This window comes from Acomys russatus, chromosome 19, assembly GCF_903995435.1.
Source record: "Acomys russatus chromosome 19, mAcoRus1.1, whole genome shotgun sequence".
Taxonomy (NCBI): Eukaryota; Metazoa; Chordata; class Mammalia; order Rodentia; family Muridae; genus Acomys; species Acomys russatus.
The window spans coordinates 25,416,217-25,559,903 of NC_067155.1; the positions used below are offsets into that span (position 1 = coordinate 25,416,217).

At 48.5% G+C, this 143,687-nt stretch overlaps 2 protein-coding genes and 1 pseudogene across 2 annotated transcripts; 1 reads left to right on the forward strand and 2 right to left on the reverse strand.

The window, feature by feature from the left end:
- The first annotated feature begins 57,458 nt into the window (after positions 1–57,458).
- LOC127203296 (CCHC-type zinc finger nucleic acid binding protein-like) lies at positions 57,459–72,455 on the forward strand (annotated as a pseudogene).
- A 1,727-nt stretch (positions 72,456–74,182) lies between these two features.
- Tex26 (testis expressed 26) lies at positions 74,183–106,059 on the reverse strand. The gene is made up of 7 exons (XM_051162084.1): positions 105,998–106,059; positions 100,793–100,877; positions 95,485–95,650; positions 90,150–90,294; positions 85,129–85,305; positions 82,433–82,594; positions 74,183–74,277 (listed from the first exon to the last, which is right to left on the reverse strand). The coding sequence occupies exons 1-7, from the start codon at positions 106,056–106,058 to the stop codon at positions 74,183–74,185; spliced, it is 891 nt and encodes a 296-aa protein (XP_051018041.1). The 5' UTR covers position 106,059.
- A 9,438-nt stretch (positions 106,060–115,497) lies between these two features.
- Positions 115,498–134,974, reverse strand: Medag (mesenteric estrogen dependent adipogenesis). Its single transcript, XM_051162845.1, has 5 exons — positions 134,625–134,974; positions 124,847–124,956; positions 118,588–118,700; positions 117,736–118,021; positions 115,498–115,640 (listed from the first exon to the last, which is right to left on the reverse strand). The coding sequence occupies exons 1-5, from the start codon at positions 134,900–134,902 to the stop codon at positions 115,516–115,518; spliced, it is 912 nt and encodes a 303-aa protein (XP_051018802.1). The 5' UTR covers positions 134,903–134,974; the 3' UTR covers positions 115,498–115,515.
- Between the last annotated feature and the right edge of the window lie 8,713 nt (positions 134,975–143,687).

The window sequence follows — 143,687 nt, forward strand, 5'->3', positions numbered from 1 at the left end:
GGAGTGACTGCATCACAGAGCAGGAACGTCAAGTGGGGACGTGAATCTAGGAAAACTAGAATGGAGAAGAAAAAGGCAAGCCTCTAAGCGCCCGCCCCTGTGTGTGTGTGCACGCCCGCGTGCACATGTGTGTACATGCTTGCACACGTGTGTGTGTGTGTGGATTCAGAGGTTGACATTGGGCATGTTCTTCATTTGCTCCCCACCTTGTTTAGGGACAGGGTTTCTCAGTGAACCTGGAGCTCACCGACGGAGCTAGACTGCTCCAGGGGTCCTCACGTCAACACTCCAACTCCACCAATTGAGGTTACTGGTGTGCTGCACCCAGCTTTTATGTGGGTGCAGGGGATCTGAACTCAAGTCCTCATGTTTGGGTAATAAGCCCTTTACTGAGTGAGCCAGCTCCCCAGTCCCCTCGGCCATCTTGAGAGCATTTAGTTGAGTCTTTTACCCTATGGCAAAATATTATGAAAAATGCTTTAAAAACATATGGCTCCATTTCTTCTGCAATTGCATTTAAACTTCAATATTTACCGTAGTAGTTCACCTACAGACGCCAAAACCAGAATGTTCACACATCCCTGCAATAAATCGAAAGATAAAGATGAACAAAAACTCAGCATGTCCCACGTGTTCCCCGGGTGCTGGAAGTACACATTCCCTCAGCAGGAACAGCAAACAGCGTCTCTCCATGTGGAAGGAGTGGGTGGCTTTTCAGACAGTCCCTCTCCCCATACAGATGGGTGTCACGTGGGATGACACCAGACACGAGCTCAGCCAGACTGCACTTGTCCAAGTGTCAGACCTCAGAGTCACAGGGGACATCCAGTGGCTCAGGGAGGACCTTGATCATGTCAGCACACGTCTCACAGAGAGCTTGGTCTGGGATGGCGTTTGATACGGTGAAAAACCCTGGCCTAATAGCAAGGGATGTAGAATAATGGTGTAACTATATTTTAATTTCAAAAGGAGAACAAGACACCACACACACACACACACACACACACATACACACACACCCCTTCTACCATGGGATGTCTAACAGGCTCTGGGTATTGCTGGTGGGGGCCCTGCTTCCATTTTTTAATATCCATGTCACAGGAAGAAGAAACCAGAGATGGCACTGCATATTTCAGTGCATTAAATTTCCACAGTACTCCTGGAGGATTTATGAACATTGTGGTGCACACGTGTAATGTCAGAACTCAGGAGCCTGAGGCGGATGGGTGATGAGTTCAAGTTGAGACTGGACACCATAATGAGATATTGTTTCAAAGAACTGATGATGATGGTGGTGGTGATATTGATGGTGGTTGTTAGGGGATGGGCTGATGTATTTTGGTGCTAATTACTGCTTGCTGTCTCTGTGACCCACCTTTTGATTAATAAAAAGCCATCCCACCTGGGCAGGGCAGAGGAGATAGGTGTGGCTAAGTGAGAGAGGAATCCTGGGGAGAAGAAAGACCGCCATGAGGAGAAAGGAGAGAGACCCTGAAGGGAAGCGAGGCAGGCCACCATGGATTAGCTGGAGGAGAAGCACATGGCTGGCGTGGATGGAGAATCTGGCCCAGATGAAGAACATGAACAAGTATACGGAATTATAGATGGGAGGCAGCTTGATAGAAAGTATTGGAATCAGATGGCATGGGATTAAGGCAGGGATCACATTGCCTGCCCCACTATGGGAGGTAGTTTAGAGGATTGATATCTGCCCTGCCCCAGGTTAACTAAGGCGATTTTAAAATATAACAAGTGTCCGTGTCTTAATTGATTGCTAGCCGGGCCTACAGATCATACTGGTAATACTGACACTTCTAAAAAACAATAGGTGGTGGTGGTGATGGTGATGGTGATGATGGTGGTGATGGTGATGATGGTGGTGATGGTGATATTGATGGTGGTGGTGGTGATGGTGGTGATGGTGATATTGATGGTGGTGGTGGTGATGGTGATGATGGTGATGATGGTGGTGATGGTGATGATGGTGGTGATGGTGATGATGGTGATGATGGTGGTGTTGATGTAGATGATGGTGGTGGTGGTGATGGTGATGATGGTGGTGATGGTGATGATGGTGGTGATGGTGATATTGATGGTGGTGGTGGTGATGGTGGTGATGGTGATATTGATGGTGGTGATAATGATGTCATATAGCTGCCAAGTTTATGATTTCTGCCCCCCCCCCCCCCCCGCCACGTTGAGGTTGAATGAGGTACATTAGGCAATAGAAGCTGTATTTGCAGCACGGGGCCACTCTTGGGGGGTTCTTGACTTCAGACAGATGAGCCCAGCAAGCCAGAGCCTTGGCTGCAGATCAGAGCATGTTGGCTTCACAGTGCTTTGTGCCATTTTCTTGATAAACCACCTACTCTGGGTGTACGAAATGCTAGTCTGTCTGGCTTTTTAAAACCTTAGTGTGAGGCAGGCCGATCTCTATGAGTTCGAGGCCAGCGCGGTCTCCAAAGTGAGTCCAGGACACCCAGGGCTACATAGAGAAACCTTGTTTAAAAACAAAAACAAAACAACAGCAATAACAAAAAACTTTAGTGTGACATACACTAGAAAGTCCATGTCAAGGGCTTCTTATGTAATTTTCAGCGAGTAAACTGTCAATGGGAATCTCTTCAGTGTCAGAGGGTCTGCCACCTCCTTCACATGCCATCACACTGTCACTGGGGTACTCACTCTGTTTTGAGAAACACCCGCCCCTCTGTCACATCTCCTCCTAATCAACAGTAAGGCATTTCTTCCTGTGCACCCCTCCCTACAGCTCTGCCACCTGGAGAGCTCCACTTCCCATGCATGGCATCTTCTCACTGCTTGTCTCACCTCAGCACCCCTCGGCCCATGGCTTCTGCGGGTGCCTCGTCTCTCTTGGCTCCTTCCCTGTGTTTTAATTGGGGCCACGGAGCTATCTTCCTGAAACCAGTGGTGTTCACATCCGGGCAGCTCCCATGAGCCCCAAGAACTTGCATCTTCCCATTGGTCCCTTACGCTTGCCCATCACATCACGCCGGATGCTTATAAAACTAAACCTCTGACCCCAGTACAGCTAGCCAGAAACTTTCATGGCTTCATCTGCTTCCGAAAGCTTGCCACTCTTTTGGTGTCCTAGGGACCTACGCTTGGAGCAAAGTCAGCTAGAATGGTGGGAGAAGCAACCAGATTGGCTGTCCCAAAAGGCTACCTTGTCCCGCCTCCCTGCTGTGCATGTGGGTGTCAGGGCTGGCTGCCTTGGAAAGGAATCCCAGCTTTGCTCCCTCCCCTCATCCTCTGGCTGCCTCCACTGAACGCCTCATCTGTCTGACTGAGGTGATGACTGGCCTTGGACCCCATCTCCCAGCCTGGATCTTCTCTGGTGACCTACCCTGTCCACCCACACTGACCCACAGCTTCCACTCCGCTGCTCCCCCAGCAAGAAAGCAAGATGGCTGCTGCTACCAGCTAGGTTGAGGCCCTTTAAAGCCTTTGGCCTCAAGGCCTCCATCAGCGGAGTCCCTCCTTTGTTCCTCCTTCCCACACTCTGACTAGCGTGTCCCTCCACGGCTGCCCACCGTCTCTGGGCCTTACTTATAGGGTGCTGTACATTGGCTTTCCTGTCGCTACCTGTGACTTTCTTAAATGTGGCTTTGGTCCACAGAGGTCTCCTGTCTCGCTCCAGTCCACAGACTAACTTCCTTTAATGCCAGTGCTGAAGATCGCTGTCCCGTGCCTGTCCTCAGTAGCATTGCTGAGTTCTTACTGTGTGTAGTCACTGATGTCCATACTTCTAAAAATAACCCAAAGAGGCAAACATCTGTTTCCTTGTGAGAGACAAGGAGGCTAAAGTTCAGACAGCAACCTCCGCCCAAATCGCATTAGCGTTTGACACCAAAGTCCAAGTCACTAAATAAACGTGTGTGTGTGTGTGTGTGTGTGTGTGTGTGTGTGTCCCCGTCCCACAAGGCTTTGGTTGCAAAGCAAATTTACTGCGCCATTTTCCCCTACAATGGGCCTAGTTGGGTACTGAACACATGATACGGTAAGTCTTTGACCTGCTCACTGATCTGCGCTTCTGGCTCCCAGACTTGAAATACCGTGATGCCCAGATGAGCAGTTTACAGAAGCCACAGTCACCAGGATCATTTGCCCTGGTAAATGACGCATGAAAACCCGCATCAGGACCAAGTGACAGGCAACATTCTGCTAGGAAACCCCCTCTCCCTCCACAGGCCCCCTTTTTCTCTTTCCTCTGCTGGAAAAAGAACAGATCAGACTCTTGAGGACTCATCGCTTTTCTGCTGAAGTCAGGTTTCTTTCAACCCTTATTCAAACTACCTCAGGGGCCTAACTCGCCTTTCCAAACAAAGCAGCACCAGCCTATCAGCGCCTGCCTCCCTGCAGAGAGCTGAGGTCCCCTCCAGACAGGCAGGGTAGGAGAGCTCTTACCGCGGGGCCACCCTTCTTCTCCCTCCCAGCCAGGACCCTGGATGCATTTCTATGGGGTAATATTTACAGTGCTGCATGGCTGAGCCCTGCGGAGCTTAATGGGATTTGTAATAAGGCAGGCTTCATCAAGACAGAGAGCGCGGGCGCTGTGCCCTTGCTTTTGGAGGAGAGGACAACCGAGCGCGCAAGACGAATGCTCTCCCTTGGCTTGGAAATCAAGCGGGTCAAGTGCCTTGTCACGCATTAACAGCCTTTTAAGTTGCTAGGCAGATCGAGAAGAGCGGCGCAGACAACCCAAGGCGGAGGAATTATGCGATCCATCCCGGTAGCATAACGCTGCGGCACAGAAGCTGCTTTTAAACAAAGTAATTTGCTAAATGAGAGGCTGGCGGCTTTCCAGGTGGCCAGTGCTACCCGAGCTTGGATGAATCCCTTCTTCAATCATGCGTTTGTCTGGACAGGGACATGAAAGGCCAGGTTACAGCCACTGCGGGGGCTGCAGCAGCTTTGAAGCCCTGGCATAAAACCCTCCCGGTGTGACCAATGAGGCAGCTGGAGCGGTACGCGGGTACCCTGGCATGGAGCTTGCAATGCCGCGGGGGACAGCTGCTTCTCAGCCGGAGGACAGCGGATCAGAACAAGGAGTCTCTGTCTGCCCACCTCATCACGTCACACACCACCAGGCCTCTGGGCTGGTGACCTTAGTACCAGAGTTCAGACAGTAGGCGGAGTCATGGAGAGAGTGGGCAGAGTCCCGGAGGCAGTAGGCGGAGTCCCAGAGACAGTGGATGGAGTCCACTAAAAGGCAGAACTATCAGAGTGTCCGATGCCGTCATTTTAATTACGAACTATTACAAATGGTTTAAAATCATTTACATGAGTTCTGTGTTTTTTTCTCAGTCCTGGGGACTGATCGCAGGACCTTATACTTGTTAAGGACGCATTCTATCATTGAGGTCAGTTTGAAAATGCCCAAGACAGATGAAAAAATCCCACTTAATTTTAGTTTTGATTTAATAGAAGATGTAAAAATATTTAACTTTCAGACGTGGTCTCTGTCTGCTGCGCCTTTTCCCCACTAAATTGTATCTCATCTTGAGGGCTTTGCTGTGACAGTGATGATCTTCAGCCCTGGACCTCAAAGTGTATGGAACACACTGACTGACTGAGACCAGGTCCTGTGGAGCCAAGAATAGCACAATGAACAGCAATGGGAGTGTGTGTGTGTGTGTGTGTGTGTGTGTGTGTGTGTGTGTGTGTGTGTGTGCGTTTTGCTAACTGGCCTCACTTTGGTCCACATCTGAGCAGTCCGGGCCCCACCCCATGAGGGCCCCACTGGACAGATAGCAGCCTCAGCTGTAGTTCACTTCTGACTCAAGAGGAAAACTTTAACACGGTGAGTCACCAGTCGAAGCTTCTGTGGCATGCCGGGGAAAACTACAGTTTGCTGAGGAAGAACCCCGGAGTACCTTGTGTGCTATGGTCTCAGATCTACTCGGGGTGGAAAATTCTGCTGACTGAGTTCTGTTTCCTGTGTATGCACGAACGCCCTCTCACCCATGGTCGCAACTGTCCCCGAAGTTTCCAATTCTGGGCCTCACTGACTCAAATGCACTGACTGAACGAACAGAGCTATGGGGGACAGGGTGGGGGATTGGGGTGAGGGGGTGACTTTGTGGTAAGGCTAGGGATGGGTGGATGGTGGGTAGTTGTGGTGGGGGTGAGGGGTGGGGAGGTTGGGGGCTGGGGTGGGTAGGGATGGGTGTGGGTGAGTGGGTGGGGAATGGGGGTTAGAAATGGGAGGTGGGGGTGGGGAGGTTGGGGTGGGGGTAAGGTAGTGAGGTGGTGACAGTTGGGGAGATTGGGGATGGGTGGATGGTGGGTGGGGGTGAGGTGGTAGGGAATGGGGGCAAGGGGGTCGGGAGGTTACGGTGTGGGTAGATAGGGATGGGGAGGTGGGGTGGGGTGGTGTAGCAGGACCCTCTGACTGTCTCACCTGGATACCACTGTCTGTGGCCATATCACTCCAACTAAGTACAATCTCCTCAGATTCCTCACAGGGTTACACATCCCAGAACATCACCTGAGGGATAATGTGCTCAAAGCTCCTTTCCTTAAGTACAGGGAAAGCTGACCTGCATAGAGCATGGCCTGGGGTGTGGTTGGCTCTGACTTTCTCCTCAGAGGTCGGGAGGGCAACAGTCCTGGAAAGGAGTTGGCAAAGCCCACAGGGTCACAGTGAGGAAGAGCAACAAAGGCATTGGACCTGGATAGACCCACTTTTAAAAATGGGGTAGGAACTGCAAAAGCCATGTCCTGATGGGGCGGAGGGTGGCTCAGTGGTTGGAGCACTGGCTGCTCTTCCAGAGGACCCAGGCTCTGCTCCCAGCACCTACATGACAGTTTTCAACGGTCTGTAACTCCAGTCCCAGGGGATCTGACACACTCTCCTGGCCTCCACGGGCACTGCATGAGTGTGTGCACAGACACACATCAGGGAAAACACCACACAAATAAAATACAAGCTCTTCAAGTTGTATGTTGCTTTAGGGCTAGTGATGTGGCTGGTCCCATAAAGGCACTTGCCGTGGCCTGGCCTCAAGAGAGATGGCTCAGCAGTTATGAGGATTCAGGTTCGGTTCCCAGCACCCACATTGGGCCACCCACAACCACCTATAACTCCAACTCCAGAGGATCCAGTGCCCCTTTCTGGCCCCTGCGGTGACTTGCACCCATGTGCCCACACCCACACAGAGACTTTTTAAAAAATAAGACTTTTTTAAAAGGAGCAAGTCCCTTAATAACCTTAGGGTGGCACAACTGACTGTTGAAAGTTGCCTTTTAATGTGCACTATGAGCCTTAGCTTAGACTGCAGACACTGCAAGGACAGGCACTCACCGGGCAGCCTTCGCAAGTAGAATGATAAACTAGGTCCCTCTGCCACAAATGTGGCTTTCCTGATGCCATGCATAGAGGACTATAAAGAACTATGCAAATTGTCAAGCCAGAGCAGCCTTAGGGGACAGATTCGATGACAAAGCAGGTTTACGGTTACTGCCTGGGTCTTACAAAAGTAATCTTGTTTCTCTTTCACATAACCCTGAAGCTTAGCCAAATGCCAAGCTGGGATATTTAACACTACGCTCATTTTAAAACTTTCTCCAAGACTACGGAAAAGGGAAAAAAAAAAAAAAAAAAAAAAAAATCCGTTCCCCAACCCCCAACCCAGACAGGTTTCTCTGTGTAGCCTTGACTGCCCTGGACTCACTTAGTAAACCACGCTGTCCTCGAACTCAAGCGATCCGCCTGCCTTTGCCTCCCCAGTGAGTGCTGGGATTAAAGGCACCTGCCCGGCTTTTTTTTTTTTAATGATCATCAAATAAAGTCTTAAAAACGGTTTGAAAATGCCACGACTTTTTAACGTTCTAATACAGCTCCACAAAGTCACCCGCGATTGACATTTTATCCCGTCTCAGGGATGTTAATTAAGAAGCAGAGATGAAATCGGCAGAAGCTGCAAGCCATTCTTAAAACCAACCGCAACCCGGATTTGTTGAGATCTTAAACCAGCACACACGGGGTGTCTATCGTGTCGTTCACATGTAATCCACTAGGGGGCAGTGGATGATCGCGTCTCAAACCCAAGGGTGCTCGTGATGGCTGCTGTCTGTGCGCCTAAAGTGTGGCAGGCGCTGCACACAACGATCAGAGCGGCCGCGGTGACAGGTTGGGAGCAAACTGTCGCCGCTCCCCGCGAGTCTGTCAGAAGGATAAGGTGACATGGGTCGTTTGCATTTCCAGCAATGAGCTTGCATCCTAACGAGCGACCTGTTCTGGCCTGTGCGGGAAGGCAGTGAGCAGCCCAGACCGCACCGGGAAAGCATCTGAGGCAGGCAGAGGCAGGGAACTCCGCTCTCAGGGCCTGGCTGCCGCAGGAGCCCCGCGGACACAGAGAGGCTTCCCTCCACCACGCAGTCCTGCCGACTTCCATTTGCAGGATTCCCGCCTGGAGGCTGCGTGGCACAAATCCAAGGCACCATTCCTGGGCTGGTGTTCATGAACGCTGCTCCGCACAGCAGGGCAGCACGTTGTGTGTGTCCCCTCTTCCAACACGTGGGCCTTGGGACAGGTCTCTGTAGGATTAAATATGGCGTGTGTGTGTGTGTGTGTGTGTGTGTGTGTGTGTGTGTGTGTGTGTGTGTTCGGCTCTCTCTTCTTCCCAAGACAAACCTCTGTGTGAAAACATTTCAAGCACCTGTCGTCAGTCCCGGTTTGTGTTTGCAGCACTTTCTCTCTCCTCTGCTGGGGGAATCTGCATTTAAGCCTTATTTCTAATTGTGAATCAAAACGCAGCTGGGTGAAGGCAGCCCTGCTCCCGCCCTCTTCCCCAGCATGACTTGGGGGTGGGGTATGACTTTGGGGGTTCAGATAGGGCCCTCTATTCCTAGCCCTGACCACACACATCAGGCTAATGTGGGCATTTTTGTTTGTTTACTTAGTGGCCATTTCTGCCGAGAGCCAAGGGCACAGACCAGCCACCCCTCCCGGGACCACAGATCCATGCAGAGCTTCACTGCCCCTTAGCCTCACCATTCACCATTCGTGTAAGTAGCCATGGCAATCTCTGCCCTGTGGGCGTAGTGATGTGAGTAGGTAATTCTAAAAGCATCAGGCTTGTTAGTGAGCATGTTAGCGAGTACCACATGCCCTAGAGAGCAACACAGGAATGACAAGGAGCACCATTCACATGTTAGGGAGGATCATGCACATGCCAGTGAGCACCAGGTGCATGTTAGGGAGTCCCACACACATTGAAGAGCATCACTCGCATGTTAGGGAGCACCACACACATTAGGGAGTGCCACTCCATGTTAGGGAGCACCAATCCATGTTGGGGAGCATCACTCCTTGTTGGAGAGCACCACTCCATGTTAGGGAGCACCACTCCATGTTGGGGAGCACCCCTTCATGTTAGGGAGTACCACACAGGTTAGTGAGCGCCACTGGCATAGTCTCTGAATGGTCATGTTCTTATCACCCTATGCTTCCCTTTCTGTCCTCCTTGGTGTGCCTCAGCCTCCAGGCACAGATTTCCCCCACCTCGCCCTGGAAAGCACGGCCGGGTGACACCGTCCTGGTTCTTGACTCAGTAGCCCCACACCTACCTGGTCATCGCCATAAAGGATCAGGCCCTTGTCAGGTTCCGTGGAGCTGAAACAAAGATAAGAGCACAAAACGCCATCGTCAGGCAGGCCCATGGGGAATAGGCCCTGCCTGAGGCCTTCGCACCAAACCCTGCTTGTCAGCCTTGTGAGCACGCTTGCTGCACGAGAGGTATTTTCTACCTCTCTTTAACCACCCTCTTCCTCTGTGTAGATTCATGATTTTAAAAAACAAAAAAACCAAAAAAACCAACAACAACAAAAAATGCAAACCCAGCGCAGGTCGGGAGCGGAGAGACACCTGGGTCGACGAGCTTTCTGAGAGTGGGTTTTGTGCCATCTTAGTGGCCTGGAGGGAAGTAGGCTTGGGGACTCACCTGCCATGGCTGGGTACCCATCTGCCCCATCAGAAGGAGAGTGGGAAAGGAAGGGGCGCACATTTGAGTGACTGCTTAGCTTCAGATGCCATTATGTGTTGGGGCAACTAGAATTTGGGGGAGCAATTCTCCTAATGGAGAAAGACTTGAGTAGGGTGAGGCTGGTGGGGGCAGACTTGACAGGCATACGGGCCAGCAGCTTCCCTGTGGGAAGATCGGGGGTGGGGGGTAGGCGGGGGGGGGGGAAGGGCGAGCCCAGGACTGTGTAGAGAACTTCCTGGATGCGAGAAGAGGCTGGATACAGGAGGTGGGTGCGCCAGCTACATCCAGAAGCCATCCTCACAATCTGAGATGGGCTCGGAGGCCACGGTGCAGCTTACTAAATAGTCACAGATAATGCATCCATGAATATCAGTTTTATTTGGTCTCAGCAGAAGGGAGTGGATGAACTCGTCTCTTTCTTGGGTCAGCATCAGAGAACTGCCTGTCTTTGGACCTCTTTGATCACAACCGTGCTCTAGATAGTGCACAGACCTCACACTGAGTGCTGCTTCTCTGCGTTTCTGGAAATCTGGGCGGCCCAAGGAGAAGGGTGGTGTTTGTGTCTTAAGATCGCCAAGGGTGTTAAGGGCTATACCTCACTTATTGATTTTGTTCTCCATGTGTATATCTCACCTCTTCTCTATTCATGAGTGTGTGCGTTGGAATCCTGTTGTGCACTGTCCTCTATGGTCGTCACTTAAGTGTCTCTCACTCCTCTTTCAGACTGTGGTGTGGTTAATAAACATTGCCACATTTTGCCTATCCTAGACACTCTGGCACTTAAGCCCTTTACTGCATAAAATTAAAAAAAATAATAATAATAACAAAGCGATCCCGAGTTCCCTCATTGTGAACTTTGTTTCTCACATTTGCCTTATGATCCTGCAAACATTTTTCCTCGCCCCACCATCATGAGGAAATTCTCCTGATCCACCATGGAAACATGGACCTTTCGTCCCAGGACTTAGTCGAAGTGGCAGGTGGATCGCTGTGAGTTTGAGTCCAGTCTGGTCTATACAGCGTGTATTAGGCTAGCCAGGGCTATACAGTGAGACCCTATCTCAAAAACAAAACAAAACAAAAGCAAAATAAAAAACAACAAAAAGAAATTCTCTTATTTTTTTCCCCTAGCATACAACTTAAAAACATTTAGATCTTTGCTGAACTTGGAATTTTTATTTGTTTTTATTAGCATGCAAATATTAGGTTTTGTTGTGGGATTTTTTTTCAAAAAAATTTTTTTGTTGTTATTTTTCTTTCTTCTTTCTTCTCCGTCACTCCTTCCCCCCTTTGGCCTTTGAGCGTTAATGTCACTGTGCCTAGACTTTACTTTCATAGATAACACAGACACAGGGGCTTAATTTCATCCCTAGATCATATGTGTTCTTCTTTGCAGTTGTGGTAAAATGCTGACCCCAAACCAATTTGTATTCATTTCTGCATACAGGCCCATGGAGCGTGGAGGCAGGAACAAAGCCAGAGGCCATAGAGCACCAGTTCTCAACCAAGTGGGGGGGGGGTCACATATCAGCTATCCTGCATATTATTACAGCTCATAACAGTAGCAAGATCACATTATGAAGTAGCAACGAAATAATTTTATGCTCGCGGGTCAACACAACGTGAGGCGCTGTATTAAAGGGGCGCAGCATTAGGAAGGTTGAGGCCCACTGCTCTCGAGGAACACTGCCCACTAGTTCGCTGTCTCCATGGCTAACACGGCCTGGACCCGGACCCTGGACATTAGCCGCGACAGCAAACCATCCTTGCTTGCTATACAGCTTTCCTGGTAGTTGGGGATCTGGATTTTAGCACATAGTCTCTCTGGCTTGCAGTCTCCTCTATGCCTGCATCTCCCTGCTCCCGCTGGCTTCCCTGTTGCTCTTTCTCAGCATCTTCTTAGCATCCCCCACACACTCACTCTTCCGAATAAGCTTTAGAACAAGCAGGTTCAGCTCCAAGAGCAAAGCGGGCTCAGAGGCTTGGATTCGGTGTTTGAGCATCTTAACAGTATTGAGTTTTCTGCTGAGGACCATGGATGCTTGCAGTATATACAGTCTTCCTTCTGGTCCTTGGAGAGGTCATTGAAAGGTTATTCCTGGGCACGGGTGATGTGCCAATCCCTGGGCAGAGGAAGTGAGACGCGGCTGAGGTTTTGGTGGGTGAGGCCCATCATGCTCGCCAGCACGGTATCTGGCAAAGGCGTGCTCAGTCACAGAGGACACTGACGACACCAGGTAAGAATGCCGCTTGAGCCAGCGGCAAGGGCAGGATTTCGTTCATATCTCGTTTATTCACTTATTTAATGTCCACGAGAGCTCTATCTCCATGTACACATACAGGCCAGAAGAGGGCACCGGATCTCCTTATAGATGGTTGTGAGGCACCATGTGGTTGTTGGGAATTGAACTCAGGACCTCCGGAAGAGCAGACAGCGCTCTCAATCACTGAGCCATCTCTTCACCCCGTCCCCCTTTCACATCTCTTAAGGAGGTTGCTGTCTGTAAGGGTTGGAAAGAGGGCCCAACAGCTAAGGACCTGGGCTCAGTTCCTGGCACCCACAGGATGCTTCACAGCCATCCAGGACTCCAGTCCCAGGGCATCTGCCATCCTCTTCTGACGTCTGAGGGCAACAGGCGTGCACAAAGTGCACAGATACACACATAGGCAAAACCACTCACATACATAAAACAAAATAAATACATCTGGAAGAAGAGAAACAGCGGCGGCGGAAACGGCAGCGGTGGTGGCGGCGGCAGCACAGCTGGTTTTATGCTACACTGCCCTTTTTGAGCCAGAAAATTGGTTTTCTTTATAGCGCGTATTTCTACCAAAGACCCTAACTGGGGAAGTTAGATCCTTGTTACCCACTGTCCTCTCCAGCCTTTCCTATGTCACACGGCTCCCCTTGACCCTCGGTTTCTCAGAGACTCCGTGTTGATTTAGCACAGTGCTTTCATCTCTTTGCACTCCATCGGGAGCCTCTGTGCCCAGGAGAAAGTGACCTCTGTTTTGGAGTGCAGGTCACTTATAAAGCTCTCCTTGTTTGCTGTGTGTCAAGCAACATGCAGCCTGGACCATCGCCGTACTGACTGGATGGTTCAGCCCAACCCAGGTCTGCCTGCACACAGCACCTAGGTTCCCAGAGGGCTGCCATTCCTGCTTGACTAGAGTCTGTGTTGTGGCTAGCTCTGGTCAGCCTCGGAGGCCACAGGGCTCCCTGTCTCAGCCCTAGCACGACCACCACACTCCTCTCTAGCACTTCCCACTTGTCGCCCTCCTTCCTCCACCTTACAACTCCTGTCCTACCCATTCCTGGTGTGCTAGAACTGTGAACAAAGCTGAGGGAAGGAGCTTATCACATCTCAGGAGTTTTTGGTCCCTTGCACAGATCAAGGGCCGGAACTCAAGGCAGGAATATGGAGGCAGGAACCGAAGCAGACGGACGCGACTGCACTGCCATAAACGAAGTCATGCTTATTCTGCTCACAGCTCCAGAGAATTCAGCCCATTGTGGTGGGGAGACCGGGGCGGGGCGGGGGTTGGGGGAGTATGGGGGGGGTGGGGGGAGTAGTTAGGGTGTGGGGGTTGGGGGTTGGGGGGGTGGGGAGTATGGGGGTGGGGGAGTGGGAGGGCATGGGAGTGGGAGGGTGCAGGGTGGGGGAGTAAGGAGGCTGTGGCGGTGGGAGAGTGGGAAGATGGGCGGTAGGAGAGTGGGAGGGGTGGGGGGAGTAGGGGATATGGGGTGGGGGAGTAGGGAGGTTGTGGGGGTGGGAGAGTGGGAGGGTGGGAGTGGGGGAGTAGGGGGTGCGGGGGTCGTGGTGGGGAGGGAGGGTGGGGGGGTGGATGCTGAGCTATCTGACTGCAGCAGCCAGGGAGAAGCTCCTGTTAAGACAGGCAGGAATTAGGGCAAAATGGGGCCTGGGCAAGATAGAGCCCCAAAGATCCATCTCCAGTTACTTCCTTCTCCCGCGAGGCCCTCTCACCTGCCCTTCACCTCCCCCCACCTATGAATCCGTCCAGAGATCAAATTAACCTTTAAGTGGGAGTCCTTAGGATCTCGTGACCTCTGGAAACTCCCACGGAGACACACGGAGCTTTACTAACTGGCCAAGCACTTATTAATCCAATCAAGCTGCCAATCAAATTAACCATCATGCCTTGCTTCCAGATAAATGAGTGGGGCGTTTAGCACAGGCCCTGGCAGATTCTGGGAATTCTTCCAATCCATCCCCCCTTCATTCTAGACCCTCAGAGAATGACAGATTTGGGCCTTCCTGTCATGACACCGGCACTTTAGTGGCGGGGAGACATATAATAAAAAAGTGGAGCCTAGCGTACATAAGATAAGATAGTCACATGATGCAAAGTGGCGTGGCGGTAAATGACGTGGGTGAGAGTCACAAAGAATTCTGGGGGTGGGAGAAGGCCTCTCGGAGCAGGGTGGGCACGCTGAGTGAGGAGTGCAGAGCGCAGAGGGGAAGGGTCTCCCTAGAGGAGGGGAGGGTCTCCCTAGAGGAGGGGGACAGTGTCTCTAGAGGGGGGGAGGGTATCTCTAGAGGGGGGAGGGTCTCCCTGGAGGAAATAATGATGCACCAGCCCCTGGTGCCAGGAAGCATGGGGTGTTAGAAGAACAGGAGGAGTGGGTGTCCTGCAATAAAATGAGCGAGCAGGGTCGGGAGATCGAGAGCACGGTGACGTGGCAGGAGAGCATAAAGGGAAGATTTTTCCCAGAGTAACTGAGGCCTCCGAGCTGGAGGAAAATAAGGCAGGAAGAGCTACAAGAGACTGTGGGGAGGAAGGCAGTGAGCACCCAAAGAGGAGGAGTGACTGTGGGAGCTCGGGTGTGTTGTTCTGAGTGTGAAATGACCCTCACAGGCTCCCATACTGAGCGCTTGGTCTCCAGCTGCTGGTGCCGACACAGAAGGTAATAAAGACCTATAAGAGGAGGGTCTGGCTTGAGTAAGCCACTGGGGAGTGGGCCTCAGAAGGTCACAGTGGTCGACAGTAGCTTCCTGCCTACCGTGAGCGAGTGAGCATCTTCCTCCTGCACACTTACCTGCTGCCTTGATATTCAGCGTCATTGAAGTAATGTATGGAGCTTGGGGGGGCATACAGGGGGGTTAAGCCTCTGAAACCATGATCGCAGCTGTGACAGAAAGCTAGTATCACACAGAGACAGAGGCCTTGGGTTGGTGAGGGACCTGGAGCCCTTGCACTGAGAGCAGGCCCCCCGCTCAAGGTAGGTGAAGATGCGACCTTCTGAGGTGGGGCTTCTGGGAAATCTTTAGGCCACAGGTTGGGGATGGGGGGTTATGACCCTGAAGGGGTTGAGAGCCCTGTCGTCTCTTCCCTGTTTGGCTTTACTCAACCACACACTACATTGCGCTATGTTGCTATTGGTCCAGAGCCACGGGGCCGATACTAACGTCTCTAAAACTGTGAACCCAAACAACCTTTTGCGTTTTAGAAGCTGATTGTCTCAAGTTTTGTGTTACAGTGAGGGAAAGCTGGCTAGTACACCTTGGGTGGTCAGCTGGTCAAGAGCAGATGCTGCCCTATGGACGGGCTCTAGAAGTCAGACAACATTACGGAGGAAACCTTGAGGTGGCTGATATTGTTGTCAGTGGTAGGAACTCAAAATAGGAATGAAAATAAGTTTTGGGAAATAAGGTATATTCTATGGGCTGAAACCTGTACTTACTCCAATACCCTTGGGACAGGCAAACCAGACATGACATGAAGTGAGGCTTTGCTCCTGGGTGCCGATGTTCCTTTCTCAGGAGATTTTTGGAAAAAACAAAACAAAACAAAAACCCTGAAGTGAAGATTTCTGCTCACACCACAAGAAGTCTCTGATTATACTTCAAAGAATAAAATGACCGAGGAGAGACAGACTCCGAAGATAGTTTTCTCTCGCCCCAGAAATGCATTTATTTATTTATTTATTTTGAATTTTTTGAGACAGGGTTTCTCTGTGTAGCCTTGGCTGTCCTGGACTCCCTTTGTAGACCAGGCTGGCCTTGAATTCACAACGATCCACCTACCTCTGCCTCCCAAGTGCTGAGATTAAAGGCGTGCGCCACCACAACCGGCCCAGAAATGCATTTATTTCGGCAAAGGAGCCCAGCCCTGGCAGGAAGGCACAGCCCAGGAGAACCAGGCAGCCTGCGTAGCATCAGCAACCCGCACAGACAGTAACCATGCTAGAACTTCCTTTTAGGATTGGAGGCGGGCAAATTGAGGCCGGGGAGGTCCTTCTGCTGGGGCCTCTCAGCTGTAGCCACTAGTCTCATCGCTTTACCATCAGTACAGGAAGCAGAGGAAAGCATCTCACTTGGGAGTTCAGAACTACAGAGGTGAGTAACTAGCTTCGAGTGCAGGGACACGCCCTGAGCTCCCATACAGTGTTCAGGACAGGGCAAGCCTGGAGCGAGCCCTCTGGGAAGGACACGAGGCTGGGAAGTTGCAAAGGTCCAGCTGTGTTTGAATCCAGCTTCTGTTTCTTTGTGTTTTTCGGAATCACAGGAATGGCCTAGGGAGGCAATCTCTGACACATCACAGTACTGAAAGTCCCGGTGACCTCGCCCCTCCACACTGGAGCTGCTTTTGATTGCCAAAGAGACCCCTCCCCACCCCCCCCTCCCACCCCCGCCGCCCATGGAATGCAGAAAGATGACCTACAGATCAAATCTTCTGGTTTTCCTCTTCAAGATGGAAAGTGATGGGGAGACTGGGCTGGATTGGAAACTGGCCACAAGGGGGCGTTGTCCCTTCCAGAGCAGAAAAAGGACCATTCTGATTACAACTCACGCTGAAGTGTTGCTAGTTAGTGCTGTTAGGTCTCATCTAGACTCCCAGAAATAACAATCCCACTGGTAACCGACTATGGAAAGACAGGAGGTCATCTTTGCTTCATGCGTGGTCGTTATAAACGAAACTAATGGCGCTGCAGTTTTGAAGGGCAGCCAGGGTTGGGTCAGTCGGTCATGCGCTGTGACTCACTTTGGAGAATCATTGGAGTTGTCCTGTAAGATTCTAGGTGGCCTGAACTCAGTGGTAACATTATTAGCTAAGGAAAGGTAAGAATCCAGGGGCCTTGGGGCTTAGCCATCATAACAATAGCATTGTTAGCTGAGAAATGCAAGTTAAGAATTGCAGGCTGATAAAAAGGGCAAACAAGGCAACAGTGAACGGAGAAGAACAAGTTAAAAATTCTCCACTAGCCTCCATCTCAACCCTGTTGCTGGAATTTACTGCCCCTCTCTCACCCTACTTAGAATTAACTACCTTAGACCTTCTATTGTTAGCCTAGCACTCATTAACTAACAATTGTCACTAAGCTCTGATTCTGTATATGTTATATTAACCCCCAACTCTTGCGGAACAGGGTCTTCCATTTCCTTGGAGTTGGTGGACCCTGGCATGTCGGCTTGATAAAATTCCTTTGCTTTTGCATCGACTCTGGACTCTGACTCTCAATCGGGCTTCTAGGAATAGACTCCGACAATCTGAGCCTAGCAGTCGCATCTTGAGAGGGCCAGCCAATGTCTTAAAGTCCACTTGGAGGGAGACCAGAACCCACTAGGTACACTGACCCTGCGTTTGAATTTCAGAGATGGAGGGAAAGAGTGCAGCTCAGGAGCCAAGCACAAAGGCTCTCTGCGGAGGAGCGCAAGCCCGCTGGCTCTGCAGAAGGCTGTGGAGCAGAGCACTGTCAGACCCAGCCAGAGCCTCGGCTTGGTTAGAAAGAGAGACACCTGAAGTAGGACAAGATGGCGCCTCGGATGGGGACTCACGATGGGACAGGGTTACAGAATTGATGGCACAGACAAGACAGGGCTGAAGGTGAAAAAGAAAAGAGGCAACTCCGGGAAGTTCCAGGTCAAAAAACGAACGGTGAAAAAAGCAGGCAGGGCAGTGGTCGGATGTAACGCGGAGTAAATAAAGAAATAAACTAAAAATAAAATAAATTGGATGATAAAGTGGAGGTAAAACCATCCATCCCACACATGCACAAGAAAGGTGGTGTGTGTGTGTGTGTGTGTGTGTGTGTGTGTACAAGTGGAGAACAGAGGTCAATATGGGGTGTCCTTTTTAGGTCCTCTTAGTTTTCTGAGACTGGGTCTCTTGTTGAACGTGCAGCTCACCGGTCTGTAAAGAGCTGGTTGGCTGTTGAGCTCCACGGATCCTTTTGACTCTGAATTCCTAACTCTGGGATTACAGGCATATAGCCACTAAATGCAACGTGTTTTTTGTTTGTTTGTAGACCTGGGGATATGGACTCAGGTCCTCCTGCCTGCACAGTGAGCACTTTACAGTCTGAGTCATCTCCTAGTCCCTAGTACTCATGCTTGCTTGGAATTCCCTCCCACCTCAGATTATCACACCCTGAAGATGTGAAAATCTCCTGTGCCTTAAAGATGTCCAGCCTGCACAGAAGAACCCTGTCTAAAAAAAAAAAAAAGATGTCCAGCCCATAATAGTCCCACTGTGGTCCTTGTTGAGTGACTGTTTGTCGCTGGGATACAAAAGAGAGAGTGCGATGTTGGCACTAGAGATAAAAATAAAATGCCCTGGGTCTCAGAGGAGGAGAAGACAATAATCCAGTTATGAAGTTGAACAAAGGCTTTAAAAAAAAAAAAAATGGACCTGAGTCGGATTTGGGGGCCAGTAGGATGTTAGTGCTCAGCGGGGGACGGGCAGCACGTGGCGGAGAGAGAGGACACTGAACAGGATGTTGAGGGGACAGCAGATGCTGCTGCTCATGGGTACCTCTGCCAGACTTCAAGGTTGGGGAGGTTGTGGGGTGAGAGGGTACTTGAATATATGAGGCAGAAATTTGGGAGAATGGCTTGTGGCTCACGAGCTTTGTGGTGGTACACTAAGGGGATGAGTGCAAACGGAGGACCAGCAGGGATGTTGGAGGTTGGTCTGATGTATTTTGATGCTAATTACTGCTTGTTGTCTCTGTGCCCCAAATTGTACTTTGCCTAAGAGCCTAAGCTGTTTGACCAATAAAAGGCCACTGCACCTGGGCAGGGCAAATGGGATGGGCGTGGCTAAGGTTCCAGGGCTTGGAGAGACAGAAGGAATCTTGGGAAAGAGGAGGCCAGTGCCGTGGATGAGGTGGAGGTGCACACGGCTGATGTGGATGGAAATTTGGCCAAGATGATGATAATTAACAATGTTTTGGGATTATGGATGGGAGACAGCTTGATAGAAATCATTAGAAGCAGATGGCATGGGATTGGGGCAGGGATCCCATACCTGCCCCACTATGGGAGGTAGTTTAGGGGATTGATATCTGCCCTGCCCCAGGTTAACTACGCTATTAAAAAATATAACAGGTGTCTGTGTCTTGATTGATTGCTAGTGGGTTAGAAAATACCATCGTAATAATAATTATAGGCCTGATAATAAACATTATTAGGTCATACTGATAAATTAACCACAACACCAGGAATAGGAACTGAGCATGCTCCGAGGGTGTGAAGTCTGGGAGAAGAGACAGAGCCTGCAAAGGAGGCCTGGGACAGGATGCCGCGGAGTGGAGTATGTGGAGAGCGACTCGCACAGTGTCTGTCATGGACCAGATTGGCTCTGGGCGTCTTGGTTACATTTCTATTGCTGTGATAAAAATGCCATGACCAAGGTCAGAGAAGGAAGGGTTTGCTCCCCTTACGGTTCCAGGGTTGGAGAGGCCACCACAAGAGGGAAGCAGCCAGCGGCAGACACGGCGGCAGAGAGGCAGCGCTGGAAAAGTGTGTGTGAGCACGGTGTGAGTTTGCAAGTGTGTGTGGCCGCACGTGCGTGCATACGTACATGTGGAGAACAAAAGTCAAACCTCAAACCTTAGCCCCAGTTAGACCCCTCCTCCAACATGGCCACCTCCTAGACCTTCCCAGACAATCCTCTGACAGGCTCCAAATATTCAAACGTATGAGACTACGGGGGGAGGGAGCAGTTTCACTGAAGCCACTCCAGTGACTGATGTGTCGAGTGAGGTGAGGTCAAGAACTGAAGATACTCAGTGTAAGCACCACTGGTGAGAAACTATAAAATTATAAAATATAAGATGCTTGCCCAACTTTGCTTGCCCAGTGGCCTGAGAACCTCTCCCAGTTCTCGGAACTGCTAACCTCAAGAGTTCCACCCTGATTCCCAGAATAGTTACATGCAAGGTTCCAGAATATCAGATGTCCCCATATGGTTTCCAGTAACCGCTCTAAGGACCCACCCCCAAGGCCCCACAAGAGGTTTCCCAATGCCAGATGTCCTAATGTCCATATGGTCTAACTTGATCAGCAACCCCACCTGCTTTGCGGTTTTAGCCTTTAAAAGTAGCCTGTACCAGCTACTCGGGGCCCTTCACCTCCCGAGTGCTGAGGGACCCTGACACATCGACAATTGGGACTTCTGATGTGTCAGTAATAAATTTTACCTATACCTCCAGCCTGTGTGACTTGAGTGGTCTCTCACGGCGACCCCCTTCCCGAATTGGACTCCCAGGGTCCAACAGTGGTACGCTGGGAAGGGCAGCTTGATGCAGGCTGAGCAGGGGCGAGCCTGGCTGCTGTGGGCTGCAGAGGCTAACCTATCATCAGCTCCGCTATCATCTGTCAACCATCCACTTCACGACCAACCATGTCATATCAACATACGTCATCTATCTGTTGTGGTTAAATTAACAGTATGACCTAATAATTGCCTATTAATTGCCCCACGCTGGGTGCCACTTGTTGGGCAGTGGCTCCTTCACAATTAAACTTTATTGTGAATTGATTAAATGAACCCACCTCCCTTACAACTCCGGCTACCCTAAACAGGAGGGAAAGGAGACTAAGAAGAACAAGAATGAATCCTTCTGGGTGTCAGTTCCGCGGGGCGGATCCCTTGGCGTAATTCTCCCCGGGAATCTAGCAGATCTTCTACCCGACAGAAGAAAGTGCACCGTCCATGGAGGGAACCTGGAGCCCTCTCTCTCCCTCCCCCGCCCTCTCTCTCCTGCTTATCACTTGCTACTCAGTCCTCCAACCCGCCCCACCCACCCCCTCACTCCCTGCGCCTTTTCAGCCTATCACAGATGTTTATCTCAGTGGGCTCTCAGTGGGGTCAAGCCACCCAAGATTGTTTTCACCTTGGGCCCAGTCTAAGGCAAGGTCACATTCCTTTCACAATCTATCAATCTGTCTATGTATGTGTGTATGTATGTATGTATATGTATGTATGTATGTATGTGTGTGATCTATCTACCTATCTCTTATCTATCATCTATGTGTCAATGCATCTATGAATCAAACATGTATGTATGTATGTATGTATGTATGTATATGTGTATCTATCTATCTATCTAGTTCATTATCTATTACTTATTACTTATTTGAGACATGGCTTCCTTGTGTAGCCCAGAAAAGCCTCAAAACTTCAATGGCTCAGCCTCTGCTTCCCCGGAGCTCTTATTACCAGCACGCACCACTCTGACAGCTGCTCTGCTGCAGGTTGGATGGCTTGGTTTACCTGTGATTCTCTCTCTCTGGATTCACGGGCTGGAAATTTAACCCCCAAATTGATATGTTAATGGTGTTTTGGAGGTGCAGCCTTCGGCAGCTGATTAGGAGGAGGGAATGAGGGTAGGGGCTGTGGTGGCAGTCCTGGCTTCATAGGAGATGGGAGAGGTTTGAGCCTGTGCTCTGCTGTGTGGTGATGTAGTCCTTCCTGTGTGCTGGGCGAGCCTCGGGTGCTCCGACAATTGCAACCTCGGGTGCTCCAACGATTGCAATTGCACTAGAGAGACGGGGGATTGGGTTTTGTTAGTTTGAGGTTTTTTTGTTTGTTTGTTTTGTTTTCTTGCTTCTTTTTTTCAATATGTGGAACCAGTAGTGCTTTCATTAGCAGGCCAGCTGGATCTGGTGAGGGATGTAAAGTTCATAGACAAGGAAGGGAAGGGAGATGGTTAAGAGGCGTGGCCTCTAGTGATGGAGCCAACCCGGAGTAGCTAGCCCAGGGCTGAGGAAAACGTGTCTGGCAATGGGGAAGGCAGGATGCTGGCAGACAAGACAGAGGGGAGGAAGAGGAGGAGGGGGGAGGAAGATGGGGAGGAGAAGAGGAAGAGGGGGAGGAGGAGGAGACAGTTGGTAGAATTTCTTCCCTGATAAGCCCAAGGGATTCAGTGAGGTTTGGCAGGTCTCTGGCTGGGAAGATGGGGATCCATGTTGGGGACTTCAGGAGAGAGGCAAAAAAAGAAATCACAAATCGCAAACCTGACTGGAGAACAAGTGGGCACCCTGGGGGACTCATAGACTCACTGAATGTAAAGCATACTGCAGGGGTGGGGGAGGGGATGTGGGTGGGGTGCTGTCCCCAGCTGGACACAGCCTTGGACCTTAGCTTTCTTCAGCACAATTCCCTATTTACCTCCTGACCGCTGGGAGAGTTGATGGGTCCAGCGAGCTGGCTACACATTGTCCCAGGCCAGAGGGCCACATCCTAAGGGACATCCCATAGAGCGGAGGGGGATTCCCATGGAGCCTAAGGGGTGCTGGGGAGGGATGAAGGAAGACTGCCAAAGAGAAGGAGCCCTAAGGAGCATCTCGCCTAGAATAAGAGAAACAACAAATGTCCTGGTCCCTCAGCTTCCTCAAGCCCCAGGCTCGTGGCCTCCACAGACCCTTCGGCCTGCTCCTCTGGGTGGGATAAATCCAGTCAGCTGGCCTCTCAGGAAACTCTACCCTCACTTCCTCCTCTCCTACACTCCCGTTGTAACCTTTACTGGCTACTTTCCCACCGCCAGCGTGGTGCACACCTTTAATCCCAGCACTCAGGAGGCAGAGGCAGGTGGATCGCTGTGAGTTCGAGGCCAGCCTGGTCTACAAAGCGAGTCCAGGAAGCCAAGACTACACAGAGAGGATAGCAATGATAAAGGTTACTGGTAATTTTGTATACCCTGCACCTCAGTCAGTAGTTAAAAATCTCTCCTGAGGGCTGGAGAGATGGCTCAGTGGTTAAGAGTGCCGCCTGCTCTTCCAAAGGCCCTGAGTTCAAGTCCCAGAAACCACATGGTGGTTCACAACCATCCGTAATGTGATCTGATGCCCTTTTCTGGCATACAGGTGTATATGCAGGCAGAATGCTGTATACATAATAATAAATAAATAAATCTTTTAAAAATGTTTAAAAAAAAAATCTCTCCTGATGTCCACTCTGCATTTTATAAATGAGGAATCCGAGACAGCTGTGAATACTCTCCTCTTTGATCTCTCTAGCCTCTCACTAACTTGCTCCCCATTTTGTCACCAGTGTGTGTGTTTTTTTTAGCATCTACTTAAAACATACATCCTGGGGCTGGAGAGGTAGCTCAGCAGTGAGAAGCACTGATTGTTCTTCCAGAGGACCTGGGTTCAATTCTCAGAGCCCACATGGTGGCTCTCAAACATCTGTGACTCCAGTTCCAGAGGGTGTGGTACCCTTTTCTGCATGCGCGCGCGTGCACACACACACACACACACACACACACACACACACACACACACACACACACACACAAAATCTATATATGATTATGGTAATAAAGAGCCGTCTCTGTCCCTTCATTACCAGACCTGACTGTGTTGGCTATGTCTTCCCTTCTAACAGGTCCTTCGGACCAAACTACTGTCTTCTCCAAAGAACCAAAGTCCTCCCCGCTCCCCCGCCATTCTTTGTGCCCCATAGACGGCAATAAACACACCCTGTCCCTTCCTGTCCTTGTCCTCCAACACAAAGGTGTTTCTTCAGGAAGGCTTTGGTGAGCACTACCTCTCCAGGGACCTGAAAGGTGAGTATCCTACCCCAAACCCCTGCGCAAGCCCTTGACCCCAGTTGTAAGATGAGGTGGGTATGTGTTTGCCTGAAGGGGTAAGACCCTCTCTAGAGCTTTACTTCCCACTTATAAGGGGTGTGTGTGTGTGTGTGTGTGTGTGTGTGTGTGTGTGTCCCCTTGAGAGTGCAAAGACATGCAAATCTGAATTTGTTAAAAAAAAAAAAGTCCATACTTTTAGAGCCAATTTCTTGGTAAGTAGGGTTCAAGAGTTGAGCACCCCTTTTATGCAGAGCAGCACTGTGAGGCCATTCAGGATAGGTGTGAGGCCAACCTCGGCTCTCTGCAACAAATTGGTATCCCAAGAGGGTCTGAAAACATGTTTTATGTTTTGTTCAAGAAATCCTAGGTACAGGTTGATTTCGTGATGCCCAGTTTAACAGTACGTACGTACGTATGTATGTATGTATGTATGTATGTATCTGTTGCCTCTTGTTTAGCATACAAAGTAATAGGTCAGACTGGAATAATAAAACTTGTTGCTAAATGTATTTATTCATTTTGTCAAAAGTAGCTCTTGAGCAACTTTTGCCGCCTGCAGGCTCATTTGTAGTATTTCTTCAGAGACTCTAGCTCAGGGGCCGAGTACTGGGTCCACAAGCACCCAGGCTCCATCCTAGAGAAGGAAAAAAGGCCTTTGGCTCCTGCTTTGTGTTTATACATAGATGTTCTGGGGCTGAGGTGAACACAACCAAACAGAGGTGGGGCTACATCTGAAATCATGCATTGTAGGTAATGACAGAGTCATTAGCTTACAGTGTGGTCCCATGAAAAATGAAAATACTCAGACACCATGGTTAGTGCGCCCCCCAGCGGTCAGCCCCTGTAAGTAGCTACCATTGTGCCTCCCAGAACTCCGCGCTCCCGGGACATGCTAACTGATTAGGCCGGGGTGTGAGAGGGTAGTGAGATAAAACTGAGATAAAGTCCAAGTGTTCGATTCTCTGCTTTGCTAGAGCCAAATAAAGAATGAGCCGACCAGCTATGGGGGGTGGGGTGGGGGTGGGGTCTAGTGGTCCAAGGATGGAATCCGCAGCCCTCCCTGTGCCTGCTCAGTCTGTGAGATTATAAACTGTTATTCCAAATTGGTTTCTGTTAGATATGCCTGCAAGCTAGAAAACAGAGAGAGAAAAGCGGGGTCCACTTCGGAGTGGCAGGGCAGCACCCTGAGCTTCACTTCGAGATTCCCCTTGCCACAGGGTGTGGGGCCATCAGTTTATGGCTTTTAGGGAATGACGTCATCACCAGACTGTCCCTTAGGTCCCTGGGTCTGACTGCATCCCTGATGAGCTTCTGGGCTATGGCTACTGAAGGGCTCAAGGCAGGAAACACAGCTGCAGGCTGGATGCTCCACCTCAACTCAGTAAGAGAACGGACCGGACTGGAAGAGCCTGGACTGCTCTGAGGGCAAGGATTGTCTGGCCCGGTTTCTGTCCTCAGAGCACACGTGAGCTGGAAGAGAGCAGTGTTCCCCGGGAGAGGGGCGTGCTGCCAAGTGCTGTACGGGGGTTTTGCGTACAGAAGGCCTTGATCTGTGGTTGTGCATAGAGATGTCACCTACCCAGCTCCCCAGAGGTAAAGGGGCTAAGATGTCACCCAGAGCCCTGGAAGGACCTGGAGTAGAAAAGTTACCTAGGGGTGGCCGTCTCAGCCTGTATCGCGGTGAGTGTCCTATACGGCCCTTCCTCAAAGTGATGCTAGCACGCAAAGCCCACATCACCAGTGAGTCACTCAGGACCTGCACACCAGTGGCTGGGGGCAGGATCAGCGCAGCCAAGGGCCAGGGGTGCTTTGGGTCTGAGGGTGCCAGGGGAGTTTTCACAGAGATACCGTGCGAGCTGTGGAGAATGGTTTCAGAATTGGAGGCTGGGGAGTCCGAGAGGGCTGCGATATCATCTGCTGTAGCTTGAATGTTTATTTTCCCCATCAAAACTCAGGCTGGGACTTACTCCCCACTGTTGTAACAGCATTGTGGGGCGGGGACTAGTGGGTCATATGGGCCAAGACTGGCTGAGTCGCTGTGAAAGGCATTTCCCTTGAAGGATGTCCTCTCGGAAGCAGAGCAGACGCTGGCGACACCCTGTACTGCTTCCCAGCCCCCAGAACTTCAAGTCTAAATAAACCTCTTGTCTTTATAAGTTGTCCATTTTCAGGCATTCTATTACAACAACAGGAAACTCACTAAGACACCGTCCAAAAGCTGCGCAGGGAGTCTGTAGGTAGGAAAGCTGAGTTGTTCGATTAGAGTGGAGTTTCAAGAAAATTAATCTAACCACACCTAAAATATTATAGCTACATGACTCAGAAACCAGTTTCGGCTCTTGTTTTGTTTTTGAGACAAGGTGTGTGTGTGTGTGTGTGTGTGTGTGTGTGTGTGTGTGTGTGTAGCCTTGGCTGCCCTGGAACTCGCTCGGTAGACCAGGCTGGCCTTCAACTCACAAAGATCCACCTGCCTCTGCCTCCCGAGTGCTGGAATTAAAGGCGTGCCCACTACTTACTGCCCAACCCATTTTTTTTTTTTTGGTTCTTTGGTGGTCATCTCTTTGCTTGATGAAGAATGGTCCCTTGGCTAAGCATAACTGGGCAACAGGCTAGGTGGAGCCCTAGTGTGTGCTGCCTGAGGAACAGTTCCTGGTGCCCGGTGGTGAGCCACCCACCCGCAGGCATCCTCCCCAGGTGGTGAGCCACCCACAGGCAACCTCCCCCGGGTGGTGAGCCACCCACCCGCAGGCAGCCTCCCCCGGGTGGTGAGCCACCCACAGGCAGCCTCCCATGGTGGCCTTTCTTACCAGTAGTCCAGTTTCAGGGGCACAGCTTCCAGGCCACCAATCCGACAGTAAGGCTCCAAGTTCGAGAGCTCATACAGCCTCAGCTCCCGGCTCCTGTTCAAACCAAGCACGGTTGGAGGCAACTGGAGGCTTCTCACTCCATCTCTACCCAAGTGTTTTAAACCCCAGGATCGTGTAAAGAGGAGGCCCCAGCCAGTGAAACCCCTGCCCTATGGGACCTGAATCCCAGGCTTCTGGAGGTGACATCTCTTCAGCTGATGCTACGCCTGGCCACACAGCTGGCTCTTCTCCATCAGGGGCTGGCATGCTTTTGTGCTGCCCAGGCAGGAGCTCAGCTGTAGGGAAGGCAGACCTCAGCTTTCCACAGAGTTCCCTTCTCAGTACAATGGGATTCTATTTAGTTTATTTATCATTCTATTTATTTATTTATTTATTTATTGGTTTTTCGAAACAGGGTTTCTCTGTGTAGCCTTGGCCATCCTGGACTCACTTTGTAGACCAGGCTGGCCTCGAACTCACAGCGATCCGCCTGCCTCTGCCTCCCAAGTGCTGGGATTAAAGGCGTGCGCCACCACGCCCGGCTTACAATGGGATTCTAACAATCTCTGTGCTAGAGACAAACCACAGGGATGCCACAGGAGGGAACCACGGAGATGCCACTGGAGGCCACGGGAGACCTCAGCTCTCCACAGAGTTCCCTTCTTGGTACAACGGGAGCCTAACAGTCTCTGTGTTAGAGACGGACCATGGAGATACCACAGGACACAGGAGGGAACCACGGAGATGCCACAGGAGGACACGGGAGGGAGTGATTGGTCCAAAGCCTGGGAACAGCTCAGAATGACAGGCTTTGGTATGGGGAACATAAGTACGTCAGACTTGAAGAAGAGGAGTGAAGGCACTTCACAAACTAAACGTTACCTTGGTCTTCCCTCCTTTTCCCTCTTGCCTGGATTACAACTGGTACCTTGACCCAGCCCTCCTGCATCTGGCCTACCCTGGGGCTGCTGAACGGAGAACAACTCTGTGAGCGCGACAGAAACAACCAATAGCTTGCACCACGCTCTGTCCCAGGTCACAGGCCTGGGCCTCCTCCTGATAAATGCCACGCTCTCTCCCTTCTTTTCTAAAAGTCCAAATGTGGTCCCCTGGCTCCTGTGTGGTGTGCCCCTGGCCAGCTCAAAGTATTTAATAAGCTGCCGTATCAGTCACTGAACTGTGGTGACTCCACACACAGCAAGGTCACTGAGCATCCTTTTTCAAAAGCCAGACTCGGGGAGGTCAGCAGGTCAAGTGAAATAAGCCACAGAGAGAAAAGACACACATGGTGTGTTGTCGTCGGTGGAGGTGACACACACGGACCTCTCAGAACTGAGCAGAGTAGAGGCCACTAGACACCAGGGAGGGCAGCTGAGAAGGTGGGGGAGGTGGGAGAAAGAATTTAAATTAGGAATACCAAGACACAAAGAACAATTTTTGTTTTCCATAGCACAGTAGGGTAGCTATTGTTTTAAAGAAACTATAGGGGCTGGAGAGATGGCTCAGTGGTTAAGAGCACTGGCTGCTCTTCCAAAGGTCCTGAGTTCAATTCCCAGCAACCACATGTTGGCTCATAACTATCTATAATGAGATCTGGTGCCCTCTTCTGGTGTGCAGGTGTACATGCAAGCAGAACACTATATATGTAATAAATAAGTCTTTTTTTAAAAAAAAAAACTTTAAAATAAACCATAATACCTTTCATGTTCTCAATGACACACAAAAATAATTAACACTTCGTTGATGATTAATCAAAGTGAAAATTGCCAAAATTTGATCATTAATATTCTGTTGGTATATCACATTAGCAGACTGTATCCAATAGATGTATGCAAATGTTATGGTCTTTTTAAAAAGTAAATAGGCTGGAAAAAAGGCTCAGCTTGACGCTCTTCCACAGGACCAGAACGCCATTAGCACCCACATCAGATGGCTCACAGCCGCCTGTAACTCCAATTCCAGCGGATATAACACCCCCTGCTTGCTTCCCTGGACATTGCACTCACATGGGTATACCCATACATAAACACCAGCACACATAAATAAAAAACAAATCTTTTTTTTTTTAAGTTGATAAAAATAAATATAATTAAAAACAAAATTGAGATGAATTTATAAGCTTAAATTTGTTGCTTAGTAGTAGCGTGTTATTAAATTGATCATATCAATTATATTATTTTTAATAAATATATTTTTGATGATGAATTAACAAATATAGAAAGTATTAGGCATCATGACGATTATATCTAATAAAATAACTGGAATAGGCTGCAATTGGTCATGGCAGTGGTTACAGTAGTTAAGGCCTAGAGCCCCAGAGAGCTGTGGAGAGGGTTTTCCAGCGGTGAGAGGCTTGTATGGTAGGTCCACAGAGTCCTGGGAACCCTTCAACCTGCCCCTAAACTGTTACCACACCCAGCTCCCACCCACGCTCTGCAATTTCAGTTCACACTCCTGTAGGGTGGGAGCCTTCAGGGCCTCAGCAGTGCGTGACGGCAGCAAGCGCACCCACGTTTGCTCTGCATACTGTGCTCTGTGAATTAGTCCAGTGAGGTCAAGACTCAATTTAGATGGGTTAGAAAGGAATGCGCCGTTCAACCCAGAAAAAGCGTGCTTGAAGAGTCCTCAGACTCACTGCCCTCGAGTGGCCTTTTCTTGGTTCCAGACGTGTTTTCTACAGGAGGGCGCCCTCTGAGATAATGGCGTTGCTGCTTGAAACCACACAAAGCGGAGCTCCGTTCAGACGTACGGGCTCTACCTACAGCGTCACACCGCGTGTGTCTGTGTGACCTCAGACATGGGTACACATCTCATCAAACCACGACTGCTCACTTGAGGGTGCAAGTCCTCAGACTTACCCGACGCCGATGATCAGCTTGTTGTGCTGCGGCATGCTGGCAATGTCTGTCACCCATCGGGACTTTCGGCTGCAGGGCTTGCCCTACAGGATGGACAGGTGAAAATAAACGATTGGATATTGTATGCCTTTAGAAGTCTGTACTTATTTAATTCAAATTCCTTTTTTTTTATTAAAAAGATTTTACTTTTACCTTATGTGTGTGAGTGTTTGCCTGCAGGTATGCATGGGCATAGCATGTGTGCCTGGTGCTCTGGGAGGTTCCCTTTAGAAATGGTGTTACAAGGAGTTGTGAGCTGCCAGGTGAGTGCTGGGAATTGAACCCAGGTCCTCTGGAAGAGCTCTTAACCACACAGCCATCACTCCAGCCAGCCCCTTTAATTTTTTTCTTTTTCTTTTCTTTCTTTCTTTCTTTCTTTCTTTCTTTTTTTTTTTTTTTTGAGGCAGGCTTTCTCTGTGTAGCCTTGGCTATCCTGGACTCTCTTTGTAGACCAGGCTGGACACGAATTCACAGAGATGCACCTGCCTCTGCCTCCCAAGTGCTGGGAATTAAAGGCGTGCGCCAACCATGCCTGGTTGCCCCTTTAATTTTTTGAAGATTTTCTTTAATTGATTTTCTCCTTCAATAGGAGGAACTTGTTGCATTTGAAGAGCTAATTCAGTGTTCTCCCCTTCCTGAGGGGTGTTCTGCCCCCAGCATCCAGCACAGAGCCTGTTTTATCACAGGAGCTCAAATATTTATTGAATGAAGCGTGGGGGTGGGGGTGGGGCAGAAACGAGCCAGGCATTCCTTTTTCTAGTTACACTTCCCAAAAGCATGTTGGGAAACCTCAGCAGAGCTGCATCACCACAAAGGGGCGGGGCATCACCACAAAGGGGCGGGGCTTCCATTCCAGTTGTCTTTCAGTAAGACACATGAGAAGTTACATGACAGAAGCGTGTGTAATTCATCATTCCACCCAAATTTAGAAGCAAAGCGAAGCATCATCTTGTACTCCACACAGGGTTCGTGTTTATAGACCACAGGTTCACAAATCTGCCACGAATATATTACATTCAAGGGCACAGTTTTATGTAATCACCCCCGCCGCCACTTAAGGAGCAATTGAAAATAGCAAATAAAATCGAATGGTTGCCCTTGGCATCCTTATCAAAGGAAAAGCACGTACAAAAATTGGCTTTTTTCTTTTCAACTTCAGCTGCAGGGACCAGAAATGAATCGCTCCGTCTTCTCGGGTGGTGATTAAGGTGTTGTCGGGCATAGAGAGGATGCGCAGCACGGGCCTCCCGGATAACGGTAACCTCTGCTTCATGGCAGGCAGCCGGAGAGAGGCCTGAGTCTGGCGAGCCTCGGCCTTCGCTTGCTCCGAGTACTCTAGTTGCAAGTACGTGCAGAAGCTGTCCTGGAGAGCAGAGGACAACTGGTTAAGCCCTCTGTCTGTCTGTCTGTCTGTCTGTCTGTCTGTCTTTCAGAAATTCGCTCTTCCATCCCAGGAATGGATAAAACTCTTTTCTTGAGCGTTGATATAACTGCTAGTACACATTGCCAACTTGGGGAGCAGTAACTGCGGGGTGCCTTCGTCAGGGCCTCGGGGTCTGTTGCTCAGCTATCTGCTTTCCTTTCTTATGGCTTCCCTCTTCCTCTAAGCGTGGGTGTGGGCAAGAGGTGGGCATCTCAGCAACAGTTGGTGGCAGTTGTTTCTAGCCATGTACTATAAAAGTAACTTTTATTCTCCTGGCTCAGTTGATGTCTGGGAGGCTCACTGCCTCCATCTGCTAACCTAGGCTAGTCCTGGAAGTGTCTAGCCTCAGTACAATCTAACCTCGGCCTAGAGTGTTTTCAGCCTCTGAGACTTACTGCTTAATGAGCTCGCCCTTACTTGTTCTTTCTGAGCTCTGGGCTGGCTGGGTCAACTTAGCTGTTCTGGCTCAAACTCTTCTCCCAGCTGACTGATTTAACCTGGCTTCTCTCTTGGCCCGGAATTTCTCTGCTTAGCATCACACTAACTCAGCAATCTGCTCTAAACTTCTGGATTCTTCTCATTTTCTGGCTCGTTCCATCTTCATCTGAGTTATCTCTCTCCAACCCGTCTCTCGATTATTGTCCTGGTAAAACTGCCTCCTCTCGCTGTAAAACTGCCTCTTAAGTAGCTTCCCTTTCCTCTCTCTTTTCGTGAGAGATGGGCATATCCCATTCTGTCAAATCTTCTCTGATTCGTCACCTTTTCTGCCACTCAATTAGACATCACTTTCAAACCTGCGTGCTTCCTTCTACAAATTAACTTTACCTCCATTGTTTGGGATTAAAGGCGTGTACCACCACGCCTGAACCTAAGCCTTTCTTTACCTGACACTTGCTTTGTACCAGGCTGGTCTTGAACTCAGATCTCTTTGTCTCTGTCTCCTGGATTAAAGGCGTTTCTGTATTCCAGCCGCAACACACAGACCTAGAAGGTCTTTGGATGTGATCTCCTGCCAGAGCAGCCGTGTTCTACATTGCATTCCTGTGGAGCACTGGGCATGAGCCCACGCAGCTTAGGCCTTCACTTCAATTCTCAGCGGGAATATAGTTTGTCCCATTTTACAGACTGCAAGGCTCAAGCACAGAAAAGTCTAGTGACTCAGTTAAACACAAACGTCTCCTCTTTCTTTCCTGGTCCCAGGCACTTTGGGAGCCACTGTGCTGAGATGCCTAAGTCTGCACAAGAGCCACGCTGCACACCACCAATCCCGAAAACGGCACAGAAACGACTCAAGAAACCTCAGTCATTGCTGGCTGTGGTGGCGCACGCCTTTAGCCTCGGCACTTGGGAGGCAGAGGCAGGCGGGTCTCTGTGAGTTCAAGGCCAGCCTGGTCTGCAGAGCGAGTAGCCAGGGCTACACAGAGAAACACTGTCTTGAAAAACCAAGAGAAAGCGAGAAGACCTTAGTCTCAAAGATACAAATCTCTTACGGAGTGTCCTGAGGAACATGCGCTTTGCCAAGAAGTACAAGAAGAAAGGCCTGAAGAAGATGCAGGCAAACAAACAAAGGCAGTGAGTGCCGTGCAGAGGCCATTAAGGCCCTGTGAAGCCTAAGGCCTTTAAGCCCAAGATGCCTAAGGGCCCAGGCCAAACTCAGCTGGCTTGCTTCCATGGCTAACGCTAAGCTTGAGAAGTGGGCTCAAAGCTGTATGGCCAACAGTTGTTGGCTCTGCCAAGCAAAGGCCAAAGTTCAAACCAGGGCTGAGGCCACAGCTCCAGCTCAGGCTCCCAAACGTGTCCAGGCCCCCCGAGAAGGCCCCATGGAAAAGGGTTCTGTCCTCCAATATGAAGACAGATGCACTGATGTTACAATACCCACACACTATTGCAGAGGACCAGTGCTCAATGCTTTTTTTTTTTTTTTTTTTACTAATAAATTTGAAGTGAGATCTTTAAAAAAAAAAAAAAAAAAAAAAGGCTAAATACCTAAAAAGTAGTTGACCAGGGCCTTGTGCCTCTGTTTACCCAACTTCGCGTGCCCCACTTTGGATCTTAGCAGGGTGCCCATAGAAAGACACTTTATGGGTTAAGAAAAAGAAGGAGGCACTTGAACCTGAGACATGGGGAGAGCAATTTTGGACTCTTGGGTTTTTTTTTTTTTTTTCCTTCTCCATGTTTCCAGAACCCCCACTTCGCTAGCTCTCTTTTTGTGAAGCAGAGCTTTGAATGCTCCTTTTAAAACCGATGACAATAGAAACGCACTCGCACCTGACTGGGTCGGTGAGTTGGCCAAAGGCCTGAATCGAGATTGCTTACTGCTCAATTTGTCGTGTTTAAACATAATTCATGTCCAGACGATGGAAGGGCGTTGATGGGTACAGTAGCCAAGAAAGCTGAAAGCAGAAGTCTCACCTCTTCATAAACAGACACTGAAAACCGAGCAGGTTCACAGCACCAGCCACCAGTAGCCATTGCACCCAAGGGATTTCTCATTTGATGTTTTCTCTTTGGCAATTAGGTAAAGCGCGGAACGTGACCTCAACTCTTGGTGTTAGGGTACCCTGTGTGGAGCCTGCCTGTGTAGGCTTACTTACAAAATCCATTTTTGTTTTGATTTCCTCGTATCTCTTTCTCTCTTCTCCTCTCCAATCCCTTCCAAAATCCCAACACCAGGAAGGAGAGGAAGGTTGGTGGGGAGAAGGGGTGTCAGTCTCTTTGACTACTTCCTGCTGTTTAGGGGTCGTCATGATGGTCGTCATTCCTTGAGGGCAAGTGTAATGTTCATCCCAGGACATCTCTAACTTCTCGTCACACTGTACCAATGGCAACCAGGAGCAGCGGCATTCTTCTTCCTTCTCCAAGACTCTCTCTCTGGCCTCTGGCATTTATTCCCTCTCCGGGGTCCTTGGAATTAAACTAATTGCATCTGGCAGAGAGCGCCTCTCAGAGCCTGCACGAGGCCAATAGTCTGCTGCTGTGGACGGTCTGAATCAGCCCAACATCCCACACACGTGATTAAAACACAACCATGTTTGCATGACCTGACTGAGTTTTTAAAGAAACCAAAACTTCCACTGCATGCCTGAGCTATTGAGGTTGCTGGCTGAGCTCCTTCGTAGGAGAACTTGAAAGTTGCAACTGATCACTTTGGTTCAGCTTCGAGTTGGCCAAAGAGACTAAACCGGCCTCTGAGTGATGTGTGCTGTGCATTCCTGACCAAGTTTAAATTGGATTTATACAAAAACGTAACTTACCCACTGGATTCTTCCCACTGCCTCATAGTCAATCTTCATGAACAGTTGTTCTATTTGATCAATACTCTGGGGAGAAAAAAAATAATAAAGGTTTATAGATTTTGCTATATAATTGGGGGAAGAGATACATACGGATGTGCCAGACTTCAGACAATACTATGAACGCATGTTCAATGAGGTCTTTGGAACGGCTGTCTGAGTAAACCAAATCACCCCAGGGAATGACCTCATAAAAAGTCTGGGATCAGAGACGGAACAGAAAACAGGAAGCTCAGGGTATGGCACCCACAGCCCAGATTCAGCCTGCCTGTCCAGACCACAGGATGTCTGGGGGAAGGTTGGTGGTTCCTCCAAGGCCTCCGGGTGAGGTGACAGACGCAAGGGCTGCACATGAGGATGTGGGCCACCCCATGGCTGTGGCAGGGGTAACCTTCCTGAGGAAGCTGGACTCAACCCAGAGCTGAGGTGCACAAGTTACTGAATGAGTAGACCTTACCATGCAGGCCACTGAGGGGCACTGAGCTACTCCCTCATGCATCAGTCAACTCGCTGCAAAGCCACACAGTGAGTACCAAGGGTATGCCAATCCCTGGGCTCCAGAGCCGAAAGATACAGGGGCAAAACCCTGTACCTCACATGAACTGCATCTCACTGATTGAGGGACTTCCGCCATGGCAGTTAAACCAACAGACACAATACACACATAAGGTTGCCCTCATGGCATGAATAACATACGATAAAGGACAAATTGCTTGGGCTCTGTCTGTCAAGTTTTCATAATAGTCACTCATTTCAGAATACTCAACTTAAAGCTCTAAGATCCGGGCTAGAGAGCTGGCTTAGTGACTAGGAGTGTTTGCTGAGGGCTGGTAAGATGGCTCAGAGGTTAAGAGCAACTGGCTCTTCTTCCAGAAGTCCTGAGTTCAATTCCCAGCAACCACTCAGTGGCTCAGGACCATCTATAAAAGGGATCTGATGCCCTCTTCTGGTACACAGGTGTTCATGCAGACAGAGAAATCATACATTAAAAAAAAAAAAAAAAAAAAAAAAAAAAAAAAAAGCATTTGGTGCTCTTCCAAAGCACCCAAATTCAGTTCCAAGCACCCACATCAGGTGGCTCACAACCACCTATAACTCCAGGGATCCAACATCGTTTTCTGGCCTCCTTGTTACCGCACACACATAGTACACACACACACACACACACACACACACCCCATATGGGGAGTGGAGGGATATCTATCTCATACCAGGAGAATTCAAGACACACATTGCACTTTCTGGATCTGTTTGTGCTGAGTAAAATTTGGCAGAGGAGCCATGAAGCCCTTTTTCACTTCTCTAAGAGTTACTGACCTGGACTCTCTACTCACACGGCCTGAGGCTCTCTGAGGGTTTTATTCCTCCAGGCCCCAGAGTGGCAGAGCAGCCCTGTTCAATAGGCAGCTCCTCCCCTGTTTCACCACTGAAAAAAGCAGCAATGAAGCTCATCCAGCTAAGAGACAGATGTAGGTGGAACAGCCCTCCGGCCCCAGATCGCAGACCTTCGTGGTGAACCATCTTCTATAACAAGTGAACTCTTTCAGACAGCACCTAAACAGCTTGTCCTTTATCATATATAACTTATGTCATGATTAAAATCTTATGGGCTTGGTGTATGTGTGAGTACACGTGGAGATGTGCAAGCACATGTGTGCACATGCCTACGGGGACCATGAGTTGACCTTGGGCATCTCCCTCTATGGCCCCCACCTTGATTTTCAAGACAGCATCTCCACTGAACCTGGAGCTTACCAGTGTAGTTAGACTGGCTGGCCACTAAATTCCCATAAGTCTCCTGGCTTTGCCCCTGTTTGTGCTGGAGCTACAGATGTGTGCCACTGCTCTTTACATGTGGGAGGCGAACTCACCTCTGTGCCTCTGCAGCAAGCACTTTGCACCTGGGAATCCAGCTCCCCCCCCCCCCCCAGCTCCTAAGGTCTCCAGTAAGTGGTCCTCTATTCAGAAACCAACCCCACCCACGTTCAGGCAAACAATCCTAATTAAGCTCAGCAGGACATCAAAACAACAACAACAAAGCCATGAAAGTAGGAGGGGGAATTCTTAGGAACAGAGAGGGTTTAGTAGGAATGGAGGAGGGGTGAGAGAGAGCAATGGGTAGATGTGAAAAATGACCAAAATACAATGTATGTATTATGTATATGTCTTAGTTAGGGTTTTATTTCTGTGAAGAGACACCAGAACTTTTGTTTGTCTGTTCGTTGTTCGTTGTTTTTGTTTGTTTGTTTGTTTGTTTTTGTTTTTGTTTCGTTTTAGAGACAGGGTTCCTCCGTGTAGCCTTGGCTGTTGTGGACTTGCTTTGTAAACCAGGCTGGTCTTGAACACATAGAGATCTGCCTGCCTCTGCCTCCCTGAGTGCTGGGACGATAGCCGTACTCCTCCAAGCCTGGTGCACAGCAAGTCTTACAAAGGAAAACATTTCATTGAGTCTGGCTGGAAGCACGGCAGCGTGCAGACAGATGTGGTGCTGGAGAGGAGCTGAGAGGTCTACATCTGGATCCACAGGCAGCAGAAGGAGATTGTGTGCCACACCAGGCAAAGCTTGAGCATAGGAGACCTCAAAGCTCACCCCCACAATAGCACCCTTCCTCCAATGAGGCCACACCTCCTAATGGTGCCACTCCCTATGGCCAAGCACTCACACACAGGGGCCCCACCCATTCACACCACCGTGATGTGTATTCAAAATTGTCAAAGAATACAAAAGGAAATTAAGAAGATAAGAGAAAAGCTTGTATTCTGAGCTAAGCAAAATAGCAGAGACCGAGTAAACCATTTGATTCTAGCTGCGAGGGAAATAGAGGAAGATTTAAGAGGAAGTAAGTGGTTATCTTGGGAATAAAACATACATACAAATCAGGAATAACCAGCGAGCCCTGCTTCCTTCCTAAGCAAAGTCTTGAAATGTCTTATTGCTCCAATGCCCTGAGTAATTTAAAACCCTTTCCCAAGCAAGCTGCGCAGTGAACCAGGCGGGTTTTAGCTGGGTGGACAGAGAGCTTACAGAGATGCTCAGCCCTAATTAGCTCATGTGGTCACAGCATTAACTGTGGCCCCCGTGATCTGACACTTACAAAACCCACTTACTTTGCCGGGCGACCTCATGCTCTGCTGCATTATGCGTTTGAACATTTCCATATCCAGCAGGTGACTTCCTCTCTTTTCATGTTCCTACAAGAGAAATAAAGAGAAAGTTAGCAATGAGCTGGGAGCTCACAGACATGTATTCTATAGAGCTAAGGAGCTAAAGCCCAAGGACTTGACTGTCTAACTAGACCCACAGAAACGCTGATGATTTCCCACAGGATCTGTTTTGTGAACTTTTTGAGTTGGCTAAAATAAAAAACAATTTGTTTTTAATTACATTAAGAAGTACCAATCCAAAAATCATCATTCTTAATGGCTATTTTATAGAAATGTGGAGTTTGTACTTCCTACTGAAAAATCCAATGTCTAGTAAAGAGTCAAATTGCCCAGAATAGGTATTTAAAAGTTTACCTGGCCAGTTCCTACCTGAAAGAGGACGCTTAAGTGTTGCAGCTCTTCCAGGGTCAATTGGTATTCAATCTCACCAAAACAAAAGAAAACAAATTACAATCAATAGCATGTTGAACAAAGCCCGCTAAATGGAACTTCCGGTCACCGGTAATTTCTCTTCCCATAAAGCTGATGACAAGGCTGAGCAGCTACGTTATTGCCACTTCACTGTTCAGAGTCTCAAATTCTGAGGGCAGGTTGGGTGGTGTAGGCTGGAAAGAAAAGGCCGAAGAGAAAGGGCATGCAAGGGAGGGTGAGGGTAGGTACTGACGTGGAGAGAGAAAAACAAAACAAAGCATCAGAAGCTGGACTGAAGAAGGGAAAGGCAGAGCGAGGAGACGTTGCCATGGTCCTAAGGACACTGTTTAGTGACCAGACCCTGCCCCAGGGCCCCTGTGCATCCAACTTCCTCTGCCCAAATTCAGGGTTGCCAGGAGGCGTTCTGGGAAGAACAGCTCTTCCTGGTCTGAACATTTTGGTGGAAAAGAGGCAAGTTCTCTCTTAGTCCACATGCCTCAGCTCAGTAAGTAGGTCACCAGGGTATGGCTCTCACCCCAGTCTCTTGATTACCTTATCAAAAATGGCTTTTTTTTTTTTTTTTTACAAGTTCAAATGCCTAAACTTCTGCCTTAGAAGGAAAGGCAGGGGTTAGGACCAAGTTAAGTTGCATCGTTATCCTATGACGGGCAACGACATAGAAACTGGCCTTTCCTCTAATGGAATCATCTGTAATCGATGTCTACCTATCTCCAAAGCAGTGCCCCTCCCTAAAACTCGGGCTGATCCCAAAGCTGTTGGGTGAACCACCATCTTAATAAGACGCAGATATCTTTCAACCTCCATCTGGAACGATCCTTAGATACTTTTGAACTTGTGTCCATGGGGTCTTCCAGCAAAACATGGACCCAGGAACAGTCACAAACCAGTTAAGATGGAAGATCTGGACGGTATTTAAAAACACACAGAAGATGATCCTGTCAATCTGAGGGGCTGTTTCCATGATCAGAGGAAAGACATGACATTAATCAGTGGAGCTCTGTCTTATTAATCTGGCTGTGATCTTTTTAAAAATCCACTCTAGGATCCACTATCATAGGTCCAAGCTTAAGATTTGAAACTCCCTTTGTTTTGTCTTTTAAGCATAGACTTAAACATTTCTCACTCTGCTTGACTTGTATGCGTCCAGCCTTCTGGATAGAGGCAAGATGCCCCTTTTCCATTGTGTGTGCTCATGCTGAAAATCAAGACTTCTACTTCACGGGATGCCTCTGCCTTCCCTGAGCTCACCTCAAAAGAGTGTTTGTGCTGCTAAGCCAAAGATGTGTGCCTGCTGCCATTTTTACCATGTGTACGTCACTGCAGATTGCAAACAACGGCGACGCTGACATGTCTATAGTTTATCTCCTTTGTAAACATCAAAGGGATTCTTGGAAGCTGCAGGAAATCCACCTGAATCCAGCTCTGAGGTCAAATGGACTCCAGATAAGTTGGCCTGAGTTTCCCACCTACTCCCTATTCCAGACGGTGCGATTCCTCCCCCTTTCCCTGGTTTTTGGACTCCCCTTCCTCAACCACCAAAACCATAGGCCTGAAAGTTTCAAATATGCACCTGTTTTTTTCTCCCTAACCTACTGCCCCATTTATATGTTGCAGTCTGCTGTCAGGTCCAGGTGTCTCCTACATCAAGATGGCACTGAAGCAGCCACCCACAGGTGCTCACAGGCTTGCAGTCAGCTGCACCTGCACTTTCCTTCCTAGCGGCAGATGTTGTCACAGATCCTGGACAGTAAGTAGGAAAACAAAACAGCTGCCTCTCCCAGGACTGCACCAGCACATCCCCACCCCCTTTCTCTTAAGGTCCCCAAAGATATCTCTGCCTCCAAGTCAGCAGGAAACAGTCATTTTTGAACACGACACTCCCCTTCCTAGCTTCTCATTTTCCTTAATTATTAGGAAAAGGGAGGACTGTTAGTTCACAAGCCAATCCCAATGGCCTGCTTCTAGGAACTTAGCAAACGGATGTCATCAACTGGGACCGCCATTCAGAAGCCAGATAAAGGCAGCAGTCTGCTACCCCCTCCGTGTGTGTGTGTGTGTGTGTGTGTGTGTGTGTGTGTGTGTGTGTGTGCACGCGTGTGTGCGCATGCGCGACTCTCTCTGTCACCTCCTCAGTTTCTCTCCCTGTCTGTCTCTCTGTCCCTCTGTCTTTCTCCCACCCTCGTGACTCGCTCAGGTCCTAACTCTTCTCCCCTTCCTTCAAATAAATCTCCTTCTGCCATATATGATGCATAGTATTTATCAGTACTACAACGGTGAGCGCCATCAACCAAAGTTTCCCCAACATCCACAGAAGCTGGTGTTCCCCAGGCTCACAGGTCACACAGATGGAAAAATATGTGAGCTGAGCTCTCAGGGGGAAGGCGAAGACTTAGGAGGACACAGACAACTTCTGCGTGTACATTGGGCATACATGGCAAGAGATAGACATACTTTTTAGGATTTGAAAATCAATTTCCTTAAATTTGGAGGCCAAAAAGGAAGACATTGTGCTATTTCAATTTTTCACGTTGGCATCTTCTGAGCGTTTACAGTCCTAAGTATAAAACATAAGTACTTTATTAGTCCATAAGTTACATAACATGTGCTCATTCTTAAACTAACCCGGGCAGCTGCAGGTTTTTACAAAGCAAATGTATTCCTCAAAATGGCTGAGCAGGTTGGTGGATTTTCATGCCTATAACCCCAGCTATTCAGCTGATGGAAACAGAAGGATCATTTGAGCCCAAGAATTCAAAACCAGACTCAACAACACTGCCAGGTTACCTCCACCAAAGAACGAGCCAATTCAAGCCCAATTAAAGTACACAAATGCAGGTTCATTGGGGGCAGCTCTCGGGCAGGGTCAAGAACCTCATAGGAGGGGCTCAAGGACACCGCCTTGTAGACAGGAAGGATGCTGGGAGAACCTGGAGGCCAGGTCTGCTTTGGTTTGCTAAATAGGCACCTCAGCCGCTTGCCCAGGGTCTGAACCCCAATAAACACAAGTAGACCATGCTTCTGAAGGAAAAGCCCTGGGTGCCCACGAACTATTTCCACCACAAGCTTCCATCTTTCTATCACCCAGAGAACCTTTTTCTCTGTCTTAATAGTTCCTGCAGTTTTACATTGTCATAACATAATAGGCAGAGAATTGATCTTTCACCTTCCCTGCATCTCCATTCCAGAATAAAAGAGCAATTAAGAATAGCAACAAAATATTGCCCTGCCTCCCAGTCTGGAAAGACACTGACTTCTGTTTGCCCTAGGAATGTACTAGAAATAGTGCTGAGAGAGTGGAGTAAAAGCCTTCATTAGTATCAGCAACAAAGGGTAGGATACACAATATAATTTATAATTTATAAAGGATCCTACAATGATTTTCATTTATGCATGAAATGTGACCCTTCATGGCTATTCCCCAGAGCCAGCCTCTTGCAAACACACCTACCCCCAGTCATCATCTCCAGTATCCACGCAGGACATACTGACAGCCTTTTGGTGACCAGCCGGGTGTGCACTAAACTGTCCTGGTGTTTCTGTGCCTCTCCACCTCCTGGCTATGTGTGGGACACCAACCTTCCTGCCACCTTCCTTCAAAAGAATAACAGCATAAAAGAACTAGAGGGTTGTCAGGCTCCGAGCCCATGACTGCATTAGCTGAATTCTCACTGCACTGAAGGCAACTGGCTTTAGCTCTCAGAGGCCCCATCAAAATTTGATCATTAGCCAAGTTCTTTTGGAAAAAAAAAGGGGCGGGGGGTAGGCCGCAGCAATAAAGATACGGTTTTGGAAAAACACTGCAACTAAGCAGGGCCATTATTGTGCAGCTCCCCAAAAATATAAATCAGTCTCCGCTGTAATTGCACGTTCTTAAGGCAAATTTGGAACAAGAAGCACAGAAAAGCATATGTCCCTTCTGGGTGCTCTTGTGCTTGGCAGGGCTCGGAACGGCCTAACTGCCATCGCTGGCGAGTCACATTCTCTCAGTAAAATGCTTGAATGACTTGTTTTCCTACAAGTTAAAAAAAAAATAGAGGGAAGTGCCGGACTATTTTATAGCCAAACTATCACATACAGTGAGAATCATAAATAAGTCAGTCTGCAATCGTGGGCAGGACTTTTGAAGGCACCAGCCACTGCCAAGTCTTGCATTTGCTCCATTCAAATGCCATTTCAGGGAAACCTCCCCAGATTGCCCTGGTAGGTTCTATTAGAGTGCATCCTAGGAGTCCTGACTCTGCCTCCCCAAGGCAAGCAGGTTTGTGACCAGAGTGGTTTTCCCAGAAGTGCCCACGTGCTTGCTGGTCTCTCATATACATTGCAAATAAGCTCTGCTATTGTTAACAGGCCAGCTTTGCTTTGCTCCTTGCTGCCAGAGTCTCCTCTGTCGTGGTGGTTTACAGATAATTTCCCTTCTACGAAGGGGGAATTGACTAATTAATGGAATAAAGCATCCCTTTGGAAATCTATTTCTTTCTACTAAGCCCTCCAGATCCATCCCTGCTGCTGTCCCAGGATAACTTCCTTTTGAAAATTAAGTATTCTAGGAAGGGGGGAAGGGAAGGAAGAAAGGAAGGAAGGATAGATGGATGGATTGAGGACGGATGGATGGAGGATAGATGGATGGATGGATGGATGGAGGACAGATGGATGGAAGATGGATGGATGGATCGATGGATGGATGGACGGATGGATGGATGAATGGAGGACGGATGGATGGAGGACAGATGGATGGATGCATGGATGGAGGACAGATGGATGGAAGATGGATGGATGGATAGATCGATGGATGGATGGACAGATGGATGGAGGACAGATGGATGGACAGATGGATGGGTGGAGGATGGAAGACAGGCAGCAGGCAGGTCAGCCTATGTCATGAATGGCTGTCACTATAGTTTCAGAAAAATAGATAAGACCTACTGGAGAGTAAAAGTGACCGCAGAGGATAGGAAAACAGACCCTGAAGGGGACCGCCTTCTTGGGATTATTATCTGTCCTATAAACTGGATTGGAAGTACCTCCCCAATGCCCAGGTGCTAGAGTTTTGGTCCCACTCCTGTGGCACTCTCAGAATGTGGTCGGACATCTAAGGGGTGGGTCTAGTGGGAGGAAGTTCAGACATCTTTAGGAGCGTTGTCATGAAAGAAGCACTGAGAATCTAGCTCCCTCGGTTTCCCTTTGCCATTAGGTGACTGGGATTCCTCTGATACACGCGTGCGCGCGTGCGCGCACACACACACATACACACAGCCTCTACAATGCACTGTGATGCCACAGCCCAGAGCAGCAGGCAGGGCCACTGACATGGACTGAAGCTTCCAACCATGGGAGCCAAAATAAGTGTTTCTTCCTTTTAAGTTGTTTACCTTGGACAGTTTGTAATGGGAATAGAAAGCTAATACAATTGTGAAAACATTTTCTTAAAAAAAAACCAATCATCCTATGAGTGAAGGAAGAAGGCATCATATGGTCTGGGGGATTGTGCTAAGGCCTCTCAAAATCACAAGGATAAAAGGCCTTTAAAAATGACTGTCTTAAAAAAAAAAAATGACTGTTTTGGGCTGGGGAGATGGCTCAGCGGTTAAGAGCACTGGTTGCTCTTCCAAAGGTCCTGAGTTCAATTCCCAGCATCCACATGGTGGCTCACAACCATCTAGAATGAGATCTGGTGCCCTCTTCTGTCATGCAGGTGTACATGCAGACAGAACACTGTATACATAATAAATAAACCTACAAGAAAGATTGTCTTGGGGGCTGGAGAGGTGGCTCGCTGGTTAAGAGCCCTGGCTGCTCTTGTAAAGGACCTGGGTTCGATTCCCAGCACCCACGTGGCAGCAGACAAACATTTGTAACTCCAGTTCTAGGGGCTCCAGCAGGCACATATACACTACACACATATATATGCTTATAAAGCACCCATACACATAAAACAACAAATAAAATAATCTAAAAATTTTTTAAAAGGACTGTCTTGCCTTGGGAAGGCTGAGATTGGAGGGCCAGGGTTTTAAGGCCAGCCTGCACTACAAGAAACAAACAAACAAAAACTCAATATTATTAAGCCAAAACCAAACATCATTTTTTTTTTCTTAGATCTGTTAGATGCCAGAAAACCAGTGGAGCGACTTCAGGTGTTCACGTAGCTCAGGCATCCCTCCCACTGCCTCCAACCATTGCTGAGTTGTCTGTGTGTCCTATGCTAAGTGTCTGACATGATCACGGAGGCAGCTGTTAGCACATCTGTGCTCCAGCTCACACCATCACTGCAAGACACAGCTAAGTTTCCACCAGAAGAAGAGACATGGCAGTCACCCCTGCCACCACATTCATTTTAGACTGGCCAGTAGCTTTGCTGTTCCCCAAATATGTGATTGAGTCAATCAGAGAACAGAGCTCTCTGGTATGACTCAGGTATGTGAGAAACCAGTGCTTCCTGTGCCCTTGAGACGTGGTGGTTGTTACATAGCATTACCTAGGCAATAGGTAGCTGATACACCTCTATTAAAGCATGTCAGTCCTTGAGTCCAGCACAGACCTGGAATGTGATGTGCATTGTATGCGAACAAACACAAACACACACAATGTGTTACACACACGCAACAGTTGCCAAATGCATTTATCTTAAATAGGTGTGAGGCACTGTGAGATCTTCATCCCATTGGATTCTGTTTTGCCTTCTTACCCTGAGTTGGGCTCATTGCCCACTAAACTGATGTCACAATCCAGGACCTGCAGTTTGGAACCCGCAGAACGTTCTGTCATAAGGCTTTGTATCCTGGAGTGCTCAGCTCTAAACAGTAGGTGTAAGTGGGCATTTGACAAACGTTTGAGAGAAGCAGTGACAGGCGTCCGGATTTGGCTACAGGCAGGAGGTAGGGTTGTAGAAGAGGAAGGTCACATCCTCCAGGCAGGAGGGGAGGGACAGGAAGCCAAACCCGGAAGACTGTCCTCTTTTGAGACTTCAGAGATCGTCTCCTTCAGGGAATATTTTATGAGTCACTATGGGGGCTAAGGGATGGATCTTTGGCAGTGTGGCCATGATGCTGGCTGGGTAGCTGCCCATGCCCTGACAGATCTGCTCTTAGAAATAAGAATGTCCAGAGTCTGCACGGCTGCCCAGGCGAGGCTCAGGAGGAGGAGGGTGGGTGTCTCATGTATCAGGGATGGAGTTGGCCACGCATAGGTACCCAGAAACCACCCTCCCCCCGGGGCTTGGTGGTGGGTGCACGCCTGTAATCCCAGCACCCAAGGAGGCAGAGGCAGGCGGATCTCTGTGAGTTCGAGGCCAGCCTGGTCTACAGACCACGACAAGACCTTTAAGAGGTGGGGCATGGTGGACCGGGGTATAATGATGCTCCTGTGATCTGATTGGTTCCAGAGAGAGTGGCTCATCCCTTCCTTGTGCTGCCTGTGGCTGTGGTATAAAGCAACCAGCTTGCTCCTCTCCAGATGCTGGGCTCTGTAGCCTGAGTTTTTCCCGCCACACACATCATGAGGCAAACAAACTCTGTATGTATCACACAGCGCTGGGCAGTTTGTTAGAACACCACAAGCAGATGGGACAGTGGACTGCCATGCGTGCTTCAGGAATGTCCAGAATGGTCCCGGTCCTTATAGCTCTCCACTCTGACCTGGCAGATATTCCAGTTGCCAAGACACTCAGCCTTGCTGAACAATGACAATGTCTTCCTTCAGAGGACTGAGAGTAGACATTCTAGAAATTTCTTAGGAATAAGATATGGGGGAGGTGCTGTATGAAAAAGCTGGCCTACGGTGGTGGGAGCAAATGTAGGCGCCTCAGAGATGAAAGGATCTAGTGTTCCTGATCACAAACCATCACACTTGGGCGGGTCCTAGTCACAAACCTGAGCCAGTTCACACCTGGGCGGGTCCTAGTCACAAACCTGAGCCAGTTCACACCTGGGCGGGTCCTAGTCATAAACCAGTACCAGTTCACACTTGGGCGGGTCCTAGTCACAAACCTGGGCCAGTTCACACTTAGGCGGGTGCTAATCACAAACCAGAGCCAGTTCACACCCGGGAGGGTCCTAGTCACAAACAAGGGCCGGTTCACACCTGAGCAGGTCCTAGTCATTAACCAGGGCCAGTTCACATGTGGGCAGGTCCTGCCTACTTTCTTCCTGGGCTCTCTGCTGCCATCTGTCAGTGAGACGTGAGTGTCTAGTCTGACAACATCTTCATTTTCTACAACCAATGCCAATGTTCTGCCCTATGAGAAACTCTGGCTCCTGCCTGTTCTAACATAAAATTAAAATAGCTCCTGAGTGCTTGCTTTCCCACAGTGAATTTAAAGCCATGCCATTTTTAGGCTGTCTCTCTTCTTTTGCAATGGCATCAACCCACAGTCCCCTGCATCCTCACCTATGTATCCACTCCTCCCCTGCCCTCCTCCCCAGCCCCGCAACACACCCATGGGGAGAACTTAGTTGATAAAACAAAACAAAACCCAGTGTGGTCCTAAGCAACGCGTCACAGGCAAGTACAGTCCCTTGACAAAATCCAGGCTATGCCATGTCTTCGTGGGGAGCCATTTCTCTCTTTAGAACAGTTCTCTAACTCTTTTGGTGTGGACCCAAGGGTGGAGCCATTAGATCTTACGATGTTTCTCATGTTAGCTTCCGAAGCCGCCGTCCTGCATTGGAGTTAGTTCTAGCAGTCTGCTGCATGGCACGGCGCGGTGTCCTAGAGTCACACTGGACTGTGCTTGTAAAAAATTATCAGTTAGGGCAAGTCTCTAGATTGAAAGGACCAGGCATTGCTAAAAGGGCGTGGCTAGAGTCCAGAAGCCTCCACAGGCGCCGGCCAATGCCAGTTGGAGTCACAAGTCACAGCTAAGATTCCCCTAGAAGCCCTTAGAAGAGCCTGCGAGAGCCCTGTGGGGTTGCTGCCATTTTGTTTTGTTTTTTGTTTGTTTGTTTTTGGTTTTTCGAGACAGAGTTTCTCTGTGTAGCCTTGACTGTCCTGGACTAGCTTTGTAGACCAAGCTGGCCTTGAACTCACAGCGATCCACATGCCTCTGCCTCCCGAGTACTGGGATTAAAGGTATCTGCCACCACATCTGGCAGCACCGCCATTTTGTATGGATGGTTGACCCCTGCATGCAGGCTGTTTCTGCAGAATAAAGATTTGTTGTTTTATAAACTATTTGAGTCAGGAAGTCTTCCTCCAGTGACTTTCGGCCCCTTACAGGAGAGCTTAGTTGCTAGAATGCCATCTATCCTGCATGGGGCCCTGGATTTGATTCCCCTGGCATCTCATAAACTGGGTGTGGCAGCATGTGCCTGTAATCTCACCACAAAGACATTCAAGGTCATCCTGGGCTACATGGGGGAGTTTCGGGGACGTCCAGAGCTACATGAGACCTTGTCTCAAAAACAAACAAACAAATGAAGCAGGCCTCTTGGTAAATATCTATTCCTAATCCACACAGAAAAAGGTCATAGGGCACTTTCACGGTCGACGGAGGTCTGCTACCCCAACTGTGGGGACAGTTTCACAGGCATGGGCTTGTGTTCAAACAACACATACGTTTGCTCATCATGTGGAGTTTGTTGCACATAACTCATGCCACGGTAAAGCTGTTTAGAGAGGGGGACCATGCACGAAGTCTGTGAGAGCCAACGGGAGAGGTGACCACAGAGTCCCAGGAGGCCCACCGAGGCTGGGAGTGTCAACATGAGGCAGCAGACCCCAGGGATGTCCATTTCACACCCTGCCTGGGCACTCACGTGAACAGACAAAGTCCCAGCATGCACTGCCTGTGCTTACGCTGGAAGGCACACTCAGCTGTCACCTACCTTATGGCCGTCACACTGCAGTTAATCAACTTCCCAGCCCCCTGATCTTGCCCACAGGTTGATGTATTGCCCATCACGACCTTGGCAGGAGAACTGGCCCCGGTTTCACCTCCTTCCCTTTCCAAGCTTAAGGCAGGCCCCGTTCCTGCTCCTCAGACTCGTTTTATTCTCTCTTTTTCACATAGTCATGGGAGAACTCTTAGACACCCCTCACGACCTGTCTCCAGTGTTACCCTCCCTACGGAGCTTTCACTGGGTCTCTGGTTCATTTCCATGGCTTTTGGGCACATGACTTCCTGCCTCCTAAAAACTGGATGAAGAGCCTGTCACCTGCACAGATTTTGCTATTTCTGAGTTGTTTCCCAGAGCATTTTCTTTAAATAATCTTGAAGAGAGTATATAAGGTACCATCTTCCTTGGGACCATTGGAAACAAGAGAGATCATGGAATCCCGGTGTGATGCGCTTATTATCACCCCAGCGGACAGTCTTGGTTGGCTTTCTGTCGCTGTGATCAGTAGCATCACTATAGGCAACTCAGGAAGGACAGGCTTGACTTGGCTTACACAGTCTTTAAGGGAATGCAGGCAGGAACTCAAGACAGGAACCTAGGGACAGGAACAGCAGCAGCCAAGGAGGAAGGATGTTTACTACTGGCTTGCACTCCATAGCTTACCCAGCCTGCTTTCTTATATAACTCAGGCCCACCTGCCTAAGGGTGGCACCGCCCACAGTGGGCGTGGCCACCCCTATCAATCATAAATCAAGAAAGTGTGCCTCATGCTTACCTACAGGAGCTGCTTTCTCAACTCTTCCCAGATGACTCTTGCTTGGGTCAAGTTAACAAAAAAACCCCCCAAAAAAAACAAAAACAAAAAAACAAAAAAAACAACCAAGGCATGTACCCTAACAAAGACACCCCTACTCTCTTTCTTTCCTTCTTTTTTTACTCACGACCAAACCCCAAGACCTTGTATTTGCTAGGTAAGTGCTACACCATTAAAACTTTGTATTTGTTTATTCAACTTTCACCATGCAGCCACCTAACACCATCTTTGAGGAAACGCTGTGCCAGCCATATCAAGTCCTGGAACAGCATCTGTTATGTGTGGCTTCCTCCTGGGCTAAGCTCACATGTCCTCTCCGTAAATGTTTGGGACTTGGGCCATTGGAATTTATTTAGACCCATACAGTATCAACATGGCTGTAATGTAGCCCCAAAGCTAATTATTACCTTGAAAAACAAAAACAAACAAACAACAACAAAACCGGGGCTGGCCCTTGATTAGTAAGCTCTTGGTGAGGATCTGAAGGAGAGAGGAGAGGTGTAGCGACCAGAGGGACCCTGGGGTATCTGGGGGTGTTCAAACAGCAAAAGGGGCAGGCACCAGAAGATGCGGAGGGGCCCGACTACATCCCCCGATTTTCACTGTGTTGCTGGAGGTAAGTGAACTCCTTGTTGGCCTAGGTGGCCCAGCCCCAGAGCTCTGCTGGTGGGCATGAGGGTGCCGACGACAGCCTGTTTTCTCACCTTTTCAGCCTTTAGGCTCTGGGCCGGGTCTGTGTGGTGCAGAGGCGTCCTCGTGCGCGCGGGCTCCTGGGTGCTGGCCGAGTGGCTGCACATCCTTTCTCGAGTGAGGCAGGCTCTCAGCAGCCAGGTGGGGGGATCCACACTCTGAGGGCCCGGCGCCCCCGAAGACTGAGGCCTTGCTGGGGACGTCTGAGCACGAAGCATTGCAGGCTCCCCCAGGATGGCTGCTGGTTTCAGGATGCTGCGCAGACACCACATAAATATAGTTGCTTTAGGGGGACTCTGAAGGACTCTGGGGTCCACACTGCTTGGTGTGTACAACGATCTGGGTACCCTGGACAGCCATGGACTTGGATAGGACTCTCAAATTCATAAAAGGCTTTTGGGAGGTGTAGAGGAAGGGCCTCTTCCTTACTTGACCAAGACAGGAAGCAAGGTTAAGCCCTTCTTACTGTTGGAAGGGCAGGAGAGAGGGCAAGAAGGAGGGCAGGAGGGAGGGTAGGAGGGAGGGTCAGTCCTAATGCCTAGGTCCTCATAGCTTCCATTCTGAACAGAAAATAACGAGGAAGTGGGGGTGCATCAAGGCAAAATCTGTGTAAGTGAAGGTTTGTAATGAAATACATCAACAGCGAAGTGAATATGGCACATATTTCATTATAATTTTATTGTAATACACGTTAATTAGATATAAGTGACAGCATGTTTAAACAATAATCCTAATTACCATCCATTTTGCCACAGTGTCACGACATCCCCACTAGTGCCTGGGGTGGCTGCTTCTCCCAGAGAGGGTTTGCATCTTAAGGAAACTGAGGCAGAGGTGGTTTGTAGACTTCTCTTCTGAAGCATGGAGCCCGCCCACCCGTTAGGTCTTTGTACATAGTGTGACACATGCTAGTTCCCTGCTTGAACTAAGTGCAGAGAGCTTGCTTCTTTATCTTTTCATAAATATATAGTCGAGAGAAATTTTCTCTTCGGCTGCCCAACAAGGCAAAAGGAGTTTGTAAATCCATTGCTCCTTGTCTTATGATGCAAAAGACGGTCTGGAGAGATGGCTCAGTGGTTAAGAGCACTGTCGGCTCTTCCTAAGGGCCCAGGTTCAATTCCCAGTGCCCCCATGGCAACTCACAACTGTCTGTAACTCCAATCCTAAGGGATCTGACACCTTCACAGTAAAGCGTGTAAAATAATATTAAATAAGTTTTTTAGACGAGTCAAAAGACAGATCAGTTATTCTGTGGAGAGGTTTTGCTGAGGGCTGTCAGCCACACCATGCTCTCTCCACTGGCCCTGCTGTCCAGTTAGCAACAAGCTGAGCTCCATCTCAGGATACACTGCGTGCCTGTGTTCCCCACCCTGTCTGCTGACCTCCCACAGCGCCTCCATCTACCTTTTGCGCATGCCCAGCCCGCAGAGTCGGGGACACAAAAAGTGTATCAAAGAAAGCCGATGCAAGTATCAGCGTAAGAGCGCTAAGCAGTTGAGACAAGAGCTAATCCAAACCATCACAGGGGTGCATTTGTGCTGCGCCCAGATCAGAGCCAACATCAGCGCCCCTGGGCTCCCTAGAATTCTGTCTGCGGAATGAGCTTGCAAGTCTGGGGAGACAGCAGCTTGCTTCAGATCAGGAGCTGGCATGCCCCGGTTGCCTATGGCAACCCAGCTGCACGGGAATTTCTAGCATTTCTAAATGTGTGTGGGCTTAAAATTGTATTATTGATTCTGCCTGAAAGATGATAGCTTGATTTGTAGATAGCTCGGAATAAATTAATCGGTACCCTTTACAGCCAGCAGAGTATACATTTCCTGTTTCTCCGCTTTGCCTTTTTAGTCGGGAGACAGCAAATTGTGTCGGCAGATGTGAAGTGTTCCCCATAACAACCACAGTAGAGGACCCGACATCCAGAGCCCTCCCCGCCCCCCCCCCAAAGCCGGCCTGCGTTACTGAATGAAAACAGGCGGATGGGGGTGGGGTGGGATGGAGCCAGCGTTGGGGCTGCAGGGCGTAGTGTGAACTGCAGTGAGATGGAGCTGTGGACAGAGGAAACCACAGGTTCCCCCCCGCCCCCCCCCCACACACATACTAGCCCTGACTTCACCCTTGCTGGGGTTTCGCTTCTGCTGCCTTTAGCATCTTGTTATATCCTTGGGCAGACTGAAGCATCATTGGTCTGACTCCTCACCTTCCCTCCGTGCATGTCCCGTTGCCAGTAACTCCGTGCACCCTCCCACGAAAGACACCACGTATCGCCCTTGACCACAGTCTTGGCGACTGATTTGACAGAGTGGCAGGCAGAGAGCCAGTTCTGAGAGGAGACTTGAAAAGGCTTTGAGAGTTATCCTGCTGTGCCTCTGTCATCCTTATGAGAAGAGGCTGCCTACGGAGCCTCCGCACCTTCATTGGGAATGCAAATGACCACATGGTAGACGGCCACCATCCCCACCCAATCCAGCCACTGGGCCCAGCCTAGGCCAGTTAGATACTCCCTCCGAGCTGCGGTTACGCGCCCATTACTGAATGCAACCAAGGGTTTGTGGATGCTTGCTGGGAAGCAGTACTGGCTAAAACTGTCTTCCATCTGCCTAAGACTAGGGTCATCAGCAACGTGGTCTGCCCCCAAAGGTCCAACGTGACAGAAGGTCCTGTCAACCGGGGTGGGGGTGGGGTGATGGGAAGGGCTGTGGAACCTTTGGTCGTCAGAGGCATGAGGTAGGTCACAGATGACCTGGTTTGAGGTGTCATGGTTGCCTTGGCCCTGCACATGCTCCTGGCATTATCTTCTAGACCCTGAGGAGATGAGCCCAAGGGGTGATCTTTGTTGAACCTAACAGTGCTATGAGCAGCATGGATGGCTTCACCTGCCTCAGGAAGTACTGAAAACATCATTTTCCATCCATTTTAGAACGAACGTTTCTACAGATGCCAGCACTTTAGCCTTGTGCTTTTTTCCTATCCTCAGCTTTGCACTTCTCAGTCCAAGTGTGGCTGATGAGAGCACATTTTATTGAGTTCTGACATGTGCAATGAAGCATCTGCGGCCCGCAGAATAGTGTATGAAACGTCACGTTGAACAAAAGGAAAGACGTTAGGCTGCACGTATAAGGAAGACCCGGGCCTTAGCACGTAGCAAGCTTATTGTACCTTTCTGATGCTGTGATAAAACACCAAGAGCAAGGCGACTTATGCAGGGAAGTGTCCATCTGGGGTTTGTGATTCTAGAGGAGTAAGACTCTGTCATGGTTGAGAGACGTGACAGCGAGCAACCGATGCGGTGGCTAGAGCAGCCGCTGAAGGCTCACATCTTGAGCCACAGCATGAAGCAGGGAAAGCACCAAACTGGGGGTGTGGTGTGACGTTTTAAAGCCTCAAAGCCTGCCCCCAAGAGTCGTACTTTCTCCGACACAGCCACACTTCTTCCTACGCCTCCCCAAACGGTGACACCCAAGTGTTGGAAAGCCAGAACCTATGCATGCCATTCGCACCCGAGCCAGTACACTTATTATTTATTGAAACACTAAGAGACTGCTGGCTAATAATAAAAAGTGATGCCTACAATGTCTGTAGTAAAAGAGTAGTGTGGACACGAGGTAGAGATGCCAAGTGGGTGATTGGGTGTCCAAATGAGGTCAGAGGTCAGGAGAAGATTAGGCACTGACAGACAGGGGACTCAGAAGTAAACACACCCACAATGGTGTCTAGTACGTTCAGCAAGCAGATCCTGAGGTTACGGCCGTTGCCTCTGTAAGGGTTCGGAACTGCCTTACACATCCCTAAATACTACTCTCTTTATCCAATTAATGCTTCTGAGCAAGCTTTACTTTTGCATTAACCAAAAACTCTTATTTTCAGAATTGACTCGTGTGTGTGTGTGTGTGTGTGTGTGTGTGTGTGTGTGTGTGTTTACAAGCGTGCAATTAAGTTATCAAGGCAGAGAGTCTGAGTACAAGGGAAAATTCCCTAGCAACAGCCATTTAAACCCACAGAGCTGGAAGCATCGCTGTGTTGTTCTGGCGAGGCTGTCACGGTGAACGGGACAAACATCCCTCCATCTTCCTTGACAACATAAACAGTCACCTTACTTACACAGCCTGCTTTGACAGTAAACAGATCCAGGACTATACCCCGAGCTACGAGAATTCTAGACATTTTTATGAGCATTTTCCCCCCAGCAAAAACAAAAGTAACGTTCCTTCACCTGTTGCCATGCAGTGTTTCTAATCTTTCCAAAGCAGAGCGCGATCTTCGTCTCCAGCTCATGGTAGCAGGTGGCAAGAGATTTCAGGGACCCTATAATGATTGGAATCCTGCTCACTCAGCCTTTTTGGAGTTTTAAATGACCAGAAAGTGTTGCATGAAGAAAACTGTGTGTTTTCTTGCTGGGAGCAGCCTGTGTTAGTGAGGTCTATTCAGGATGGAGGCCCTGGTGCCCATTGTCTCTGCCAGGATTTGTAACCTGAGTACCTACGAGCTAAGCCTCCCTGGGTAACCCCTTCACAGGTGTCAGTGATTGGCAGTCATGTGACATTGTGGGGTGGGACAAATGTGAGGGAGCCAGCAGCTCCGATAATAAACACACTTTGCCACCTTATTCAACATATGCTGAGTACGACCATAACACACAAGGTACCGTCTGCCATCCAAGAACGAACCCTGGTTAGCAATCCCAGCCCTCCACAACCTTCCCCATCTCAGAGAGCAAACATCATTCTTGAGGTTGTTTCCTTTGGAAATCCTTTGGGACCATCCAAACCTCTCTTCCTCTCACAAAAATACACCAAGTCCCCCAATGAGTCCTCTTGGCTTTACCTCTACTGCACACCCCCACCCCACCCCAGACCCCACACCCCCCACCCCCCACACCCCCCACACCCCACCCACACACCCCTCACACCCCACAACCCCCACAACCCCCACCCCACACCCCCCACACCCCACCCTACACCCCCACCCCACACCCCACACCCCCCACACTCCACCCACACCCCACACCTCCCACCCCACCCACACACCCCCTACACTCCACCCACACCCCACACCCCCCACTCCACCCCACACCCCACACCCCACCCCGGAGTCCTCTCCTGATTTATCAACACCTCTAGGCTGACAAACCCTTCTCCTCTCCTGTGGACTTGGCACCACCCTGTTGTATGTCCACTTCCCTACCAGCTAGAAAAGACATGATTGAGTCAGATACTGGGTTCTGTCGATACTCTAAAAACTCACCATAATTCTCATCTTATTGGAAGAAAAAAAATCCAAAGATGCTTTAGAGACATCTGCCCCCTGTCTGACCCCTCCCACTGCGCTTCTCTCTTCACTTGCAGTAGGGCACGCCTCCACAGGACTCTGCACCCGTTCCCCCTGACAGGATCCTTTTTCCCGGACAGCAATATGAGCCTCGGTCACACTCACCAGTGACAAGCTCAGTGTCATTTTAGCCCACCCCAACACCCTAAAGGGAAACAGTTATCCTTTTCACCTACTTGATTTTTCTTCCCCGTCCCAGGGTTCCTCACTGATTGTGTAGTTAATGGCGTGTTGTGAATACATCTTAGACAAATGTATGGTTTCCTGTATCTTACTTTGACATACAGTCCTTAGTTAGCCATCAAGTTTCCCCCTTCGTAACAGGGGCTCCATAAACGTGAATTCACCTCTTTGTTTTTGTTTCTTTGTTTTTGTTGTTGTTGTTGTTGTTTTTCGAGACAGGGTTTCTCTGTGTAGCCTTGGCTGTCCTAGACTCACTTTGTAGACCAGGCTGGCCTCGAACTCACAGCAATCCGCCTGCCTCTGCCTCCAGAGTGCTGGGACTAAAGACGTGCGCCACCATGCCTGGCTATATTCACCTCTTTTCATGCTGAAGTACCAGAGCCTAGAATTATGTATATATGGCATAGTTGAATAAATGAGCGAACGAGTGATGTTTTCCAGTTTGCCAACAGCTTCCGAGGATGTCATCTACTAAACCCTTATAATACTCTCACAGTGTTCTCTGCGGTTCTCACTGCAGAGAAAGAAAGAAGGCCAGAGAGGGTGTGGCTAGCTTCAGGTTCCATAGTCAGTAAGGGAGGACCATTTCTACTTGGGGGATGAGCTGGCTCAGCTCTCTCCCAAATGTAAGGTCCTTTAAACTGTTCCACAGCTGTGCCATCTATGCCCCAAATGTCTATACAATGAGTTGGGGGTGTGTTAATCTTTTTTCTTTAATTTTTAGGTATTTTGCGGAATTTCATGCAGAGTACTGTATTTACATCATTTCCATCCCTCTAAAATTCATGACTTGTTACTCTTACACACACACACACACACACACACACACACACACACACACACACACACACGTTGCTCCTATGCACATGTGTTCAGGGGTGACCATTCAGGCTTGGATAGCCTATCAGGGAGCTTGTCCCCGGGGGAAACCTTCTCCCTCAGCAGCCGTTGACTGCCTGTAGCTCTTCACATAGTGGCAGGACATTTGTAATTCTCTGCACTCAGTCTATACTGGCTTGTCAACCGGAGTGGCCGCTATGCAGGTCTTGCTTAAGCCACCGTAGTGTTGAGATTTCACAGACGTAGCTTTCCTGACATACCTACAAATCCACTGTGGCTGCAGCTGTCCTGGCCCTCTGGCTCGTAGAAGCCTTCTACCCCTCTTCTGCTCTTTTCGCTGGGTGTTCTAAACCTCAGGTCCTACATACGAGCCCATATCCAGTATTGAACTCTGATATTATGGTCAAGCTTTGCTGTGGTAAGCTTCTGTGCAGGCTTAGCCTGGCTTGTCCCCAAAGCAGCGTTTCCCTGGGCCTCAGAGGGGTGGTCTCCTGGCCAAACTCCATTCTGTTCCAGATAAAAAGAGAACCCTGGACATTTACTGACTCCGTGAGTGTGTGTGTGTGTGTGTGTGTGTGTGTGTGTGAGCGCACACATGCACACGTCTGCATGTGGTTCTATAATAGTGCTTTGGTAAGTAATAGATAGCAGTAAACTAATCTTATGTCTTTCTCATTTTTTTTAAAGAGCTCATTAGCGTGAGTTTATAAACGTGTTAACTTGAACAGATTGCCAGACTGCCAAGCAGAAAGAAAGTAGGTTAGAAAGTGGGGAGATCCCATTTATAAACAACGTTTGACAAATTGTCCAACTAACGGTAGTGGCAACTCTGCTTCCTCCGTCCCCATAGTAACCATAGTAGCCAGTATCTCTTTAAAGTCCTTAACTAGCATTTTGTATTAATGAGATATCCTAGTCTACTTTCTCACTTAGCATGAAAGCTGAAATGTTTCCATAGCAACGTCAACAAAAATGTGTGCACTGCTTTACATTCTGCGTTTACCAAACACCACAACCAAGGCAACGTATGGGAGGAAAAGTTTGTTTGGGCTGATGGTTCCGGAGGGCTGGGGGCCACAGTGGCTGAGTGGAGTGCTGACAACCACACACACAAAGCATGCCTGTGCGTGGGCACACACACACACACACACACACACACACACACACACACACACACACATACAGAGAGAGAGACAGACACAGACACAGACACAGAGAGACAAAGTGAACCAGAAATGACTGAAGGCTTTTTAACTCTCAAAGCCCACTCCCCACCCCCAGTGACATACTTCCTCCAGCTAGGCCACATTTCCTAAGCCTCCCCTAAAAAGTTGCATCAACTAAGGAGCCAAGTCCTCAAATACAGCCCATGGGGAACACCACGCTGACAGTCCTCACTTGGTAAACAGAAAGCTTTTTTTTTTTTTTAATTTATTTATTTTATTTATTGCATTTGAGTGCTTTATCTGCAGAAGAGGGTATCAGATTACATTATAGAGATGGTTGTGAGCCACCATGTGGTTGCTGGGAATTGAACTCAGGACCTCTAAGAAGAGCAGGCGACGCTCTTAACCACTGAGCCACCTCTCCAGCCCCCAGAAAGCTTTTTGATACTTTCTTATCTTATATAGTGATTTGATTAGTAAAAATAACAAGCCTTTAATACAAACTTTGCATTTACATGAGGAACTCATGTGGGAAATTAATAAAAGCAGCAGCACCCGGAAGGATGGCCAGGCTGTCCCTCAGACGGACTGTCCTCAGCAGTCCAGTGTGGAGGAGGAAAACTGTACAGACCTACACAAAGAAAGATGGTGGTGGGGAGGCTCAGATGCACAGGGGATGCACATGTAACAGTGGGGTAGCGATGGCAGTGATGGCCATTAGAAGCCAGAAGAAGCGGGGATCCTCCCTGACACCCCCAGCCAACACCGTGAGTTTTGTTTCTCATAGCCATAATTATACGACGACATTTCTTTGTTTCTTTGTGCTTGGGTAGAATGCTGGGAAACACACTCCAGCCACCATGAGGTTCCCTCTCCCAATCTGTCTGGTTCAACTCTGTCCCCACGGCCAACCTTTGCCTATCTTTTCATGGAGGTGATTGTTAAATTCTTATTGATATGGAAGAGCTTTTTAAACATGGTCCATTGAACTTTGTAATAGATGATGCAAATAGCTTGTTTCCTAAATGTTTATATGGCAGGTTTCCTTTCTTTCTTTCTTTCTTTCTTTCTTTGTTTCTTTTCTTCTTCTTCTTTTTCTTCTTCTTCTTTCCTTTTGGTTTTTTGAGACAGGGTTTTTCTGTGTAACCTTGGCTGTCCTGGACTCACTTTGTAGACCATGCTGGCCTCGAACTCACAGAGATCCTCCTGCCTCTGCTTCCCGTCTGCTTGGATTTAAAGGCATGTGCCACCACGTCTGGCTCTCTCTCTCTCTCTTTCTCTCTCTCTCTCTCTCTCTCTCTCTCTCTCTCTCTCTCTCTCTCCTTTCTTTTCTCCTCCTCCTTCAAGAATAAAAACTGTTTTAGATTTATTTGGCCTTTAGTAAAGGTTTTACCTTTTAGAAAGACAAAGCTAGCTGCCCAAGTTTCTGGAGTTTACAACATTCTTAGTTAGAAGAGACTTCCGTAGCTACAGACTTAAGACAAAATAAAAAGAGAAATTCTTTTATAAGTTGGATGATTTTTTTTTTCCTTTAAAATAATTGGCATTTGGACAAAAAAGATATCTGAGCAGCGCAGCGAGCACAGCAGAGAGCATCAGACCTGGGGACACCATGACGAGGACAGGCGTGGAAGCCCCCATGCCGGGGACAAAGGAGTATCACTGCTGAGGAATGGACTGTGATGCCGCCCACCGGCTGCAAACATGACAGTCACATCCAGGATGCTGGCGAGGTGGCTGGCCCCGGGGGCAGGGTGGTACACAACAGCCCAACAGCAGGATCAACCACAAGCTACCTGAAATGAAAAGTGGTTCCTTTTCTGGGTTCAGTTCCTGTAATCTGTGCTGCTGGCAGAAACGGAGCCGTTGTCTGTGATTGGGGCTGCTGTTGCCTGCTGTGGGCAGGGAGGTACCGTTTGCAGTGATTTCGATGACTGCAGACTCATAACTGAGAATGAGAAACAGTGAAGGCTTCTGTGACAACCTCTGCCCGCCTCGCAAGGGAAAAAACAGTCTAGACATGAACCCACCAAAGAGCGTCCTTTTTTTTTTTTTTTTTAAATATTTTATTTAATTTTAATTTATGTGCATTGGTGTTAGGATGTCAGATCTTAGAGTTACAGACAGTTGTGAGCTGCCATGTGGGTACTGGGAGTTGAACCCGAGTCCTTTGGAAGAGCAGACAGTGCTCTTAACCACTGAGCCATTGCTCCAGCCCCCCAAAGAGAGTTCTTAAGATTGTGATAAAGATGCTCAAGTGCCGCTCTTCAGAGTTGAGGGATTCTAGTGGGAGTGGGAAAGGACACGGTTTTCTTTTAGGGGCTGGCCATGAGGAGTTTGATCGAGCTCCAGTGAGTATGCTGGCAACACAGATTGGAGGCTTGCTTTCTTTTCTTATTTTTTTTTTGTGGGGGGAGAAAGGGGGTCCAGGGTGGGAGGACGAACCTGGGAGGAAGGAGAAGTGAGTGTGATCAGGGGGCATTGTATGAAATTCCAAAAGAACAGTAAAAACATTATATTGGGGAAATTGAAATTTATTATGTCAATATGAATAATACATATATTTATTATATTTTGTTATTCACCTACCTGGCATTTGCTCTTATCTGCGAATAATATATAAGCACATCTGTCCCATGCAAAGGTCAGCTTTTGGGTTGTTTGTTCAGTAAGCCAGTTTCAAGGCAGCATTGTATTGGCACCTTTATTATAATAATCAAATATATATATATATCACATATATGTGTGTAATATATATATATGTAATTATCTTTTCCTAGAGGCTATTGTTTCTTCTGTTAACCTGTAACAGTTTTAAGTGGCTTTCAATACACTTCAGTATTTGTGAGGGAGACACCACCCGTTCACTCATCTCTCCACCACAGATACTCTTGTTTCCTAAATATGCATTCTTTCCAAATCAATTTAAACTATTTCTTTCTCTTCAAGCCATGTGCACGTGCATGTGGCACCCATGCAACGGACTCCATTCGTGTCCAGGAAGCTCTGGCTTCTAGCGTCTGATGTCTGTTTTCCCTGCCTAAGACCACAGTGACCTCCAGTGTCTTCAAAGCCAGCTCTGTGCACCTGAGTGGGTTTCAGAGCCTTCTTCATGTAGGTCCCGTACATTTACAGAGAACTATTATTTATTTTGTGGGCATGTATGTTTAAGTATCTATAATTACATCTTAATTTACATACAATTATTTATTTTGATTCTGTGTTTATTATATATAAAGTTATATATTATTTAATTTGTATATGAATATGTAACTAAAAATTAAAAACTGAAGAAGAGAAATCATTCCACAATGGATTACTGAATAACAGATTCTTCCTATTAATTAAGAAAAAAATTAGCAAATAAGGGCACCCAAGGGCCATTTCAACTCCAAAGCTTGCTGAGAATACAAAGATAAGACACTGAAAGGCTTCCTTGGGCATCTAGAAAGCTAGGGATTGTGTCACTTCCACAACTGCAGGACAACAGAAAACAGGAGCCAGTGTCAAGTTCACAGCTGTCACTTTGAGCTGCTCAGAAGGCTTAATTCTCTTCTCTGGGCAAGCAGAGCCAAGGAGACGTGGCCGGTGTCTGTAGGGAGAAGGAAGATGCTTGGTTGATGACGTAGGTGGGAAACCATAGACCATAGAGATCCCAGGCAGAGAATAGAAGTGTGCTTTGACCCCAAACTGAATCTTTTTTTTCAGGGTCCAACTATGAAACTGAGCACCAACTAAGCCATGAAAGGCATCTTGGTTCAACTGTCACGGCACCGAAGGTATCAGTCAGCAGGCAGGCGACTGGGGTTGCTCTGGGGCCCGTCTCCCTTTAAAGTAGACTTCAGGCCTTCATAGGTGGGTAACATTAAGAAGGCATGGAGGAAATTCAGTTGACTCACCTAAGAAGACTTGGGAAATACACACGAGAGGGTAAGAAAGTGTGGAGCACAGTGGGTCTACATGTTGGTGATGACTACACCACTTCGCGCGCTCATGTGTGTGTATGTGTGTATGTGTGTGTTTGTGTGTGTCTCCAAGAGTTCATAAGAGGGATTGGTGACTTTGGTGGTGGTGGCATCTTTAATGGTGCAGGCCTTTGGGGACAGTGGCTATTGCAGGAGGGTCATGAAGTCCTTCCTAAGCTTTTCTCAGCTCAGCCCAAGCTTTTCTCAGCTCAGCCCATGGCCGCATGGGCAGGAAGTATAGGAGCAGTGATGACATACTCCCAAGGACCGTCCAACTAGGACCCTTCTAGTAAAAATTCTTCAGCGTCTGGAACTGTGAACCTGGCGTGGGGGAGCATTTCAGAAGCAAGTGGTAACACCATTGCAACATAGAAGAGGTGGAGCTCAGTCCAGGGACACGGTGCCTGCTTAAGGACAACGCTTAACAGAGTCACAGAGAACGTGCTGACCCCAAGCAGCAGCAGGCATCATAGCTGTGGAAAGGGCTACCCTGAGGTACCTCAGAAAGGAGGAGGACTAAGGCAATAGCAGCAACTGAGAGAAACCCTCTAAGCGCTAGTAACCAAAATATATAAAGAACTCAAGAAAGGAGATATCTAGTGTGCTGCTTTGGATAGGTAGGGGTCCCATGGACTCATGTTTATGGTTGGCCATAGGGAGTGGCACTATTAGGAGGTGTGGTCTTGCTGGAGTGGGTGTGGCCTTGTTGGAGGAAGTGTGTCACTGTGGGGGCGGGCTTTGAGGTCTTAGATGCTCAAGCTATGCCTAGTGTGGTACACAGTCTCATTCTGCTGCCTGTGGATCCAGATGTAGAACTCTCAGCTCCTTCTCCAGCACCATGTCTGCCTGCAAGCCGCCATGCTTCCCTCCATGATGATAATGGACTAAACCGCTGAAACTGTAAGCCAGGCCCAGTTAAATGTTTTCCTTTGTAAAAGCTTCCTTGGTCATGGTGTCTCCTCACAGCCATAAAAACCCTATGACATCAAGGAAGCAAATAACCCAATCTTTAAAACAGAGAATTCTCAAAAGAGGAATGTTCGACATCCTCAGCCATGAGGGAAATGCAAATCAAAAGTACTTTGAGATTCCATCTTACACCTCCAGGAATAGTTAAGATCAACAAAAGAAGTGACAGCTCATGCTCTTGAGGTTGTGGAATAAGAGAAACACCCCTCCATGGCTGGGGCTGGTGCAAACTTGTACAACCACTATGGAAATCAATGCAGCAGTTCCTCAGGATGGCAGTGATCGATCTACCTCAAGATCCAGTTGTACCACTCTTGGGAATGTACCCAAAGGATGCTTCTACCTACCGCAGAGAGACTTATGCAAACTTGTTCCCTGATGCTCTCTTCATAAGAACCAGGAATTGGAAATAGCCTAGTCATCCTTCAACATAAGAATGGATAAAGGAAATGTGGGACATTACACAATGGAGTATTGCTCAGCTATTTTTAAAAAATGACACCATGAATTTTTTTTTTTCAAGACAGGGTCTCTCTGTGTAGCCTTGGCTGTCCTGGACTCACTTTGTAGACCAGGCTGGCCTCGAACTCACAGCGATCCGCCTGCCTCTGTCTCCCGAGTGCTGGGATTAAAGGCGTGTGCCACCACGCCAGGCTCAACACCATGAAATTTACAGGCAAATGGATAGAAGTATAAAAAAAAAAAAAAAAAAATCATTCGCCATGAGGTGTCCCAGACCCAGAAAGACAAATACGGCGTGTGTTCACATCTGTGTGGATGTCAGCTCTTAAGTCAGTGGTAACCTAGCACAATCCATGGACTCACAGAAGGTAAGTATGGAGGAACGGACTGGAGGGAACAACAGAGAGAGCTCATTCGAAAATGGAAATAGAATGGACATTTATGGATGAATGGGGTGGGGTCTGGAATGAGAGCATTGATCAAGTAGGGAGGGGGAGAGAACAGGGCTTTGTGTGAGGGACTGGGGGGAGGGACAGCTAAAATTAAAGGGCATTTGAGAGGTAGTATGCAAACCTAATACAGTAGAATCCTCCTAAAGTACACACATATATGGAGGCAGTCTAAATGAAATTGCCAAATAATGGAGGAGACAGAGTCCCAAATGGCCACCACTTGTCACTAAATGAAGCTTCCAGTCCCAGGCTTGGGTTACATTTCACTGAGTTGTGTGGCCAAAGGGGGACTCATGGGAATCCCCAAACGACCCAGGCTGTGGCTGAGATGATAGCACACCACAAACTGAAAGCAAGGCCTCCTTGCTGAAGGCAACACCTACACAACCCATCGACTGCGGAGTTGTTGAGTTGATGCCTACATCCAGCCCTCATCCTCCATTCCAGTGTCTTCATTACAAGAAGAAACTGCATGTATCTAAAGAGAACTGAAAATACTAAGCCAGCTACAAACCTTTTGTCTACAGTGGTTACCTGGTTGCGAGATATGCCAGGGCAAGAGTGGCACAAAGCTTGTGGGAGCAACCAACCAATATCCAACCTGACTTAAGGCCCACTCCACGAGATGGAACTCATACCCAGCACTGCCTGGGGGGCCAAGAACCTGAGACTAGAAAGCCCAGGGACCTAGGGCAAAACCAAATGATACTGGCCTAAAGAAGACAAGGCAAAACAACAAACAGACAAAAAATGAAATGAAAAGAAAAAGAGAGAGAACTGTGTGTTGCGGGATATTTGATCACACTGCGAACCCTAGTTTACTGGAAAAGCCTGTTTCTAGTTGTACTGTGGCTCAGCCCTAGCCCACATCTTTAAACCAAGAGGTTTATGCTTGAACAGGATTAAATAACTTTAACCCTAGGTCAAGAGGTAGAGCAAGCAACCCGTTGACAGGAAGTGGACATAGGAAAAAAAAACATAGTAAGAGGAAGTCAGGAGGATGGATAGAGAGACACACAGGAAATGGAAGGGAGAAACATTCAGGGTGAAAAAAGTGTTTTTGTTTTGTTTTGTTTGTTTGTTTTTGTTTTTTTGTTTTGTTTTGTTTTTTCGAGACAGGGTCTCTCTGTGTAGCCTTGGCTGTCCTGGACTTGCTTTGTAGACCAGGCTGGCCTCAAACTCACAGCGATCTGCCTGCCTCTGCCTCCCGAGTGCTGGGATTAAAGGCATGCGCCACCACGCCTGGCTAGATCTTTCCTTTTTCTTTTATTCTTTCTGGGACGTTGCCTGAGGAGGGAGGTCAGCTGGGTGCTTTCTCTGCCTCTCTGAGCTATCAGGTCTTCACTGCAGCATCTGGCTCCCAAGTCTCCATTGATAAAATCAAATGATTGAGATTGTGTTTAAAACAACAGTAGTGATAATACTCCTAATGGCATGGCATTATGCTGTGCTCACAGATCAGTGCCTTATTCAAGCATCCATCAGCCTGAAGCTTCCTCCTGCAGCAGACGGGAGGAAGATGCAGAGAGAGCCACAGCCAGACATGACACACAGAGTGAGAGACCTTGGAACACTCACTCCTGAATGGGATGCCTCCATGTCTCCATCCAACCCCTTCCCTCAGCGCTCAGGAAACATCAAGGAAGAGGAGGCAGGAAGAATGGAAGGGGCAGAATGGATGGAGGACACCACAAAACCAAGGCCTCTAAATCAGCATGATCAACGCTCTTATGAAGTCACAGAGACCATGGCCGCACACACAGAGCCTGCACAGGGCAGCACTAGGTGGTCACATCATGTCTTCCAGCTTGGTGGGACTCCTGAGTGTGGCAATGAGCGCGTCTCTGACTCTTGTGTCTGCTCTTGGACTCTTTTATCTTCCATTGGTTGGTCTTGTCCAATTTTGATATGATTGATTTTTGTTTACTATATTTTGTTAAATTTTTTAAAATGAATGAATGAATGGACATAAACTTAGGTACTAGGATAAAGGTTAACAAAATTGTCATTTGGGAGGAATGGGAGGATAGAAAGGATGGGATAACAATTGAGATGTAATATGAATAAATTAATAAAATATATTTTAAAAACTGTCACTTGCTCTGGTTACAAATAACTGTCATTGTTTAGTTACAGTTTTTTTTTTTCTTTTTTTTTGTGGGTTTCTTTTCTTTTTCTTCTTGGATGTTATTGTATTTTGTTTCTAGGTTTTGTTGTTGTATTGGGCTTTTTGTTTGTGTTTTGAGAAAGAGCTTAAGGTTGGGTGGGTAGGGAGGAGAAGAGGATCTGTATGGACTGGTGGAGACAAGGACAAGGCAAGCTAACCCTCTGCCATCAGGAAGTGGCCGAGGAGGTCTCCCACAGGCCCTGACATCAAACTTGATTCAATTATTCCCTGTCGGTGTTGAGGAAACTTACAGCACAATTAAAATATTTAATTCATTTTGTTAAAAACAACACTGCTCTGGATGTAACGGAGGACAAAACAGCTTCAGAAGATAAAACAAAGTTCAGGAGAGACCACAGAACAAATAGTTTGGCAAACTGCTACAAATGACCAGAGACTGAAGCTAAAAATACAAATAAGAGGCATTGAAATTGAGGGCTTAGTAGACACAGCAGCAGATGTAACAATCATTTCACCAAAATCTTGGCATCCAGATTGGCATCTTCAGGAGGTAAATATTCAGCTTTGAGGCATTGGAACTTTATCTCAGGTAAAACAGAGTGCAAGATGGATCAAGTATATAGGGCCAGAAGGACAAATAGGAAAATTAAAGCCATGTGTGGATAATATAGCCATGAATTAACGGGGATCTGATTTGTTGCAGCAATAGAAAACACAGATTAGTATTCCCCAATCTCAGAAACAAAGCATAAAATAAAGAATGCTTCTGAGAAAAATATTAAAAGATATTATCAAGAACAGTCACAGTCTATTCAGGTTGTACATAATCAGGACACAACAGCTGTTGGTCTTTCAAAGGTACCAACCACCCTGCTTTTATTAAAAATGGTTAGCTGACAACTCTGTATAGGTGGAACAACAGCCTATGACAAAAGAAAAATTACAGGCGCTAGAACAGCTGGCATAGAAGCAGCTAAATGCTCAACACACTGAGGAATCTACCAGCCCATGTAATTTCCCTGTGTTTGTTATAAAAAAATAAATCAGGACAATGGAAGATGTTAATAGATTTAAGAGCCATAAATAAGATGATTTAACTAATGGGCTCTTTACAGCCTGGAATCCCATTGCCTTCTTTTTTATCTAAGTCATGGCCTTTGCTAGTAACTGATTTAAAAGATTGATTTTTCACAATAGCTTTGCATGAGCTTGATAGAAAAAGGTTAGCTGTCTCAATACCTACTTATAAAATAGTTTTCCAATAAAAAGATATCGTTGGAAAGTCTTACCACAAGGAATATTAAGCAGTTCTACATTGTGCCAGTATTTTGTACAATAGCCCTTAGAAATAATTCATAGTTTCCTCAATCTAAATTTACCATTTTGTGGATGATAGTTTCTTGGCTGATTCAGATGCAGGTATGTTAGAAAAAATGTTTGAGTAAGAGAATTTTATTTTGCCTTGCTAGGGATTACAAATTGCTCCTGAAAAACTACAAAGATAAGATTCTATAGATTATCTAGAATGTAAGACAGATTTACAGAAAATTCAACTACAATAAGTACAAATAGGGAGAGATCAATTACAAACTTTTAATGATTTTCAAACATTGCTGGGAGATATTAACTGGCTATGACTCGTAATTGGATTAACTACAAAGAGCTAATTTATTTCAAACCTTACAAGATGACAAGGGCTTAAATGGTCCAAGAAAATTATCAGCTGAGGCTGAGAGAGAATTGGCTCTGGTAGAAAATAAATTACAAGATGCACATGTGGATCACTTGGATCTAAAGCTTGGATGTATTTTGGTATTTGTCTTCTACTCATTCTCCCACAGGAATTTTTATGCAGACAAAAAATAGTATCTTAGAATGGAAATTTTTTAGCACATACTTAGAGCAAAAAATTAAGATCTATGTAGAAAAGGTTTCTGAATTGATTCTGAAAGGAAAAAAAATGAGATTTCGTCAATTAGCAGGAATAGACCCAGCAGAAATTGTGGTATACTTTACTAACGCTGAAATTGCTTCATTATGGGTAGAAAATGAACATTGGCAAAGGGCTTGCAGTAATTTTCGGAGAGATTAATAACAAATATCCTCAAAGCAAGAGGCTTCAATTTGTAAAACAGACAAACAAACAAACAACAAAAACTAATTGGATTATCTCTCTTTTAGCAAAAAACGACACCAATTTCTGGAGCCCCTATGTTCTACACTGATACAAATAAACCAGGAAAGACAAATTATAAGTCAGTAAAGTGACTCAGAGCCCTTATGATTCAGTTGAAACGCCAGTGCTGTATGCCATCCTTATGTTATTATGTGATTTTCCTGAATCTCTTAATATAGTTTCTGACTTGCAATATGCAGAAAGAGTAGTTTTACATATTGAAACGGCTGAACTGATTACAGGTGATTCAGAATTAATTTCACTTCTTATTCAACTACAGCACATAATCAGAAATAAAAACCACCCATTGCATACAACACATTTTATATCCCACATGGGTCAACCAGACCCTCTAGCACAAGGCAGTGATAAAACCGATCAGCTAGTAACAGTAAATGTGCTAGGAGCCTCTGAATTTCATAAGAAATGCCATGTTAACAGCAAAGATTTGAAGAAAGATTCTTCCGTCATTTGGCAACAAGCCAAGGAAATTATAAGGCAATGTCTTACTTGTTCTTTGTATAACCAAACTCCACTACCTACAGGAAGTAATCCAAAAGGCACCCAAAGTAGTGAAATTTGGCAAGTGGATGCTTCATTTTTGAAGAGTTTGGAAAATTAAAATAGGTGCACCATATCATAGGTACATATTCGTGATTTCAATGCTTCATGTTCTGAAAAGGCTGATTCTGTCATTTACACACTTATAGAAATTAGGGCTATTATGGGGATACCTGTTTGAGTTAAGACTGACAATACACCAGCATATGTCTCCAGTAAAATGGAACCAGGACAAGTAGTTATAGAAATGATCTAATTTTACTTTTAAAGATATGCTTAATAAGCATAGGCCTCCAGAAATAGATTGCATAGTTCTATATTAACTTTAACTTTTTAGATGATAACAAGAAAGGAACAAAAGTTGTGGGAAGATATTGGATAATAATAATAAAAAAAACCTACTGAATTAAAGCAGCCTGTATATTTTGAAGATGTGTTGCCCTCAGAATGGAAACTGGAATATGTGTTACTTTGAGGAAGGGGTTTTGTCTTTATTTCCACAGCAGAAGAAATGCTATGGATACCATCAAGATCGATAAAGATTACATTTGAGCAGGAGAGACCTCCTGAACAAGGAGAGGTGAGAGCTTGGTCATTCAGTCCAAGTCAACTTACAAAGGCTAACGAATGCCTTCCATTTGATCAGGCATGAAAAGATAAAAATCATAATATCTTCGAATAATAATTTACCAAAGGCACACTTGCCTTACTGGCATGAAATGAAAAGTGGGTTTTATTAACCAAGTGTCTTAATTCCATGTTAGAATGTTAGACTGTAGATCGCCATGTGCCCAGTGCCATCTTAGACATGGACATTGGCTTTTGAGTCTTCTTCTTAAGTAAAAGGGGTTTGCTTCTTGTTTGGTATCAAAAGCACAGTTAAGAGATTTAAAGTGTTTTAAGTAAATGCAAAGCATTACTTACTATGTTGCTGTTAATTTACCAGGATTGACAAATAATTGTTATTATTAGGCTTAATAGTATTATTACAGCAGTAAAATCCACTAGCACTTAATCAAGACAGACACCTGTTATATTTTAAAATAGCCTTAGTTAACCTGGGGCAGGGCAGCTATCAATCCCCTAACTACTTCCCAAGCATGCCATCTGCTTCTAATAATTTCTATCAAGTTACCTCCCATCCATTATCCCAAATACTTACTAATGTTCTTCATCTGGGCCAAGTCTCCATCCATGCTGGCCACATGCTTCTCCATCTAACCCATGGCGGCCTTCCTTTTTCTTTCTTCTTCTCCAGACTCCTTCTTCCCAAGATTCTCTTTGTCTCCCCATGTCTAGGAACTTTAGCCACACCTATCTTATTTGCCCTGCCCAGGTGTGAGAGCTTTTTATTAATTAGCACCAAAATACACAAGGCCAAGCCCCAACCTTCCTACAGTTCAAATTTGTTTCCTAAATCTCTAAGAGTTAGAGTGATTTGGAGGAAAGATAAAATATTTGAGCAGGGTGGTGGTAGCCCATGCCTTGAATCACAGCAGAGACACAAGAATCTCTATAAATTGCTTGTTTTTCTAAATTCTAGAATTACAGAGAACAGGGTGGTCGTGGTAGTGCACACCTTTCATCCCACCGCCCAGGAGCAAAACTCAGATCCAGCTCCTAATTGTTATGTGTGCACACTAGAGAAACCACACACCGTATTTAAGGGTTATTCTAAAGACCCTCTACAGGGTTAGTAGAAGGGCAGCTATTTTCTAATGGGGACAGGAACAAAGAGCAGCTTTTGTGACTGCTGGTAAGCTCATCTCTGTGCATGACACACCAACCAATATTGAACCAGATGCTAGCCTAATTATGGGTATCATCTACATTGGTAAATTGGCAACTGGGGACTCTTCATAAAGCAAAATGGAGTCCATAAATATTTGCCTGTTGGCTTCTATTGCAAACTCTTTCCATATATGGAGAACGAATAGTCTCTCTTTGAGAAACAAATCTGGACAATTTACGAGGCACGGAGAACCTTATAGCCAGTCCTTGCTAACCACCCTGCAGCTATAAGGGCGCCCCTTACAATGACGCATTGCGTCTCTTTGAAGGCAGAGCCTTTGCGGGTTAGCCATGGAAGGAAAAGGGATGACAGTGGAACTGACACCTGTCTGATTTCCTTCGTGATCAGAATGTGGTAGCAAAGGGGATGTGCCTCCCCTCAGTGAGGAAACAATAAACCCCTATCTCTAAACCACTACCCTCTTCCCCGAAAGAGGCACCTTGTGAACTTGTGGGGATCAACTGAACAGCCCCGGCATTAGGCTAATGCATGGTTTACTGATGGCTCCTCAACCACGGGTGGAACCAAAACTAATGGGAAATGGCAGCCTATAGACCGGGGGATGGAGCGGCCGACACTGAGGGAGGAAACACAGAGTCAGCGCAGAGCTACTGGCTATGAGACAAACAGCCAGGAAAGCCAAAGGAAAATCTCTGACCTCTCCAGTTCACGGTGCATGCGCAGTGGTTCAGCCATATGATCTTCAAAACGGAAAACCACCGACTGGCAGATAGTGGCAAAGATTCTGCTCATGGGAGGCACGGATGCAAACGGCAAAACCTAACAAACTCAGCGAAGACACCATATTTTATGTAGCTCATACAGGCAAGACAGACAAAACATCTGAAAAACAATGAAACAGTGGGCAAATTGGCATCAACCCAAGAATGATACATTTTTTAAAAACTTGAAAGTTTACCCCTGACACTTAAAAATAAGGGGAAATGGAGAACCAAATTAAACCAGGACAACCCTGTAAGAATAACTATTATAAGCAACCCACAGCCAGTTCACACCGTTAACCCCAGAAGTTGGGAGGCAGAGACAGGCACATAAGAGTTACAGTGACTTAAACCTAAATTTATGTATAAAGAGAAAGGGAATGCAGCTATATGTATCCACATATACTGAGGTATATTTAGTTTCAAAATTTGAAAACAGAAAGATATAATCTGCCAAAAAACAGAACCCCTCAAGACTTAGGGTTGGGTCAGGGCCTTGTTTTTAATCTTTCCAGGAGAATAAAAGCATCCAACTAAGGAATCTGGAGGCCACTGGACAAGTGGAACATCTGGAGAAAAGGACCAGATCATCAAGGAAAAATGTCCCGAGAAAATTAGCCAAATGGTATGTGTGCCCCCACAGACACAAGTGTCAAATGGACATTTGTGGTCCCAATTCACTCAAAAATTAAAACTGGCCTTGAGATTGGAACGAAGCTCTCTCTTCTAAACCCACACGTGCTTGTTAAAGGAAAATCTAAAATCTGTCTCACATCAGAAGAGCCACCTGGTATGGGACAGAGGAAAACAGAAGGTAAGGGACCATTCTGCAGCCACTGATCTCATAATCTTTTGGTTTTCATTTGATTCTAAACATTTTCTTAAGGTATAAATATTATCTCAAAATAGCTAAGAGTATTACGTATATGTAAACTTTCTGTCGTGATCCTGGCAGTCATACAGAATGCTAACTAACTCTAGAAATGAGCTGCATCTGGCTCCCTGTATGTGTTTCCAGAAAGCTAGGAACAAAGTCTGTGTACCTCGGATATACTTAATAGATTGTGGCCCTCAAACCTTTCTGAGTTCTGCTGCATATGGCATTTAAACTGTTTAAGTTTTCTACCATTCCTAACAGTAACCTTGAGGTTCCCCAAGAAGATGATGAGGCCCAGTGAATCCACCTGAACTGTGGTACCGCTAACAGCCGGGGAAGCCTGCACCGTGCCTCTTGAGCTGCCAGGTTCTGCACCAAGAGTGGACACCTTTGGGCTGACTGCTGTGCTCTGCCTAGCCAGCATTGCCACTGAACTGACAGACACCACCCAAAGATCAGCTTTGCACAACAGACTGCTCAGAACATTCAAATTGCCCAGTTCACAGGAGCCTGACACAAATGTTTTACAGCACTCAGGAGGCAGAGGCAGGCAGATCTCTGTGAAGTCAAGGCCAGCCTGGTCTACAGAGTGAGACCCAGGACAGCCAAGGCTACACAGAGAAACCCTGTTTCAAAAAAACTTAAAACACACACACACACACACACACACACACAAAACCCTTAATCTTAAAACTGCCAAATACAACCAAGCTGGACACTATGGAAAGCTTGACAGAAATAGTTTCATTATTATAAATAGTTTAACTGTATTAGAGTTAAAATTGTTCTTTTTTTTATATAGACAAAAGGGAGAAATGTCACAGGATATTTAATCACAGTGAACCCCAAAATTGTGTTGTTCACTGGAGAAAAAACTCTTTTTATTCATGGTGCGGCTCAGCCCTAGCACACACCTTTGTTTAATCCAAGACAGGATTAAATAAGGTTAACCCTAGGGCAAGAGGCAGAGCAAAAACCAGTTAACAGGAGTGAACACAGAAAAACAAAAACAAAACAAAACAAAAAAACAAAAGACCAGAGAGTGTGGACCCGCGTGTGGCGCCCGCAAGGACCCTGAAATTAAACAGCCGCTGCTCTGCCAGCGGCTTTCCTGGGCCTGTGTCCGAGTCTCCACCGCTGTGGGCCGCTCAGATGCCGAAGCTCTAACTGCAGCTGTGAGCAGCACGGAGCGCTTCAAGTGTGGACGATCTGGCCACTGGGCCAGATGCCCTACTGGTGGAGGGCACCTCAGCAGAGGTGCTTTTACCTGACATCTATTACTGCTGTGCTGAGATGATCATCTTGCCAAGGACTGTCGTCTTCAGGAGGATGCCTGCTGTAACTGCGGTAGAGTTGGCCACATTGCCAAGGACTGCGAGGAGCCCGAGAGAGAGAGAGAGCAATGCCGCTACCAGCCTACTTGGCTCGTGACTGTGGCCACGCGAATGGACTATCCTTGTGGTGAACTTGGACATATATGAAAAGACTGCACCAAGGTTTTCACTGGTCATGTAGCCATCAACGGCAGCAAGACAGTGAAGTCACCTGTTAGCGCTGTGGCGGGTCAGGGCGTCTTGCATGGGAACGAAGCTGAGGCCACCGCCTAATTATTTCCCTTTGTCACCCTCCTTTTTCTGGTTGATGGATGTTTTTTGTCTTTGATCCTCTTCGCCGGCCAAAGATCGGCAGGTAGAGGCTGTCCCCAGGCCAGTGAGCTTTACTTGGAGTGTAAAAAAAAAAGGAGGGAAGAGGTGGAAAAAACAGAATTTCTGCATTTAACTACCAAAAATAAAGTTTGTGTTTAGTTTGGTAGAGGCGTTATGTATAATGCTTTGTTAAGGAACCCTCCTTCCGTGCCACTGGTGAATGGGGACTAAGGAATGAATGGGACGAGCTCATCAGACCAGTAAGCCCTTCTGGGGTTGAGTGGATTCCCATGGAGGAGGGAAAACCAATCCCGGAAGCATCTGAGCTTCCATAAATAACTTTAAGTTTTAGCATGACGGCGGCCTTGGATTGTCTGACCTCAGTTGCTTTGCTGTTTGATAACATCAGGTAACATCTGCATCGGGGCCTCATAGAACATACAGCTGGGCGGAAGTAAACGCAAAAGACAAACGTGCTGGTGGCTGTGCCAGGGAAACCGGGATAGAAGCCGAACACAGGGGCAGTTTCATCCCGGTGTTGACGCTGGACATACAGATGGGGATGGCAAAAGGTGTAGAACACATATTTTTCAAAGACTAGATCTAAAACCCAGAGGAAACGTCGGTCGGTGCTCAGGGCTAGCATAATTTGGAGCTGTTTAGGAATTGCAGAGAAATGCACTTTCACAGAAATCGAGATGTTATTTTTGTATACTATATTGCTTAGACAACTGTGTTTCGTTTGCTGTAATCAGCTTTTGAAAGTCAGATGGAAAAAGCAACTGAAGTCCTAGAAAACAGAAAACGTTAATTTTAAACGATTCCAATAAAGCTGGAGGCAGAAGGGGAGGAAAAACAAAACAGAGAGAGAAAGAGGAAGCGAGGAGGGAGAATGAGGAGATGCACAGGAAGTAGAGGGGAGGGACATTCAGTTTGAGTGCTTTTAAGATGATATGGAGAAGAGAGCTTCTGTGTCAGCAGGTCAGCTGGGTGCTTTCACTCCAGCACCTGGCTCCTGAGCTTTTATTGGTAAAATCGAATATTTGAGATTTTGTTAAAAAACAACATCATTTTTAAATGAAAATAAATTCCCAAAAATGCAGGGAGAGATGAATAAAATTATGTTTATGGTCTGATGTCTTTAATATTTTTTAAGACTTGACGGTCCAAGAATACAGTTAAAGCAACGGGAGGAAGGGTTTTAGAAGGACACGAATGAGTCCTTCTCCAGTGCTCCTGAAGGTATAAATTAACCACACGCTGGATAAACAACATACAGGGAAACTTCAATGAGTTCCCCGAAGCAGAGATTGTTTTTTTTATACCATTCAAAACAAAAATCAACAACCGAAATGCCTTTAAAATCTATTCATTGTTGGGAAGTTGAAATTTCTCTGACGAGGACCTCAAAATTGAAACCAAAAACTCTTTTTTAAAAAAATAGTAAATACATTAAAAAAGGAAAAAAAAAGATGTAATATCCAAACTTAGGAGACACAGCTAAAGCTATGCCCAAGAGGAAGTTTGCAACTTCAAATGTTTCGTTTAAACACAACAGAGCATACATGTCCATAACAGCACAATATATTTGGAGCAATTTCACCTATTTTTTTTCTTGGTTATTAGAGGATAGCTGCATGGAGAGAGCGTGACGAGATGGCTGTGTCCGTTAGTCTCAGAGTTTCCTCATGCGGCCTCGGTTTCCTTTCTCACTTGGCCCCTTGTCCACGTCACAATGAGAATGGATGAAGCGATCGAGAATCTGTCTGTCTGCAAATCAAGAAGAATGGAGGGTTTTTCTACTTAGATGTGAAACAGTAAAAATCCTGATAGGAGGAAGGAAATACCTGATGAGAGTGTGGGATTCACGAGTTTGATATGAAAGTCAAGTAACCGAGGGTACTGTGTGTGGCATTTAAAGAGCCATGGTGTCACAATGACTCAGAGTGGCTCGGCAGGCTCACTGGAAAGGGTGTGGGCTTTCAAAGGAAACCGACGCACACACGTCAGCATGGCTTAGCCCCTCACTTCCTTGTTCTTGTTTTCTTGTTTTTGCTTTTTGACACAGGGTTTCTCCGTGTGGCCCTGGCTGTCTTGGTACTCGCACTGTAGACCAGGCTGGCCTCGAACTCACAGTTCCACCAGCCTCTGCCTCCCGAGTGCTGGGACCGGAAGGCGTGCGCCACCACTGCCTGGCATATACAGCTCACTTCTTTGTCGCTTGTTTCTGAATGCAGATCACCACACTTACCTTGCACTGTGGGAAGGACTAAGCCTAATGTCTGTGTGATGCCACATATGAAATGTACAGGTGACATTAAGTAATAGCATTTAATTAATCCTATCTGACTTTATAGAGTGCACAGTAATATACCATGATGAGGAAAACTGGGCTCTGCCTTGAACACTTTGTAGAATTTGGGGTTCTTTTCTTTCCACCCAGCATCCGTGGGCTTTGCTGTCTTGAGCAGTGACCATCTGCCTTTGGGAAGCCTTTCCGCCTTCATCTGTGAAGGAGAGCCTTGGTGGTTCTGGATGCACCTGCCTCTCCAGTCTTGATTACAACATTCATATGGAGTGGAATGTTAAAGCCTTTTATTCCTGGTCTTGTCATCTATCACTCAGCCTCTTGTTCAAAGTGCCAGTGTTCGGAGCCAGCCCAGGGTCATTCAAGGCTAAAAGAGTCTACTGGCTATGGAAAAATACTGATGCCCCGTTCCAAAGCTACCTTCTTCCTTTCAGCCTCTGCATAACTTCCTTCTTTCAGCCTCTGCATAACTTCCTCCTTTCAGCTTCTGCAGATGTTGTTTAGCAGGTTAGCTCGGTGTGGGAAGGAGTAAGCTTTGTCACAGGTGGGAGCAGTCTTGGCGGGCTTTACCCTTGGGGCACCCCATGAATACCTCGTGACAGACTGAGTGGAGCCATCCTGGGTCTGGAATTCAGGAAGCAGACCTGGGAACCCCACCTGGACTATTGTCTTTCTAATGGACCCTCACCGGGAGAAGGGGCCGGTCCTTCCCACGTGACTGAAGGAGTTGGGGAAGAGAGAGTAACAAAGTCGGCGGCAGAGAGAGCGTGCAGGGGCAGCGGACAAGCTGGATCAGCACGCCGGCCAGAGAGACACCTAAGGATCCGTCCCGTGGAACGGCTACCGGAAGGTTCACTCTTTTATCCCTTTAACCTTTTTCCTTCTTGTATAAGCTAGTTGGGTTGCATAATAAAGTTTAATTGCTAAGAAACAGAGTCAACAGCTCGGGACTTCCCGAGAGATAGTTAGCTAAGATATGATAGAAACTGTTCCCCTGACCTGATGGTATTATCTGGAGACATTCTTGGGCCCCTCCTACTGCTTAGTTCCTGCCTCCACCCCATATAAGCTTTTGCTTTTGATTCAATAAATGGACCTTGATAGGAATGCTACTTGGTCTCGCCTCTTTCTTTCCCGTCCCATCCACAGGTATGGCTCTCCTCGCGACCCTGTAATTACTGGTCCTGCTGGACGGGACATGCCAGTACCAACTGAGGCTGATAGATTAAGGCTTGGGGGGTGGGGGAATGGGGGGAGGGGGATGTGGTGTGTGTGTGGGTGGGTGTGTGTAAGAAAAAAAAATACTTTTTCTATCAAACATATGCAGCCTACCAAGGACCAATATACCATAAATGTCTCCCATTTTGTAAAAATTTTATGCAAAGGAATTAAAACGTTTTAACTCCTGTACCTGCTACAACTTTGTCTGCGGAGAAGCCATCCGCTGTGTTCTTAGACCTTGGTGGTCGGGAGCCGTTCATTCTTTCATTCCTTCTCCTTCGTGCCGCTTTGCAAATTAGCCGAACCGGAGTAGACCATGAGGCTGAACCGCAGCCAGAGAAGAACTGCCAAGTTTTCCTTGTGTCAGGGAGGAAAGGCCGAGGCCATTTGGCCTTGGGTCCTTGCTAGTCCAGCTTGGGTCATAGCCTACACTTTTCACAAAAACAAATGGCCTTGCCAGGTTGCTTTTGCTTTGCTCTTGCGTTTCTCTGTGCGTTGCCGAGGCAAGCCTTCTTCAACAGGGTGTATTATTCTGTGTTCTCACTTGCAGTCACATTTTCTTTGTGAGCTGTCCCTACTTCGTCCCATACCTTCCTTGGTCCCACGACCTTTAAACTCAGAAGTGCCTCCCATAGGACAAAATACATTGGCCCTACATGCAACATCTGTCAGTTGACTTGTACAGTGGTGAGCCACACCCACAGAAACAGAGTTTACTCACCCAGGAAGTCCTTCTCCATGCTTCCCCGTCAATCCTGCTGACTCTAACACCACCTCTGCTCTCATTTCTTTCCCCATAGGTTGAGATTTGCCTGCTGTGACCCTTCAAATGAAGGAATCACACAGAAGCTCATCCTGAGTGTTTGGATTTGGCTCTCATGGTTCAGCATCTCTCGAGTTTGTGCGCTCTGTTTTATATACCAGGAATGTGCTCCCTGTTACTGACAAGCTGTTACAATATCACACTTCATCAATTTTTCCTGTTGATGAGCTATTTCCAGGTCTGGGATATTAAGAATAAGATTATTTTCATGCAGGCCGTCTTGTGGCTATACGCCTTCCTTTCCCTCCGGCCAATATCCAGCCGTGGACTTTCTAAGTCACGATGTAGGCGTCTGTTTAACTCTGTAAGATGCCATCAGAGCTTTCCCCAAGAGTGGTCCCGCTATTTGATAGCCCCCCAACATGTGGGACACCACCAACTGCTGTCACCCATCTGTTCCTCTTAGAGAAACAACAAATGCCACCGCCCCCCCCCCCGCAGAATAAAGATGTGCGTAGAAGGTAACTCAAGCTAGGCACAGATTAGCCAAAACAAGATGACCCAGTGTCCATCAAACAGTGTCAGTCGATCTGCTCAGAAGGCCACCAACTGTTCCTTGGCTGCCCTTTGTTCTGTTTGTTTATGGTGCCTGAGCTTGACTGACAGCCTGGCTAGACTAGTGGAGCACAGCTGTGTGTTTGTTGGGGGGTGCTTCCAGCACCAAGCGGCTGATGGAAAGGTGAGCAGTGGTGGTTGTCCTCAGTGTGTGCGGTGCCTTCCAAAGGATGACTTCCATGAGAGGCATCTGGAGAGGAAGCAGCCAGCAGGTGCCAGGTAGATGCTCTTTCCTGAGCCGGCATGTCTGCCTGTGCTGCAGCTACTCTGTGCTGACGTCCTTGGCCTCCGAGCGTGGAATCCAAGACTCGCCAGAGAATGTCCAGGCTTAATGTGGCTCTTGATTGGGAGCGAGGAACACCTGGCACCTATCCTCCACCTCCAGATGGCCACTGTTGGACCGTGTGACCCTACTGTATATGACAATCTAATAAATCCCCTTTTATGCAAATATTCTCCTGTTCTTGTTCCAATTCATGTCCCCTGGACTTTATGTGGTCCCCTCTGCTGGAGCAGCCCAGCTGCTTCTTCATATGAGGACTGTGTTGACCTGTCTCTGAGAACCCATCTCTCATCCTGCCCTGGACCTAAGGCTTTCCCTACAGTCAAAGACTTCCTGAATGATGGAAGATGTCATTATATTTACATCTCCCACATTGGATAGTGAGGCCCCCGATAGGATGGATTTGGTTATTTATCTTTGTAGTAGCTTGTCCTGATGAGCATGTAAACACTGGAGTTTGCTGAGTGAATACATGCATTCTTTAAAAATGTATTTTATGTTTGTGTCCTGCACGCATGGACGTCTGCACACCATGTACATGCAATACACATAGGGATCACAATAGGGGGCCAGATCCCCGTGGAACTAGAGTTATAGATGGTTGTAGGCCACCAGACAGGTGCTGGGAACATAGCCTGGGCCCTCTGGATGAACAGCTAGTGCTCAATGCTGGGCCATCTCTCCAGCCTCAATCCACGTGTTCTGACTTCTGAACTCCAGGCTTAGGAGAGATGCCTTGTGAATTTCAAGTTGGTAGGGAAAAATGGGAAGGGAGCCATAGTTTTGAAAGATATGCAGAAAAGACCGCTTCTTTTATCACGCAAGTGGGAAGAGAGTGGGTGCGTGACACAGTTTACCAGCAGATAGCATGTATATGGGAGCTGTCGGCTTCAGAGTTGTCTGAGTCGAAGTCGAGGAATAGCTGAGTTCTGAACACAGACTGTCCACTAGAGAACCCAACCCAAGCTTCTCCAGTTAGAAACAGACAATATGGGTTTCCCTATTTCAGACATTCTTGGGTTCGGGAAGATGGGCACATATCCGGCACGGTCTCTTGGAGACCAAATTTGCTTCTGTTTTGTATTTAGCTCAAATGCACAAGCCCAGGATAATGGTGCACACGAGTCTTCGGATGCCGCTGCTGTGACTGTGACACTAGTGCTCCCGTGGGTGCTCCCAGGTTGCAGACTTCACAGTGGAGGTGTCTGTACCAAACAGAGGTAACCTGGGGCTCAGGGACCCAGAGGCCTGCTCTCACCACTGCTCTCTGCTTCAGTTCCCAGCTTCTATCGCTCCCTTTGTCGGCCTTTTGCTCTTCTTCATCCTGACTGTGGTGTTTCTGGGGGAGGGGTAGACTAGTGTCTCTCCCCTCCCCTCCTCTCCCCTCCTCTTCCTGTCTTTCCTATCTATCTATCTATCTATCTATCTATCTATCTATCAACTCTATCTTCCCCTCCCTCCCTCCCTCCCTCCCTTTTTCTTTCCATCAAAATACCACTGCTCTGGTCTATTCCGCAAAAGCTCACTACTTACCAAGACAATCCGATCACATGACTTAAGCTGAGCTGATAATAACTGAGCCTGAGACATCTCGGGTCTCTTTGTTCTGAAAGCCAGCTGAGTCCCTCTGTGAAAATGCTGCCAGCATCCTCACAGCTGACAGGCTGCATAAAATCTTTCAGGGGGGGCTCCTAATTTCTAGTTTGCCCCTCACAGCCGCAATGATGAGAGAGGCCATTGGAGCAGAGTTGGGACAGAGTGGCTTCGCCAGCAACCCAGGGCGTTGTGATGCAGCAAAGCTCTAAGCCATGGGCCTTCTGGTACTTGACCCCAGTGCTCCCCTCAGGAACCAAGGAGATTTTTTTAAAAAGCCTAACTTGTCCTGAAGGTACCTGGCTGGTTTACTGGGAAGTCTGAGGAAGGTAATCTTGACAGAATAGCTAAATCTTGCTTCCCAGAAAGTTCATTTTCCCTGGGGCGAACAGATGTCAAGTTAATGGCACTTAGCAGAGGAGTCCTCAGCTCGCGCTTGGGGACTCAGGCCAAGCCTCACATTGCACATGTACAGAGAGTAAGAAACCAGATGTCTGGCCTGCATCATGGCTGCACTTAGTATGGCTGGTCCCTGGTCCCTGGTCAGCACTTTCTACAGGAAACAACTATTCCTTCTGTGGCTCCCAGAGATCAAGCGAGCCCTTGTAAAAGCAGAGGGTGGTTGTATACATTTTGCACTGAAACTGATGAAGAGAGCAGGCAGGCAGCCTGGCTTTGCTGGTGGGCTTCCGGCTTCCAGTGTGTCATGAGAGACTTGTGAGCAGCAGTGTTTCCAGAAGTTTCCCCTAAGAGACAGGCTAGCCCTGAGGGTTGATAGTCCAAGGAGAAAACACACTTCTGCTTCTACAGGAGGCAAAGCAGCTGCAGGGCCTAGTTCCAAACACCCAACATCCAGGCTCTTATTTCCTCCTCTTCTTTCTCTCTGTGTGTGTGTGTGTGTGTGTATACACACGTGAGCATGTGTAGAGGTGTTTTGCATCCTTAAAAGTGCATAATGGAATAAAGCAATGGCCCAGTGGGTAAAGCCACTTACTTCGCAAGCAACCTGAGTTTGTCCCCATTGCTTATATTTAAAAAAAAAAAAAAAAAAAAAAAAAGGCCAAGCATGGTTTCAAGTGCCTATGATCCCAGCACTGGGAAGCACAGGCAAATGGCTCCCAGGGGGCTTGTGGGTCAACCCAACCCAGCCATCATCAAGCTTCTGACTGAGGAGAGAAGAGGAGCCAAGGAGGACGGTGAAAGAGAAAGATGCCACGTGTTGACGCCCCACCTTGACATCTCTGTGCGCGCACACACAGTAGGCCTTCAGTCTTGTTTGGAGCAGGAGATCTCAGTGGCAGGAAAAAGAGTTAGTTTTAGAGTCAGCTCTTTGCCAGGGGAGAGCTGAAGGCTGAGACAGAGGAGCAGCAGTGGTTGGGGGTGGAAGGGCGGGGTGGGAGAGTGCCATCGAAGCGCGGGAGCCATCTGCAGCCTGAACTAGTCGGTGGCCGCAGTGCTGCCTGCCCGCAGTTGTGTGCAGGAGGCAGCTTCAGGAGCCTGCAGATATTAGATGCTCTTTTAGGGTTCCCCTACTTTATCCCTGGAGTTAGCGTGTCTTCCAGTGGCCACAGCACGTCAGTGCTCCTGTGTCCCCTTGTTGACTTTCTCAGGCGACAGGACATCCCACGCCTGTTTCTGATAAGCCCCTCATGCATCACCCTGTCCTGTGATGGCACCTGCTCTTTCGAGGTGTGAAATATGAGGGTCCTTGTGTGTAAACAGCCTGTCACTAAAAAAATGTACAGCCAGCCGGGCGTGGTGGCCCACGCCTTTAATCCCAGCACTCGGGAGGCAGAGGCAGGCAGATCTACAAAGTGAGTCCAGGACAGCCAAGGCTACATAGAGAAACCCTGTCTCGAAAAACCAAAATAAATAAATAAATAAATAAAATAAAATAAAAATAAAAAAGTACAGCCAAACAGGAAATCAAGAGTAAACAAAATAAATACAACAAAATACAGTTCAAAAGCCAACTGGAGGAAAGGAAAGTCAACCCCGCACACGCAGCTCAACCACCCAAGACACAGGGCTGTGTGAACAGAAATAGAGTCTCTGGTGTGCCTTTTAGGGAAGTAAGTTTTCAATGGATGGAGGTTTGCGTGGCACTGTTTTTTTTTTTAAGTAGTTTTTCTCTTTTGGGGTTTTGTTTGCTTGTTTTGTTTTTATATTCAATTCCAGCTGTTTAAAATGGGAACAGCATATTAAGAAAAGCATTCACCATCCTGGTGAATGTGGGGACCCGTGCCAAATATGTGGGGACCCGGGCCAAGTTCTGCCATGTCAGAAATCCTGTGCTTAGGCTGTATGCTGTGACCTTTGAGTTGCTGACCTTTACCTCACCACGAGGTCTTGTGTTCCAGGCTATCCTTGGACTATTTACCTTTGAAAGAAGTAGAGAAGTCTCAACTTGGAACCACCCAGAGGATCTAGGAAGTTCTTACAAGGAACTACTCAGAGAACTAGGAAGTTCTGCAGGGAGCGATTTAGGCTATTGCATTCTTGCCCAGGGGCTAGGGTGAGTGAGATGAGAATAGATCCTATTGACCTTGCCCTATATATGTTCCTGCCAGTCGGCAATAAAGTGAATCTTGATCAGAAAGGTCCTGACTTGATTCGTTATTTCTCGAGTCTCTGTATCCTACTTTCTTTTCATTTTTTTTTTATAGATAACATTTCATATATTTATTTAAGTGCTGTTAATATTCACATTTCAGCATTATGTTTTCCCTGAATAATATTCATCAAATACCTGTAGGCTAGTTGAACAGGCTACACTTTTCCCTTTTGCACACATCCCGCAGACAACATTTTCCCCATTAAATCATTATCTTCAAACCTACGTAAACTTTTGTGAAATTCATTAGTTATAAATTTTTATAATCTTATCTGTGTTGATATGTTGTAGCAGTCACAGAACATGTTAAATATATTTCCAATCATATCAAATTAACCCGTTAAGTCATAATGACGAAGTCTAAATATTATACCTTAATCATTATCTATAAAAAGTATTGGTATTGCTTTTCTTGTATCCTACTTTCAATCCCCACTCCCTCTTTCAGGTGAACCCTGATTCAATTTTTTCCCCGCGGGCTGGGACCTGACAGGTGGTGGAGTGGAGTGGTGACATGAGCCCTCTTACCTTTGTAGGAAACGCTTTGCAGGTACTTGTCGATTTGGGAGGGGGTGAATGAGTTTAAGATCTTCAGGAAGTCCAGGCAGGCCTTCCCATAGTCACTCTCGTATGTGGTCTGCTTCTGTGTGCGCTCCTGGTTCTGTATGTAGCTATGCAGCACGGATGGCACTGCAGTGACACAGGGGCAGCAGCACAAGCTGTCAGTAAGCCGAGAATGTCCGACCTTGAGTGAACACACCCTCACAGCCTTGACAGAGCCTAACTCAGCATCCTAGCCAGACAGACGCTGCCTAGTACCAACCACGAGAGGCCGTTCCAAGCTGCTGGGGCTGGCGATGCCGGAAAGTGGAAGGGATGGGAGACGTGGCCCAAAGGCTGAGTGTGGTCACCATTTTCAAAAAACCAGCCCCTCACGTGTTCTGCCCTTACATACTGCGTGTCATGTTTACCATTTGCTTAATAATAAATGGACTTTGTAAATGTTTCGTTTTCTTTTGGGACATCTCCGTGCACCCTCAGAGGGGCACCTGAAGAGGCCCCTTTCCAGTCGCCCAGAAAGCCTTCGGATGAGCACGTTAGCATAAGGGTGACACTTACAGCAACATGTGCGGTCCACTCACACTAGCAGAAGTCACAGGGGCAGGCAACCTCACCCACTCGTATTTGGTATGAATTACAACTCAGTTAGTATGCATTCTGAGATTTGTTGAGCTATAATTTTTAAAAAGCACTCGGGAGGCAGAGGCAGGCAGATTGCTGTGAGTGCGAGGCCAGGACAGCCAAGGCTACACAGAGAGACCCTGTCTTGAAAAACCAAAACGAAACAAAACAAAAAAGTGAAGATATGATGTTTAAAAAAAAAAAAAAAACCCTAACCACCTGGTTTTCTTTTTCTAACTAGTAGAGGAACTTATGTAAAACTCAAACCCCTCGAATGCTGTTTCAGCTCTAGGGTCCCTGGTAAGAATGTAACAAACAGGCAGGAGAAGAGACCTCAGTGCTTCCCCACGGTGGCAAGAGCGCAAGAGCGCAAGAGCGCCATGGTCTGAAAACTACTTGCATGGAGAAAGAGCTCTCAGCTGGCAGCATGGGAAGGAGATTTCTACTCGTTAACCTCCTTTGGAAGAAGCGGAATCAGTGGCTATAAGCTCCGGACAAATCACCCAGCTTAAGAAGCTTCCAGCAGTTGGAATATCTGACAATGAAGGTGCCTCCTTAGAGTGTGGTCCTCTGTGATAATCAGGGAAAGACCCAACCGTCAGCAAAGATGGGTCATCCCTCTTTGTTACCCCTCGAAATTCACATACCATCTCTAGATAGGAATCTATGTTCCCCTTCCATCATGCAGGTCTGGGGTATTGAACTTATGTCGTCAGGCTTGGCTGCAAGCACCTTTACCCTCTAAGCCATCTCATCTGCCAGCTGCGTTGTTTGCTTAACAAGTGACTTAGAGGTTGCCCAGTGATGGAATCTTTTAAAAAATTTTTGTTTTCCTATCAAAAGTAACAGGGATCAGGAGCGTGAGAGAACAGTCGCTCAGAGTGAGGGCAAAGCCTGGGGCAGGGTCGCTGACACATCTAATCTCTACTGCCTTAGGGCATCTCCTGACTCCAACCACTGCCCCACCCGTCCGGGTCTGGCAGCCTTGTGGGATTCACTATGTCCTCGCCCTGAGGTTGGGAGCTACAGCAGTGGATATTCTGCACGGCCATTGTCAAACCTGGCTGTCAGGGCCTTCTGTGAGGGTGACATCAAGTCATAGCAGCAACTGCTGTTTCTTAAAAACAACAACAATAACAACAAAACAAGATGGAGAAGCAGGCTCGGAGACTTCAATCAGGAGCCAGGCAGGGTGGGCCAGAAGAGCCAAAAGGTAGGAAACGCCCAATTGCAGCACATGTTCTGAAATTGGTTCTGCACAGTAGATGCCAGAGCAGACCGAAAGTCCTAGGCACAGGGGCTGGAGAGGTGGCTTAGTGGTTAGAGCACTGGCTGCTCTTCCAGAGGACCCAGGTTCAATTCCCAGCACCCACCTGGACCTCACAACCATCTGCAACTCCAGTCCCAGGGGATCCGATGCCCTTTCATGGCCTCCTCGGGTACATATGTGATGCAGACACACATGGAGGTAAAACACCCACACACATTTAAAAAAAAATAAAAAAGGTCTTAGTGTTAGGATTCTGCTTCAGCCCGCCTACCTGTGACGTCATTGTTTACCTGCCACGGGAATGTGACCCTGCCGAGGGCCAAAGAAAAGGATAACCCTCCACGTGGCCCTCTCTCTCTCTTACCCCTCTTTCTACCTTTCCTCTCTACCCTCTTTCTCTCTCTATCTTCTCTCTTTACTTCTTTTCTCTCTCTCTGGAGCATCCCTACCCCCTTTCTCTCTCTTCCCATACTCACTTAATAAACCTCATATAATATAATATCTGTTGCCTGTCATCTTATTATCTTATTTTCTTTTTATTAACCATAACACTTAGTCTCCCTACTTCCCTCATTCCCCTCTCCCCCACCCCCACCCTGCCCCGGCACTTTAGTCTATTTGTTATGGATATTAGAGACAGACCCACATCTCCTCCTTGTCAGTTAACAATAAAACTCTTTTCAAAAAGTCAGTGCCATAGTTGGCTCCGGAGTATCGAGCCGAGAGCCATGGTGGGTCACTGTGTGGTTATGAGTCCCACGGGTTCGCTTACCTAAACCCTGGGAAGCCACAGGCAGGCTTGAGTAGCATCCGTATTTGAAACTAAAGTCTTGCAGCTCCGGAATCTTAGCTGGAATTTGGTAATGCTGTCGAAATTCAGTGTCCAGACGCCGGGGAAGGCTGGCTTTCCAGTCTAGGGTCCTTGGCAAAGTTTTCATGGTCTTCTTCACTGGGGTGAGAAAGGAAGGCCCTGGTTACCCCTTGGGAGCTGTTTCTGAGCGGCCTGCCACTGCGTCTTGTTTGCCAGGAGCTTGTAACGCACGCGGCTAAAACTGACTCCTGCTGCATTTACAGGTGTAGTCAGTGCACTCTAAGGGTGGCCCACCAGGAGACTATTTCCCACTCTCACAGACATGGGAGTACATGCCCAGCTGAATAGTTTCTGATGGGCCAGATGTTCATGTCTGTGAGGAGAGTCCACAGGACCTGCTGGGCACAGGAGCCAGTGGTGACCCTGCCAGGGTCATCTCTGCGAAGCAAACCACAGCAGGGAGAGAATTTGACCACAGCCAAGGCTGCCATATGAAAGAGGATTCTCAATTAAATTGGAATGCCAAGCAGACAGCAGATCTTTTTTTTTTTTTTTTTTTTTTTTAGCATGGCTATGTATAAGCATTCATTGTTGGCAACAGGACCACAGCTCACATTTAGCTGGGCTGCCCGCTGTTTTTATTTGCTTAACTTGGCAGGCCTGGAGGAGACGGTCGATGTCATCTCACCACTGGGAAAGAGCCAGTCCAAGCTTGCCCCTTCCTGACAGGCGGCTGAGGGGCAACTGCTGTCTTTAGTGGATGCTAACATTATCATCTCGTCAAAACCGTTTCCACTAAAATCCTCCACAGAGTGGGCCGGGTTCTCCTCAGCCATATGTATAGATTGTTATGCTACTTGGCTCCTTCAGGCCTTTCTAAGATTGGAAGTTGTGGGGGAAAGGCAACCTCACCTAGCCAGGCGCTCTCATTCCCTTTAAAGCCTGACACTCAAACTCCCAGAAGTTTCTTTTGCATTGGTAACTGTGAAGTCGGTCACAGTCGGTCACGCTAACTTCCCCTCCACACACTGGAAGATGCTGGCGCCCATTAAAGTGAACACAAATGCTCCAAGTGTTCCATGGTACAGCCCTGGGACCATCATGAAAAGAGCACTTTTGGCCATGTGTGAGAGCAGCCTGGTCTATGCAGTGAGTTACAGGCTAGCTAGCCTGGGTTACATGGCGAGACCCTGTCTCATAAGCAAAACTCACTGAGACTCTGCAGAAAGGCGTGATCTAAAGGTAAATGTAGGAGACCAATCAAAGTCATCAGCACCAGGTACGCATAGACTACAGCAAGGGACGGAGGTGGCTGCACTGTCCTCACCAGCTGTTCCAAGTCATCAAAGCCAAGGTCGCCAAGACTGCACGTGCAAACAGCCACGGTTTAGTGCTTCAACTCATCAGTGAACACTCAGACCCACAACGACACAGTCTTGATGCCTCAGAAGCAAAAACCATTAAAGAAACAAGCACATAGTAGCATTATGCCAGAGATTCTGTTAACACTGTTATGATGGAAACACAGGCACACAAACATGTGTATGTGCACACATGCACACACTTGGGCACGCACACATGCATACATGCACAGGTGCACACACACACACACACACACACACACACACACACACACACACTCGTGCTCACACATGAGTCACTGAGTTGAGAATCAGAGAGGCTTCCGAGAACAAAGGCAACTCTTAAGACTTGGATGGCAGAGCAAAAGAGAAGCTTTGTTTGTTTGGGGGTTTTTGTTGTTGTTTTGTTTTGTTTTTGAGACAGGGTCTCTCTGTGTAGCCTTGGCAGTCCTGGACTCGCGTACACCAGGCTGGCCTCGAACTCACAGCTATCCATCTGCCTCCCGAGTGCTGGGATTAGAGGCGTGAGCCACCAAGCCTGGCTCAAAAGAAAAGCTTTGCAGGGTGTAGTATGGACAGGCAGCAGGAAGCAGCAGGGTCCTGGCAGGGGAAGGGTGTAGTATGGACAGGCAGCAGGGTCCTGGCGAATCTGTGGGATGGGCAGTTGAGTAATCTGTAGGGGCTGCTGGGGAGAGCAATGGAGAGGGGCAAGGGTCCGATGACTCAAATCTCTCCAACAAGGTGGCTAGCTTCCAACCTGAGGGCAACAGGAGTCCCAAAAGGGTTTTAAGGCCGAGCTCACATCAATCAACCCCCTTTGACACACCGAGGAAGAGAGCTAGCTGGATAGACAGACACAGGCAGCCTGGACCAACACAGGGTTGTGAGGAAGGCAAGGATGGTGCAGAGTAAGCCATAAGAACTGCTGGGCGGGGGGGGGGGGGGGGGGGGGCAGCGGGTTGATGACTGTTAGACTCAGATCGTCAGAGTCTATTCCTGGAAGCCCAACTGAGAGTCAGAGTCCAGAGTCCATGCAGAAGCAAAGGAATTTTATTGAGTCGATGCACCAGGGTCTGTGAGAAGGACTGTAAGCTTCTTCACAGATGAAAACAGTCTTGGCAGGCTTTACCCTTGGACACACCATGGATACCTTGAGATAGACTGGGTGGAGCCATCCTGGGCCTGGAATTCAGGAAGCAGACCTGGGGACTCCACCTGGACTATTGTTTTTCTAATCGACCCTCCATGGGAGAAGGAGACCGCCCTTCGCACGTGGCACAGGCAGGCGGAGAGGAGAGAGCAGCAACAGGTTCAGACCAATGGGGCTTGAGCGCACATGGATCAACGAACAGGCCAGACCAGCACGCAGGCCAGAGATACCTAGCGACCCGTTCCCTGGAACGGATACCAGAAGGTTCACTCTTTTTTCCCTTTAGCCTTTTTTCCCTCTTGTGTAAGCTAGTTGGGTTGTATAATAAAGTTTAATTGTTAAAATTAAAAAAAAAACATAGCAAAAAAATAATAATAATAAAGTTTAATTGTTAAGAAACAGAACCTACAGGGGTCCATCAAGCTCAGAAGAGTTGGGGACCCCGCCCTGCACAAGCTGAGGGTTTAAATACCCTTTACAGATGCAGAACTCAGCAACAGTGGTTAGTTATTAACTGTTGAGCTAACAAAGGTGATGGGAGCAGTTGATTCTGGCAGATGCTTGAGGTAGGATATGTGGATGTGGCCTTTTCTTGGAGGCCAGTAAATTCTGATCAGGGTGAGGTAGAGGCAGTAAATTTAGAGTGGGCAGGTGGAGGGCTCTTGCTCGGCTGACATTGTTAATGTCCTGTTTGTTCCTGCTGTCAGCTTTTGATGCTGTTGTTAAGGTAGCTGAGTTCAGGCCACCAGGACTCTTACACAATCTCAGGCTAAAGGATTCCGGCTGGGGTGGTGTAGGGACTATGGGGTGTAGTAGTAGAAATTTTTCTTAACTTGACCTATTTGGCTACTTTCAACAGCAAGCATATCAGTAACATGGCTGAGCTTTTGCTAACTTAAGCTAACTTGGATTCTTCAATGACAATGACTGGCCTCCAACACCATGAACCAAACTACTGTTCATAAATTACTCACTGCGCTGGTCAGTCGTCGTCCTAGCTGTGACCCAGTCCCTGACAACAGGAGAGAGGGCTTATGTTGGGTCACAGTTTCAGAGATCTTGGTTTATGGTCAGCTGGCTCCATTGTGGAGCCAAGATTCTCACCCCACATAACCAAGAAACAGAGAGGAAGCCAAGGGTCCCGATCAGATCTGACCTTCAAAGTCCATTCCCAAGAAGCACTTCAGTTACCTCTCAAAATAGTGCCACTTTCTGGGGACCAAGGCTTTTCAACCCATGAGCTGTGTGAATATTCATATTCAGCAATGCCCAGAACACCAGTATTCTGGGACAGTAGAAAACATACACATTCTCTTTTTAAGAAAGAGAATTAATATAAAAGTCACTTTGTTGCAACGAACTCAGATACAAATCATCATGCAGACGGATTGACATGGCCACTCAAATGCTTGCCCAATCCCAAGATTTCTCTTAGTTAACAGGGTTTTGTTTGGTTGGGTTATTTTGGTTTTGTGTTTTTTTGTTTTTTTTTTTTTGTTTTTCCTCTGCCAAGTTGAATCAAAGAAGCTGGGTTCTCAGGCCTCACGAGAAGATGGACAATGAGATGGTGCCTTTGGAAAAGAGGGAGGCTACCACAGCCTCTGCACACCAGCCAGGAAGACCCCAACCCTGCCTGCCAGTCCCACCCTTGGATTCCCAGCAGTCTGTGCTTAGCCTTCTTCTACAAATACTCTCTTCAACACATGGTCACCCGTTTAAATCAGCCTCCCGTCCTAGCTGGGCCTTTCCCAAGCCCATCTCTGGACATGGCTCTGCCTGGCTAACTCCTTCCTCGTCACCCACGGGACTGGGAAGGGAGATAGGTCTGTCTTTCTCTTTCCTGTTCCTCTTCCCTTCTTCCTCCTCCTCTCCCATGGTCCTCCTCTCTCCGTGTCTCCTTGCTTTGCGTTTTGAGACAGGGTCTCGTCATACGTGTCTGAGCTCTCTTGGTTAACTTTCGAGATGTGGTTTCAGACATTCATCACCATTCGTGGCTAATGGAACTCCTTTCTGGCTTCTACCCTCTGTTGGAATAGACGTTCATAGCAAAATACATTTATCGGTTTATTTGTTTGCTTTGCAGTGCCAGCAATCAACCCCAGGACCTCCCACTGTCCTGCAAATGCTACCATTGAATGATGCTCCAGCCACCTACACCTCTTCTTCTTCTTCTTCTCTTCTTCTTTTTGGTTTTTCGAGACAGAGTTTCTCTGTGTAGCCTTGGCTGTCCTGGACTCGCTTTGTAGACCAGGCTGGCCTCGAACTCACAGCGATCTGCCTGCCTCCGCCTCCCAAGTGCTGGGATTAAAGGCGTGCGCCACCACGCCCGGCACCACCTACACTTCTTACAGCATCTACCTTCCTGTACTGACTGGTTTTGTTGGTAAAATTTCTTGCCCCACACCAGCTTTTCAGTTCCCGTAAAGACCACCTCCGTGCCGATTAGCCCAGGAAAAGGGGGAAACACCTACCCTGAGCCACATCCACGAAGTCCCTCTTCGTTTGGGAAACAAACTGATTTGCTATTGCCTCCCGGACTCTTTCCATGGAAGAAGAGACCGTCCAAGGGAAGTGGTGGGGTTCTTTCCCCTGAGGGAGTGTCCATTGAAAGGATTCCTGTCAATGCAAGCATGGTTTTAGTAGGAATCCACTCAAGCCGTCCTCATGGAGTCAAGAACGCACAGGAGTGTTTGTGTGTCGGCGTTCTTCCGCACCCTTTATAGCCAGCGACCACACTGCAGCTGCCTGTGCAGGGAGCTTGGCAAGCGATCCCCGAGCAGTTACAAGCGCTAACGCGAGTGCTGACTCAGCTACTTTTCCTGGCATGACAAAACACCTGACAAAGGCCACTTTAGGGAGCGTGGGTCTATTTAGGCACATGGCTTGAGGGTTATAATTCACCTTATGGGAACACGAAGTGGCAAGGCTGGGAGTTACCTGGTCACACTGCATCCTTAGTTGGGAAGTAGAGGCAGATAAATGGCCCAAGCTCAGCTGACTTCCTCCCCGTCCCCCTTTTCTGTTCATTACAGGGACCAGGCACCACTCATAGAGTGTCACTCTCCTCAGCTAACGTTCTCTGCGAACTCCAAGACACACAGAGCAGGATGTCTGGTGCCGTTCTAAATCCCCCCCTCCCCCCAAGTTAGCGATGAAGGTTGAGCTATCACAGATAACCCTGGTGGGCCTTGTCGACTTTCGGTACTGACAAGGAAAGAAGACCGCCAACCTCACATGTGGAGAGCGGAGCTCTTGTGAAAGCAAAACTCACATTACTTCTGGTTCTGGTGACTTGTTTGTAAGGAGCAGAGACAGTGTCTGGTTTTCCCTTTGAGAGTCTTAGGGAAACGCCCCCTCCCTCACAGAGCCGCAGCCCCTCCACAGAGAAGGACGGAGTGTGTGTGTGGGGGGGGGGGGTCACGACTCGACTCTCTTTTTCTCACCTCCAAAGACAGCCTGAGACTGCGCATGCGTAATTGCCACCCCATCCCTCCTCCCACCGTCCTCTCTCATGACTGTTACAGCTGAACTTTGTCAACTTGACTGGAGTTTTTGGGGGGATTTGGTTTGATTTGGTTTAGTTTTCCTTTTTTTTGGTTTTTTTGGTTTTTTGAGACAAGGTTTCTCTGTGTAGCCTTGGCCATCCTGGACTCACTTTGTAGACCAGGATGGCCTCGAACTCACAGCGATCCGCCTGCCTCTGCCTCCCGAGTGCTGGGATTAAAGGCGTGCGCCACCATGCCCGGCTTGGTTTAGTTTTACTAGACAGGGTTTCTCTGTGTAGCCTTGGTTGTCCTGGACTCGCTTTGCAGACCAGGCTGGCCTCGAACTCACAGAGCTCCCCCTGCCTCTGCCTCCCGAGTGCTGGGATGACAGGCATGAGCCACCGGCTGACTGGATTTTTTTTAATTACCGGAGACTAATGTGCCTTCCTGTGTGTCCACGGGGGCTTTTCCATAGAGGATTAACTGAGGGGTACGGCCCAACCTGAGTGACGCTCCACTCAGACGCAGCCCGCAGCAGGCGGACACAGATCGAACCCCCTTAAAGGCTAAGCCAAATAAGTCCCCTTCTCTCCTTAATGTGTCCCTGCCCGGAGGTTCATAGCAGTGGTTTGAAGGTGACCGAGTTGGCCAGCTTCCCCAGAAGCTGGTACCACCTGCTGGAGAGCCCCCCAGAAGCGCCACACCCACACTCACAGCCGATGGGGGAGGGGATTGGCTATGGTGGGAGAACTCTGCGGTGTTGCCACCAGGGCGCAATGCCAGCACACTGCAACTATTCTCACTTCCGTCTAGCAATCTCAGTTTCTTCCTTTATGCTGGGTGGTCGCCACCAATCAAAAGGAAGCCCGCTTCTCTTGCCTTACAAAGAAAACCCTGTCTCTTTCTCTCTCCCTTCCCCTTCTAGCTAGGAAAGTGTTTTCCAGAATTACATCAGCATCCTGCATAATAGGCCTGTGCCGGTGCCTAGTGCCGGTGCCTTGAGGTACCTAATTTTGTTGGCTGCAAACTTGTTGTCCTCTCTAGCAGGGTCTGTCCCCGGGACGTAGGGAGGCAGGGCCCTCGGAATAGACTATCAGGGAATGCTTGGGCTTACCCAAACACGGTGTGTTGCTTCTCTCTGTGCAATGGCAGCAGCTGTTGAGACTCGGGGATTAATAGTGTCTGTGGTCTTGAGCTAATAATACTCATCGGGTGAGAGTACAAAGGACAGTTTGACACACCAGCTCTTGTTGCGTAAGAGCACTCACGAGTCTCATGGTAGCACTCACTGAGGTTTTAATCGGGGGCAGGGGCGGGGCAGGGCAGATGGCTCAGTGGTTAAGAGCACTGGCTGTTCTTCTAGAGGGCCTGGGTTCAGTTCCCAGCAACCACATGACAGCTCAGAAACATCAGTAACTCCAGTTTCCAGAGGATCTAGTGCCCTCTTCTGGTCTCCATGGGCACCAGATATACTGTGGTGCACAGACAGACAGACAGACAAAATACCTATACACATACATTTTTTTAAAACGTTAAAGTCTTTTGTAATACTTTAGATAAAGAGAAATTTTGTTGTAAATATGCATTTACAATAAATATAACAAATTATTTTTCATTGTTTTTAATATTAAGATTTATTTATTTATTTATTTAGGCGATTATTAAAGGTGGGCACTTTAAATCCCTGCACTCGGAAGACAGAGGCATGATCTCTGAGTTTGAGGCCAGCCTGGTTTACAGAATGAGTCAAGAGCATCCAGGGCGACACAGAGAAGCCCTAGTGTTAAAATAAAGACTGTTTATTTCCTGTCTATGAGTGCTTGCCTGTATGTATATATGAACACACCTAGTGCTTCAGAGGCCAGAAAAGAGCATCTAGTCTCCTGGAACTGAAGTCATGGATGGCTGGGAGCTGCCATGTAGATTCTGGGAACCGAGCCTGGGTCCTCTGCAAGAGCATCTAACACTCTTAATGGCTGAGCCGACGGAAGCTGAGATGGGACACATCAAATGTGGCAGTGGTATATGTTCCTCAGATCCTCAAGCCTACATCTCCAACTCATGCACCTGCTGGAGAGACCCACAATGTGCCCTCCCAGTCTCCTCCTATGTCTGTCACCGCCACACAGAGTCCCTCCTATGTCTGTCACCGCCAAACAGAGGAGTCCCTCCCATGCAGCCCAGGCAGCATCACTCAGAGCTGGTCAGAGGTGTGAATGTTGTCTTTCCTTCTCCCCTCTTAGCCAGCAGCAGTATCCAGTCTGCCAACCTGTCATCTACCAGATGCCTCCAAACCGGTGGCAGCTGTGGAAATGAAACCTTTGGCGACAGAGCCCTTTGTGATGGGAGAGGAACGGGTCGGTGCCAAGAAAACACTGTGGGAGGATCAGTTACCGCCATGCGGTGGGAAGGTGACTCTTTTTTTTTTTTCCTTTTTATTTATTTATTTTTACAGAATGTTGTTTGTTTTTTTTTATTAATTTATTCTTGTTACATCTCAATGGTTATCCCATCCCTTGTATCCTCCCATTCCTCCCCCCCCCATTTTCCCATTATTCCCCTCCTCTATGACTGTTCCTAAGGGGGATTACCTCCCCCTGTATATGCTCATAGGGTATCAAGTCTCTTCTTGGCAACCTGCTGTCCTTCCTCTGAGTGCCACCAGGTCTCCCCCTCCAGGGGACATGGTCAAATGTGAGGCACCAGGGTACGTGAGAAAGTCATATCCCACTCTCCACTCCACTGTGGAGAATGTTCTGACCATTGGCTAGATCTGGGTAGGGGTTTAAAGTTTACCACCTGTACTGTCCTTGGCTGGTGCCTTAGTTTGAGCGGGACCCCTGGGCCCAAATCTGCCTATCATAATGTTCTACTTGTAGATTTCTAGGACCCTCTGGATCCTTCTACTTTGCTATTCTCCCATGTTTCTCTCATTTAGAGTCCCAATAGAATGTCCTCCCCTCTGTCCCAGTTTCCTGGTAAGTGAAGGTTGTGGTACATATACACTATGGAATACTACTCAGCTATTAAAAACAAGGAATTCCCGAAATTTGTGGATAAACGGATTGAGCTAGAAATGATCATAATGAGTGAGTTAACCCAGAAGCAGAAAGAATCAAATGGTGTATGCTCACTTATATCTGCATACTAGCCCGAAGGTGACTCTTTGGGCTGAGCCTTGGAGAAATATCGAGGAGGCTCCCTTTGTGTGGGAGAGGGGACGCTATAGAGAAGCAGCAATGACAAAAGACAGGGAGGTTTGAGGTCCCAGAAGATGACAGCAGCCTGTTTATAGCGGTGCTGTGCACAGTAACCAAAACGCAGAGGGAGCCGCAGAGTAGATCACGAAATAAATGCATGAGAAACAGCGGCATGCCATGCAGTATAACGCGACTGTGAAAGGCACTGACGCTGCTGTTACAGGGAGAGGCCAGAAAATGGTACTAACTGAAAGAAACCAGACACACACACACACACACACACACACACACACACACACACACAATCTCTCATATACAGAATAGGTAAAAATCCAGAGAGCTCAAAAGTGGGTGGGGGAGGGGCTGGGGCCAATGGCTCAGTGGGTAGAGCACTGGCTGCTCTCGCAGAGGGCCGAGGTTCAGTGGCCAGCACCCACAGGGAGGGCTCACAGCCATCTGTAACCCCAGTTCCAGGGGACCTGGTGCCCTCTTCTGACCCCTGCAGGTCACAGGCATGCACCTGGTGCACAGACATGAAAAACGTTCATAATAAATAATTTTTTTAAAAAAAAGGGTGGTGGGTGTAAAAGTAAGGCAGTGAGTGAAGAGTGATTGGTTAATGGGGGTGGGAGTTCCCTGCTGGGGTGAAGAAAATACAGAGTAGGTGTACATCAGGACTGTACTAACCATTGGTGGCTCATTTATACCGCAGCGGCCAATTTTATATTACATGAATATCATTTCAGTTTTTAAAAAAAATATTTACTTTTTTTTTTTATCGTGTGTACAGTATTCTGTTTGCACGTGTGCCTGCATGACAAAAGCAGGCGCCAGACCTCATTATAGGTAGTTGTGAGCCACCATGTGGCTGCTGGGAATGGAACTCAGGACCTTTGGAAGAGGAGCCAGTGCTCTTAACTCCTGAGCCATCTCTCCAGCCCCCCTCTTTTCAGTTTTTTAAGATCTCCAAACCCTAGGGATTAGAAATAGGGGGCCACGTGAGACCAGAAAGAGGAGGCGATCCAGGGAGGAGCACAGCTCTTGCTGCCACAGACAGGTGCATAGTCTTTGCAAGGCTCATACAGGCTCAAGACAGAGTTCACAGGCAGCTAGCATCTTACTTGACTGAGATCCTCTTTGTGGGTCCTTACTCCTCTTGAAGTCCCGATTTTTATCAGGCGTTCCTTAGGGTACGTTTTCCAAGAATACTCGTCATTGTAATGGGACTGGTTCAGAAGAGGGTCGCTCAGAGCATATGTGTATCCCAACCTTTTCATGCTCTTTGGACTTAAAAAAAAAAAAAATCAGAAATTAGAGGAAGGGGCTGTCTCCGTGATACGATGACAACATACTTTGACAACAAACAAACAAAAAACTCAAGGGAGGAAAGGTCCCGTCCGCCCCGCACTTCAAGAGTACAGACCGTCAAGGTGACAGAAGCCTAAAGCAGGTAACCATGTAACAACCCACAGCTAGAAGTCAGGGAGTGATGAATGCTTAGTTTCCTTCCTCCACAAACACAGTCCAGGCTCCCAGGAAGGGAAAGGCGCCTGGGTAAACCCGCCCACCTCCACCAAAGCAACCAGTGTAACCCCTTACAGGCATTCCCGCCACACCCAGCCCTGTTCCCCGTGCTTTGAGGTCTTATCAAGATGGCAACATCAAAGAGATTAAGTATCATGCTTCACAATGATACATCAAATTATTTTATGTGTTCTCTAATTTTTAAAAGATTTGCTGCCTTAAGACTTGATGACAGATATTATTTGATTTTCATATTCCCTTAATAAAATCAATTCTGTAAGTTAGGATGACACTTAGCAGGAAAAAAAGAGAGATAAAATAAAATGAAGAATAACAATCTAAAATGTATCTTAGTGGCTTTTAAAGAGTTACATATTCTTATGTATTCAGTGCACCTGAATAGTTGGTGAATAAAAGCTTTCCTCTAGGGAAATGCTCTTGTAGGTTAAAGGGACAGACATGTGAATTAGGATATTGGTTGTCTTTTTAAACATTTTTATTAATTTATGTGTTGTATGGTGGTTTGTATGTGCACCACGTACATGGCTGATGCCCGAGGCAGCCAGCAGAGGGCGCCAGATCCCGAGCACTGGCGTTAGAGCTGGTTGTGAGCCACTGTGAGAGCGTTGGGAGCAGAACCCAGGTGCTCTGGAACAACAGCGAGTGACCTTAACCACTGACCCATTTCTCCAGCCCTTGATAGTCTTCAGTCCCCAGTGAAATGTATGTTGCCATCACTGGCATACAGCGCAAAGGGAAGCCACCAAATACCATCAGATATTACCACCAGGTGGCGCCATACTCAGGATATTATCTCGAGATATTGCCTTGGTATCAAACCATCACACGTTGTTAATTTTTTTGCCAGAATACAGAATGTGAATCTTTAGATTATTGAATTACAGGGAATGCATGAAGGGGAGAGGAAGAAGGTTCTCATTGGGGGAGCTTTAGGGTCATCTTGCTCAGGCCTCATCTTGTGTGGCAGGTGTTCCTATGGAGTCAAGGACTGCGCATGCGCCTGGGTACCGCAGTCCAAGCTGGACCCTGAAGATTCCAGGGCCTGGGCCGCCTGGCTCAGTGATTTCTGTTCCCTGACTCTAACACTTACAACCTGTTCATCTGTCTCTGGAGAGAGGCTTCTAAGAGAGCACGTAGGTGCTTTAAATGGCTCTCCCCCTCTCCTATTTAAAGACAAACATTTTTGGTTTTCAGCTTATTAAAAAAAAAAAAAAAAATCCCTGGGAAATGTGGTTAGCTGCAAGGAAATTGAGCCCAAACTTGGGAAGCCACACAAGCTGCTGCTGACGACGCTTTAAATATAACTAGACTTTTCTGGGCCATCGTACCCTTCAAGGCTGCTGGGTAAAACTAGGAAACTAGTTCCTAAGAAATCGTGTGCTACTTGACGCTCTTCAGATTTTGTGTTCGTAGATCCTTGAGGCATCTTAATCTCACATTTACTCTAATCACGGCTTGATATGTACATGACGTTGTTTCTGAGAGAGAGAGAGACAGAGAGACAGAGAGACAGAGACAGAGAGAGACAGAGACAGAGATGGGGGGGAGGGTCGGGCAGACAGACAGACAGAGGCATAGACAGAGACAGAGAGGCAAGGGGCAGAGGGAGAAGCAGGGGGCAGAGGGAGGGAGGGACAGACAGACAGAGACAGAGAGGGAGGGAGGGACAGACAGACAGAGACAGAGAGGGGGAGAGGGAGGGAGGGACAGACAGACAGACAGAGACAGAGACAGAGAGGGGGAGAGGGAGGGAGGGACATACAGACAGACAGAGACACAGAAAGACAGACAGAGACTCAGAGAGAGACAGAGACAAAGAGACAGAAAGGGGGGGGGCACAGCCTGGCCTCACACCAGCCACCTTCCTCCACCTCCTGAGTGCTAGGATCCCAGGCATGCGTCACTCTACTTGGCTGGCTCTGACTTTTCAGTGTAGTCGTTATCTATTCTCCAAAGCTTAGCGCGGCGTTCTGCATTATAAAACCCTTAACCAGGCAACACCACCTATTGGTTTGTTTTGGGACCAGGTCCATTATGTAGCCCTGGACTGCCTGGAACTCACTCTGTACGCCAGGCAGGCCTTGACGCCACCGAGATCCACCTGCCCCTGGGATTTAAGGCCTGTGACAGCACGCCCAGCCCACGTTGCTTTCCATGGTTCTCTGCGGTTTAGGGATAACTCACACACTTTCTGCTTTTCATTACTTGGCTATAGTTAATCATCTCAGTCTCATGCAGTATTACACTTCCCGTGTCTGCTTTTCATAATCTTCCCTAGAACATGTACTCCATCATTTATTTTCCAATTTTTAAAATCTTCTTTAGAATATATATCAACATTCATGTGAGTGGTAAGTGTAGGTAGGTTTCATCTTGATAGGAAAGTATAGTTTTGCATCTTTGGCAACAAAAATTGGCTTTGCCAAGTACACAAAGGTGGTGTAAACTGTACAAGCTAAAATTTTAGTTCCGAGGTTTAAACAAGAGTGCATTTAAATCTATGATAGTTAAAAGCCTTTCTTTTAAAAAGTTTTATCAAGGGATGGGAGGATGGGTCAGTGGTTAGAGCTCTGGCTATTCTTGCAGAGGACCCAGGTTCTGTTCCCAGCACCCATGATGGCTCACAACCATCTGTAACTCCTATTCCAGGGCATCCGACACCTTCTCAGACATCAGGCCAGCACGTGGGGCACAGACACAGATGTGCAAACACACATTTTTGTCTGTACAGACGGTATGCTGCAGGCAAAACATTCATGCACATACAATACATTTTAAAATGCATACAAAAAACATTTGTTGATATTCCTGTTTCGTTTTCCAAGTCTGCCTTGAGTTAGGTACCATTTAAAAAGCTACATCAAAGCCGGGCGGGGTGGCGCCCGCATTTAATTCCAGCACTCGGGAGGCAGAGGCAGGTGGATCGCTGTGAGTTCGAGGCCAGCCTGGTCTACAAAGCAAGTCCAGGACAGCCAAGGCTACACAGAGAAACCCTGTCTCGAAAAAAAAAAAAAAAAAAAGCTACATCAAATCTGAAGCACAGTGAGCATAGTTCTGGAGCTGCTTGGTTAGTGGGGCTGTTCACTTCTCAGACTTGGACCAGGGGACTAGCTCAGTAAATGGATGTCAAGCTGTGGGTTCCCACCAGCCCCCAGCACAGCGGCCATTAACGGCCATTAGCGCTCTCCCTGTGACACTGTGGTCCTGGACCTCTCTCTACAATCTGCTCCCTTATGCATGGGTGACCTTTCTCAGCACTGGCCTTCCTACAGCGGACAAAGAAACAAAGGTAAAGAGGTTGACGCCCAGTGCCCTGTCGTTCTAAAAACAGCAACGGAGGAGGATGAGTAAACTCATTCATCTCATTAAAAAATGGTTCTTCTAAAATGGCTTTTAATTGATTAACTTCAGCGTGTGTGTGTGTGTGTGTGTGTGTGTGTGTGTGTGTGTGTGTGTGTGCGCGTGCTGCTATGAGCAATTATGTACTTAAAATGACTGATAGCCGAATTCTTTAGGTCATAGAAAATGTTTAGAACTTATTTTCAACTAAGATAATCAGTTACAAAGACGTAAAATAGGGTGATCAATAAACTGCTTTTACAAGCTAAGTACCCTTCATCTAGAGAATTGGATAATGAAAATGCTGTCCCCACACACTATGGGAGGTGTTCAGAAAACTATAACCAATCAAAGTGCAAAGCACAAGCGACTGTGGGGTGCCCAGCCCCAGCTGACTTGTCTACAACACAATCCTGGCAGCTAAGGCTCAAGAACAGCTGCATACACCTCAGGAGGGGACAGTGACAGCTCCCCCAACAGCAGCTCAGTAGGAGTCTGCAGCCTTGCACTGCCCTGGGTCTCACGGGGCACTGTATTCACTATGAGTGAAAACGGCTTAGTTCTTTGAATTAACTGCTCTGTTAGTGGCCAGGGAAGGCACAGGACACTCCCTCCACTGCTGGACTAGCCCTGGGTGGTGCGACGCCCTCCCCAGCGCTGGAGATAACAAGGACTAGCCAAAGACTTGCTCATAAGCCAGCTGACTGCTCAGGAGCAAATCTAAGAAGCCAAGATTCCACCAAGTGACTCAGTTTACAGAGTAAGCACAGGTCCCGCGGATCTCACGCCCATCCCCCACCTGTCCATCACGCAATGAAAGGCAAGGCTGGCTCTCCTGCTTATTCACTGTCGTGGTTTGAATAAGAAAAGTCGTCCACTGTTGGGGAGGCAGCGGAACCTTTAGGAGGTGCATGGTAGGTGGAGGGAGCATGTCTCTGTGGGTAGGCGGGCTTCGAGAGTTACAGCCTAGCCCACCTCCCTTCGCTCTGCTCTCTCGGCTTTGTGGCTGAACGTGGGGTCTCCAGCAGCAGCTGCCACCCCTCCCCTAACATTCTGCAACCGTAAGCCTAAATAAACTCTTACTCCTTACTCACAGCAACGGATAAACTACCCTCCCTCCCCACCCTTAGTCTCACCCCCAGCCCCACCCCCAACCCGGGCCGCTGGAGGAGAAGCTCCAAGCTGACACTGCAGAAACCGGACTGTGGAAGCACAGGGCCAGCAGGGCAAACATGCTTCCACACAGGAGTCCGTCTCTCACTGCTATGGTCTACCGGAAGTGCTCAAGTCATTCATCTCACGGGGCTATAGCGACCCACAGCGCTCTGCGGCATTGGGAAGAGCCAGTTGGGTGATTCCCCCAATATCCTTATATCCTTATATATTTTGAATGGTGGCTTCTCAAGCTTCCTGGAGGAATGTAGAATGTACCGTAGGCCCTTCCCTGCTGGGGTCTCTCTAGTCGCGATTTCTATTTGCTTTTCCATTCTGACTCATAAAAGGCCAAGTCTAGTGGGTGTGTCCATAGGACGCAAGGATACCTACCGTATTAACTCAGGCACGGCTCCTCTCTTAGGTGTGAATGCTGTCTTCATTGTGGTAGCGTAGGAGTCCCAGTTGGTGTCACCTGCTAAAAGGACACGAGGGTGACTTGAAATTCAGCAAAGCAGAATATCCTGACCAGATGTTTCTACAATTAAAATAATATCATAAGAGACAAAAGTCTGGATAGTGATTTCATTTTAGGACCCAATAAGTCACAAGGGTCAATTTATGGTCCCAATAGGAAACAGACGACGGACGTTATTATTGGGTTTATGCTGACATTAAAATGGACCCTTGTGAGCCAGGCGTGGTGGCCTGAGGCTGGAATCCCAGCACTCAGGGAGGCAGAGACAGATCATAAAAAAAAAAAAAAACAGCCGACTGGTCTGGGAGAAGACCAACTCGTGGTGTCCTGAAAGGCAAAGAAAGCCTTCAGACGTCAGACAATGGAGGAAACAGTGTGAGATGATTCCAGAAGATGCTGAGATCTGTCAGGGTACACCTTATCTGACCAGTCCCCTACCTCAACAGACCAGCCCCTACCTCAGCAGACCAGCTAGCCCCCTACCTCAGCAGACCAGCTAGCCCCCTACCTCAACAGACCAGCTAGCCCCCTACCTCAACAGACCAGCTAGCCCCCTACCTCAACAGAGTGCCACAGCATTTCTTTCTTTCTTTCTTTCTTTCTTTCTTTCTTTTTCGGTTTTTTGAGACAAGGTCTCTCTGTGTTAGCCTTGGCTGTCCTGGACTCGCTTTGTAGACCAGTCTGGCCTCGAACTCACAGCGATCCACCTGCCTCTGCCTCCTGAGTGCTGGGATTACAGGCGTGCGCCACCAGCATTTTTTAGGACTACAGCAGTCCCCCTCATTTGCAATTTTAATGATGGGTAAGCCACAATTCAAAAGTCTCAGATACAAAATCTCAGAAATGAACTTGTAAATTGAAAATTACATGCTGTTTTGAGTTCATGATAAAAATCTCCCGGCCACCCAGCTCCCTCCCGCCTGGGCTGTGTTCCATAGCACTGCCCACCATATCCACACTGCGTGCACTGCCTGCCCAGTAGTAACGCTGCAGTTCACAGTGGCTTGTAGGCAGGGCTGGTACCAACTGTGATTTCAGAGTATGTTGTTTCCAGAAGTGTTCATTGTAAAGTCAAAGGTCACTTTCTCATTTTAAATCCTAGGCAATTATTTGTTGCTTGTTATACTTCATAAGACTATGGGTTGGAATTGCTCTTATTTATGTGTGTGTCTGTATAGGGGTGTGTAGGGTGTGTTGTTTAGTAGTGTGTAGGGGTGTGTGTGTAGGGGTGTGTGTGTAGGAGTGTGTAGGGGTGTGTGTAAGAGTGTGTAGGGGTGTGTGTGTAGGAGTGTGTAAGGGTGTGTGTAGGGTGTGTGTTTAGTAGTGTATAGGAGTGTATGTGTAGGGTGTGTGTAGGAGTGTGTAGGGTGTGTGTTTAGTAGTGTGTAGGGGTATGTGTGTAGGTGTGTAGGGATGTTCGTGTGTAGGTGTGTGTGTAGGTGTGTGTGTGTGTGTGTAGGGATGTTCGTGTGTAGGTGTGTGTGTGTGTGTGTAGGGATGTTCGTGTGTAGGTGTGTGTGTGTGTGTGTGTGTGTAGGGATGTTCGTGTGTAGGTGTGTGTGTGTGTGTGTGTAGGGATGTTCGTGTGTAGGTGTGTGTGTGTGTGTGTGTGTGTGTGTGTGTGTAGGGATGTTCGTGTGTAGGTGTGTATAGAGCAAGATCACTTCCATCACCTTCATCAGACCCAGATACGTCTTGACAACCTTGGTGAAACTGCTGCGGGTGGCAGAGTCCTGTCAATCACACATACCAGCATGCTTCTGTTGCGGGGAGGAGGGAGGGGGCGGCGGGGGCGGGGGAGCCTCTCCTCTGCTGAGGACAGCCAAGGACCGGCAGCTGGCAGCATGGATCGCTGCCCAGAGCCTGGCTCTAGGAGCCTGTGGGGACAGGAGCAGCCTGCCTAGCTGCCTCCAGGGTCCGAGGCCAAGGAGATCACTGCTTCCTGTGCCACCTGCACACACACACACACACACACACACACACACACACACACACACACACACCACTGGCAGGGTCTCACTCACTAATCCTGAGGCACTCGGTGCCCATCTGACCTCCAGCTCATCTCATGCTCAGTGCCTGTCTTACTGTAATCCTTTTGGTCAGTTTTGTGTGTATATGCTTTGACCTCCATTGACCAAGTTCCTGACAACGCTGTTAGCTGTTCGGGGAGCTAATCCTCTTCATTGCTTGAGAATCCATAATCCAAGGAATGACAGCATCCAAACGTTTCCGGTCAGATCTTTGTGAGTCACTGTTTTCTCAGTAGTCGGGGAGTGGGGAGGTACTCCCCAAGGCTTGGTCTGTGGCCCTATACCCATCTCTCCGGAGAGTCTGTGGTCCTCTTGGTTGGTTCTTCCTTCCCTAGCTCTGTTTCCTCTGATGCCCTGACAGCGCTGAGCTTGTCCTGGCTTGGGAACCCACGCGGGCCAGCCAGTGGCGATGCTGAGAGTCCCAGGGAGCATGGATACAGCAGCAAGCTGGGTCCAGTGTGCTCCTGGCTCCCAAGAAGATGCCGTTCTCTGTGGGGGAGGAGCGAGGGCAGATCCCAGAAAGATTTTATGAAAGGGGGCCTCTGAGCCGTGGGTTAGTCTGATAGGGTTCTGACAGGGAAACGGAAATGTGAAGTAAAGTCTTTCTCAGAAGCAGATAAGGAGCTACTCTGAGGCACAGCTAAGGGTCCACTGTGAGGGAAGCCGATGGAGAGACAGCCTGACTGCTGAGGCCCTCTTTGACAGCCTACCTCATAAAGCATTACCCTAGTAACCATGGTGACTTGCCCACCATGCCCAGGGTTGTGTAAATAATCAGGGTGTGGTAGCACAGGCTTTGAATCCCAGCATCCAGAAGGCAGAGGTAGCTTTATTTCTATGAGTTTGAGATAGTGTGACCTAGTGTTCCAGACTAGCCAGTTACACAGTAAGACCCTGCCTAAATAAATAAATAAATAAATAAATAAAATATGTGTGTGTGCACTCTAATAATTCTTATTGTTTTCTGTATATATTATTTTGCTTTCACAACAACCTAATAGGGAGGCAGGGACACCATCTAATAGTTCTTTTGAACAATTGATCCTTTTGTTATTTTGATATGTATTTCTGTGTCTGTGTGAGCCAGGTGCCTGCAGGAGCCCACAAGAGCCTGAAGAGCCTGTTGGATTCCCTGGAACTAGAACTGTAGGTAATTGTGAGCCACCACATGAGTGCTGAGAACCGAGCTCAGGTCCTCCGCAAGAGCAGCAAGCACTCCTGACTGCTGAGCCATCCCTCCCTCCCCGACACCTAGCCACTCTAACCATCACTGTTTTGATGACTTAAAGGCTCTGACCAACAAATACTTGTCAGGAGCCGGATGAGGCCCCACAAAGTGTGTCCCTGTCTGAAATCCTGGAACGTGGAACTTGAGCTTAATCGGACAAGGAAATCTTTAAACATATTATTAGGGATCCAGAAATAGGGAACCGATCCTACTGACGTCAGGGACCTAAAATGCCAAGACAAAGTATCCCTGTGACACACAGACAGTGGGACCTCAGAAGCAGAGACTCTCTGTGGTTCCGAATGCTCACAGAACCAGAGGTGGTGGTGGTGCCAGTACGCCTAACACTTCAGAGGCCGAAGAGGGAAGATCATGAGTCCAGGGTTGGCCTGGACTAGCGAGTGAGATTCTTCTCCAAAAAATACAAACAGAGGCACTGACAGCCAGGAGGTAAGGTTCCTGGCCTGCAGTCTCCAGAGGCGCAAGTACCTACCTGCACTTAGAGCCTAGAGCACAGGAAGTGAGGTAACTGAGAAGAGAGGGCAGTAGCCCAGGATTGCTCTCTCGCTCCCAGGAGTGACTCAACAACAGGCGAGATTAAACACCACACATCATGCGACCCCCCCCCCCAGGAGGGCAACAGTATTAGCAATGGAAGATGAGGCTGTGGCTGTGACTGACTCAAGACTGAAGGGGCAGCAGTCAAGTTGACCCAGGAGAAGATGGAGATTTGTAACCAAGCTAAAGTATGAAGGAAGCTGCATTCCCCAACAGCCTGGGCTGCCTTCCCCCGCCTCTCCCTTCCCCCCACCTCCCACCCCCCACCCCCGTCACTGCACACTCTGTGTCTGGAAGGTTCCCAGGAGGACAGTGAATTTTTGAGCTCTCTGAGATGCAGGCCCTGCTGGGACACCCATGAAAAACTCAGGTAGGAGGAGGCGTCCTGGCTCCATCTACTCCAGAGAAGGAGGGAGGCCGACTCCTGGCCGTGGAGAAACCCTGATAGAGTGCTTAGAAAAGGAAATGGAAATTAAGGAGTCCCCTTGGGAATCCTGGGAGCTTTTCCCTCTTCCGTCTCCTGACCTAGCCTTCCTAAAGAACCTGAGAACGGTTAACATTTTTAACTGCATCTCCCCCGCCCGCGCCTGCCTCCTCCCCCGCCGCCGCTTTCCGCTCTTAGCGTCCAGAAAATTAGATCGGAATGTAAACACACACACTTTATTGTTCTCGTAGCCCTGTAGCCAGCTAGGCTAGCCGGCTGCAGCCGGCCACTATTGCTCCGAAGAGATGGATACGCTGACTGTGCAGCCAGCGACAATGCTACCAGTGTCGCAGCTAACAGCCAGGGAAGCTGTCTCTCCTCTAACGCAAAACGCTGAGCTGGTAAGCCCGCTGCCTCCGCAAGCAGAACCAGGGAGCGAGGCTCTCCATCTGTCACCTGGCTGAGTGCCTTTCTAGCAGGCCCAGCTCCCAGCCCAGCCTGCAGCCGTCGCAGCCCCCTGGCTGATCCCGCCCCGCTGCCCTTGCTGTTGGTAACTTTGGGACCTAACCCGGCTCCCTCTCTTCCTCCCACGCTTTTCCCCAGTTCTGTCCACTTATCTTCAGTCTGTTGCCCTTGGAAGGACACTAGTTGTGGCTTTATCGTGTCCCTTCAGGGGGTTCCTGAAGTGTTCAAAGGGGCACCCCCGAGTTTTAAGAAGGAAGCATGGCAGGGGTAGTTCCAGAGCTGGACAGGAGCGAGGTCACTCCCTGACTCAGTTGTGCCTCCCTGACTTCTCTAGAGCGAGGCCACACCCCTAAGAACCCATCGCACACACCGCACACCACACCCCGCAGACCCTCAGCCTAGGCAGTCTTACTTGGCTGGAGCTTGGGGTCACATTGAGGGGGGCTCGGAGCCTTGTCCCTACACTGGGCCATCTTATCGCAAGAGGGCCGTGTCCGCCCAGACAAGTCAGAAATCCTCCACTCAGCAACCCGCCCTCTGAGCTGTGCCTTTGTGACGCGTCGCTATGGAGACGTGACAAGCCTTCTTCTCTTCAGTCTCCGCCCCAGGACCCAGAGAGTGGGGGCATCCTGTGGATACCTGACCACCTAAACCAGTGGTTCTCAACCTGTGGGTCGCGACCCCTTGGGGGTGTGGGGGGGCGTCAAACGACCCTCTCGTAGAGATCGCTGAAGACCATCAGAAAACACAGATATTTACATTACAATTATAACAGTAGATAAACTACAGTTATGAGGGAGCAACGAAAATAACTTCATGCTTGGGGGTCCCCACAACATGAGGAACCGTGTTAAAGGGTCGCAGCGTCCTTGCAATACTTTCCACGCCATTGTTTTGTGTATTAGCAAATAAGAGCAAAATGAAAAAGCCTGGAAAAGAAGTTTATTTCAGCCTGGTGTCCTGGTGCATAGTTGTGATCCCAGATACTCAGGAGGTTATAGCAGGAGCCCAGCCCCGGAAAGAGATGCTTTGCCTCAAAATACTAAATAACCCTAAATATTCAAAACCCAAAATAAGACTGTCAGACTTCCCGCCACAAATTTGTGTGCATAATTTTCAGTGTAAGCAGAATGCACACAGGGTCGGCATAGAGGTTTGTAGGACTCAGGCACTCCACACAGGGGTGAGTCACGAGTGGAAAGGGGTGAGGTGTACAGTTCTGCGGCAGGTCCGCCTTAGGACAACCTAGATCAGCCTAGGCCAGCTCCTGCTTGCTACTGCAAGGAAACACTGGGCCCCGGGCTAGCTACGGAGAGGAGCTTACTTCAGCTTGAGGTGTTTGGTAGATCTGAGTCCACAGGTGTGTCCAAGGCATGGTGGCACGGGCCAGCAATCCCAGCACTTGGGAGGTAGGAGCGGGAGGATAGACAGTTCAAATGCGTTTCTCTACCACACAGTTGGTCCAAGGGCAGCATGGATTACATAAGACACCATTTTTTTTTTTTTTTTTTCGAGACAGGGTTTCTCTGTGTAGCCTTGGCCATCCTGAACTCACTTTGTAGACCAGGCTGGCCTCGAACTCGCAGCGATCTGCCTGCCTCTGCCTCCCGAGTGCTGGGATTAAAGGCATGCGCCACCACGCTGGGCTGTGCCGGTAGTGGTGACACCATTTTTTAAAAATATAAAAAAAATCCAAAGTGCATTCCTGGTCCCAACCACACAATGTAGTGTAGTGGTGGTCTGTTATTATCCACCAGCCCACCCACCCTACCCACTCACCTTACCCACCCACCCTACCCACCCGTATGTGTTAGAGGGTGGCTTTTAAACTATTTTCCACTTGTGACTACTTTGTGCCTGAGAAGTTTTTATGCAAGCCAGGTATATAAAACAGAGACCCAAGCCACACATTTATTGATAATGAACCATAAGGAACTTTATTTTAAAGCAATTCATTTCTGTGCTTGTAAGTTTACCATCCATGGAGGATAAACAAATGTGCATATTACTGAGATGACTATGCCTGTGTGCGTTTTACATAAAGAATTAAATCTTGGCTGAATGTGAGATGCTGCAGGACACAGAATATCCTCACCGCTTTTCAGAGTCCATCAGCACGTTCCTTCCTTTATAATCACCAATACTCGGAAGACCATTCTTCACAAATGCCTGCTACAAAGTGGCAGAAGTGCGCTTAGGGCCGTTTCAAAAAAAAACGGTTGAAAGTTCTGTCCCAACCTGAAGCCAAAATTCATGGAACAAATGTCTATGGAACTCTAGTCAGCAAATCAAATAGCTTTTTTTTTTTTAATGGAGCATTCCTGAGTAAGGCTCAGAGGGAAATGGCAAAGCCGTCCTGAGGGACCTCGGCTCTTCTTTAGTACGGATGTGGACAGCGTGGACAGAATGTTTACCATAACGTTCTTCCTGGATACTGCCATCTATACTTTTCTCTGGGACCCCGCCGCATTCCATAAGCCCCGCCCCCTCCATAAGGCCCGCCTCCCTGCCTACCTCTAAGTGATCACTGTCTCCAAGTACAGCTAATATACAGTAACCTCGCCCCTGTTCAACTCTATACAGTAACCATTCTGAGCTTGTTGCATGTTTGATTTGAGTTTGAATTAACATTTATCATTACACGTGCAGAAGCCTTGTAGCATCAGATTTTATTTACTTATTTATCTACCTATTTATTTATATATTTTGCAGCTCTTTCATTCACTTATGGGACGCTTCACGGCACTATGTGTCAGTCTCTGGGTGCAGAAGGCATTTTATGTTCATAGTCTTGGCAACTGCCTGGTTATTGGCCACTTGGTAGGTGCTTAGTAACTACTAAAAGGCTCTGGACTAGAACATAGCAACCGTTTACTCTGAGGAAGAAGGAACAGGAAACACAAGGTGGAGACTTCCGGAAACTTGTTTAGAATGTGATTGACAGCCTGGCTTAGTGGCGCAGGCCTTTAATCCCTGCACTCAGGAGGCAGAGCAGGTGGATTGCTGAGAGTTTGAGGCTAACCTGGTCTACATAATGAGTGCCAGGGCCAGCCAGGGCTAGATCTCACTAGTTCCTGTCTTTAAAAAGTATGTGTCGGGGGGGAGGGGAGGGGATAATAATAATAATTTACAACTATTTTACCCTAAAAGGAATTATTCTAGCATAATGTCTTAGATGGACAATAAAGCTTGACAGGAAGGAGTTTATCCAAGGACATCGATTAGGTATCAAAGATCACCAACATATCTGCAAGCAACACTTTTATGAAATGTGGATGGGTGGGGGAGAAAGAGAGACAGAGACAGAGAGACAGAGAGACAGAGAGCATCACAAGTGGGCAGGTACCCAAGGAGGCCAGAAAAGGGTGTCAGATCCCTTGGATCTGCAATTAGAGGCAGCTACACGCCGGATGTGGGCCCTGGGGGTCCGGATGAGGGCGCTTGGAATCAAGACTAGGGTCTTCTGGAGGAGTTGGGGTCGTCTTTGGAATGAAGCGCCCATCCAGAATTGTGCAGTGGTGGAGCCTCGTGCACACAATGAATGTAACATATTTTAATGCAACGCACAGCGGAAAACGTTAGGCGGCCCGACTTCTGTCGGTGTTATTTAAAAAGGAATGAGTCTAAATTAGGGTTTAGTAGTGGCATCTAAATTAAGAAAGCAGTACCAAATAACAGATCAGCTGTCTGGAAATGGTAAGGCTAATTAGCATAGCGTAATTTAAGATAAATATATTTTTAAAGCAGAGCGGTGAGCATACAGAATTTTTAAAGCGAGTTCTTATTAATATCCTAGATCCGTCTCGTCTTAGGCAAGCTAAAGTGTGGGGTGTGCACTGACTGCAAATCCAGAAAACGCCTTTGGCACTTGCCCTGTGGGGCCCTCGGGGTAAAACTCATCCTTCCTTCGGGAGGCCCCGTTCCCTTGTCTGTAAACACTGGGCTTACAACAGCTTATCAGTGGTAACCCATAATAAGCCAAGGCATTTCTTTTTTTTTTTCCTCGTTTCTACTCTGTACCTCCGTTCTTACCATACTTTCCCATCTCCACTCTTTGGTCTGGGTCCTGTTACCGTGAGCGCGCGGCGGTGGGGGGGAGAGGGGAACGGGGCGGGGCGGCAAGTTTCTGACTGGGTTTTGTTTGCCTGAGGCAAGCCTATAAATGATTAAACCAATGTCGCCTGCCTTCTTTTGCTGTGCATTTCTTCCTCTTTTTTCCCTTCTCAACATTAACACGGCTCATGTATGAAATATAAGCTGTGTAATGACCCTAGATGTGACGCGGGGCTTGGAGACAGCGCGCTGAAAGGAAAAATCCCGGTGCCTCAAGGATGTGCGGAGTCAGCCAGGTGAAGATGAGGGCAGCGCCTAGGAGAATGATGGAGTGCAGCGAGCAGCAGAGGGGGAGCGTGGGGGCACAGAGCTGCGACAGCAGGGCTGAGGAGCTGCAGTATCCTGCGCGCGGCAGGGGCTCGCTGAGCGGCGCGCACAGTGGAGGGAAGGGACCGAGACAGAATTTTAAACCCTGGCCTCTTTTCCAGAAGGAGACGTCAGAACTGTCACTCAGGATGCAAAACATCTGGGTCATTCATGTATCTAGATAGTTTCGCCCAGATCCTAAGCAAGTAAGATTTGGATCGAACAGGTTAAAAGCTCATCAGACAGGGGCTGGAGAGATGGCTCAGTGGTTAAAAGCGCTGCCTGCAATTCCAAAGGTCTTGAGTTCAATTCCCAATAACCTCATGGTGGCTCACAACCATCTATAATGTGATCTGGTGCCCTCTTCTGCAGATAGAGCACTCATATACAATAAATAAATTAATTAATTTTTTAAAAAGCTCATCAGACAGACTGGCCAGCAAAAGATGAACCGCTTTCGCCTGAGCCATGTATAACCGAGGGTTCCCAACCCCGGATGACAAGGGCCCCACTGACCTATCCGCTCAGCAGCCAGTGCGAACGCGGGCCTCATGGCTTCAGCTAATCAGTGTTGGCCATTTGTCTCACTGAAGTGGTCAGCAGTCCCCCTCTCTGTTCTTCTGGTGACCCCGAGGCTCAGCTGGACCCCATGACCCTGTGGCTCTGCTCTGCTCACCTCCACACACCTCTGACTGGGTTTGTCCAGAGCGAATCATCTTCAGTGGCTTTCTGTGCACTTTTATGGGCTCTGCTTCTACTTCCAGTAAGGCCTCTTTAAAGTTTGTGGCGTCTTCTGGACCACTCTATCACACACACACACACACACACACACACACACACACACACACACACTGTTTCTCAACTGTGGGTCAAGTCTTTAGGGGTTGAATGACCCTTTCTTAGGGGTCACATATCAGATCTTCTACATATCAAATATTTGCAATATGATTCATAACAGAAAAATTACAGGTATGAAACAGTAAGAAATAAATCTATGGTTCGGGATTCCCCACAGCATAAGGAATTATATTTAAGGGTCGCAGCATTAGGAAGGTTGAGAGCCACTGCTCTATAAGCTACGTATACTGTGTGAAGTGTTGTGTGCAATCTGAGTTGATGGGGGTAATTAAGATTAGGATAAAAGAACGTGAGATTGCCAGGAGCTGGCTACCAAAGGAGATCAGGACTTCTTGATAAATAGCAGAAAAAAATAAACCTTACCTATTTTGTGAATGATTGAAAGATGTGAATGTGTTGTTTTATGTTTCTAGCATAGCAGGAGAAGTGTAGCCAGGCGTGGCAGCACACACCTTTAATCCCAGCACTCGGGAGGCAGAGGCAGGCAGATCTCTGTGAGTTCGAGGCCAGCCTGGTCTACAGAGTGAGTCTGGGACAGCCAAGGCTACACAGAGAAACCCTGTCTTGTAAAACAAAACAAAACAAATAAAATAAAAATAAAAACAAAAAAGGAGAAATGGTCACGTTCATAGGTCAAGAGTAAGGAGCAAGGAGTGAGGCAGGAGCTCCAGCCGGGCCCGGGAAGAGGAGGGGCTTGTGGAGAGCCGCCTTAACCTGAGGTTCACGCTGCCCTGCTTTGTTTTCTACAGCTCTGTGGCTGTGCACCCTCAGAGAGGAATGGTTTACTTCATCGGGCATGTCCATATTCCAGCCCATCATCTGAGGAAGTCAGGGCAGGAATTAACTACAGAAAAAGGCTGCTTACAGCCTTGTTCCCTGTGGCTTGCTCAGCCTGCTTTATTATATAATAAAACCCAGGCCCACCTGCCTAGGAGTGGTCCCGCCCACAGTGGGCTGGGCCCTCCCACATCAATCGTTAATCAATAAAATACCTCACAGGCCAATCTGATGGAGACATTTCCTCAGTTGAGTTTCCCTCTTCCCAAATGATCCTAGCTTGTGTCAAGCTCACACACACACACACATACACACACCAGAAGACCAATGCTCTAGGATTGTGAGTTCACTTCCTGAAGAGGAGGGAGGGAGAGTAAGAAAGAGTTGATGGGAAAAATTTTAAGAGTAAAGTAGGATGAGGAGGAGACCCCTGCTGGTCCCTGGCAGCCGGAAGAGCCCAAAGCAAGTCAAAGCTGGCCACGTCGTGCCCCACCACAACGATATTGTCTTAGCTGCTTTTCCTATTGCTGTGATGAGAACGCTGACATAAGCAATTAGAGGAAGCAAAGGCTTACTTTGGCTCACCGTGCATCACGGCTGGGAAGCCATGTTTGCATCTGAAGTCAATGGTGATGGGTATCTGTGCTCGGCTGACCCAGGGCCACAAACCACGGCGTGAGGCTTCCTGTCTCAATGATGTGGATCTAGACGAATGGTCCCAAGCAAGCCCAGGTGTGTCTCCTAGGTGATCCTAGATCCTCTCCTGCCTGAGTTCCTCTCTGCCTTGCTTCTTTGATTTGGGCAATACACTGTTACTGTGTAGTGTGTGTTACTTGTGTCAAGTAATGTGTGAAAATGCATTGTGTTCTTTCTAGCTAATGGGTGAACTCCTAAGACATTATCTCAGTTTGTGGACTCCTGTGTTAGGATTCTAGAAACTAATGAGATTCTCTCTCATTCTCTCCCTCTCTCTCTCTCTCTCTCTCTCTCTCTCTCTCTCTCCCTCCCTCCCTCCCTCCCTCCCCCCTTCTCTTTCTCTCTCTCCTCAGGTATTTGCTTGTTCTGAGACAAGGCCTCACACACCCAGGGTGGCCTTGAACTTGCCACAATGCTATGAGCTTTCCATCCTTCCACCTCTACCCTCTGAGAACTGCGATTGCCTCACACTCAGCTCCACACTTTGGTTTTAAGGACTTGCAACGGGTTTAGGAATTTGTCAGCTGCACCGTCTAGGATGAACCAGCAGGGGGAGATTCAGCGAGGAGCCTGTGCTCCAGAGTCCCTCTTGCTGGGGAGAAGCCTTTTGTATTTAGACCCAAAGCTGACTGAGACGTGCCCACATTAGGGAGGATGGTCTGCCTTACTCAAAAGCCACCATCTTTCCCAGAAATACTCAGAATGATGCTTGACCAACTCTAGGCTCCTTGGTTCCGCCCAAGCTGACACATGGAATTGCTCGTCACAGGCCCTTCTAGCTCTCAGGGTCATGAAGGCTGTGGCAGTAAGGAGCCCTAAGGTTATCCCTGACCTCAGAGAGACATTCCGGAAAACAGCCGTGGAAGAGAAGCAGCGCCGGGTAGAGGGTAACAGGGGAGGTGAGTGAAATGTGATAGAAACACATTATGAACATGTATGAAGTCATCACGAAAACCATTGTTATGTATAATCAACATATGATACTAAAGACGCAAAAAACCGATGGCCCTGAGGACCAAGCTGCAGCCTCAGCTTTGGAGAGAACAGGCCGTAGGAACAAACGGCCTACAGAGTTTTACTAATCCTGTTTGCCCACATCAGGCTGCGTATATGGCCAGTTTGGGGCCACCTTCAGGCTTTGTATAGGTGGCCGATCAAACTCTAGTGACAGAATCCTTGGGTGACTTCAGACTCACTAATTAAAACATCTTGGTGATGGAATTAGCTTCCTAGATCTCTACTCCATCCCTGGGGTGCTGCTGGGCATTTTCTCAACCCAGTTTCGGAAGAAAATTGACAATTTTATGAATAGAGTTTTTATTTCCTTCTGGAAGAGTCTGACTCTTGCTATTGCACCTAAGGTTGACTTGTTAGAATTCTTTATTGTTTTTCTTTTTACTGAACTTAATAACATACTTATCCTCCTGTGATGAAGTAATGAAGGAACCAGCGCCCCCTCCTTAAGGACCCTCGTTAAGGCAAAAGCATGTAAATTTCTAGAGGGTCCAGCTTGAACCAACGACAAAAAGATATCAGATCACTGTGTGTGTGTGGCAGGGACAGGAAAAACCTTGAAGAGTCCACCTTGACTCAAGGTCTCAGTCTGTGCTCAGGGTCCAGCTGGACTCAAGAACAACCAGCTATGTTTAAAATTTCCACTACCCCTCCCCAACTAAAAAAGTTCCTAAACGCCCCCTGTGACTGCTTCAACCAATCTTTCCCATAGGTCAGCTTGCTCCTCCACCCATATCCAACCACGAAACACCAAGGCTTGTAACTCCCTGCTTGCAGCTTTTCTGCCCAAATGCCAACCAATCACATACTGTAAAACTCATTTCTTTGTCTAAAACCTATAAAAAGGCCCATGCCTCTGCTTCTCGGGGTCTGCAGCTTGAAAGATCTGGACAGACCCCGTCGCATCGGCTCAATAAATTCCTATGCATTTGCATCGACAATGGACTCTGTCTCTTCTTAGTGGGGACTCTGGGAATAGACCAGAGATCTCTCTAGAGGTCTCAGTCTCACAGTAACACTTTATCCTCTCCATATCAAACTCTGTGGTCTTTTTCTTCACGTCTTTTCTTGAGGTAGTGGCTGTGAGAGCCACATTTCTGCCCACACAACTCACACCTCAAGGGTCCATCCCATACCTTTTTGGCCACAAATGAAATCAATTCCAGGTTGAACGCTTAAAAAAATTTTTTTAATTGTGCCTATGCACTAGGTAACATTTCAGACACAAAATGGTGGGCCATCAGTAGGGATATCAAAATATAGTAGTGTGGGAATACATTTTCAAAGAACAGAAAAGGTGATACATAGGGCCCATAAATCTGCCTCCTGTGAGTATATGCGGTAATTCACGGATGCAAAAATGTGTGTTTGCTTTTATGAGGCAGGGTCTTCTGTACTCATAGAGCAGGTTGGGCTGGAACTCCCTATGTAGTCAAGGATGCCTCCTCCTCCCAAGTGCTGGGGTTACAAGTGTGTGCCATACCTGGACACCCATGTAACCGTTTAATTTCAGTGAATTCTACTGGAGGTGTGAGGCAGAAAGCGCACTGATGTCCAGTGTACTGCAGAGTTCGTTCAGCTTCTGTAGGCTTACCTTTTTGTGTTAATATGCTAAAAACTCATATGGTGTACCTGCAGGGAGGAGGGCCCTGCCTTGTCACTGGTTGATTGCCACATGCACCAGGCTTTACACTGAGGCAGGGGGCAGATCTTTCAGCGGCCTGCCAGTAGGATAAACATGAGGCTTAGCTCTCACAGAATATGGCAGGGGCTCTGCCTAACACATTTGCAAGGGAAGAGCTTAACCCCGGCTTGCAGGAGCTGCAGGCCTAAAGGTGTGTCCCACGCAGAGGGTCCGTTCTGTGATCCACAAAGCATCACAGGTCAGCATGCCAGTCAGGTGCCTCCCATTGAGGTTGCCAGGAAAGTCTCCGGAGTGCCTGGGTACTAAGCCAAGTTCCTGGTGGTAGCCCCTAAGAATTCCTTGGATTCTTCACAGCAGTGTTCATTGTCAGTGCACCCCATGCCATAGGGGCAAAGCCCTTCCATCCCATAATCATAACCCTGATGGTGCCAGGGCACCACGCCCAGGGAAATGGGAGAAAAGTGTCCTCCATAGAACCTTGAAGGACCATACCCATCTCCTACCTAGAATGTTCAGACCAATCAGATACATTGGCTGGATGTCTCTTCTGACTCCAGAACACTTGGAAATGACAATTCTGCCAAGAGTGGCTCTGTAACCGATGATCTGGGTGACAGGTTGCAGTTAAAAACATCATCTATTGAACCTAAAAAAACAAAACAAAAAAAAAAAAAAACCCACAGTAAACAAGGCATTTGTTATTACCACCACAGAGGGGGGAGGAAAAGAGAAAAGAGTCTCTGAAACTCACCCAAAATAGCCACTTTAGCAGTCAGTGGGAAATTCTGGCTTCCACAGGGACAGTCAAACAACTAACTGGAAATGGGTTGGGTTTTGCTTATCTGCTCTGTTCCTGTCGGCTGGATGTAATGGCACACGCCTTTATCCCAACACTCAGGAAGTAGAGGCTGGTGGAGCTCTGTGAACTCATGGTCGACCTAGTCTACATAGTGGGTTTCAGGCTAGCCAGAGAAGGCTACACACTGAGACTCCCTCACAGTAAGTACATAAATAAATAGTAAGTAAAATGTTGATTGGCACACAGGGCTTTGACTGCTAGTGGGGTGGGGATCCGAGGTAAACATCGGGTATTGGGAAACAGATGCCTAAGATCAAGATCAGGACTCAGATTCTGGTGGTTGGTTGATTGGTTGGTTTATTCACCTTGCAGGGTTGAGGGTGAAAAACAAGAGCTTCTGGAGCAACAGCCAAGTGTCCCAGCTAGAGGACAGCTTCCGAAGCGGACAGAACCAGATTGACGGTTCAAGGGTTCGAGGCCAGGCTTGGCAGCCTGCCAGTGCAGCAGGCATGCCATAGCTATGCTCTCTGTGATGCCCACCAACTCCCAGGGGCTGGTCTCCCAACTGCTCTGGAGCCGGTGGAGGCCCCAGAGCTGCCTCAGGGGAAGCTTTCTAGGACAATGGCACAGCCAAAGCAGGGAGGACACCACCCACAAAGATCTTGGTTGTAATGGAGGGAGCTCAGGCAGAGACACAGCTAAGGCTGAGAGGGTGGGGGTGGGGCGAGTGGAAGGAAGGAAGAGGGATTCAGAGAGAGAAAAGCCAGAGAAAGAGGGAGACAGAGAGAGAGAGAGAGAGAGAGAGAGAGAGAGAAGGGGGGGAGGGAGGGAGGCACAGTGACAGAGAGGCAAGGGAGAAGGGAAGGGAAACTGACAATTTCCAGGATAAAAAGCTCCTGGGTAAGGACTTTGGCTGCACACAAAGGAAGAAAGAACGGCCATTAAATACAATTAGTCTAGACGGTTGACATCTGTGCTGCCGAGCACTGTGGGCCCTGGGCTGGCAGTCATTGCAAACAGGGAGTGCTGAGGGACCCAGACTAGCTATCCCTCAGAGAGCCAGAGAGCTGCTCACTCAGGAAGGAGCCATCTGCCTGAGCCACGTGCATTTCAAAACCAAGAGCCTGCCATATGTCATGTTAGTTTGTTAGGTGAACCGTTCCCGGGAGTTATTCTTGTAGTATCTAGGATCCCTTGCGAACACACCATTAAGACAGAGAGCACCGCTGCCGCCGCTGAGATAGGCAAGGCGGCTGGCAGCACTGTGGTCCCCAGTCCATAAGAATGAAATAGGGGAAGCAGCACTCTTCCTAAATAGTTTAAACTCTGTGGGCTGAAGGGGAAACACGCAGCCACTTAAATTAGTAATTCAAGAGTGTCTCCCGCTTTTGCCGCATTGTAGCATTGCTGTTGAGAAAACAATAGCTTTAAACAAAAGCCGGATCTTCCTTTTTCTTTTTTCTTTTCTCCTCTTTTCTCTTTTCTCTGATACAGGATCCCCCCTGTGTTGACTAGGCTGGCTTCAGACCCTTGGACTCAAGTCACCCACACAATCATTGGAATGCAGGTGCACCTCACTGTGCCCAGCTTCTGTTTTAGGCTAACAAGCACCCCCCTACTGCTTCCTCCCCTGAGTTGCAAGTACCAGGTTTTGTTGTTGTTGTTGCTTTTAACTCAAGATGTAGCCCCTGCTGATCTGGAACTCAGGCTGGCCTCGAACTCACAGAGACCCGCCTGCCTTTGCCTCCCAAGTGCTGGGTGGAACTAAAGGCAAGCGCCAGGGTGCCTCCAGACCAGTGCTCTCTCTGGTCTGGAGGCAGGCCTCTGGCGGTTCAGTTAGTGGCCACTTGGCTCTCATGCCCCACCCCCACCCCTACCCTCAGCCTCTGAGCGGACCACCTTTGCCACCCTGGGAGTTGACCAGGAAGACAACACGACGTACCTCTAGATGTGACACTAAATTTCCGGTCAGAGAAACTACTCCTTCGGATCAGAGGCTCGCTCATTTTTTCCAGAAATAACTTAATCGTTTCTTTCTTTTCCGGGTTCGTACTTGTTAGATTCAGAACCTTCCCATGCACCTTCACGGTGGAATTGCTGAGCCCAAACCAGTAGAAGAAGTCAAACAGGGCATCCGCCTTGAATTCGTAGGCGAAGCTCAAATCCTCTCCATTCAGCACCACAGTTCCTGGAGGGAAAAAAGTCTTCACTACTTCCTGGAAGTCAAACTGAAAGAGAGAAAAGCATCCATTGACATGGGGTACAAAACCATCATTGTAGAATCATCCACATCCGAATGTCTACAGCGTTCCACGCGGAGAGGGTGGGTCGGAGCGTGTGCTACAAGGAGGGGAAAGCGGAGCATGTGGGAGCGAGGGGGGTGGTGTGTGCGCCACGTGGAGAGGGTGGGGCGGAGCACGTGCCAGGCGGAGGGGGTGGGTCGGGGCGTGTGCCACGCGGAGGGGAGTCCAGGGTGTGTGCCACGCGGAGAGGGGGTGGTCAGAGCGTGTGCCACATGGAGAGGGGGGGTTGGAGCGTGTGCCCGGCGGAGGGGGGGGGTCGGGGCGTGTGCCACGCGGAGAGGCGGTCGGAGCACGTGCCATGCGGAGGGGGGTTCAGAGTGTGTGCCACGCGGAGAGGGGGTGGTCAGAGCGTGTGCCATGAGGAGAGGGGGGATTGGAACGCATGCCACACGGAGAGGGGGTGCAGAGGGTGTGCCACGCAGGGGGGGGGGGAGCGGAGCGTGTGCCTCAGGAAGGGACTTGGTAGCTCTCCTGCAGCAAACCCATCTCACCTGAAGTCTGTAGCTCTCACCAATCACTGAGGAGATGATCATGTCCATGCCTTGCTCTATCTGCCGTCTTATCTTTGGGTGCCTCGTGTTCACAAGAAACGCATAGGTCCTCTCTAGGAGTCAGAAAAAAGTGTTTGTGTGAGCAAAAGTCAGAAAACGTGTTGTTTGTGCCACAGGAACATGCTTCTCCGAAATGTGCGCGGCTGTAGCTGCTCTGGCCTCCTCCGGCTCTTCCTGCCAAGATGGCCCCAAGGAAAGTGGGGAACCCCTTCAAAGCCTTTCCTGTTGCTTCAGGCTACCACAACAGGAGGCTGTGTATTAAAGGGCTGCAGCATCAGGAAGGTTGGGAACCCCTTCAAAGCCGTCCCCATTGCTCCAGGCTGGAGACTCCAGCACCAGGCACTGGAGGTGGAATCTACCCTCTGACCCTACCCAGCACACAACATAAACAAAAGGTAGATTGTTTCCTCACTTGAAAATACCAGAATCTCATTGACTGCTAATCTCTTTCCATTCCCAGAATCAAGCCAAATCAATCACTCAAGCACTTAATCTCGGGAGGCGCAGCAAGCTTGTCAGAACCTGCGCATCGTCCTGCTGCTGTGTGGTTTCCAGAACATTCTATTGCTCTTAAGAGACCTCAGAGGCAAACCCTGAGGGCCAAAGGCAAGTGTTTACGGTTTGAAGGAATGTGATGGGGTTTGTTTGTTTGTTTGTTTTTGTTTTGGAAGATTTTTTTTTTTTTTTTTTTTTTTTTACTTTATGTGTATGTGTGTTCTGCCTGCATGTATGTCAGTGCACCATTTTTGCACCTGGTTCCCTCAGAGACCAAACAGGGAGACATCATACACCCAGAACTATTGCCACAGATGGTTGTGAGTCCATGTAGGCACTGGGAAAAGAACCCCGGTCCTCTGCTGAGCAGCCAGTATTCTTGACTGCTGAGCCATCTCTCCAGCCTTGAATGCATTTTAAACCCAATCTTCCTCATTTTTAGTTTTCCTACCCATAGTTTCCCTTCCTCTGAATTTTTAAAAGGAATTTTAGATATTAGCCACCATATATGCTACTTGAGACGAGAGACAAAATAAAGCCAGCAGGCTAGTCGGTACCTAGAATTGAATTTCAGGCAGGTTGTACACGGTGCATTTCCAGACCTGTCCATCTGCCTAGCCCCTCCCACAGGTGGCAGGTTGTACATGGTGCATTTACAGACCTGTCCATCTGCCTAGCCCCTCCCACAAGTGGGCAGGTTGTACATGGTGCGTTTACAGACCTGTCCATCTGCCTAGCCCCTCCCACAGGTGGCAGGTTGTATACTGTGCATTTACAGACCTGTCTCTCTGCGTGTTCACTATCACAGACTTCTAGAAGATGGCGGCGCTCATCTCCAGGATATACTAACTACTGATTTGCATACAATGCCATCCAGAATAGCAGAACTGACATGTTGCCTTAGTAAAAGTTGTCATCCTGTAAGCTTAGCCATCTTTTGTTTTCACATTACAGCACTTCCTCACATCCTAGCTTTTCTGGCAGTTGTCCAGCTGTAGGGGCCGCAGACCTCTTCCCGTAGGCCTTACCATGCGGCCACGTGCTCTGTGAGCCTCTCACACATCCCTTCTTGTGCCGCTCCTGGAACTATGCTTACAATGCTGACCTAAGACATATTCTATCTGTAGGTTCCTCCTGCGGGAACAAGTCAGAGGGTGCGCGTGAGTTGCAGTGCTGCCCCTATACACCTGTGAGTTACAGTGCTGCCCCTGTACACCTGTGAGTTACAGTGCTGCGCCTATACATCTGTGAGTTGCAGTGCTGCCCCTGTACATCTGTGAGTTACAGGGCTGCCCCTGTACATCTGTGAGTTGCAGTGCTGCCCCTGTACATCTGTGAGTTACAGGGCTGCGCCTGTACATCTGTGAGTTACAGGGCTGCCCCTGTACATCTGTGAGTTACAGGGCTGCGCCTGTACATCTGTGAGTTACAGTGCTGCGCCTGTACATCTGTGAGTTACAGGGCTGCGCCTGTACACCTGTGAGTTACAGTGCTGCGCCTGTACATCTGTGAGTTACAGTGCTGCCCCTGTACACCTGTGAGTTACAGTGCTGCCCCTGTACACCTGTGAGTTACAGTGCTGCCCCTGTACATCTGTGAGTTACAGTGCTGCCTCTGTACATCTGTGAGTTACAGTGCTGCCCCTGTACATCTGTGAGTTACAGTGCTGCCCCTGTACATCTGTGAGTTACAGTGCTGCCCCTGTACATCTGTGAGTTACAGTGCTGCGCCTGTAAATCTGTGAGTTACAGTGCTGCCTCTGTACATCTGTGAGTTACAGTGCTGCCCCTGTACACCTGTGAGTTACAGTGCTGCGCCTGTACATCTGTGAGTTACAGTGCTGCGCCTGTAAATCTGTGAGTTACAGTGCAGCCCCTGTACATCTGCAAGTTGCAGTGCTGCGCCTGTACATCTGTGAGTTGCAGTGCTGCGCCTGTACACCTGTGAGTTACAGCGCTGCGCCTGTACATCTGTGAGTTGCAGTGCTGCCCCTGTACATCTGTGAGTTACAGTGCTGCGCCTGTACATCTGTGAGTTACAGGGCTGCCCCTGTACACCTGTGAGTTACAGGGCTGCGCCTGTACACCTGTGAGTTACAGGGCTGCGCCTGTACACCTGTGAGTTACAGTGCTGCGCCTGTACACCTGTGAGTTACAGTGCTGCCCCTGTACATGTGTGAGTTACAGTGCAGCCCCTGTACATCTGTGAGTTACAGGGCTGCGCCTGTACATCTGTGAGTTACAGTGCTGCCTCTGTACATCTGTGAGTTACAGTGCTGCCCCTGTACACCTGTGAGTTACAGGGCTGCGCCTGTACATCTGTGAGTTACAGTGCTGCCCCTGTACATCTGTGAGTTACAGTGCTGCGCCTGTACATCTGTGAGTTACAGTGCTGCCCCTGTACATCTGTGAGTTACAGTGCTGCCCCTGTACATCTGTGAGTTACAGTGCTGCCCCTGTACATCTGTGAGTTACAGGGCTGCGCCTGTACATCTGTGAGTTACAGGGCTGCGCCTGTACACCTGTGAGTTACAGGGCTGCGCCTGTACACCTGTGAGTTACAGGGCTGCGCCTGTACACCTGTGAGTTACAGTGCTGCGCCTGTACATCTGTGAGTTACAGTGCTGCCCCTGTACACCTGTGAGTTACAGTGCTGCCCCTGTACACCTGTGAGTTACAGTGCTGCCCCTGTACATCTGTGAGTTACAGTGCTGCCTCTGTACATCTGTGAGTTACAGTGCTGCCCCTGTACATCTGTGAGTTACAGTGCTGCGCCTGTACACCTGTGAGTTACAGTGCTGCCCCTGTACATCTGTGAGTTACAGTGCTGCGCCTGTAAATCTGTGAGTTACAGTGCTGCCTCTGTACATCTGTGAGTTACAGTGCTGCCCCTGTACACCTGTGAGTTACAGTGCTGCGCCTGTACATCTGCGAGTTACAGTGCTGCCCCTGTACATGTGTGAGTTACAGTGCTGCCCCTGTACATGTGTGAGTTACAGTGCAGCCCCTGTACATCTGCGAGTTGCAGTGCTGCGCCTGTACATCTGTGAGTTGCAGTGCTGCGCCTGTACACCTGTGAGTTACAGCGCTGCGCCTGTACATCTGTGAGTTGCAGTGCTGCCCCTGTACATCTATGAGTTACAGTGCTGCGCCTGTACATCTGTGAGTTACAGGGCTGCCCCTGTACACCTGTGAGTTACAGGGCTGCGCCTGTACACCTGTGAGTTACAGGGCTGCGCCTGTACACCTGTGAGTTACAGGGCTGCGCCTGTACACCTGTGAGTTACAGGGCTGCCCCTGTACACCTGTGAGTTACAGGGCTGCGCCTGTACACCTGTGAGTTACAGTGCTGCCCCTGTACATGTGTGAGTTACAGTGCAGCCCCTGTACATCTGTGAGTTACAGGGCTGCGCCTGTACATCTGTGAGTTACAGTGCTGCCTCTGTACATCTGTGAGTTACAGTGCTGCCCCTGTACACCTGTGAGTTACAGGGCTGCGCCTGTACATCTGTGAGTTACAGTGCTGCCCCTGTACATCTGTGAGTTACAGTGCTGCGCCTGTACACCTGTGAGTTACAGTGCTGCCCCTGTACATCTGTGAGTTACAGTGCTGCCCCTGTACATCTGTGAGTTACAGTGCTGCCCCTGTACATCTGTGAGTTACAGTGCTGCGCCTGTACACCTGCGAGTTACAGTGCTGCGCCTGTACATCTGCGAGTTGCAGTGCTGCGCCTGTACATCTGTGAGTTGCAGTGCTGCGCCTGTACACCTGTGAGTTACAGCGCTGCGCCTGTACATCTGTGAGTTGCAGTGCTGCCCCTGTACATCTGTGAGTTACAGGGCTGCCCCTGTACACCTGTGAGTTACAGTGCTGCGCCTGTACATCTGCGAGTTACAGTGCTGCCCCTGTACATGTGTGAGTTACAGTGCAGCCCCTGGACACCTGTGAGTTACAGTGCTGGAGGCTTCCTGGCCGTCACCAAGCCAGAGCATGCATGGGACTAGGGTGCTGTCGCGGTGTGGGTGGTCACCGCACTCTCTCCTCTCCTGCAAACAGTTCTGATGTGGAGCTGTGGATGATGGGAGTGGAGAGGCTCCAATAGCCAAATAAAAGGAGAGGCTGGGGCGAGGCCGTCTGAGATGAGCCAGTCACTAGTTACCACCAGCAACTCATCTGAAGACTGCTACACAGGCTCAAGTTTCAGAATCTCATTCTTTTTTTTTTAAGATTTATTTATTTATTTATTTATTTATTATGTATACAGCACTCTGCCTGCATGTACACCTGCAGGCCAGAAGAGGGCACCAGATCTCATTACAGATGGTTGTGAGCCACCATGTAGTTGTTGGGAATTGAACTCAGGACCTCGGGATGAGCAGGCAGTGCTCTGAACCTCTGAGCCATCTCTCCAGCCCCAGAATTTCATTCCTAACACAGAAGGTTGTGCCAGGGACTCTCCCGTATTATCTCCAAGGAGGAGGAGGAGAGAATAAAAATGGGGAAATGTTCACACTGGAATCTGAGTTACAAGGTTGTTGCCAGTTAACCTGGAAACCATAAAGAGATGTGTTTCATCATGCAATCCTAATGCTCAGAAACACATGCACGTGCACACACACCCATACACACACACACACACGCGCGCGCACACACACACACACACACACACACACACACACAACCTAAAGCACTTACCACTGCTTTCAAAACAAAAATCTTGGATTCCACATCTCTAAAATAAGGCAGAACACGTATTCCATAGCTAGGGTCAACTTACATCCTACCACAATAGCACTTTAAACCTCCATCCTTGGAAAATTATTAACTATGGGGACGGAAAGGAGTCAGGAGCTAAAAGAAAGAACTGCTCTTGCGGAGGACCAGGATTCAGCTCCTGGCACCCACATCAGTTAGCTCACAACCCTCTGGAGTTTCAGCTCTGGGGACTCTAATGGCCTCTTCAAGCCCCTGAAGATACTGCACTCATGTACACATGCCACAAAGGACATACACATAATTTAGCTGGAGAGACAGGTCAAAGGTTAAGAGCACTGGCTGCTTGTCCGGAGACTTTTATTACACACGCACACATGCACACACACACACACACACACACACACACACACACACACACACACACACATACATGACCATCTGTAACTCCAGTTCCCGAGGATCCAATGCCTTCTCTGGCCTCCAAGGGCACCAGGCACACATGGGGTACACTGACATATGTGCAGACCAAACACCTATATACATAAAATAAATTGAAAAAAATTAAATCTTAATAAAAGAGAGAATTATGGGCTGGACCTACTTTAATGCTCAAAACCCATTTGGGTGATAGGACGTGTCACTGGGCCAGCTAGTGTGACAAGAGAGCATGCTTCAGACACAGCCTCACCACTTCAACCATTCCTACAACCCCAAAGATCCAGAACGTTAGAGCGTTTCCTGTCTAGAAAGGAAGTCACACCTCTAAAGGCTCCCTGTGAGATCACTTCCTGCCTGAATAGCAAGTGAGACGCTCAGAGCAGGTCGGCTGTGGGAGCTTGTGCTGTGCTCCAAGTGGCTGCACATGACAGGTGGCGTGTTGCTGCTGCCCTTGGCGTAAGCTCACAGCTGTCCTCCGTTCTTCCAGCCTCTCTCGCACCTCAGCCCACCACCCAGCCAGGCGGAACCAAATGATTGTTTCTACACCTACCTTTGGAGGCGTCCTTCTTGGTCTGCACGTTAGTGAAGAAGAGCATGGGCTTGCTCAATATCGTCTCCCTGTAGTCTTTATAATCACAGTAGGTGGTCAGCTCCACGTACCTGTGGAAAAGCAGAAAGAGCTGCAGATGCAGCGTCCACTCCCGCGTGAGGAGGGGCGTACACCGACTGGGCATGCACCTACCTCGGCCATGGCCATTGAGGCGTGTTTCCTAAAATGCATCCTAACAAGGGCACCACATTTTATACAGACAAGAAGGTTGCCTTCCGGTCACTGCTGGCTGGCTGAGGGCTCTATGGTCTTTGGAGTGGCTCGGTATCAGTGTACAGCTTTCGTGGAAGCCTTTTGCAGATGAGACCAATGTTGTCTACCCTCTGAGCAAAGAAAGTTCATCTGAAACTATCAGCACCCTAAGCGCCACCCCCCATCAATAATAAAACACACTCTGTCTCGTCTACAATTTTAAAAACTTCCCCTTAACCATACGAAAAAAAGAAAGAGCCAAAGAGGTAGAATTCACTAAGTCTTTCCGGTGGATTCATCCTGTCTAATAGGTCTGGAATTTTCTGTCTCCTCCCAACTCCCACCTCTAATCCCCAAGTAAGCATTCCCTCCTGTGTGGATCACACCATTAGTCAATCATGAGGCAGGACTCGGGAGAGCCATTAAAACTTGAGCCATAGTGCAGACACTGAATTGTTTCCTGCTTTATGTTTCACTATGTGTATGTGTGTGTACTAGTGTGTACACGCACATGTGTGTGTTCTTGTATATGTGCATGCACACAGGCAGGTGCATGTGTGTGTGTGTTTCTGTATATGCACATGCGCACAGGCAGGTGTGTGCATGTGTGTGTGTGTTTCTGTATATGCACATGCGCACAGGCAGGTGTGTGCATGTGTGTGTGTGTTCTTGTGTATGTGCATGCACACAGGCAGGTGTGTGCATGTGTGTCTGTTCTTGCACATGAGCATGCACACAAGCAGGTGTGTGGGTATGGTGGTAGACGTCATAGGTCAATGTATGGCTCCTCAATTGCTTTATACTTTACTATTTAAGACAGGGTCTTTCTCTGAACCTGGGGCTCGCAGATCTGGCTAGGGTGCCTAGCCCGTGACCTCCAGCGAGCCCCTTGAGGTTGGCCTAGGGCAGAGCTCAGTGGTAGAGCACTTGCTACGATGGCTTGTGCAAGCCCTTGGGTTTGGTGCCCAGTGCTGAAAACAAAACAGTGGCAAAAATCACTGTGGAACGACCTCTGCTTCCCACTATGTGCTGGAGTAAAAGCTTGCTAACCTTCCATCCTGGCTGACCAACATCAAAAGGCCCAGAAGACATGAAACAGAGGAGAAGGAAGGCACAACCCTTGGCGGAGTCCATCCATCCATCCATCCATCCATCCATCCATCCATCCCTTCACAAAGCCACGCTGACACGCAAGGTCAGGTGGACACTGCCAGTGGCCTGACTGCATGTATAGCCCAGAGTTCCAGAACTGGGCAGAGAGTGCAGGACAAAAATCCCTATCCCCCACCAGCTGTCTATCTGTGCAGCTGTTAGAAAAGAGACCTGGCATGAGAAAGAAAGGAGAGACCTGAGAAGAGGACGAGGGCGCACAGTGTGGCAGGGGCTCAGGAGAAAGCAGAGGAAGGGACACCCTTGTGGTGACAGTGGAAGAAAGGGGCTGATCTTGTCATCCATACCAATATCACGAGGAGAGGAGTGTGTGTGTGTGTGTGTGTGTGTGTGTGTGTCCGCAGTATGGCAGCTGCCCTCTAGAGGAGGCACCTGGTGTTCGTGTGCAAGGGAGTCCCTCAGAGTAGCAGTTCTACACACTTATCTGACGACACAACAGTGTGGCATTTCCTTCCTCCTGTGAGATCAGTTGAACATCCGACTGGAGACATCGTTAAATTTTGCTATGGACAAATTGCCTTCCAACAAACCCACAGTGTGAGTGAAAAAAAAAAAAAAAAAAGGACCATCAGCTCAGAACCAATCAGCTGGGAGAGCAAACGGGCTCCTGAGAATTCTAAAAAGGCCTTGAGGCTCAGAGAGCTGTGGTTGGATGTCATCAGACAAGGGGCACCAGGAAGCCACGTGTTGAGTCTATGTCTAAACCACACGTGATGACACACTTTACAGTGCATCGAGTGTAACAACAGAATAGTAAAAGTAGGTGTGATATCACTTCCCTGCCTGAGATGATTCAGAAGTCATTTAAAGGGCCACGCACCCCAGGTGTGTGCAAACACTGCGTATCAGAAGGTTTTGGTGGCATAATTTATAGAAGAGAGATATACCCCATAACTCTAGCCTGGCCACAGAAAAGAACCACGGGGGTCCCTTCTTACCCATCCAGAAGACGGTGAGATCATTGCATGGCTCCATGCAGTGCTGAGATGCCTAGACAGTGGTGCCACAGGGCTAGAAGGCTGAATGCTGGCACGTGGGTAGCACACAGGTCTCAGAGACTCAGGGCAAAGGGACACGGCACATGCTGGCGTGGGAAAGAGTGGAATAAGAGAGTGTGCCATTTGACACCCAGAGGTGCACACTTTAAAATGGCTGGTCTATTGATCTTTGGAGCTTTCCATTTTCGTGTTTTTCATCTGCATTAACCACAAGCAAGCGATGGGAAGAGAAGCTAGCCTGCATGAAGGGACGCTGGCTCACCACTCCCTCCATCTCCAGTTCCCTTTGTCAAACACCTCAAAGCCCCAATGAAATAAGGAAATGGGAGTATTTATTTGAAATTTATCATTATGAAACTTGAATACAAAAGTCATCACAATAGAGAAAGGTCAGAAGGTCTGCCCGTTCGGCTCCAGGGGTGTTCATCACAATAGAGAAAGGTCAGAAGGTCTGCCCGTTTGGCTCCAGGGGTGTTTCGGCACCTGGCATTTAGTTGAGGGTCTGCCCGTTCGGCTCAGGGATGTTTCGGCACCTGGCATTTAGTTGAGGGTCTGCCCATTCGGCTCCAGGGGTGTTTGTTTCAACACCTGGCATTTAGTTGTTGCTCTTGCTGCGGAACGTCTTTCTTGATGACACTGGGGATCGGGGACTCAATGTTTCATCAAGGACACTTCAGGATCAGTGATGAAAATGTCACCCCTGTGCACCAAAAAGTTGTAGCCATGTTTTCTGAAGTTACCGTAGGGGAGGACAAGGTGTGAACGGCTTTACGGCTGCTTCCCTGCAGCAGGTCCTCTTTAACTCCCATTTGTTCATTTCATTTCATCCCCAATTTACTTTTAGGCTACAACTCTCTAAGCCCGAGCCTCAGGGCAACTATCAGAGGACCGGACAATGTCGCAGGAAGCAGTGTTTAAAAATAAGATACAATTCATGCCCACGCTCAGTGATGTGTGCACTCTATTTCGGAACCAAGGCTCCCTGTGACCCCTGAGCCACAGCTCTCCGTGACCCACTGTGCCGTGGGTCCTGATAACAACACAAAGATGGCAAGGAAAATCCCTGCGCCACCAACAGCCACGTGGTGCAGTTGAGAGCCAGAAGAAGCACGTGATTTCAACGTGCAGTGGTAGAGAGCAGAGTCCTTCCTGAGAGGGGTGTGGTCCCTGGAGCGATATCACCGGCATGGCTGTCCAAGCCCCTGGATGGTTTCATGCACCCAGAATCTGTGTTGTATCAAGAACCCCAGTAATGTGCATGTTAAGTAGCCAACAGAGAAACACCTGTGGGAAAAGGTACCCCACCATTCAGATTTAAAAACTGACCCGTCATTCGCACACAGAGACAGCAGGGAGGAACCACACTCTCTGGATTCACACATCCAAAACTCCACTGTTCTACATTTTGGTTACATAAAGGGACCAAGGACCTGAAGCTAGTCACCCAACTACGGGCGAGAGACTTTTGTTATGCCAAGTATGCACAGAGAGGTTGGCAAGGTGTAAGAGGGCTGCAGTAAGCTGGGACCGTGATGCATGCCTGTAATCCCAGCACTCGGGGAGCCAGAGGCAGGTGGATCTTTGTGAGCTACGAGGCTTTCCACCTTTGCTGAAACTCATTTTCATCACCAGCAAAATAGCTTCCCAGGAGAGGGTGACCAGATTAAATACAGTCCAAAGAGGCTTATGGGGCTACTTGGTAACAATACAAAAGTGAACACCTGGCAAGGCTTCAGTATGTGCCAGTGTTTATTTCTTTAAGACTTTATCAATTTTAATTCTAACACAACAAAACTTTAAGACCAAGGTGATTTTAAAAAACTGTTTCTTTGTTTGTATCCTTGGTTGTTCTGGACTCACTCTGTAGGGCCAAACTGATTTTGAGCCCACAGAGATCCCATGCCTCTGCCCCACATGCCCCCAGTGCTGAGATTACAGGTGTGGGTAACTGCACCTCGCTAACATGTTTTATTTTTAATTATGGGTGTATGTGTTTCCGTAGTTGGGTTTCTGCATGTGAGTGCAGTACCTATAGAGGCCAGAAGGGGGCTTCAGACTGCTGGAGTTACAGGTAGCTGTGAGCTGCCTGATATGGGTGCCAGGAATGAAACTCCAATCTTCACTAAGACGTCTCTCCGTGCCCATTTTATTTTTGATTGTTAGTCTCATCTAAAAGCCAAGGAAATTGGGTTATACAGAAAGTAAGGAAATGCTCCAGGGTCCCTCCCTGATACAATGCACACACACACACACACACACACACACACACACACGCCTCCTCTGAACCAGATCTCACTCACATCACAGTTCTGTGTGTCACAGGACAGGGGCCCAGACTGGCAGAGCAGAGACCTGTAAGCTGCCACTGGGAGCTGTGACCCTGCCAGGACTGGCAGACAGCTGCCACTTCTCGCTGTGGGGTGGGGGATGAGGCTCCGACAGCACAGACTTAGTCATCTTTACCCAGGATTCCCTAGCATTCTACGGACAGGACCCCTGGAGAGGGAGGGTATGGCTGCGGCCAGGGGCTGAGTCTATCATTTCTCCTTTTAAAATCCCCACACGTTTTAAAAGACTGTCTTGTACCAATGGGAAGCACTGGTAGAAATCCAGTTATTTATTTCGGGGCTTCTGGATGTGTGAGAAGCTGCTGGTGGCTATTGGAAGGCAGAACAGCTTCTCGTCTGAGGCAATTTCCTGGAAACACAGGCACAGTCAGACACTGCTCCTTAGAACCCACAGTTCGGCTGAGCCCAGCACCTTCCACTGAGACAACAACAGTAGTGCCAACGCTGCAAGATATCACCTGATGACACCGGCGAGGCACTTAACACCCTTCCGGGCACTCAAGTGAATATTAGTAGCCACACTTCTTGTTTTATTTATTTAGATCATCCAACGGCCACTTTCATTCCAAGGGAGCAGGGAGCAGACAGGACTCAAGGTCATGTTTGCCAGACATTGCCACTGCATGTCAGCAGTAGGCTGCGTCCTAAGAGAGAGAGACAGAGACAGAGACAGGCAGAGAGACAGAGACAGATAGACAGACAGAGACAGACAGACAGACACATACACACACACACACACACACACAGCACACACACACACACACACACAGAGAGAGAGAGAGAGAGAGAGAGAGAGAGAGAGAGAGAGAGAGAGAGAGAGAGAGAGAGAGAAAGGGGGGTGCCTTTCAGGTCACTTGGTAACCATTACATACAGGTAGTGTCCTGAGCAGGCTTTAGATATGGCATGAATAGAAATCTTGACCTTAAAAGAAAGATGACAATGATGACCTTGTTCATTACTTCCACAAATTAAGACAAATATTTTTAAAGCAGAGTTTTCAGAGGACCTTCACGGCCATCACTAGTCAGGAAAGGTCTGGCTTCTGTAGTTTATTTAACGCTGTGTTTAGAAAAAATTTAAGTAGCAGAAACAAGAACCCAAGAAAGGAGGGCAGAAACCGCCAGTTGAGGGGCCTGTTTGAATGTCAAGGGCAGTGGTTCCCAGAAATTTGGGGTTTCTTGGGAAAGGACCCCAGGAAAAACTAGAACAGGCTGAGTCTTAATTAGACTATGGGCTTATTCTAAACCCAAAGTGCTCATCAAGGGGGATAAAAGTGTAATTAATGAATTAATAGACCAAGGGTTCTTATCCACACATCCCTGGACCAGGGGCACCGGAAATCCATCCTCATCTCTGCGGAGGTCAGTATGCAGTTCTCAAAGGTCCAGTGGTCCAAAGTGCTCAAGGACCTACTCTTGTCTTCCTCAATCCTAAAGCATCTTGGCAGCTGCTCTTAGTTAGATGCTATCCCACAGCCAAGGCAGGAATGTGGTGGCTGCAGAAAAGATGAAACCTCGAGACAGTCGATCATTGCTAGGTTTCCGACTTGTTAAGACAAGTGTGGAGTTTGTACCGTGCACAAGCAGACCCTGCAGATGCCAGACACCCTGGGCCCAGGCTGTTCATCTACACCAATTGCCCAACTTTGAGGAGATCCAACTGGAGTGCTATGCCAGGGATACTCAAAATTCTGGACTCCTATGCCACAGTAGTAATTAAATCAAATTGGACACACACACACACACACACACACACACACACACACACGGGAAAGGGGGAGAAGACTTGGCTTTTGTGTATATTTTGACAGAAGCAGTGTATGCTATAGAGGCAGAAAATTTTGTTGGGGGTTGGTCTGATGTTCTGTCCATTCGGATGCTAAATTCTGGACTCTGAAATCTGGTTGTATAATGTCATATAAATGTTGCTCCCCCAGCAATCTGATTGGTTAATAAAGTTGCTGATAGCCAATTACTGGGCAGAATAGAGAGAGGTGGAGGTGCCGTTCTCAGGCTTGGGGTCTCAGAGAGAGATGATGAGGCCAGGAAGAGGAGGCGGCAGGAGCAGAGAAAGAAGAAGATCGAGAAAGAGGACATGGTCTGATGGAGCCGACTCAGCCCAGACAGGATGACATATTAGCAAGTAACCTGTTGAGTGCAGCAGGGAGGTAGCCAGATTAGCTTAGAAAACTAATTTAACTTGTACCTGCCCAGTTATTGAGCTAAAGCTGCTTAAATAAATCAATAGGTCTGTGTCTCAATTACTGGGGAACTAGCCAAGTCATAGAAATGCTCTATAGCGTTTAGTACATAATCACAACACAGGAAGTAGCTTAGGAACCTCTGGTCCACTTGGTTTGGGCTAGCGCACACCCTCTTCTAATATTGTGTTCAGCCACTTGAGACCCTTGTCGGCAAACTATGGGGAAAACCACCAAAATGATGCATCTAGAACCCACTCAGCAACCCAGGATGCCCACCTGCATCAAGCTGCAAGCTCCTCCCTCTTGAAACAGCAAAACGACTTTCTCCCCAACTTAAGGATCACCAAACTTAAACTCTAGTCAACTATACTAGTCAGGCCAATTAGGAGGCTAAGGGGGAGGCCAGTCTATCCTAAACTAGTTTGGGGTGCATCCACGGTGAGGCTAACTGCACCCCCTAAGTGAACTGATAAGGAGAATCTTCTAACAGTCATCTATGCCCGTTGTGCACAGTTCGCAGTGCCGACAAATCAGATGAGGCGCAACCCAGAAAGGGCGGGGTGTGGCCAGTGACGCTTACATAATCCAAGCCTATCAAACAGAACAGAGACTCAAAGTACAGCCCTGCTCCTCCAGCTGCTTCTTCCTTTCAACCATAAAAAGAAGAGGCCCAGGCAAGACGGGGCTTGAATATCTTCACTCAAGTGGTCCGCTGTTGCTCATAACAGTATATTCCTGCCTATTCGGTACAGTTGCTTTGCATTGCATAAAATGGTCCTGAGGCTGGAGAGATGGCTCAACACAACCAGCTCCAGGGCATCTGATGCCTCTGGCCTCGGCAGCATCTGTACTCACAAGGCACACACCACATCCTGACACACACACACCTACACATAATTTTTAAAAATGTCAAGAATCTGGAAACATCCAGGCAGACCTGTGCTCCTGGTGATGGTAGACCACAGTCAGTCCAGTGCCACTGGATCCGTCTTGCAGATCAGAGCAGGAGAATTGGCTATGGCTAAGCTCAGAAGGCTCCCCGCTCCCTCGCAGGCAGCCCAGCTCTCCATCTAGAACATACTCCAGTCAGAAGACCCGGCTCCCTTCTAGCCAACTCTTCAGGCTGCCCACACAGCTGTAAAAGCTGCCTCCTGCCACGGCATGCCCCCTGCAAGAAGACAGGTTGCTAATTCCACTGTTCAAACCTTTCTCTGCTGAGCCTTTGCGTCTCCAGGGTGTGCAAACCCTCACACGACTGTGCGTGTGTGAGGAGAAGCCAGCATGTATGAAATTACACATGCACCCTGGTCTGTGTCACCCAGACATTGGGACCATACCCTACCTGGCCCAGAACCCCTGCTGCTTTTCCATTTACTATTTAAAGAAAAAGTTTTATAACAAGCCTCAGTTTTATTCTAACATTTCCAGCATCTTATGCTAGGGTTGGGGGAGGGGAGCTGATTCTGTCAAACATCTTGTTTCTGGCTTCAGTTCAGTGGAGGAACATTATAATTGCCGTGTGTGTGTGTGTGTGTGTGTGTGTGTGTGTGTGTGTGTGTGTGTGTGACAGGTGCAGCAGTGTATACCTGTCCATCTTAAGTTTCAAACAGGCTCTCTCACTGAAGTTGGAGCTTGCCAGTTTGGGGAGAGGGTGGAGTTCAGCCAGCCCCAGTGACTGTCCTGTCTCCATTCCCCTAGCACTGTGGTTCCAGGCACACGGAGGCATTTTTACATCCAGACTTAAGTCTTATGTTAGGCAGGGGGCCGCTGGAGCCGGCTCCCCAGCCTAAGCCTGCCTTCTAACTTAAATTGACATTTCACAAGGTCTTGGTAGGGAATGTTTTCTCTGGCATTCAAACTTGAATGACCTGCCAGCAGGTGTAAGAATGCACTGGCAGTGAGTGTCTCCTGCCTGCCCCTCCCTTTGCCTCCACCTTCTCCACAGACTACGGACCATCCCAGTGGCAAACACATTATATCTTCACATCTGGCCAGCGGCAGCCCTCAGACTCCAAAATCCACTTGGTTCTGGGGCACTCAGGCCCTGAGGTGCGACGTGTAAGAGGAGGGGTGTATACCCTCTTCCTCCAGGGTGACTCAGCCAAGTGGAATCGAATGCGGATAGCCCTTGCTTATGCCACTCGGATGAACGCCTACTTCCACACCCTTGCCAGCTTCAAGCCTACCAAGGAGTCTTTGAGTCTGGTTGGCTACAACAGTTGCTGAGAATCACTGGGTAGAAGCTGGGGTCTCACAATGCTCTGCAGCAAACCAGGAAGATTTTGCACTTATTTCTGCCCAACCTGCTTATCCACTGAAAAGTCAATGGGGGCTCCGGACTGGATTTTTGAGGGCTTTAATTTCTTTTCCACTATGATTGCTTGGCTTAAGAAACTTCACCGAGAAAGCAATTACTCCAGGAAAATGAGGTTTTTGCACGCTTCAGCCAAATAAGGATATCCGTGCTCAGCTAAAGCTAGACGTGAGAATCTGCATTCAGACATCCCCTGAGGGGTGTGCCTGCACACTGAGCTCATCTGACCCAGTTAATGGGCAGAATAAAAAAGCAGTCACCAGCTAGGAGTGTTGGGTGGGGCTGAGCAGGCTCTTACCCTATCCTCCCTACAGTCTCAGCAAGACGCCCTACTTAGTTGCTTCAAGAAGAAGAAAACAAACAAACCGAACAAGCAAAAATAAAACGGAGGGTCTGGGCTAATGGATGACAAGTAGGGTGGCAGTGGTCCCTCTCCAGTCTCCTGGGGAGGGAACAAAAGCCAGGTAAAGGATTTGCAGGGAGGCCACCCACCTCTTGGTGTAGCTGCTGAGGCGGTACAGCTGCCCGTCGAGGCGCACTAGGCCATCCCCGAAGACGTTGAAGCCCCCTCGCGCGGCGGCGGCTTCCCTGGGCCCTGGTACCACAAGCTGCTCACCGCGCAGCTGGAAGGTACCAGGCTGTAGGCGGAGCAGCTGCGACAGGGGTAGCAGGGCCAGCTCGCAGTCGCAAGTCCACAGGCTACGCAGCTCCCCGGACGAAATGGAGGTCAAGCTGGGCCTGGCCATAGGCTCGCAGGCTGCTGTGGCCATATCAGACTGTGGCTCAGGTCCCCTTCCTACCCTGCGCTGCCCTCGGCTGTGTGCTGTAGTAGCTCCAGAGCCCTCTTGTCACCCTGAAGGCTGGCCACCCTTGAGGAGCGCTGCAGGCTGGCACTGAGAAAGCAGAAAGCGGTCCCAGAGCTGCGCAGCCCCTTTTATCAGGCACCAGGCACGCCCCTCCAGTCCCCAGGCAGGACCCCAGATGCTCCACTCCTTCAGAGCAATCAGTGTTTCATAACTTGGCGCACTCCCACCTCGCTTGCTCACGGCCAAGACTAACTTAGTCATCCCACTCGGGTCAGACACTCAGCCCCCGCGTGGAGCCCTCCCTGCCTGGTTCAGCATCCTCCCTATGACAGATGCCCAGACCTGACTCTGTGCCCATGTATTCCTCAGGTACCACTGCTCCCAGAGGACCACACAAGGCTCCTGTCCACCTCTCCACCTGGGGCCCAGGGACCATCAGAGCTCAGGCTGGGCGCTCCATCCACATCTATATCCCACGCCCCATCTGTCTTCAGTGTCCTCCGCCTATAATTTCTAGATGATTTGGCTTTTCCTTCTCTCTTTATTTCCTAGCATGGGTTCCTGCCTAGAGCATACTTCCCTGAGGGCCTGCCACTTTCCCCATAAGGCTTTGCGCGTCCCCCTGTGCACTCCAATCCTTGGCCTTCTTGCTTTTGCTGCCCTGTGACCCCTTGAGGACCATGTGCCTGGATTCAAGCCAGAAGTTCCCTAGCAGGCCTCCCCCGTGGGCTCAGCTCCCTAGGCCCAGAATCTGTTCGTTTGCTCAGTTTATAAATATTTTAGTGCTTTTGCTCCGTGCTCACAAGTCTCCCGGGGGATGAAAGGGCTATTCCTTTCAAATTCCTTTCAATTTAATTAAATGACTATTTCCAGGCTAATAGGAGAGGAAGACTTTTTAAAAAGTGTGTGTGTATATGTGTGTGTGTGTGTGTGTGTGTGTGTATGTGTGTGTGTGTATCCATCCATCCATCCATCCCCCTGGCACCATCCAACTTGTAGTCCAACAGAGGAGCAAGCGCGTTCTTCAGCAGCTACACTGATGGGCTCTCTGCCGCTAGGTCAGCTCTGAGGAGTCCTGAAGTTAAAATTCAGAAACTAGCTTCAACTTGTAAAAGGCAAAAGATTTATAGGATCTGAAGAGAAACCAGAGTATTAGCTTTGACTTGTCTCTGGGTGCCTCCATAGTGCTTGGGCTTAATTGAATCAAGCAAAAGCTCTCCTGCTATACTTCATGTATTTTTTAAGATGTTGTTATGGTTCATCTTTTGTGTATGAATGTTTGCCTGCAGTTATGTGTGTGCACCACGTGAGCAGAACACCTGCAGAGTCCAGACCCCAACAGTCTAGATCCCCTGGAACTGGACTTACAGGCACCATATGGGTGCTGGGAACTGAACCCGGATCCTCTGCAGAAGCAGTAAGTGTTCCCCATAACCACTGCCATCCTTCCAGCCCCTGGTGTTGCAGAATTGTTATTCTGCTCCCCTCATTTGACAGTAAAAGCATGTTGTGTGTGAAATGGCATTGTCTTTATAAACAGGATTTCAAGACACTAGGCTACTTTCCATCAAAAGAATACACTCTTGGGTGTCTAGACTTTTCTTTACTGGAATGCAAAAATTACTTTGTTTTCCATTACTACAAACAATAACATCTTTACACTTAATTCCTTTCTGTAGTCCATCTCTCAGAAATGGAGTTATTGGGATAAGTGATATGAGACTGTGCAAGGCTCTAGATACATATATGTCCTAGGTTGCTTTCTGTTGCTTTAATAAACACTGACCAAAAGCAAGTTTGAGGATAGAAGGGCTTATTTGGCTTACAAATGACAAAGGAAAGACAAGGCCTGGGCCTGGGGACAGGAACTGAGGCAGAGACTCACATTTATGTACATTTCTTACCAACCCAGATCCCATCGCCCAGGGAATGGCACCACCCACAGGGGGCTGGGCTCTTCTACACCAATTAAAAACCAAGAAATGGTCTCTATCATATTGGTGATTCCTCAGTTGAGGTCTCCTCTTCTCATGTGTGTCTGGGTTTATGTCAAGTTGACAGAAGTTAACTATTAACTATGACGAGGCGTAATAGTTTTCCAAAGGAATGCCTCCCCCCCAACCCCATCAGCAGTAAATCCTCATGGTTGGAGTCTTTAGTACTTGAGAAGCATTCCCCTCAACTGTAGGCATCGAATTAGGTTCACAATAGAGCATCAATGTTACACTGAAAATCCTGCTTATAGAAGAGCAGGCACGGGGGCTGGGGGGTGAGCTGTGATTATGCTTATAGTTAAGAGAGGACAGCTTGAAGATCTGGCCATCCTCATGTGGCCCTACTGATGTGATAGTGATGTCATCAAGGCACGGGGCAGCCTTTTAGCCTCAGAGCTTTAAATGGTCCCATTCAGTGGCTGCGGTGGTCAGTTTTGATCATTAAGTCCGTGCAACCTAGAATCACCTAGAGGCTCAGTGACGGATTCTCTACATCAGGTTGACCAGTGGGCCTGTCTGTTGGGGATTAATTGATTGTCTTAATCGGTGTGGGAAGACACGTGTCGAGTCTGAGCATCGCTTCTGATAGCCATCTAGATGAAAGGACATAGAAGAAGGAAGGCTTTGCCTAGTTACTCGCTTGGCTTTCACTCTTGCTGGTCAATCCATCTACTCTGAGCTGCTGCTGCTGCTGCTGCTGATGATGATGATGATGCCACCGCCAATTTCTTCCGTATTAGAACCAGCCTCTCTGGGCTTCCAACATAAACTGAAGATTAGCAGCTCTCCAGGAACCCTCGAGGTCTCTGGCACCAGATTGGGACTACTGAGGCACACTGTTTCATGGCCTAAGCAACTACCCGGTGAGCAGCCATTTTTGCACTACTCCAACCATACTGAATAAGCCAACAAAATGCATCCTTTTTGTAGTGGAGACTCTCCTGGCCCTGGCCCTCAAAGCAACCTTGAATGACACAGAGCCTCAACTCAAATCAACAAGCTCTCACGGGCCGGTTGACACCACCACTGTTTCCACGAGTGGCTGGGGCTGCTGGGACGTTAGTAGGGTGACTGGCACACAAGAACTGGATCTGAGTTCAAATCCTTACTGCCTACATAAAAGCTGGCCTGGCACAGGGCCACCTGTCTGCAGCCCTGACACTGGGGCTGGGGGAAGACAAGTAGGTGTGTGGAGCTCATTGTCTACACAACCTAGTTGAATCGATGAGCCCTGGGTTCACTGAGCTGAATCGATGAGCTCTGGGTTCGTAGAGCTGAATCGATGAGCTCTGGGCTCACCAAGCTGAATCGATGAGCTCTGGGTTCACCAAGCTGAATCGATGAGCTCTGGGTTCGCCAACCCACCCTGTCTTGTAAAAATAAGGTGGAGAGTGATCAAGGAAGACACTCAGCACTAACTTTGGCTTCCACATACACACACAGGTGCACACAGGTGCTCGCCCCCGGCACCCTGAGAGTGTCCACATCAGTCCTGTGTGTTCTGGCTTCTTCACGTGTATGCTGCAGGGTTTGTAGGCAAAGCACTCTGAGGAGTGTCTGGCACAAAGCAAACATGACACAAGTGTGTGTTTGATGCCCACATCAGGGGGCTTTGTGAGTTCAATGACTGACAGCCCGCACCCTGCGTCTGGAAGTCATCACAAGACAATGCCACTCCCTGCCTACTCCTGGTCGGTTCCTCTCATCTTAGGACATTTGTTTTTCCTAAGTCTCGGGCTTCTATGTTTGGCAGCCTCTTCTTTTGTGGATGACGCTGTTCATACCTTTGCCTCCGGTGTCTCCCTAAAGCTGATGATCCTTAGCTATCTATTTACTGACCAGACTTCTTGTCTCCCAGCCCCTATCCAGCCTCTCTGTGTGACTTTCCACTGGTGGCTCCAAAGGATCTTCTTTCTCTAACTGAGTGTGCTCATTCCCCTGTGTCCCTCATCCTATGAACCATGTCCTTTCTTCTCTCTAGACTGCTGAAGGCATCTAAGACTGCACCATCACGTCCCCCTCTTCCCTGGCTCTCCTCCACTGCCAGTCTTCCCCAGCCCTCCCCAGCCCTGTCAATCCTCCCCAGCCTTCCCCAGTCTCCTGAGTCCTCCCCAATTATCCTTAGCCCCCCTCAATTCTCCTCAGTCCTTTTCATCCCTCTTCAGTCCTCCCCAGTCTCCTCCTGAATCCTCCCTCCTCCTCCTCCTGAATCATGCCAAGTCTCTCCAGTCCTCCTCAGTCCTCCTGAATCCTCCCTAGTCTCCACAGTCCTCCTTGGCCCTTTTTGGTCCTCCTCAGTCCTCCTCGGCCCTCCCCACCCTCCTCAGTCCTCCCCAATTCTCCTTAGCCCTCCTCAATTCTCCCCAGTCTCCTCAGTCCTCTTTATCCCTCCTCAGTCCTCTTCATCCCTCCTCAGTCCTCCCCAGTCCTCCTGAATCATCCCCAGTCTCTCCAGTCCTCCCCAGTCCTCCTGAATCATCCCCAGTCTCCCTAGTCTTCCTTGGCCCTTTTTGATCCTCCCCAGTCCTCTTCGGCCCTCTTTGATCCTCCTCAGTCCTCCTCTGTCCTCCCCAGTCTCTCCAGTCCTCCTCAATCCTCCCCAGCCCTCCAGGCCATTGGCTGACTCTGCCTGCTGAGTCTGGAATCTACAAACCCCAGGCATGTCTGTGCTTCCTCCTCATCCCTTTCTCTTCATTTTTTCACTGGCTGCGGCTTCCCCGTTACAATCCATCATGGCGGGGAGGCCATGAGAGCAGGAGCGTGAAGCAGCCACCGTGAAGGCCCTGCCTGATGGACTGCCACCCGGAACTCTGAACAAGCAAATCCTTTCTCTCTCAAGTTGCTTTTGTCAGCATTTTTTTTATCACGGAAGCAGGCAATAAATTATGACAGACGGTGTCCTTAAAAAGGAGACTCAAGGAAGATGGGGCAGGCGAGAAGAAGAAATGCCACATTTGACCCAGGGAGGTCATCTGAAGCCAGGAAGACATCAGAAACAGAGCTTGTCCCTTGGTCTTAGACTCCTAGCCTCCTGCATGCAAAAAACTCACATTTATTGGTTCTTAAAGTGTTTATTTGGATTATTTTTACGGATTTATTTTTATCATTTTAAAGATGTATTTATATGTTTCACCTGCATGTAGGTATGTGCAGCACACACATGCCCTGGTGCCCACGGGGGCCAAAAGAGGGCATCAGATCCCCTGGAACTGGAGTCACAGACAGCTGTGAGCCAGAATGTAGATGCTAGGAACCGAACCTGGGCCCTCTGCAACAGCAGCCGGTGCGCTTAACTGCTGAGCCATCTCTCGGGCCCCTCTTTTTATGAATTTTTAATTCCGTGTAACATGTGGCTGCCGAGTTCAGAAGAGGGTGACAGCTCCCCCCCCCCCCGGAACTGGTACAGGCGGTTGATGTCAGGTCCAAAGGGGACTCCAATTCCCCAAAGTCTAAACCGGCAGTCGGTGAGCTCAGCCTGGACTAAGGAGGCTTTTTGCAGATTGCCATGTGCCAGAAGGCGTCAGTTCCTTTTCCTTGGCAGTAGGAACACACAGCTACCCCAGGGTTATCTTTTAAAGCCCACACCGACCTCCAGGCTCCCTCAGTATTGCAAGTACCTGTTATACACTTCAGAGTCCAAGGTAGCTAGCATCCTAACCCTTCTCACCTCCTCCCTACCTCCCCAGTTGCTCCCTCACAGTAATAACCTTATCCATGTCATGGGGCTGCCATGTTGGCAGTTGCTCTTCTGTACCCGCTTGGATACAGTTCTGAGCCATCTGACATAAGTACTGGGGACTGAACGTGGATCCTCCACAGAAGAGTGAGTGTTCTTAACCGCTGAGCCATCTCTCCAGCCCTTAGTTACTGCTTTCAGTTATGTGAGCAGTGAGGGGAAATGAATGTGGACTTGTGGACATTTGTGCAGTACTGAGAGAAACCAGAAAAGGGTTCAAACTCGCCTGCAACTGAAGTTACAGAAGGCAGTGAACCACAGACAAGGGGGCTGGAATTGAACTCTGATCCCCCACAAGAGCAGTATAGGCCCTTAGTCACTGATCCATTCCCCCAACCCTTAAATTTGTGCCTTTTAAACTGTCGGGTCTCTGCTGCCCATGACCAACCAGATTGCTGATTCTCATAGACATGATGTCATTGGCCCACGAGTGTGGTGATGCACACCTGTAAATCCCAGCACTCAGGAGGCAGAAGCCGGCAGATCTCTGTGAGTTCAAGGCCAGCCTGGTCTACAGAGTAAGTACCAGGGCAGCCAGAGCTACACAGAGAAATCTTGGACATATAACAAATTGTAAAACATGGCTTACAACCCCGGGAAGATGGGGCAGGCCTTTCTCCCGTGGTGCACAAAAGCTGTTCCTGGCGTGTGGCTCACCTCGCTTTACAGACCAACGCTCACCATATTTGGGGGGAGGTTGGTTTGTTTTGTTTTTGTTTTTTGGTTTGTGTTTTTGTTTTTGTTTTTGTTTTTTAGACAGTGTTTCTCTGTATAGTTCTTGGCTGTCCTAGAACTCTCTCTGTAGACCAGGCTGGCTTTCTACTCACAGAGATCTGCCTGCCTCTGCCTTCCGAGCGCTGGGATTACAGGCGTGCACCACCACTGCCAGGCTAAATTCTTTTAATACAACAGACATCCCGCACTGGAGGTAGAGCTAGATGCTTTCTCCTCCTCCTAGGGGCAATGACCTCTGCGGTGCATGCCTGTGTCTGGAGATGCTGTCTCTAATCTGTGTTTCTGTATCTTTCGCTAGGAAAAGAACAGCCTCGTCTTATGCCTTTTTATTCCAGGCACACTGTGGCTCCACAAAGCTATCCGATTTATCTTCGCTGAATGAATGAATAAATAAGTGACAAACAGCGCTGTGTCATGGTTATGCATAACATTCTAAAAACAGTGCCTGGCATAAATAAGGACTATTGACTGTTTGTTAAATGAATTAACAGAATACACTGAACACGCTTCAGATCGTTTTCCCCTGTGGTTATAACTGTCAAAGCCGCGTGAACGCCAAAACAGGAACATATGGAGCAACGAGAGGCCAGATTTGCAAAGATGTTTTATGCAAAGAAGTTCACTTTCATATTTACCGCACCGACTCCTGACAAGTTTAGTCATGACTGAACCGCCACGGAAAAATTCTTGTTTCTCCCTTCATGCTTACCTCACCACGCGGCTCGGGCTGTGGTGTTCTCTGAGCTCACTGTTCCGTTTGCCCAAATAAACACCCCTCTGGAGTCCACAGGAATGGCTACCCAGGCCAGTGGGCTGATCCTGGTGACATTTGCTCCTTGGCACTTTGACTGCATCTTCTTAATTGCTAGCAGGACACTCAGTTCTCTGGGGGCACGGCGGCCAGTTGTAGGTCAGGAAGCTGCCACGGCTGTGAGAGTCTGAGTGAGCGCAATGGCTGCTGGGAAGCCACCGCGGTGGGGGGCGGGGGTGGGAGGTGGGCGGGGGGAGCAGGGGAAGACGGGGGCGGGGTGCGGGCGATGAGAACCGAGTGTAGTGCTGGGATCTGATTCAGACCTACAGAACATTTGTGCACGCCATAGGACTGGCTGCTTTGGGCTGCCAAGGGTGGTCCCCTTGCCTGGCCCCGGGCTGCGTAAAGCACAGGAGCAGCGACCCCTCTCCTGAAACACTTGCTGGAGAAGAAGGTTCGCCTCTGTGTTGCTGCTTTTACGTGTTAGGAGCCTCGTTTTCTTGTCCTGGACCGTTAAACAAAGAGGGCGTGCCTGTGGCTCACGGTTCAAGGGGATCATCCCTATGAGTGGGGGTGCTGGGAGGGGAGGGGGAGGCCAGCTTGTCCCATTGCATCTGTAGACAGGGAGCAAAGAATGACCATAACGTGGGCCAGGGCTAAAAAGCCTCACAGCCGGTGTGTGATAGCCCACTCCCTCCAATGGGATTCACCTCCTAAAGGTTCTACAATGTCCCTAAGAAAGACGCCAGCTGAGGGGCCACGCTTTTAAACACATGAACCCACGGGGGACACCTCTCCCATGCAATCAACAGGCTGAAGCAATCAATCCTAAACGACTCATCTTGCCTTGTTTTACCTTCTCCAAGAAACCCCAATATAAGCGCTGGCCTCAACCTCCTCCTCCGTTCCTGCCTCCCTCCTGCAGGACACCTGCTGTCCTTCTAGGCATGGGGTCCTGCGTGGTCGCTGGTACCTCTTGAGTCTAGGACCCGTGGTTATCACAGTTTCTACGTCCCCCCAGCAAGGCCACACCTCCTAAACCTCTCCAGCCGAGGACCAAGTGTTCAAATGCCCAAGACTAGGGGGGACCATCCCCCATCCAAACTACTAGAGCCTTTGTGTTGGACTCCGTTCATCTGTTGGCTTGATGACACTCTCATTATGCAGCCAGTCGTTTGAAAGCTCGCTGTCCAGTGCCATTCGGAGAAAAGGAAACAAACTGCCTCTGGAGGAGAGTCCTCCTTCCTCTCGCCCACCAGGCATGTGTGCACGTGAGGCTGGCTTCGGCTTCCTAATTATCCATATGCTGCCTGCTGTTTTGACGCAGCCTTTCCCTTGCCTGGTGCATTTCCAACGGCCTTCCTGTCTTTCCATCTGTGAAACAGAGTCTGCCTTTCCTTATTCGGATGCTGCCCTTCACTGGGTCACGCAGACGCAATTGCTACCTCACCGTCTTATTTGGAAGGCTCTGGAGATATTTGTCATTACAACCGTTGCCCCAGCAATGTCAGTCGCAAGGCCCTTCTCTGTCCA

Excerpts from the sequence above, each read along its gene's own strand:
- Tex26 (XM_051162084.1), bottom strand. The coding sequence starts at position 106,058 with ATGGCCCAGTGTAGGGACAAGGCTCCGAGCCCCCCTCAATGTGACCCC. Across the intron at positions 90,295-95,484 it reads ACAAAGAGGATCTCAGTCAA|GAATCCTTTCAATGGACACT; the intron begins GTAAGATGCTAG and ends TTGCATTGACAG. Across the intron at positions 74,278-82,432 it reads GCAAAGCGTTTCCTACAAAG|ACAGACAGATTCTCGATCGC; the intron begins GTAAGAGGGCTC and ends CTTGATTTGCAG.
- Medag (XM_051162845.1), bottom strand. The coding sequence starts at position 134,902 with ATGGCCACAGCAGCCTGCGAGCCTATGGCCAGGCCCAGCTTGACCTCC. Across the intron at positions 118,701-124,846 it reads CAAGAAGGACGCCTCCAAAG|AGAGGACCTATGCGTTTCTT; the intron begins GTAGGTGTAGAA and ends TCTGACTCCTAG. Across the intron at positions 115,641-117,735 it reads ATTTAGTGTCACATCTAGAG|GTTCAATAGATGATGTTTTT; the intron begins GTACGTCGTGTT and ends TTGTTTTTTTAG.